This window comes from Ranitomeya imitator, chromosome 1 (assembly GCF_032444005.1).
Source record: "Ranitomeya imitator isolate aRanImi1 chromosome 1, aRanImi1.pri, whole genome shotgun sequence".
Classification (NCBI taxonomy): domain Eukaryota; kingdom Metazoa; phylum Chordata; class Amphibia; order Anura; family Dendrobatidae; genus Ranitomeya; species Ranitomeya imitator.
In genome coordinates this window covers 354,487,595-354,631,773 of record NC_091282.1, presented here as the reverse complement: position 1 = coordinate 354,631,773, position 144,179 = coordinate 354,487,595, and the positions used below count along the sequence as shown (strand labels likewise).

At 45.5% G+C, this 144,179-nt stretch overlaps 1 protein-coding gene across 6 annotated transcripts; it reads left to right on the top strand.

The window, feature by feature from the left end:
• The first annotated feature begins 24,298 nt into the window (after window positions 1-24,298).
• Window positions 24,299-137,753, top strand: PLA2G4C (phospholipase A2 group IVC). Of its 6 annotated transcripts, XM_069760613.1 has the most exons (16): window positions 51,557-51,640; window positions 53,593-53,742; window positions 55,170-55,247; window positions 63,378-63,418; window positions 79,183-79,297; window positions 83,437-83,582; window positions 84,488-84,686; window positions 88,512-88,620; window positions 89,880-90,020; window positions 93,037-93,090; window positions 94,905-94,943; window positions 97,476-97,592; window positions 99,730-99,825; window positions 116,518-116,669; window positions 131,283-131,457; window positions 137,006-137,753. In XM_069760613.1, the coding sequence occupies exons 3-16, from the start codon at window positions 55,233-55,235 to the stop codon at window positions 137,167-137,169; spliced, it is 1,563 nt and encodes a 520-aa protein (XP_069616714.1). In that variant the 5' UTR covers window positions 51,557-51,640; window positions 53,593-53,742; window positions 55,170-55,232; the 3' UTR covers window positions 137,170-137,753. The 6 variants fall into 6 exon arrangements, with proteins under 6 accessions (XP_069616723.1, XP_069616707.1, XP_069616745.1 ...); XM_069760622.1 differs by lacking the exons at window positions 51,557-51,640; window positions 53,593-53,742 and adding an exon at window positions 24,299-24,606; XM_069760606.1 differs by lacking the exon at window positions 53,593-53,742 and having other exon boundaries at window positions 51,522-51,640.
• The last annotated feature ends 6,426 nt before the right edge of the window (window positions 137,754-144,179 follow it).

Sequence of the window (144,179 nt, the reverse complement as noted above, 5' to 3'; positions counted from 1 at the left end):
TTATATTTCATACAGAGCTAGATAGCATAAAAGCCAGCAATTCAATTGCCAGCTTTTGCTAACTCCTTACCAAACCTGACAGGATATGAGACATGGTTTACATACAGTAAACCATTTCATATCCGTTATATTTTTACATATTCCTCACTAATAATGTTAGTAGTTTGTGTGTGCAAAATTTGGGAGCTCTAGGTGTTAAAATAAAGGGTTAAATCAAGGAAAAAACTGGCGTGGGCTCCCATGCAATTTTCTCTGCCAGAGTGGGAAAGCCAGTGACTGAGGGCAGATATTAATAGCCTAGAGAAGGACCAAGGTTTTTGGCTTCCCCTGGCTAAAACATCTGCCCTCAGCCACCTCAGAAAAGGCACATCTGTAAGATGTGCCTATTCTGGCACTTAGCCACTCTCTTCCAACTCCCGAGTAGCGGTGGGATATGGGGTAATAAGGGGTTAATGTCACCTTGCTAATGTAAGGTGACATTAAGCCTGGTAATAATGGAGAGATGTCAATAAGACACCTATCCATTATTAATCCAATACTGTAGTAGTAAAGGGTTAAAAATACACACTCACATTATGAATAAAGTATTTTAATGAAATAAATAAACACATGGGGTTTTAATATCTTTATTGTACGCTCAATCTATCTGAAGACCTTCCTTCTTCTGAAAAAGAGGAAAATAAAAAAGCAACAATATTCCATACCTGTCTGCCGTACAGTCATGTCTAGTGTTGAGCATTCCGATACTGCAAATATCGGGTATCAGCTGATATTCGCTGTATCGGAATTCCGATACCGAGTTCCGATACTTTTGCGATATCGGATACCGGAATCGGAAGATCCTATAGTGCAATGATGCACTATAATGGAGTGTGGGCGGTGCGTGGGCGGAGACTGTGTGTGTGAGTGCAGGCGGGGTCTGTGCGTGACCGTGGGGGATCTGTGCGTGCCTTCCGGGCTCTATGTGGGCTGCTGGGGGCTGTATGCAGGCCTGCCGGGGCTCTATGCGAGCCTGCCGGGGCTGTGTGCGGGCTGCCGGGGCTGTATGCGGGCCTGCCGGGGCTCTATGCGGGCTGCAGGGGCTCTATGTGGGCCTGCCGGGGCTCTATGCGGGCCTGCCGGGGCTCTATGCGGGCCTGCCGGGCTGTATGCGGGCTGCTGGGGCTGTATGCGGGCCTGCCGGGGCTGTATGCGGGCCTGCCGGGGCTGTATGCGGGCTGCCGGGGCTGTACGTGGGCCTGCCGTGGCTGTATGCGACCTGCCGGGGCTCTATGCGGGCTGCCCGGGCTCTATGCGGCCAGCTGGGGCTCTGTGCGTGTGTGCAGGCATCGTCCGATGGGACTACACTGCTACACTGACAGTGATTGACACATTAGCCAATGATGGAACAGTAGTAGTCCCATCATCCGGCTAATGTGTTGAATGAAAAAGAAAATACATACATACTCCATACAGTACATTCATACATTACATACAATACATACCTACAGACATACAGTACATAAAACATAGAGTACATACTCACCATTACCAGACTTCAGAATGGGCAGCGAATGCGTTGAAAAACTGCATCCGCTGCCCACATCGTGCACAAATTTCACAACGTGCGTTGGTACGTCGGCCCAACACATAGCGACGGACCCGTACCGACGCAAGAGTGAAAGAATAAAGCAAAACCTGGCACTCAACTTTATAATATATGCAAGTGGTTTTTATTCCAAGCGGGAGTGCAGTAACAGCAAAAGGTTTCAGTCATATACCATGACCTTCATCAGTTACATGTTGTGTATAATGGTGGGGTGAAAATTAGCTCAGTTGCACAGACTGAAATGATTACGGCCCTTCTACAGGAAAGCACAAGAAAAAGGACGCTGATATGGTCGCAGCCCGACTGTGGTGCTGCAGACCAGTGGAGTCCGCGTCTGCAGCACCACAGCCTGGCCCCACCATTAGTCACAACACGTAACTGATGAAGGTCATGGTAGTGCCAGGTTTTGCTTTATCCATATCACTGAGGCTTTAGAACCTACCTGGGCACCACCGTAAAGAGCTGTACACACGCTTATTTTTGAAGCAAGAGTGAAAGAGGCCTTAATGAGCGTTTAATTAAAAAAAAAACACGGAAAAAAACAGCGTGGGCTCCCGCGCAATTTTCTGCGCCAGAGGGGGAAAGCCGACGGCCGGGGGCCAATATTTGTAGCCTGCTATGAATATCAGCCAGCAGCTGTCTGAGGAGCCTTTACTGGCTATTAAAATAGGGGGACCCCCAAAAAAATGAAGTAGGGTCCCTCTATATTTTATAGCCAGAAAGGCTACGCAGACAGCTGCGGGCTGATATTCATAGCCTAGAGAGGGCCATGGATATTGGCCCCCCCGGCTACAAATACCAGTCCGCAGCCACCGCAGAAATGGCGCATCTGTAAGATGCGCCAATTCCCGCACTTAGCCCCTCTCTTCCCACTCCCGTGTAGTGGTGGGATATGGGGTTAATGTCACCTTGCGATTGTAAGGTGACATTAAGCTGGGTTAATAACGGAGAGGCGTCAATAAGACGCCTATCCATTATTAATCCAATAGTAATAAAGGGTTAATAAAACACGCACACATTAGGGAAAAAGTATTTTAATATTATTCATTTAACCATACTTACCATACTCCAGCGCCTGCAAAAAACGTAAAATAATAAACCGCATACTACCTGTCCGCCGTAGTCCAATTAATAATGAGTGTCCCACGATGATCTCCCCTATAGAACAGTGACATTGGGTGATGTCACTGCTCTATAGGACCCTCAGTGACACACTGACAGGAGACAATGGCTCCTGCAGTGCATCACTGAGAGGTTACCTTAGGACAAAGTCTCGCTTTATGGCAATTGCTGCGTGGGAAAAGTTCTCACCCAGCAATGCCAAAAGTGAGACTAGTGACTATTTTTTTACACCGGCGGAGGAATACCTTCCTTCTGTCATTGTGTTTCTGGAGCCCCTGAAGAGCAGTCGTATCATCTGATGCTGCTCCTCTCCATGGGAGATCGTCGTGTGACACTCGTGGATTTCTGCGGACAGGGAGTATATTGGTTGTTTGTAATTTTAATCTTTTTTACAGATGACACTGGCTTCGGGGATCAAAATGACAAGTAATGGTGAGTATGTAATCTATGTTAAATGTATAATATGTGGAGCGCCCCAGACACAGGGCCGCGGGTTACTCGATCCGGGGTTGTCACGGTGGCTAGACCCAGTCCGTGACCCTGCTAAGGGGCGTCCAATGAAAGGTGGTGGTGCATGGTGCAGGGTGCGAGGAATAACGAGGACACAGGGTTGCAGTCTCTTTACCTTTTGACTGAAGGCTTCAGGATCCACAATCCAGAGCACTGCTAACAGGGCTGGCTGAGTCCGGCCGGTCCGAAAGCACATCCAGAGCTCCCATTTCAGGTGGGGACCAGTGTCTACCTTCTAGCGCCTGTGTGTTGTAGTCCTTCCCTGCTGAGCACCACGGGATAGTCCTCACAACTGTCGTATCTGTTCTTTTTCTCTCCGTCCCCCAGATAATATGGATAGGACGCACCCTTATGACAGGTAGACCTGGAGTTATTCTGGGACCCTAGAGACGCCCCTCTCCCACGATTGCCTCCTATGTCCGTGTAGGTGATTTAAGGTAGACGGCCAACCTGTAATTAACTGTCCTGATGCTGTTTGAAGTAATGCTTGAAGTCTGTTACTTCCTCAGTGCTCTGGCCACCGGCTACGCACCTCAGAAGGATGTTGCCACAGTCTTAGGGACACGACTCCTTCTGGTTCTATCTCCTACGTACTATGATCCCGCTTCTCACTTCTCCACAATATACTTCGCTTCGTATCCTTCCTTGAGATGCCACCGCAAGATAGTGCAGGCGCGGCTCCGTACAATCTGTCCTTTCTGCTAAGTACCTGTGTTAGAATCAGGCTGCACTCAGATGTCGTCCGAGTGCAGTCTGTTACGCCGAAGGCAACGAGAACAAAGAGTGGACCCACTGGACCGTGGCACCGAACCTCCCCTGAGCGAGCACTCCAGAGTGGAACCAACCCCTATACAGGGACTGTTAGAAGGCAAGCACAGGGAAAACTAGTACCACGGAGGCCAGGACCAGGGATCGGCTCCAGGAAAAGGAAACAGGGAGAAAAACAGGGAAAAACAGAAACGGAAGAAGGTGACGGAGGAAAACCTGGGTGAGAAGTAAAGGAGCTGAGGAACGGACTGAGGAAAGGGAAAACACAGGAACTGCGGAACACAGGAGCAGGAACTGAAAGAGAAAACAGGAGAACAAGAGGTTAAACAACACAGGGCTGGAAAGGCACAAGACTGGGAATGCACAGGACTGGTAAAGCACAGAAAACTATGCGGCCTAACTAAAGCAGGAAAACACAATAATCAGGCGCCTCCACAAAGGGAGGAGGGCCAGAAATACCTGAGGCCAGACTTTGATTGGCAGGAAGTACTTCCGGGTCAGGTCATGGAGTGATAGAAGAGCAGAAGGAGTGCGCGCGGTCAGAGCCTACTGCGCCTGCGCAACCCACAGGAGCGCGCAGCTGAGTGCAGGGAGGACACGCGCCGGGATGCAAGCACCGAGCCCCGGAGTGAGGAGGACGCAGCAAGGACTTCAGCTGACCTGGACTCGGCGGCAGCAGGAGGAGTGCCAGGAACAGGAGCCGAGGTAACAGTACCCCCTCTCTTACACCCCCTCCTACTACTCTTTGACAAAAACTTCTTAAGAATGCGAGGAGCATTAATGTTCTCCCTAGGTTCCCAAGACCTCTCCTCAGGACCAAAACCCTTCCAATCAACCAAAAAGAATGTCTTGCCCCTGACTCTTTTGGATGCTAAGATATCCTCCACCTCAAAAACGTAATCTGCAGAGATTGGAGGAGGAGAAGGACTCGGAACGGAATGAAAACGATTAAGAATGACCGGTTTTAGGAGAGAGACGTGGAAGACATTAGGAATACGGAGTGAGACAGGTAACCTGAGCTTGTAAGCAACATTGTTAATGCGCCGGACGACTTCAAAAGGACCGATATAACGAGGTCCAAGCTTGTAAGAAGGAATCTTCAATCTAATATATTTTGAAGACAGCCAAACCTTTTCGCCAGGAAGAAAAGATGGAGCCTCCAGACGCCTCTTGTCAGCATGTCTATTCATGCGTTCACCTGACCTCTTCAGGGCTTCCTTAGCCTCCAGCCAGATCTTGGAGAAATCCACAGTCACGGAGTCAGCTGCTGGAACCCCGGCGGAGGCAGAGATGGGCAATGGAACCCTGGGATGCATGCCATAGACCACAAAGAAAGGAGACTTGCCTGTACACTCGCCAGGGTGGTTATTGTAGGCAAACTCAGCCCATGGAAGAAGACTTGACCAATTATCGTGATGTGCATTAGAGAAATGGCGAAGATAGGTCGCCAACACCTGATTGACACATTCCACTTGCCCGTTGGTTTGAGGGTGATACGCGGAAGAGAAATCCAATTTGACCTCCAGGAGACCGCAGAGAGCCCTCCAAAATCGAGAAGTAAACTGCACACCTCAATCTGACACCATGTGTGACGGAAAACCATGAAGTCGGAAAACATGCTGGACAAAAACTTTGGCCAGTTCATGAGCTGAAGGTAGTTGCTGTAACGGAACAAAGTGTGCCATCTTGGAGAAGCGGTCTACTACTACCAGGATGGTAGTGAAACCGGAAGAGCAGGGTAGATCCGTGATGAAATCCAAGGCAATGTGTTGCCAAGGAGTAGAAGGAACAGGTAACAGAAGCAAAAATCCAGAAGGTAATCTTCTGGGAACTTTAACCTTGGCGCAAGAGGAGCAAGAAGCAGAGAAGTCAATCACATCTTGGCGGAGAGAGGGCCACCAGTAAGACCGAGAGATGAGCTCCAAAGTCTTTTTAACCCCGACATGACCAGAGATTTTGGAGGAGTGGCCCCATCGCAACACTTGAGTTCTCTTGGTCTCAGGAACAAAGGTCTTGCCAGGCGGTGGAGTAATCAACCTCACGGGAGCCACAGAGATGACCTTGAGAGGATCAATGATGTGAGAGAGATCCTCCTCCACATCTTGAGGTTGAAAAGACCGGGATAAGGCATCTGCTTTGACATTCTTCAGACCAGGACGAAAATGCAATTCGAAATCAAAGCGAGCGAAGAACAAGGACCACCTGGCCTGTCGGGGATTGAGCTTCCGGGCAGACTGGATGTAGGCCAGATTCTTGTGGTCAGTGAAGATGATAAACGGATGAACAGCTCCCTCCAGCAAATCGCGCCACTCCTCAAGGGCCATCTTGATGGCTAGCAACTCTCTATCCCCAATAGAATAGTTGCACTCCGCAGGAGAGAAGGCTTTAGAAAAGAATCCGCAGGAAACCAATCGACCGGAAGAAGACTTTTGGGATAACACTGCGCCAGCTCCAGTGGAAGAGGCGTCCACTTCCAGGATGAACGGCTTATTAGCCTCAGGCCGATGCAATACTGGTGCGGTAGAGAAAGCCTGTTTAAGACTAGAGAAAGCCTCTTCGGCCTCTGAAGACCAAACAATAGAACTGGATCCCTTTCGAGTGAGATTGGAGATAGGCTTGATGATGGACGAGAAATGCGGAATAAATTGTCGGTAGTAGTTAGCAAAACCGAGGAAGCGTTGGATAGCTTTCACCCCAACCGGACGAGGCCACTGTAGGATAGCGGACAACTTCTCTGGATCCATCTCCAATCCATTCTCAGAGACAATATACCCCAAAAAGGGCAAAGAAGATCGTTCGAAGAGACACTTTTCCATCTTAGCATAAAGTCGATTCTCCCGGAGGCGCTGCAGGACCAGACGAACGCTTCTTCTGTGGGAAGACAGATCCGGTGAGAAGATGAGGATATCATCAAGGTAGACCACAACGCAGGAGTAAAGCAGATCCCGAAAGATGTCGTTTACAAATTCTTGAAAGACTGCGGGAGCGTTACACAAACCAAAGGGCATGACAAGATACTCGTAATGTCCATCCCGGGTGTTGAAGGCAGTCTTCCACTCATCCCCTGGGCGAATACGAACGAGATTGTAGGCTCCACGTAGGTCCAACTTCGAGAAGATCCGTGCCCCTCTCAAGCGATCAAAGAGCTCTGGAATTAACGGCAAAGGGTATTTATTTTTTACTGTGATGTCATTCAAATCTCGATAGTCAATGCAGGGACGTAAAGAGCCGTCCTTCTTTTTCACAAAGAAAAAGCCGGCACCAGCAGGCGAGAAGGATTTCCTTATAAAACCCTTAGCGAGATTTTCTTGGATGTACTCAGACATGGCAGACGTCTCAGCAGGGGATAAAGGATAGATCCGACCTCTGGGCGGTGTGGTTCCGGGACGTAACTCGACAGGACAATCATAGGGCCGATTAGGCGGAAGAGTCTCGGCCTCTTTCTTGTCGAAAATGTCAGAAAAGGACCAATAGGCAGGAGGCAAGCCCACGGGGCCAGACGAGGATTGAGAGACCGTAACTGGTCGGACAGAAGCCATACATCTCTCTTGACACGGATGTCCCCGCCGAAGAATCTCACCAGAACGCCAATCCAGGACGGGTTCGTGAGTCCGAAGCCAAGGAAGACCGAGCAAAAGGGGATGAGACAAATTGGGCAAAACGTAGAGAGCAATCTTCTCTTGGTGCAGAGCTCCCACTTGCAGAGTTACCTCCTCGGTAACCATAGAGATGGTCTCCTGCAGAGGCTTGCCATCAACGGAAGCAATCATTCGTGGACATCTCAGGGCGACCACCGGAATCTGGTATTTCTTCACCTCCTTAAGCCGGATAAAGTTACCTGCCGCACCCGAATCCAAATATGCTAGTTCCGAGCCACGTCTCTGACCCTGAATTATAAGAACAGAAAGAGTAAGAGGTGGAGAGGGTTCAAACACACTTAGGGAGGCCTCTCTTACCTGTCCTAAGTGGAGGCGTTTCCCGGCCTCTCAGGACATGAACGCAGGAAATGAGATGCTCCACCACAGTACAAGCAAAGACCTTGTGCCAGCCTCTCTCTTCTGCGTTGGTCCGCCATCTTGACCCGATCAACCTGCATGGGTTCAGGAGCAGCACTACCGGAAGAAACCGAAGGCCGAAGAGTGAGAGGACACTGATCAGATAAAGAGGAAGGGCGCATAGGCCTCCTCTCCCTAGCAGCCTCTCTAGAGCGCTCTTGGAAGCGCAAAACAATGCATGTAGCAAGTGAAATGAGCTCCTCCAAGGAAGTAGGAGTATCCCGTCCTGCGAGCTCATCTTTGATCCTTCCCGACAAACCACGCCAAAAGGTACCTACCAACGCCTCGTTGTTCCACCCTAGTTCAGAAGATAGGGTACGAAAGCGTATGGCATACTGCCCCACAGAGAGGGTACCCTGATGAAGATTAAAAAGAGCCTCAGTCGTGGAAGCGAGCCTTCCGGGCTCATCAAAAACCCTTCTGAAAGTGTCCAAAAAGGTGACTATACTGGTCACAATAGGGTCGTCTCGTTCCCAGAGGGGATTCACCCAGGAGAGGGCCTCACCCTCCAAATGAGACACGATAAAGGCGACCTTAGCCCGGTCGGTAGGGTACTGTTGGGGCAACAACTCGAAGTGTAAACGACACTGGTTGAGGAAACCCCGACACAGTTTGGGATCGCCGCTGTAGCGAGGTGGTTTACCCAAACGAGGAGTAGGCGCTGTGGCAGTATCAGGAGGTCGGGAAGAACTTTGCGAAGAAGCCGATTGCAAGGAATGTAAGCGATCATCCACGGACGCCATATAAGACAGGATGTGCGCCTGGGTATCACGCTGCTGTACCAGCTCTTGCTGGAGGCTGGCCAACTGAGTAGCATTCCCAGGATCCGCGGCTTGTAAAGCAGACAAGCGGGAATCCATTGTCTTCATAAAAGACATGATGCGAGTCTGGTTTTCACGCAAGAAAACCAACTCCTTCTGGGCAGAGGCCCCCGCGGGGTCCATGGCCTGATTATACTGTTAGAATCAGGCTGCACTCAGATGTCGTCCGAGTGCAGTCTGTAACGCTGAAGGCGACGGGAACAAAGAGTGGACTGTTAGAATCAGGCTGCACTCAGATGTCGTCCGAGTGCAGTCTGTTACGCCGAAGGCGACGAGAACAAAGAGTGGACCCACTGGACCGTGGCACCGAACCTCCCCTGAGCGAGCACTCCAGAGTGGAACCAACCCCTATACAGGGACTGTTAGAAGGCAAGCACAGGGAAAACTAGTACCACGGAGGCCAGGACCAGGGATTGGCTCCAGGAAAAGGAAACAGGGAGAAAAACGGGGAAAAACAGAAAGGGAAGAAGGTGACGGAGGAAAACCTGGGTGAGAAGTAAAGGAGCTGAGGAACGGACTGAGGAAAGGGAAAACACAGGAACTGCGGAACACAGGAGCAGGAACTGAAAGAGAAAACAGGAGAACAAGAGGTTAAACAACACAGGGCTGGAAAGGCACAAGACTGGGAATGCACAGGACTGGTAAAGCACAGAAAACTATGCGGCCTAACTAAAGCAGGAAAACACAATAATCAGGCGCCTCCACAAAGGGAGGAGGGCCAGAAATACCTGAGGCCAGACTTTGATTGGCAGGAAGTACTTCCGGGTCAGGTCATGGAGGGATAGAAGAGCAGAAGGAGCGCGCGCGGTCAGAGCCTACTGCGCCTGCGCAACCCACAGGAGCGCGCAGCTGAGTGCAGGGAGGACACGCGCCGGGATGCAAGCACCGAGCCCCGGAGTGAGGAGGACGCAGCAAGGACATCAGCTGACCTGGACTCGGCGGCAGCAGGAGGAGTGCCAGGAACAGGAGCCGAGGTAACAACCTGCCAGGTTCCCACTCCTGACAGGTCCTCTCCCGGGCTGCTTTCTACCTAACTTCCTGTCCTCCCTCAGTTTTACCAAAGTGTGAGGAGTGGCCTAATACATAGGGCCTTTTGCTCCCCCTGGTGGCCGGAGTGTGAAGTGTAATGTGTGACTGTGATACCTGGTCAGGTGAACTCATTTAGTGCAATCAGACATAACATCACTCCCCTTAGCGGCAGAGCGACATTACTGCAACAACCAGGACTCTGGGGCGCTGCACTCCCCACCCGGTTAAATCCACTACTCCCGGACTGGGAAAAGAAGAATAACAATACATGTTAATAGAAAACACACAAAATGTTACATACTATGAACAAGTAAATAAACAGTGCTTTCCGTTATGGAAGGTAAGGAGGCTTGAACGTTGCAAAAGATTGGTCATGCACAGTTCATGACTCCCAGTTCAGTAGGTGCAACCATAGAACAACAGGGACCCCGGGTAAACAAAGGGGTCCCTGTGAAAGTTCTGGAGTGATTCACTGTCCATCACGCCATTGTCCATTTTTAAACCTGTAACACAGATATTTACACAAACATTTTCAACCAAATAGCAACTATCGTTAATATCTCCAAGTTTTATAGCGAAGTGGAGTCTGATTCTTGGTGCTACGCATAGATCTCCGCAGCGCAGGGGTTGCTATTGGCCTGACAGGGCCCGCTACGCTTGCTATCGCTGGTGTAGTGCACTGTCTTCTAGCTACACTTCTAGTGAGTCTGGGCAGCACTGGCATGCTGGAGTTCTCAGGGCTGCCACTACTAATGGTGGGCATGGCAGATTCACCGATGGCAGAGGGAGGGCCTGCTGGTTCGACCGTTGGCATTGCATCTTCTGGTGTGGTCGGCTGCACTTGCGGGTCCGGATGCCCTGGCACCACATTTAATTCTGGCGGTCTCAGTTGACAAAACGTTAAGACAGGTACCACAATGGCCTGATTTATTTGAGTCCAGGACTGGGGAAAATCGCCAAGAACAGTGTGTATCATCTTCTCCTCTTCCACGGCTGGAGAAGTCCCGGAATCTGTTTCCTCATCTCTCAGCTTATCAGGGCATATTTTCAGGTGGTCCCTGGATATAGCCGTTGAGGTCTCCCCTCCGTGTTTGCTGATGAGACAGACCTTCATATTGTCGAAATCGGAGGGCAGAATGGTATACGGTTCCGCTTCCCATTGATCATCAAGCATGTGTAGTCTCCTCTTTCGTTTGAGTACCTGCTCACCAGGTGACAATGGAGCCGCGGGAGCATACTGGTTGTAGTCCCTCTCTTGTTTTTGTCTGGCTTGAGCGGGACTTCTTTCTACACATTCCTGTACTTTGCGGTACCTTTGCTGCCTCTCTGTATCCCAATCCGCATCTGGCGATATATCTTCGGGGGTCAGGACCCCCATATCCAGATCGACGGGTAACTTGCTAGACCTTCCTCGAATCAGGTACGCTGGAGTGCAGTTGGTGGAATTCACCGGGATGTGGTAATACATATCTACCAAGTCTGGTAACTTTGTGGGCCACAAGTTCCGCTCCTCTACAGGTAAGGTCTACAGTAGTGTTGAGCATTCCGATATCGGCCGATACCCGATACTTGCGGTATTTGCGGTATCGGAATTCCCATACCGAGTTCCGATATTTTTGTGATATTGGGAATCGGTATCGGGATTAAGATTCATGTGTAAAATAAAGAATAAAAATAAAAAATATTGATATACTTACCCTCGGACGCGCCCTGGTTGTCACCGCTGCAACCGCCATGCTTCCGTTCCTAAGAATGAGCGCGTGAAGGACTTTCGATGACGTCGCGGCTTGTGATTGGTCGCTGAGCGGTCATGTGAGGGTAAGTATATCAATATTTTTTATTCTTTATTTTACACATGAATATGGATCCCAGGGCCTGAAGGAGAGTTTCCTCTCCTTCAGACCCTGGGAACCATAGAGGATACCTTCTGATATTTGTGTCCCATTGACTTGTATTGGTATCGGATATCGGTATCGGCGATATCCGATATTTTTCGGATATCGGCTGATACCATCCGATACCGATACTTTCAAATATCGGACGGTATCGCTCAACACTAGTCTTCAGTAAGTCGATCACTAGGGTTGAGCGACTTTTGTTTTTATAGGATCGGGTCGGGTTTCGCGAAACCCGACTTTTTCAAAAGTCGGGTCGAGTGAAATCGGCCGATCCTATAGAAAAGTCGGGGTCGGGGTCAGCCGAAACACGAAACCCAATGCAGTGCATTGGGTTTCTAATGGTTCCCAGGGTCTGAAGGAGAGGAAACTCTCCTTCAGGCCCTGCGATCCATATTAACCCCTTCATGACCCAGCCTATTTTGACCTTAAAGACCTTGCCGTTTTTTGCAATTCTGACCAGTGTCCCTTTATGAGGTAATAACTCAGGAACGCTTCAACGGATCCTAGCGGTTCTGAGACAGTTTTTTCGTGACATATTGGGCTTCATGTTAGTGGTTAATTTAGGTCAATAAATTCTGCGTTTATTTGTGATAAAAACGGAAATTTGGCGAAAATTTTGAAAATTTCGCAATTTTCACATTTTGAATTTTTATTCTGTTAAACCAGAGAGTTATGTGACACAAAATAGTTAATAAATAACATTTCCCACATGTGTACTTTACATCAGCACAATTTTGGAAACAAAATTTTTTTTTGCTAGGAAGTTATAAGGGTTAAAATTTGACCACCGATTTCATATTTTTACAACGAAATTTACAAAACCATTTTTTTTAGGGACCACCTCACATTTGAAGCCAGTTTGAGGGGTCTATATGGCTGAAAATACCCAAAAGTGAAACCATTCTAAAAACTGCACCCCTCAAGGTACTCAAAACCACATTCAAGAAGTTTATTAACCCTTCAGATACTTCACAGCAGCAGAAGCAACATGGAAGGAAAAAATGAACATTTAACCTTTTAGTCACAAAAATTATCTTTTAGCAACAATTTTTTTATTTTCCCAATGGTAAAAGGAGAAACTGAACCACGAACGTTGTTTTCCAACTTGTCCTGAGTACGCTGATACCTCATATGTGGGGGTAAACCACTGTTTGGGCGCACTGCAGGGCTTGGAAGGGAAGGAGCGCCATTTGACTTTTTGAATGAAAAATTGGCTCCACTCTTTAGCGGACACCATGTCACGTTTGGAGAGCCCCCGTGTGCCTAAAAATTGGAGCTCCCCCACAAGTGACCCCATTTTGGAAACTAGACGCCCCAAGGAACTTGTCTAGATGCCTAGTGAGAACTTTAAACCCTCAGGTGCTTCTCAAATTGATCTGTAAAAATGAAAAAGTACTTTTTTTTCACAAAAAATTATTTTCGCCTCAATTTTTTCATTTTCACATGGGCAATAGGATAAAATGGATCATAAAATTTGTTGGGCAATTTCTCCCGAGTACGCCGATACCTCATATGTGGGGGTAAACCACTGTTTGGGCACACGGCAGGGCTCGGAAGGGAAGGCGCGCCATTTGACTTTTTGAATGGAAAATTAGCTCCAATTGTTAGCGGACACCATGTCGCGTTTGGAGAGCCTCTGTGTGCCAAAACATTGGAGCTCCCCCATAAGTGACCCCATTTTGGAAACTAGACCCCCAAAGGAACTAATCTAGATGTGTGGTGAGGACTTTGAACCCCCAAGTGCTTCACAGAAGTTTATAACGCAGAGCCATGAAAATAAAAAAAAAATTATTTTCTCAAAAATGATCTTTTAGCCTGCAATTTTTTATTTTCCCAAGGGTAACAGGAGAAATTTGACCCCAAAAGTTGTTGTCAAGTTTCTCCTGAGTACGCTGATACCCCATATGTGGGGGTAAACCACTGTTTGGGCACATGCCGGGGCTCGGAAGTGAAGTAGTGATGTTTTGAAATGCAGACTTTGATGGAATGCTCTGCGGGCGTCACGTTGCGTTTGCAGAGCCCCTGATGTGGCTAACCAGTAGAAAACCCCCACAAGTGACCCCATTTTGGAAACTAGACCCCAAATGGAACTTATCTAGATGTGTGGTGACCACTTTGAACCCCCAAGTGCTTCATAGAAGTTTATAATGCAGAGCCGTGAAAATAATAAATACGTTTTCTTTCCTCAAAAATAATTATTTAGCCCAGAATTTTTTATTTTCCCAAGGGTTACAGGAGAAATTGGACGCCAAAAGTTGTTGTCCAGTTTCTCCTGAGTACGCTGATACCCCATGTGTGGAGGTAAACCACTGTTTGGGCACACGTCGGGGCTCAGAAGGGAAGTAGTGACTTTTTAAATGCAGACTTTGATGGAATGGTCTGCGGGCGTCACGTTGCGTTTGCAGAGCCCCTGGTGTGCCTAAACAGTAGAAACCCCCCACAAGTGACCCCATTTTAGAAACTAGACCCCCCAAGGAACTTATCTAGACATATGGTGAGCACTTTGAACCCCCAAGTGCTTCACAGACGTTTACAACGCAGAGCCGTGAAAATAAAAAATCATTTTTCTTTCCTCAAAAATGATGTTTTAGCAAGCATTTTTTTATTTTCACAAGGGTAACAGGAGAAATTGGACCCCAGTAATTGTTGCGCAGTTTATCCTGAGTATGCTGGTACCCCATATGTGGGGGTAAACCACTGTTTGGGCACACGTCGGGGCTCGGAATTGAGGGAGCACCATTTGACTTTTTGAATACGAGATTGGCTGGAATCAATGGTGGCGCCATGTTGCGTTTGGAGACCCCTGATGTGCCTAAATAGTGGTAACCCCTCAATTCTACCTCCAACACTAACCCCAACACACCCCTAACCCTAATCCCAACTGTAGCCATAACCCTAATCACAACCCTAACCGCAACACACCCCTAACCACAGCGCTAACCCCAACACACCCCTAACCCTAATCCCAACTGTAGCCATAACCCTAATCACAACCCTAACCACAACCCTAATTCCATCCCTAACCCTAAGGCAGTGTTTCTCAACTCCAGTCCTCAAGACCCACCAACAGGTCATGTTTTCAGGATTTCCTTAGTTTTGCACAGGTGATAATTTCATCACCTGTTCAAGCATCATTTCCATCACCTATGCAATAGTAAGGAAATCCTGAAAACATGACCTGTTGGTGGGTCTTGAGGACTGGAGTTGAGAAACACTGCCCTAAGGCTATGTGCCCACGTTGCGGATTCGTGTGAGATTTTTCAGCATCATTTTTGAAAAATCCGCGGGTAAAAGGCACTGCGTTTTACCTGCGAATTTCCGCGGATTTCCAGTGTTTTTTGTGTGGATTTCACCTGCGGATTCCTATTGAGGAACAGGTGTAAAACGCTGCGGAATCCGCACAAAGAATTGACATGCTGCGGAAAATACAACGCAGCGTTTCCGCGCGGTACTTTCCGCACCATGGGCACAGCGGATTTGGTTTTCCATAGGTTTACATGGTACTGTAAACCTGATGCAACTCTGCTGCGAATCCACAGCGGCCAATCCGCTGCGGATCCGCAGCCAAATCCGCACCGTGTGCACATAGCCTAATTCTAAAGGTATGTGCACACGCTGTGGATCCGCAGCAGTTTCCCATGAGTTTACAGTTCAATGTAAACCTATGGGAAACAAAAATCGCTGTACACATGCTGCGGAAAAACTGCACGGAAACTCAGCGGTTTACATTCCGCAGCATGTCACTTCTTTGTGCGGATTCCGCAGCGGTTTTACAGCTGCTCAAATAGAAAATCGCAGTTGTAAAACCGCAGTGAAATGCGCAGAAAAAACGCGGTAAATCCGCCATAAATCCGCAGCGGTTTAGCACTGCGGATTTATCAAATCCGCAGCGGAAAAATCCGCAGAGGACCAGAATACGTGTGCACATACCGAAACCCTAACCCTAACCCTAGCCCTAACCCTAACCCTACCCCTAACCCTATTCTAACATTAGTGGAAAAAAAAATCTTTATTTTTTTATTGTCCCTACCTATGGGGGTGACAAAGGGGGGGGGTCATTTATTATTTTTTTTATTTTGATCACTGTGATAGATTACATCTCAGTGATCAAAATGCACTTTGGAACGAATCTGCCGGCCGGCAGATTCGGCGGGCGCACTGCGCATGCGCCCGCCATTTTGGAAGATGGCAGCGCCCAGGGAGAAGACGGACGGACCACGGCAGGATCGGTAAGTATGATGGGGTAGGGGGCAGCATGGGGGGGGGGGATCGGAGCATGGGGGGGTGGATCGGAGTGCGGGAGGGGTGGAACGGAGCACGGGGGGGTGGAACGGAGCACGGGGGGGTGGATCGGAGTGCAGGGGGGTGATTGGAGCATGGGGGGGTGATTGGAGCACGGGGGGGCGGACAAGAGCACGGGGGGAGCGGAGCACAGGACGGAGGGGAGCCGGAGCAGTGTACCGGACAGATCGGAGGGCTGGGGGGGCGATCGGTGGGGTGGGGGCACATTAGTGTTTCCAGCCATGGCCGATGATATTGCAGCATCGGCCATGGCTGGATTGTAATATTTCACCAGTTATAATAGGTGAAATATTACAAATCGCTCTGATTGGCAGTTTCACTTTCAACAGCCAATCAGAGCGATCGTAGCCACGGGGGTGGGTGAAGCCACCCCCCCTGGGCTAAACTACCACTCCCCCTGTCCCTGCAGATCGGGTGAAATGGGAGTTAACCCTTTCACCCGATCTGCAGGGACGCGATCTTTCCATGACGCCACATAGGCGTCATGGGTCGGATTGGCACCGACTTTCATGACGCCTACGTGGCGTCATGGGTCGGGAAGGGGTTAATGTGTAAAATAAAGAATAAAAATAAAAAATATTGCTATACTCACCCTCGGACGCGCCCTGGTTGTAACCGGGAGCCTTCCTTCCTAAGAATGAGCGCCTGAAGGACCTTTCGATGACGTCGCGGCTTGGGATTGGTCGCGTGAGCGGTCACATGGGCGTCACGCGACCAATCACAAGCCGCGACGTCATCGAAAGGTCCTTCAAGCGCTGATTCTTAGGAAGGAAGGCTCCCGGTTACAACCAGGGCGCGTCCGAGGGTGAGTATAGCAATATTTTTTATTTTTATTCTTTATTTTACACTTAAATCTGAATTCTGATACCGATTCCCGATCTCTTAAACATATCGGGAATCGGTATTGGAATTCCGATCCCAGATTCAGAAGATCGCTGACCTCATGGCCGACCCCACACAGGGGTCGGGTCGGGTTTCATGAAACCCGACTTTGCCAAAAGTCGGCGACTTCTGAATCTGGCCGACCCGTTTCGCTCAACCCTATCGATCACCACTTGGTTCATCTTCTCACACATCCCGTTGGTTTGTGGATGGTACGGCGTGGTTCTGATCTTCTTACACCTGTACAAATTGCAGAACTCCTGGAACACCTCTGCTTCAAATGCTGGTCTCTGATCGGTCAACACCTTCTCCGGGTACCCATGGGGTCTACAGAAGTACTGCTGGAAGGTTTTGGCAGCCATTCTAGCCGTTAGATCTTTGACCGGTATGACTACCAGGAATCTGGAGTAGTGGTCCACAATGGTGAGAGCGTAGATATAACCTGACCGGCTAGGTGTTAGCTTTATGTGATCCAGCGCGACCAACTCGAGCGGCCGTTTGGTGATGATGGGCTGCAAGGGAGCCCGTTGGCTGTCACGATCCTTCCGGCATAGGCTACAGGGGTCACACTCCCGACACCACTTCTCGATGGCTTTCTTCATGCCGATCCAGTAGAACCTCAAACGGAGTAGCCTCTCCAGCTTCTTCCATCCGAAGTGCCCTGCCCCATCGTGGTACGCTCCCAGGACCATTGGCACATCTTGTCTTGGGACCACGATCTGCCATACCAATTCATGAGTACGGGGGTCGATGCTCCTTCGGCACAGCCTGCCATCGTGAATAAACAGTTTGCCCCTCTCCTTCCACAACTGTAATGCATATCTGCCTGCGTCAGGAGCTCTTTCACCCGACGGACTGCAGGGTCACCATCCTGGTTCTCTGTCCACCCGTGATGGGGCAGGGGATTCAACGGAGCGCCCTGTTTATTTCTGCGCCTGTTCTCCACCTGATGGGAACACTGGGTTGCCTTGGGGCGATGGAAAGCGGGCAGCTCTACTTCTTCAAATGCTTCTGGATCTTCCCCCGTTTCGGGCAAGTGTGGCATTTGGGACAACGCATCGGCATTCGCATTCTTGTGCCCCGCCCGGTACTTGATGGTGAAGTCGTAATTGGACAACCGGGCCATCCACCGCTGCTCCAAGGCACCAAGTTTTGCTGTGTCCAAGTGCGTTAGTGGATTATTATCTGTGAAGACGGTGAATTTTGCCGAGGCCAGGTAGTGCTTGAACCCCTCTGTCACGGCCCAAACGATGGCGAGGAACTCCAGCTTAAAGGAACTGTAGTTGTCTGGGTTCCTTTCAGTGGGGCGAAGTTTCCTGCTGGCGTAAGCGATTACTCTTTCATTGCCCTTCTGGACCTGGGACAGCACAGCTCCCAGCCCCACGTTGCTGGCATCCGTATACAATACAAACGGTTGGTCATATTCAGGGCAGGCTAGTACTTCATCTCCTGTCAGTGCCGATTTTAAGCAGGTGAACGATCCTTCCAATCCGTCATTCCAATCAAACGGGGTATTCTTACCCTTGGGTTTCTTGGGTTGGCCCACCAACAGGTCTTGCAATGGCGCGACCTTCTTGGTGAAGTCTTTGATAAACCTCCGGTAGTAGCCTACCAACCCGAGGAACTGCCAGACTTCATGGAGGTTACCGGGCTGCGGAAAGTCTTTGATCACCGTGACCTTGTCGGGGTCTGGGGCCACTCCTTCGGCACTCACCACATGGCCCAGGTACTGCACTTTGGGTTTTAGCAGATGGCATTTGGACGGTTTCACTTTTAAGCCAAAATTGGACAGCGCTTCAAACACCTCGGCCAGGTGCTTCAAATGGTCTTCATAGGTCTTAGAGAAGACAATGACATCGTCCAGATATAGCAGCACAGTCTCAAAGTTCTTGTGTCCCAAACAGCACTCCATCATCCTCTGGAACGTTCCCGGGGTGTTACACAATCCGAAGGGCATGCAGTTGAACTCGCAGAGACCCATCGGCGTCATGAAGGCTGTCTTTTCCTTGTCCGCCTCTGCCACGGGAACCTGCCAGTACCCACTGGTGAGATCTAAGGTAGAGAAGTAATTAGCAGACTTTAAAGCAGCCAAGGACTCCTCTATTATCCTAGGCAGGGGGTATGCATCCTTATGTGTAATGCGGTTTAATTGCCTATAATCCACACACATCCTCATGGTGCCATCTTTCTTCCTAACGAGGACTAATGGAGCTGCCCAGGGGCTACAGCTGTCTCTCACTACCCCAGCCTCCTTCGTCTCTCGCAACATGTCCTTGGCACACTGATAATGAGCTGGGGGTACAGGACGGTATCTTTCTTTTACGGGTGGGTGATCTCCTGTGGGGATGTGATGTTGAATCCCTTTTACCCGCCCAAAATCAAGGGGGTGTTTGCTGAATACCCGCTCATACTCGTGAACCACCCTGTAGGCCCCCTGTATCTGGTGATATGGAGTAGAATCAGTGCCCACATGTAATTCTTGACACCAATCTTTCGATTGCTCTGCAGAGCCGTTGTCCTCCGCCGGTTTGGACGGAGCCAAGGGCCCCGGTGCCTGTATCACGCTATTATTAACAGTAAACAGCTTGGCAAGTGTGACATATTTGGTTCGGTGGACTTCTTCCTCCCCGCAGTTAAGAACACGTACCGGCACCCTCCCCTTGTGAACGTCAACCACCCATCTGGCTGTCATGAGGGTAGACCTATTATCCGAATACACGGGTTCTACCAGGGCCTGATAGTCTTTACTCCCAAGGCCTATGGCTGCCCGACACCATATTAACAATTCACTCCTGGGGGGTATTGCAATGGGGTTCGAATCACTCACTGTGACCCGGCCAATTTCACCACCATTCAGCTCCACCTGCTGTCTCCGCATTAGGGCTCTGATTTCTTTCTGCAAGGCACGTTGTTCACTGTAACCAGCTGTCTCTGCTACCTGCTGCAACAAGACAATAACTTCAGCAAGACAATTTTCTATGACATTAGTACCGATGGTCATCATGGGGTTATGTTCACGTCGGTCAATATCAACAATGACAAATCCCTGGGCCTCCAGTTCTACCCGCCCCACCTTAACAGTGACCTCTTTATAACCCACTTGCGGCAGCGGCTGACCATTACTAGCTATTATGGTAAAATCATCAACGGGGGCACGGATAATGTCGGTGTCCTCCCAATAACGTCTATAAAGAATGTAGGGCATAGTTGTCACCTGGGAACTGGTGTCCAGCAAAGCGTTCATGGGGATACCATCGATCACGATGGGAGAACTGGTCACCCTCCGATGTATTTGGCTCTCCAATTTTGCGGGCCTGACCATTCTACTCCTGGGGGTTGGCCCCCTGCCCCAGGGGTTGCTCATTTAACTGACAGTACCTTGCAAGATGGCCCACCTGGTGGCAGCGGCGGCAGATAGGTCGTCCATCCCAATGAAAGTGATCGTCGTCTCTGACTCTGGTCGGCGGAACTCTCCTTGGTCGCTGCCAGGGGTCATCCTCCGGTCTGGAAGCCAACTGGATCTTCTCCTTGGGGGCCTCCTGAAGGGATTGGACGGTCCGGGCTAGGGCAGCAACACTCCTGGTCAGCTCCTGTATCTGGAGGCGCAGTCCTGCAGGGGAGTCGTCTTCCAGGGTCTGGGCATCGGCCTCGGCGGAAACGGGTGCATCTGGCACCACCTACTGGTGGTACGTGAGGGCTTGACGCCTGGGAAGTGTGGCACGGCTGGGCTGTCGCTCCGGTAGTGCCTGAATGGCTTTATCTTTGAATTGCGCAAAAGTCATGTCTGGATTCTGCATGGCCAGGAAGTGTAGCTGGGCCCTTTGGTTACTGCATAGGAGCCCCTCGATGAACCGCTCCTTCAGGAGTTTATCCTCATCTTGCATGCTGTTTGGGTCACTTTGCTTGATGGCCCGCAGCGCCTCCTGAAGATTAAGGGCATAGTCCCGTAAGCTATCCTGCGGCCTCTGCTTGCACCCATAGAATGTCAATTTAATTTCCGTAGCGGTGCAGGTGTCAAAGGTGGTTTTAAGCTTTGCAAATACCTGTTGCGCAGTTTTCTTGTCTGCAACGGGCCAGGACTTCACTTCCCTCAACGCCGCTCCAAAGAGTTGGCCGGTTATCATATGAACTTTCTGAGGTTTTGTCAAGGGATAAAACTCGAGCGGGCTACAAATCCCCTCTTTAAAGTCAGTTAACGTATGGGCTTCTCCGGAGTATAGCGGGAGCCAGGTGGCTCCTGGTAGATACGGCATAGAGAAGGGCATTATAGCTGTTGTAGCAGCGGCAGTATCCGGCTGGTTGATGGGGGCAGCAAGCCCCGTGGTATCCGGCGGTGATACCAGACCCGTGGCTGCGTCTACCATGGAATCTGGAAGTGCTCCCGAGTCTGCAGCTGTGGCCGCCGCCTCCGCTCCTCCAGGATCCGACATGGCCATTCTTCCCCCCCTGCTAACCTGTCGGGGTTCTCCTTCCGGGATTGGCATCAGGGTCGGGGCTCTTCTTCCAGGATCGGCACCTCACTGCGTCTTCCCGCTCCGCACTCTTTTCCAGCCGGCTCCACCCACGAAGCTATGGCTCCTCCCCTCGCGCTCCACACGGCGCGGCAATGGCGGATTTTTGGCGGCAAATAGCGATACACAGTCTTTGCAATAAGTCACAGTTCAATCACAGTTCCAAGGCACACATGACCTGATTCTTCAGGCTTAAGTACATCCTGTTCGTGACGCCAAGTTGGAGCACCCCAGACACAGGGCCGCGGGTTACTTGATCCGGGGTTGTCACGGTGGCTAAACCCGGTCCGTGACCCTGCTAAGGGGTGTCCAATGAAAGATGATGGTGCGTGGTGCAGGGTGCGAGGAATAACGAGGACACAGGGTTGCAGTCTCTTTACCTTTTTACTGAAGGCTTCGGGATCCACAATCCAGAGCACTGCTGACAGGGCTGGCTGAGTCCGGCCGGTCCGAAGGCACATCCAGAGCTCCCCTTTCAGGTGGGGACCAGTGTCTACCTTCTAGCACCTGTGTGTTGTAGTCCTTCCCTGCTGAGCACCACGCGATAGTCCTCACAACTGTCGTATCTGTTCTTTCTCTCTCCGTCCCCCAGATAATATGGATAGGACGCACCCTTATGACAGGTAGGCATGGAGTTATTCTGGGACACTAGAGACGCCCCTCTCACACGATTGCCTCCTATGTCCGTGTAGGTGATTTAAGGTAGACAGCCAACTTGTAATTAACTGTCCTGCCACTGTTTGAAGTAATGCTTGAAGTCTGTTACTTCCTCGGTGCTCCAGCCAACCGCTACGCGCGTCAGAAGGATGTTGCCACAGTCTTAGGGACACGACTCCTTCTGGTTCTATCTCCTACGTACTATGATCCCGCTTCTCACTCCTCCACAATATACTTCGCTTCGTGTCCTTCCTTGAGATGCCACCGCAAGATAGTGCAGGCGCGGCTCCGTACAATCTGTCCTTTCTGCTAAGTACCTGCCAGGTTCCCACTCCTGACAGGTCCTCTCCCGGGCTGCTTTCTACCTAACTTCCTGTCCTCCCCCAGTTTTACCAAAGTGTGAGGAGTGGCCTAATACATAGGGCCTTTTGCTCCCCCTGGTGGCCGGAGTGTGAAGTGTAATGTGTGACTGTGATACCTGGTCAGGTGAACTCCTTTAGTGCAATCAGACATAACATCACTCCCCTTAGCGGCAGAGCGACATTACTGCAACGACCAGGACTCTGGGGCGCTGCATATGTCTATATGTATGAATTGTGTGCAATGTATGAATGTACTGTATGGAGTATGTATGTGTTTTTTTTGTTTTTTTTTCATTCAACACATTAACCGGATAATGGGACTACTACTGTCCCATCATTGGCTAACGTGTCAATCACTGTCAGTGTAGCAGGTATCGTCGGATGGGACTTGTAGTCCCATCGGACGATGCCTGCACACATGCACAGAGTCCCAGCTGGCCGCTTAGAGCCTGGGCAGCCCGCATAGAGCCCGGCAGGCCTGCATACAGCCCCGGCAGCCCGCATACAGCGCGGGCAGGTCGCATACAGCCCCGGCAGGCCCGCATACAGCCCTGGCAGGCCCACCTACAGCCCTGGCAGGTCTGCATACAGCCCTGGCAGGCCCGCATACAGCCCTGGCAGGCCCATATAGAGCCCCGGCAGCCCACATACAGCCCCGGCAGCCCGCATAGAGCCCCGGCAGCCTGCATACAGCCCCGGCAGCCCGCACAGAGCCCTGGCAGGCCGCATACAGTCCCGGCAGGCCCGCATACAGCCCCGGCAGGCTGCATAGAGCCCGGGTAGGCCCGCACAGAGCCCCGGCAGGCCGCACAGAGCCCCGGCAGGCACATACAGGTCTCCGGCAGGCACGTACAGATCCCTGGCAGGCCCGCACAGACCCCGCCCGCACACACGGACATGCAGTGTCTGCCCACACAGCGCGCACACTCTTCCCCCCTCTGGAACAGGATATAGAAGGCCAGAAAGGGCTTATTTACGTTCAGATATTTGTGTCCCATTGACTTGCATTGGTATCGGGGCGATATCCGATATTTTTTGGATATCGGCCGATCCAATCCGATATCGATTTTTCTGGATATCGGAAGGTATCGCTCAACACTAGTCATGTCCCATGCTGTAAATCCATCTGAAGGGGTTAAATACATTTACAACCAGTAGCCTGCTAATGCAGCCATTCCGGGCTGTAAAAGACAGGGGAATGAAGGGAATACAGGGAAGCTTCAGTGACTAGCAGTAAGAGAGCAGGTAACAGGGAGTAAGCAGGCATATTAGAGAGCAGGCAGGGGTAACAGAGAACAGGTAATAAAGAGTAAGCAGGCATATCAGAGAGCAGGCAGGAGCAACAGAGAGCAGGCAGGGGTAAGAGAGAATAGGTAACAGAGAGTAAGCAGGCATATTAGAGAGCAGGCAGGAGAAACAGATCAGGCAGGGGCAACAGAGAGCAAGCAGGCGTATCAAATCAGGCAGGTGCAACAGAGCAGACAGGGGCAACAGAACAGGCAAGGGAAAGAAAGAGCATGCAAGCGCAACAGAGAGCAGGCAGGGGCAACAGAGAGCAATCATGCATATCACAGAGGAGGCAGGGGCAACAGAGAACAGAGGGGTAATAAAGAACAGACGGGGAAACAGAGCAGGCAGAGGTGTAATAGGGTGGTGTTTTTATGGACAGTAAGGAACACGCTGTCACTTTAAGAGACTGCACCCCCTTGTCTGGAGTGATGGAATGTTCTGCTTCTCCCCTGCAATAGACTGTGTGAATGAACTGGACTGAGCAGAGGGTAGGGGTTTGGCTGGGACAGCGTGAGAACTGAAGCTGCTGCTGATTGTGTGCTGTTTGCTGCAAGAGAGGACCCACAGCCTGTAATGGAGTGGACTTGAGAAATTTGACAGACTTTTCCGGGTGCAGCAAGAGTGGCTGTCCTGTGTGAGTTTGAGAAACCACGAAGATACCAAGAAAGGGATTTACAGTTTCCAGAAGCACCTCCAGGACCCTGAAGCAAGGAGAAGACCACGTTTCAAGGAGCTGGCAGAAAGCCGTGCGCACCACTGTACTAGACTGTTGGGGGCCCCCCGGGACTGTGTCTGAGTCCCCAACATCACCGTGAGTTTGTTCCTGTTTTGTGGACATGTCAGGGCCTAGTGTAGGCTTCAATAGTCAGAACACAGCAGCCGTGAGGCCTGCTTAGTAAAATCCAGGGAGGTTATACGTAGAGTAGCATTATTCTTTGTTTATTGTTTGCATTTACTTGTGTGACATATATTGAGTATGTAACAGTTGGAGCACCGTGCTATTTTACGGACAAGCTAAAGAATATAACTCTTGTAAATTATCTTTTGCCATTTCATACCCCTATTTGCATCTTCCTCATCCACTTCATTCCTTGCCTTTCAATAAAATCTACCCTTTGTTGTTTGCACCTCATCTTGTATACGGTAGTCTTCCTGCACCATGGTGGTCCTCCGGCCATCGCTTCAGAGGCAACAGAGATCAGGCAGGGGTATCTGAGTAATCAGGGACAACACAGAGCAGGCAGGGGTATCAGAGAACAGGCAAGGGTATCTGAGCAGTCAGGGACATCACAGAGCAGGCAGGGGTATCAGAGAACAGGCAGGTGTATCAAAGCAGGCAGAGGCAACAGAGAGCAGACAGAGATATCAGAGAACAGGATGAGGCAGCAGAAAGGAGGCAGGAGTATCAAAGCAGGCAGAGGTAACAGAGAGCAGGCAGAGATATCAGAGAACAGGATGAGGCAACAGAGGGGAGGCAGGGGCAACAAAATACAGCCACAGACAGGAGCAGGGGTAGCAGACTGCAGATATAAAGCAGGAATAAAGTACAGGCACCAGACTGCAGGCAGAGGCGAGACAGTGGTAAATTGCAGAATAAAGAAAGAGCAGAGAAAGCAGAAAGCAAAGTAAAGAGTTTGGAGAGGACGGAAGAGCAGAGTTAGAGAAGAGCAGAGGAGTAGCATGCAGAACCAAGTGCCAGACAGGGAGAGGGGCCCGTAGTGGGATCCACACTGCAGATCAGCTTGCAGAGAGGTTGCTGCCAAGCAATGGTCTCTGTGCATGCTGCAGAATGTATCTCCCTGGGCACCTGCTGCTCTTCTTGGCCTCAGTAGTCACCACATCCTCCTCGGAGGCCTTGTTATGCTGCCGGCAGTGCACCCCAAGCTGCTGCTCCTGCTCTGTGTACGTCTGGCTGTAGAGGGAATCATGCAGGGTCTATACTGAGCACTGCACCATCGAACTAAGCTGCTACACCACCCCCAGCACAGAGCATCACCTGCTCATGCTGAGGAAATACTACACGTGCCCACAGGAAAGGCTCTGCATGCCCCCTCTGGAACGCGTGCCATAGGTTTGCCACCACTGCTATATAAAATCAGATCACTGATCTGACACTTAGCACTGCTGAGTATCAGATCAGCAATCTGATAGCCAGGAAAGGCGGCATACCGGTGCCTGCTCTCAGCATGTGATCACAAGCCACCTCCCTGCAGGACCTGGAAGGACCCCATGGCAATTTTGGTGCTGGGGGTCTCCATGGAGACCATTGGAACAATGCAATCTCATTGCATTGTTGTAAGGGAAGCGCGCAGGGAGATGCTTCTCTATGCCGCTGTTACTACAGACAGGGGCATCAGAGGGGTTAAATGCCCACAATCGGCGCTAGTGTAAGAGGATGAACTGTGATAACATCAGGAGAGCATTAGGACCCTGCTGCTGCATGTCTGAGCTGAGAGCTAAAGCATGTGAAAATGTGTGTGCAGGGGGTGGGGTCTAGTGTCTGCTGTTTAAGAGATGCTGTGAGAGACTGCCATCTGAAACTCTCTGTGAAGCAGCCAATAAAAATCAGGGAGACTGGACTCTGCAAAAGACTGTTTGCTGCCAGCGTGTGTGTGAGGGTGTTTGTTCTGTCCCCACATGAGGCAAATGGAGATGTGGTTGACTAATAGGTGTTGTGAGAGATTTCGTACCTTCAGTTTTACTCGATGTGGGGCAGACAGGACCAATGCTGCTCAGCGTCCGGAGAGATGATGCACACCAGGGATTGTGCAATCTGTTATGACCTGGTGGTCAGGACAATAATGGACCTGGTGGTTAAGAGCACACGGAATGACCTGATAGTTACTGATAATAAAGGACGAGCTCTGGGACGTGGGAACTCTGCTGACCGCAATCCCTAAACCTATCAACCACACTAGAAATAGCCGTGGCTTGCGCCTAACGCTCCCTATGCAACTCGGCACAACCTAAGAAACTAGCTAGCCCTGAAGAAAGGAAAATAAAGCCTACCTTGCCTCAAAGAAATTCCCCAAAGGAAAAGGCAGCCCCCCACATATAATGACTGTGAGTAAAGATGAAAATACAAACACAGAGATGAAATAGATTAAGCAAAGTGAGGCCCGACTTACTGAACAGACCGAGGATAGGAAAGGTTACTTTGCGGTCAGCACAAAAACCTACAAAAAGACCACGCAGAGGGCGCAAAAAGACCCTCCGCACCGACTCATGGTGCGGAGGCGCTCACTCTGCGTCCCAGAGCTTCCAGCAAGCAAGACAACAAATTAAATAGCAAGCTGGACAGAAAAATAGCAAACCAAAGAAATACAAGCTGGAACTAAGCTTCTGATGGGAAGACAGGTCACAAGAACGATCCAGGAGTGAACTAGACCAATACTGAAACATTGACAGGTGGCGTGGAGCAAAGATCTAAGTGGAGTTAAATAGAGCAGCAGCTAACGAATTAACCTCGTCACCTGTGAAAGGAAACTCAGAAACACCCACCAGAAGAAGTCCATGGACAGAACCAGCCAAAGTACCATTCATGACCACAGGAGGGAGCCCGACAACAGAATTCACAACAGTCCCTTCCCCCTTGAGGAGGGGTCACCTAACCCTCACCAGAGCCCCCAGGCCGACCAGGATGAGCCAAATGAAAGGCACGAACCAGATCGGCAGCATGAACATCAGAGGCAAAAACCCAGGAATTATCTTCCTGACCATAACCCTTCCACTTGACCAGGTACTGGAGTTTCCGTCTCGAAACACGAGAATCCAAAATCTTCTCCACCACATACTCCAACTCCCCCTCAACCAACACCGGGGCAGGAGGATCAACGGATGGAACCACAGGCGCCACGTATCTCCGCAATAACGACCTATGGAACACATTATGGATGGCAAAAGAAGCAGGAAGGGCCAAACGAAATGACACAGGATTGATAACCTCAGAAATCTTATACGGACCAATGAAACGAGGCTTAAACTTAGGAGAGGAAACCTTCATAGGAACATAACGAGACGACAACCAAACCAAATCCCCAACACGAAGTCGGGGACCCACACAGCGCCGGCGGTTAGCGAAACGTTGAGCCTTCTCCTGGGACAATGTCAAATTGTCCACCACATGAGTCCAAATCTGCTGCAACCTATCCACCACAGTATCTACACCAGGACAGTCTGAAGACTCAACCTGCCCTGAAGAGAAACGAGGATGGAAACCAGAATTGCAGAAAAACGGCGAAACCAAAGTAGCCAAGCTGGCCCGATTATTAAGGGCGAACTCAGCCAACGGCAAAAAGGACACCCAATCATCCTGATCAGCAGAAACAAAGCATCTCAGATATGTTTCCAAAGTTTGATTAGTTCGTTCGGTTTGGCCATTTGTCTGAGGATGGAAAGCCGAGGAAAAAGACAAATCAATGCCCATCCTAGCACAAAAGGATCGCCAAAACCTTGAAACAAACTGGGAACCTCTGTCAGAAACGATGTTCTCCGGGATACCATGTAAACGAACCACATGCTGGAAAAATAATGGCACCAAATCAGAGGAGGAAGGCACTTTAGACAAAGGTACCAAATGGACCATCTTAGAAAAGCGATCACAAACCACCCAAATGACCGACATCTTTTGAGAGACGGGGAGATCCGAAATAAAATCCATAGAAATATGCGTCCAGGGCCTCTTCGGGACCGGCAAGGGCAAAAGCAACCCACTGGCATGAGAACAGCAGGGCTTAGCCCGAGCACAAGTCCCACAGGACTGCACAAAAGAACGCACATCCCGCGACAAAGATGGCCACCAGAAGGATCTAGCCACCAAATCTCTGGTACCAAAGATTCCAGGATGCCCAGCCAACACTGAACAATGAATCTCAGAGATAACCCTACTAGTCCATCTATCAGGGACAAACAGTTTCTCCGCTGGGCAACGGTCAGGTCTATCAGCCTGAAATCTTTGCAGCACCCGCCGCAAATCAGGGGAGATGGCAGACAAAATTACCCCCTCTTTGAGAATACCCGCTGGCTCAGGAACACCCGGAGAGTCGGGCACAAAACTCCTTGACAGGGCATCAGCCTTCACATTCTTAGAGCCCGGAAGGTACGAAACCACAAAATCAAAACGGGAGAAAAATAACGACCATCGAGCCTGTCTCGGATTCAACCGTTTGGCAGACTCAAGATAAGTCAAATTCTTGTGATCTGTCAAGACCACCACGCGATGCTTGGCTCCTTCCAGCCAATGACGCCACTCCTCGAATGCCCACTTCATGGTCAACAATTCACGATTACCAACATCATAGTTACGCTCAGCAGGCGAAAACTTTCTAGAAAAGAAAGCACATGGCTTCATCACCGAGCCATCAGAACTTCTTTGCGACAAAACAGCCCCTGCTCCAATCTCAGAAGCATCAACCTCAACCTGAAACGGAAGCGAAACATCTGGCTGGCACAACACAGGGGCAGAGGAAAAACGACGCTTCAACTCCTGAAAAGCCTCTACAGCCGCAGAAGACCAATTGACCACATCAGCACCCTTCTTGGTCAAATCAGTCAACGGTTTAGCAACACTAGAAAAATTAGCGATGAAGCGCCGATAAAAATTAGCAAAGCCCAGGAACTTTTGCAGGCTCTTCACAGATGTCGGCTGAGTCCAATCGTAAATCGCCTGGAGTTTAACAGGGTCCATCTCGATAGTAGAAGGGGAAAAAATGAACCCCAAAAATGAAACCTTCTGAACTCCAAAGAGACACTTTGACCCCTTCACAAACAAGGAATTCGCACGAAGGACCTGGAACACCATTCTGACCTGCTTCACATGAGACTCCCAATCATCCGAAAAGACCAAAATATCATCCAAATACACAATCAGGAATTTATCCAGGTACTCTCGAAAGATGTCATGCATAAAGGACTGAAACACAGATGGAGCATTAGAAAGCCCGAATGGCATAACCAGGTACTCAAAATGGCCCTCGGGCGTATTAAATGCTGTTTTCCATTCATCGCCTTGTTTAATACGCACAAGATTATACGCCCCTCGAAGATCTATCTTGGTGAATCAACTAGCCCCTTTAATACGAGCAAACAAATCAGACAACAACGGCAAAGGATACTGAAATTTGACCGTAATTTTATTAAGAAGGTGGTAATCAATGCAAGGTCTCAAAGAACCATCCTTCTTGGCCACAAAAAATAACCCTGCTCCTAACGGTGATGACGACGGGCGAATATGGCCTTTCTCCAAGGATTCCTTTATATAACTCCGCATAGCGGCGTGTTCTGGCACAGATAAATTGAACAATCGGCCCTTAGGAAACTTACTACCAGGAATCAAATTAATTGCACAATCGCAATCCCTATGAGGAGGTAGGGCACTGGCTTTGGGCTCATCAAATACATCCCGATAATCCGACAAAAACTCTGGAACTTCAGAAGGAGTGGAAGACGAAATAGACAAAAATGGAACGTCACCATGTACCCCCTGGCAACCCCAGCTGGACACAGACATAGATTTCCAGTCCAATACTGGATTATGAACCTGTAGCCATGGCAACCCCAAAACGACCACATCATGCAGATTATGTAACACCAGAAAGCGGATATCCTCCTGATATGCAGGAGCCATGCACATGGTCAATTGGGTCCAATACTGAGGCTTATTCTTGGCCAAAGGCGTAGCATCAATTCCTCTCAATGGAATAGGATACTGCAAGGGCTCCAAGAAAAAACCACAGCGCCTAGCACACTCCAAGTCCATCAAATTCAGGGCAGCGCCTGAATCCACAAATGCCATAACAGAATAGGATGACAAAGAGCAAATCAGAGTAACAGACAATAGAAATTTAGACTGTACCGTACCAATGGTGGCAGACCTAGTGAACCGCTTAGTGCGCTTATGACAATCGGAGATAGCATGAGTGGATTCACCACAGTAAAAACACAGCCCATTCCGACGTCTGTGTTCTTGCCGTTCAGCTCTGGTCAAAGTCCTATCACATTGCATAGGCTCAGGCCCATGCTCAGATAGTACCGCCAAATGGTGCACAGCTTTGCGCTCACGCAAGCGTCGATCGATCTGAATGGCCAAGGACATAGACTCATTCAGACCAGCAGGCATGGGAAACCCCACCATGACATCCTTAAGGGCTTCAGAGAGACCCTTTCTGAAGATTGCTGCCAGGGCACATTCATTCCACTGAGTGAGCACAGACCACTTTCTAAACTTCTGACAATATATCTCCGCTTCATCCTGACCCTGACACAGAGCCAGCAAGATTTTCTCTGCCTGATCCACTGAATTAGGTTCGTCATAAAGCAATCCAAGCGCCAGGAAAAACGCATCAACATCACGCAATGCCGGATCTCCTGGCGCAAGGGAAAATGCCCAGTCTTGAGGGTCCCCACGTAACAAAGAAATAATGATCTTTACTTGTTGAACAGGGTCACCTGAGGAGCGAGGTTTCAAGGCAAGAAACAATTTACAATTATTTTTGAAATTCAAGAACTTAGATATATCACCAAAAAACAAATCAGGAATAGGAATCTTAGGCTCTGACATCGGATTCTGAACCACAAAATCTTGAATGTTTTGTATCCTTGTAGTGAGATTATCCATCCAAGAGGACAGACCTTGAATGTCCATGTTTACACCAGTGTCCTGAACCACCCAGAGGTAAAGGGGAAAATTGAGACAAAACACACTGCAAAGAAAAAAAAATGGTCTCAGAACTTCTCTTATCCCTCTATTGAGATGCATTAGTACTTTGGGCCACCTGTACTGTTATGACCTGGTGGTCAGGACAATAATGGACCTGGTGGTTAAGAGCACACGGAATGACCTGATAGTTACTGATAATAAAGGACGAGCTCTGGGACGTGGGAACTCTGCTGACCGCAATCCCTAAACCTATCAACCACACTAGAAATAGCCGTGGATTGCGCCTAACGCTCCTTATGCAACTCGGCACAGCCTAAGAAACTATCTAGCCCTGAAGAAAGGAAAATAAAGCCTACCTTGCCTCAAAGAAATTCCCCAAAGGAAAAGGCAGCCCCCCACATATAATGACTGTGAGTAAAGATGAAAATACAAACACAGAGATGAAATAGATTAAGCAAAGTGAGGCCCGACTTACTGAACAGACCGAGGATAGGAAAGGTTACTTTGCGGTCAGCACAAAAACCTACAAAAAGACCACGCAGAGGGCGCAAAAAGACCCTCCGCACCGACTCACGGTGCGGAGGCGCTCCCTCTGCGTCCCAGAGCTTCCAGCAAGCAAGACAACAAATTAAATAGCAAGCTGGACAGAAAAATAGCAAACCAAAGAAATACAAGCTGGAACTTAGCTTCTGATGGGAAGACAGGTCACAAGAACGATCCAGGAGTGAACTAGACCAATACTGAAACATTGACAGGTGGCGTGGAGCAAAGATCTAAGTGGAGTTAAATAGAGCAGCAGCTAACGAATTAACCTCGTCACCTGCGAAAGGAAACTCAGAAACACCCACCAGAGGAAGTCCATGGACAGAACCAGCCGAAGTACCATTCATGACCACAGGAGGGAGCCCGACAACAGAATTCACAACAGCAATCCAGACTTGTTTATTTGTAAATCTGGACATACAGCATAGAATGGTATACAGTAACTTCTCCAGAGTTCAGCCAAGTACAGTATGTGTATTTGTGACAGCGAGTGAGCAGCCAGATGCCGAAAGACTGATGCCTTCCTAAGCCCGGTTCAAGCGTGTCCTCTCACAACAGCATGTAAACTTAAAATGAAATGGCTGCCAGCAGGAAGAGAAGGTGTGATCCTTGAACTGGAAGTGGAAGACAAGCCCACAAGAATTAATTAATAAAAAGTTGCCATATGGAAACAGGCCATTGGGTGGCAGCATAGCAGAAATGTAAGAACATACTGTACATAGCATGAAAATACACATAAAACTCAAGAACATAACTTACATGGAACAGCACAGTGTTAACCCCATCATCTTGGGAACCTGTGGTTCTGCTGTGGAACAAGGACAGAGCATTCTTGAGAGCTGTGTGACTGTGCAGCTCTATGGAGTCCCTTTTGTGGTGAGCTGAGAAGAAATAGAAAACATCCTGTGCAGATTCAGGCGGTATGCTCTCAGGAGAAGTTGTGAGTGACTGGCGGAGGAGAGATGGTATCCTGTACCATCCCTATTGAGAGGGACCTGGACAAGCACTGTTGAAGTGCTATCTCGTACCATATCCTGAGGCGGGACGCACTAAAAAGAATGAAGAAAAGGACTAAAGAAAAAGAATGAACATAATAACTTATAGGTCCAAAGAGATGAAGAGGTATTATAGATTTCCTATGCATCTTGCTTATGAAATGAACATAATTTATATGTAGACAATTATGAAATCAACACAGATCCCATATAAACGGGTGTATATTAGATTCCTTGTGCTTTATAGGTGGGGAATGAACAAGGAATATATGTATATAATAGGAGAATGAACACATTCCCCATATAAACATTTGTATATTATATTCCCTGAGCTTTATAGGTGGGGAATGAACATGGAATATATGTAGATAATAGTAGGATGAACCCATTCCCCATATAAACAGGTGTATATTATATTCCCTGAGCTTTATAGGTGGGGAATGAACATGAAATGTATGCAGATATTAGGAGAATGAACACATTCCCCATATAAACAGGTGTATATTACCTTACCTGAGCTTTATAGGTGGGAATGAACATGGAATATATGTAGATAATAGGAGAATGAATGCATTCCCCATATAAACAGGTGTATATTATATTCCCTGAGCTCTATAGGTGGGGAATGAACATGGAATATATGTAGATAATAGGAGAATGAATGCATTCCCCATATAAACAGGTGTATATTGTATTCCCTGAGCTCTATAGGTGGGGAATGAACATGGAATATATGTAGATAATAGGAGAATGAACACATTTCCCATATAAACAGGTGTATATTATATTCCCTGAGCTTTATAGGTGGGAATAAACATGAAATACTGTATATGTAGATAATAGGAGAATGAACACATTTCCCATATAAACAGGTGTATATTATATTCCCTGAGCTTTATAGGTGGGGAATTAACATGAAATGTATGCAGATATTAGGAGAATGAACACATTCCCCTTATAAATATGTGTATATTATATTCGCTGAGCTACAAACAGGAAGTTGATATCACTAACCATTCCCATTTTATTTAGGTGTCTCCATATAAATGTCCCACGCTGTATATTTCATGTTCATTCCCCTGAACAGTTTTCTGGAAAGTGGATTGGTCATCGTGGGCCAGTTGAATGCCCACCAATGTCTCCCGATCTGATCCCATTACACTTTTATCTTTGGGGTCATCTGAAGGCAATTGTCTATGCTGTGAAGATACGAGATGTGCAGCATCTGAAACAACAGACACTGGAAGCCTGAGCTAGCATTTCTTCTGTGGTGTTGCTATCAGTGTGTCAAGAGTGGGAGAAGAGGGTTGCCTTGACAATCCAACACAATGGGCAGCACTTTGAACACATTTTATAAGTGGTCATAAACTTGTAAATAACTCATGAAAGAATAAAGTTATGTTAAAACCAAGCACACCATTGTTTTTCTTGTGAAATTCTCAATAAGTTTGATGTGTCACATGACCCTCTTCCCATTGGAAAAAATAAAGTTGGATCCAAAATGTCCGATGTCAAAATGGCCGCCATGGTCACCACCAATCTTGAAAAGTTTTCCCCCTCCCATATACTAATGTGCCACAAACAAAAAGTTGATATCACCAACCATTCCCATTTTATTTAGGTGTCTCCATATAATTGGCGCACGCTGTATATTTCATGTTCATTCCCCACCTATGAAGTTCAGGGAATGTAATATACACCTGTTTTTATGGGATATGTGTTCATTCCTCTATTATCCACATATATTTCATGTTCATTACACACCTATCAAGCACAGAGAATATAATATACACCTGTTTATATGGGGAATGCGTTCATTTTCCTTTTATCTACATGTATTCCATGTTCATTCCCCACCTATCAAGCACAGGGAATATAATATACACCTGTTTATATGGGATATGTGTTTGTTCTACTATGTATTATCTACATATATTTCATGTTCATTCTCCACCTATAAAGCTCAGGGAATGTAATATACCCCTATCTACATGGGATATGTGTTCATTTCTCTATTATCTACATATATTTCATGTTCACTCCCCACCTGTAAAGCTCAGGGAATATAATATACACCTGTTTATATGGGATTTGTGTTGATTTCCTAATTGTCTATTATATAATTGTCTAAGGGGTACTTCCGTCTGTCCTTCTGTCTGTAACGGTTATTCGTTCGCTGATTGGTCTCGGCAGCTGCCTGTCATGGCTGCCGCGACCAATCAGCGACGTGCACAGTCCGGAAGAAAATGGCCGCTCCTTACTCCCTGCACTGACTGCCCGGCGCCCGCATACTCCCCTCCGCTCACCACTCACACAGGGTTAATGCCGGCGGTAACGGACCGCGTTATGCCGCGGGTAACGCACTCCGTTACCGATGCTATTAACCCTGTGTGACCAAGTTTTTTACTATTGACGCGGCCTATGCAGCGCCAATATTAAAAACATCTAATGTTAAAAATAATTAAAAAAAATAAAAAACGATTATATACTCACCTACGCCGCCTTTCCCGCTCCTCGCGATGCAACCGCCACGTTCCGTTGGCACAGATCGTCTGGCAGAAGGACCTGCCGTGACGTCACAGTCATGTGACCGCGACGTCATCACAGGCCCTGCGCGCCTGCGCGAGCAGGCTGGGACCGGAAGCTGCCGCCTGTACCTCGCACAGGTGACAGAAGTATGGTGAGTATGTTAGAACTACAAGGGACCCTTGGATCGGAAGGTGAGTATGTTTATTTTTTAACCTGTAACATACGTGGCTAGGCAATATACTATGTGGCTGGGCAATATACTACATGGCTCTGTGCTGTATACTACATCGCTGTGCAATATACTGCGTGGCTCTGTGCTGTATACTACATGACTGGGCAATATACTACATGACTGGGCAATGTACTACATGGCTGGGCAATATACTACGTGAATGGGCAATATACTACGTCGCTGGGCAATATACTACGTCACTGGGCAATATAATACATGGCTGGGCAATATACTATGTCGCTGGGCAATATACTATGTGGCTGGGCAATATACTACGTGGCTCTGTGCTGTATACTACGTCACTGGGCAATATACTATGTAATATGCTACGTGTCTGACCAATATACTACGTGGACTGTGCAATATACTACGTGGACATGTATATTCTAGAATACCCGATGCGTTTGACTCGGACCACCATCTAGTCTACATATAAATCATGTTCATTTCATAACCAAGATACATAAGAAATCTAAAATACCTCTTCATCTCTTTGGACCTATAAATTATTATGTTCATTCTTATTCTTTATTCCTTTTCTTCATTCTTTTTAGTATGTCCCTCCTGAGGCTACAGAACTGAAAGTCACAGGCGTGTCGGCCGACAAGCCGCGGAGCTTTGTTTTTCTGTAGCTGTTTTGGAGCTGAAGATCGCGGAACTGGCTGTAGCCAATGCAATTTATATGCCTGAGTAGAGACTTCCCTCAGGTTAATGGTATCATAATAACAGATACCCAGGTATCCCTAGATTAAGTGTTTAGGAACTTCTGTTATATTTATATATATTGTTATTGTGGGTTTTGATTGGTTTATACTCAGTGTGCCATTCCAGGAGGTCCCATAATATCACCTCATCTGATTTACACCTGTTTTCTTAGTACCTGATTTGATCTTTTGGACAGGTAAATTTATTCCATATCCCAGTGTAATACACTCAAAAAGGGAACCTTGGGATTAGCATATTGATTTCAGCTCAGGCTGAGTGAGTGTACTCAATAAGGGGATTTCAGTCTGTTTCTTTCAAATACTAAATCTCACTCCTACTGTTATTTTAGTAAAGACAGCCTTAGTCTCAGTTTGTGACCCAATGGATCATATTCGGACCACTGGTCATTACACTAGCACCGATCATGGGTGTTGCTGCGGGGTATCAGCTGTCACATACAGCCAGGGCCGTATTTGCCACTAGGCACTTGAGGGCATGTGCCTAGGGTGGGACGATGCGGTGGGAACGGCACCTGAGCAAGTATTTTTTTTTTTTATTTAAGTCCTGGATCACCTCCAGTCCTGGCTGGAAGAAGTTGTCATGTTGGTCTGGAGAAGATGGTAAAGATGGGAAAAGTTAATAATTCCACCAGAAAGATCATCAGCTGTAAGTTACTATCTATAACTGTGCTGTAATCTGTTATATGTTCTGCAGGGCTGGTATCTACCACTATGTCACCATATGGCAGTAATATCAGTGTTGGTCTTTGTATAGAGATTTTTTTTAGTAACAGCGCGGTCATCTGCTGAGGTTCTCCTACATCCACTATTAGGGTGTGCCACCATAGTTGTAATCAGGGTTACCTGGTTAGGGTCCCACTCAGAAGTTTCTGCCCCCTGAACCAAAACCCTAGTTACGTCTGTACATAGTGCTCTACAATTTATACACCATTAATTACACATGAAAGATACCAGGTATGAGCAGGAGGGAGGATTCACAAAGTGACTGACCACACAATCAAAGAAGTGGGTAAATTAGCAGACAGGAGTTAATAAGAAAAGTTTGCTAGTTGCACTGCAGGAGATGGAAACAGGAGACATATCAAAAATAGACAGATATACAGGTGTGAATTGTAATCAATGGATGTGATATTCTATAGACTATAGAATCATCTATTTCCCTGTTGCAGATTTAGCAGAACTTAGAATGTTGAACCCTGTATAACCATGCCCACACCACAGATTAGCAGCTTTCTCGTTGTTCTGTATAGTGACAAAAAATGCTCTTCAGTGCTGGGGGCCTGGTTGGACTAGGAGGCACAATGTCAGTTGTCCTGTAGTCATAATCTCCTTATGATAAAACACTGATTATATTGAATTAGAAAAACACTGCCCAATAAGTAACAAATCACTGAAATCAGAGTATCTTCCCCTACATCATTGTGCTCTCAGATTACATAACAATAACCTGCTGAAAGATTCCAGTTAAGTCTCTGAACCTATCTTTTTACAAATTACAAATCCTTGCAAAATAAAAAAAACCTTGTCCACATACCCCTACACTCAGGGCCGGCATCAACACTCGGCGCACTTGGGCAAGGGCCAGGGCCATGAACAGGCAGGGGCACACTTGCCATTGGAGACGCCAGAGTGCTATTTGAGCCCGGTGCTATCTATGGGATCCCCCGCTTGCTTAGGGCCACGGTGCTGGCAATACTTACCTGTCCCCGTTCCTCTGCTGTGGTGTCTTCCTTGTCTTCTGACTCTGACATTTCAGGTCAGGGGTCGCGCTGACGTCATGTCTGTGTGCCCTCTGCCTGAACAGTCAGTGCAGAGAAACGGAAGACTGTGACGCTGAGAAGTCTGGAGCAGGGCAGCTGCCAGCGAGGAGAGGTGTTTCATTTTTTTATGTTTGAAGCATTATATGGAGTCTGTCATATACTGGAGCATCATATGGGGCTCATTATATATGGAGCATCATATGGGCCCACCATATACTGGAGTATCATATGGGGCCCATCATATATTATATGGGGCTCATTATGTATAGAGTAATATAGGGAGCCAATTGTTATGATTCCTGGAGTGGACCTACTGGATCGCGGTGACGACCGTTCCCTGGCGAACTGACCATGTGGAACCGACCCCTATACAGGGACTGTTACGGGCAAGCCTAGGAGAGATACACCGCGATAGCTTGTGCCAGAGGGGCGGCTCGAGGACAACGAGGAGAATCAGGGTACTCACTGAGGACCAGACGGATGGAGCAGCCCCAGAGAAAACCCGGGACTCAGGACAGCAGGGTTCACCCAGAGGGTAACGGATACTGGACGGAGCAGAGCATGCACTCGAAGCGTACAGGGACAGAGCAGAGCACGCACACACTGGTAGCGTATAGGGACAGAGCAGAGCATGCACTGGAAGCATACAGGGACAGAGCAGAGCACACACTAGAAGCGTACAGGGACAGAGCAGAGCATTCACTGGAAGCATACAGGGACAGAGCAGAGCATGCACTGGAAGAGTACAGGGACAGAGCAGAGCATGCACTGGAAGCGTACAGGGACAGAGCAGAGCACGCACTGGAAGCGTACAGGGACAGAGCAGAGCACGCACTGGAAGTGCAGCGCCCCAGAGATCTGGTCGTTGCAGTATGACACTCTGCCGCTAACGGGAGTGATGGTACGTCTGATGGCACTGAAGGAATTCTACTATCACCAGCACACATTACACTTCACACTCCGGCCACTAGGGGGAGAAAAAGGCTTTATTTATTGGGCCACTCCTCACACTGGTAAAACAAGGGGTTGGATAGGAAGTTGGTCAGAAGCTGACTGTGTTGGATTCAGGCAACATCCCGTGGCAGGGGGTGTTGCAGGGAGAAGATTCAGGGGGGTGCGAACAGAACAGAACGTTACGGAACCGCCCCTGCACTACCTTGTGGCGGTATCCTAAGAAAGAGACACAAAGTGAAGGATATTGTGGAACAGTGAGAAACGAGATCAAGCACAAAGGAGAGCCAGTAGGAGTCGTGCCCCGAGAACGGCAACATCCTACTGAGGTGCGTAGCCGGTGGCCAGAACACCAAGGAAGTAACTGACTCTAGGCCTTACTTCAAACTCCGCAGGACAGATAATTATAGGTTGGCTGTCTACCTTAAATTTCCTACGAAGACATAGGGGACAACGCGTGGAGAGGGGCGTCTCTAGGGTCCCGGAAGAGCTCAGAGCCTTCCCGTCATACGGGTGCGTCCTAGCCATAACATACCTGGGGGACGAGAAACTAGTAACATCTGGAACGAAATAGAAAGAAAGAGAAAGAACTAGAAAGAACGAACGAACGAACTAGAACAGAAGTTGTGAGGACTATGACGAATGTTCAGCAGGGTAGCACTACAACACACAGGCGCTATTGGTAGGCAACGATTTCCACCTGTAAAAGGAACTCTGGATGTGCCATCGGACCGGCCGGTCTCAGACAGCCCTGTTAACTGTGCTCTGGATTGCGGATCCTGAAGTCTTCAGTAAAGAGGTAAAGAGACTGCAACCTTGTGTCCTCGTTATTGTCTGCACCTCACGCCATCTACATCACTGGGAAGCCCTGGGGACATACTTCACCTGTGGGAAGGTATACCATCTAGCTGCCATTCCATCACCCCAGCGGACCCCAAGCAGTGTCGGTCCTGACCGAACACCACAGGTGGCGTCACGAAACCTTGACAGACTCCTATCACCTTTTATTGGACTCCCCTTGGCAGGGTCACGGACCGGGTCCAGCCACCGTGACAACCCCAGAACTGAGACAGAAAGGACCGGTACCGAGTAACCTGTGGCCCTATGTCTGGGGGCGCTCTAGAAGCGTAAGGGGACAGAGCAGAGCACACATCGGAAGCGTACAGGGACAGAGCAGAGCACGCACTGGAACAGTACAGGGACAGAGCAGAGCACGCACTTGAAGCATACAGGGACAGAGCAGAGTACGCACTGGAAGCGTAAAGGGACAGAGCAGAGCACACACCGGAAGCGTACAGGGACAGAGCAGAGCACGCACTGGAAGCGTAAAGGGTCAGAGCAGAGCACGCACTGGAAGCGTCAAGGGACAGAGCAGAGCACACAGTGGAAGCATACAGGGACAGAGCAGAGCACGCACTGGTAGCATACAGGGACAGAGCAGAGCACACACTGGAAGCATACAGGGACAGAGCAGAGCGCACACTGGAAGCGTAAAGGGACAGAGCAGAGCACACACTGGAAACGAACAGGAACAGAGCAGAGCATGCACTGGAAGTGTACAGGGACAGAGCAGAGCACACACTGGAAGCATACTGGGACAGAGCAGAGCACGCACACAAGCACGCACTGGAAGCGTACAGGGACCTGACATGCTGAAACCTAAGTGAACCTGGTGGGAGCACGGACGGGCACAATAATAATCAGGCACTTCCTCTAGCAGAAAGCAACCTGATAAACCCGGAGGCCGCTGCCCAGGCAGGACAGCGCTTCTGGGTCAATACAACCAGGCATCATAAAGAAGCCGGGATTGTGTGTAGCCGCGACCTAAGCAGCCTAGCGGGCATGTGTGGGGAACGGGATCCCCAGCGTGGTCGAAGACCCGAAAGAGAAGGAACACAGCGAGAGACCTGTGAAGTTAGGTGAGTATCAATCACAGTGCGTCATAATACCCATTACGTAGAGAGCCTTATATGGGGCTCGTGTATGTAACAATATGTGGGGCCCATTATTCTGTATGGAGCATTATATGGGGCCCATCATATACTGTATGAAGCATTATATGGGGCCCATTATGTATGGAGCAATATATGAGGCGCATTTTGTATGGAGCAATATATGGGATCCATTATTCTGTATGGAGCAGTATACAGGGCACATTATTCTGTATGGAGCCTTATACAGTGGGGCAAAAAAGTATTTAGTCAGTCAGCAATAGTGTAAGTTCCACCACTTAAAAAGATGAGAGGCATCTGTAATTTACATCATAGGTAAACCTCAACTATGGGAGACAAACTGAGAAAAAAAAATCCAGAAAATCACATTGTCTGTTTTTTTAACATTTTATTTGCATATTATGGTGGAAAATAAGTATTTGGTCAGAAACAAAATTTCATCTCAATAGTTTGTAATATATCTTTTGTTGGCAATGACAGAGGTCAAACATTTTCTGTAAGTCTTCACAAGGTTGCCACACAGTGTTGTTGGTATGTTGGCCCATTCCTCCATGCAGATCTCCTCTAGAGCAGTGATGTTTTTGGCTTTTCGCTTGGCAACACGGACTTTCAACTCCCTCCAAAGGTTTTCTATAGGGTTGAGATCTGGAGACTGGCTAGGCCACTCCAGGACCTTGAAATGCTTCTTACGAAGCCACTCCTTCGTTGCCCTGGCGGTGTGCTTTGGATCATTGTCATGTTGAAAGACCCAGCCACGTTTCATCTTCAATGCCCTTGCTGATGGAAGGAGGTTTGCACTCAAAATCTCACGATACATGGCTCCATTCATTTTTTCATGTACCCGGATCAGTCGTCCTGGCCCCTTTGCAGAGAAACACCCCCAAAGCATGATGTTTCTACCACCATGCTTTACAGTAGGTATGGTGTTTGATGGATGCAACTCAGTATTCTTTTTCCTCCAAACACGACAAGTTGTGTTTCTACCAAACAGTTCCAGTTTGGTTTCATCAGACCATAGGACATTCTCCCAAAACTCCTCTGGATCATCCAAATGCTCTCTAGCAAACTTCAGACGGGCCCGGACATGTACTGGCTTAAGCAGTGGGACACGTCTGGCACTGCAGGATCTGAGTCCATGGTGGCGTAGTGTGTTACTTATGGTAGGCCTTGTTACATTGGTCCCAGCTCTCTGCAGTTCATTCACTAGGTCCCCCGGCGTGGTTCTGGGATTTTTGCTCACCGTTCTTGTGATCATTCTGACCCCACGGGGTGGGATTTTGCGTGGAGCCCCAGATCGAGAGAGATTATCAGTGGTCTTGTATGTCTTCCATTTTCTAATTATTGCTCCCACTGTTGATTTCTTCGCTCCAAGCTGGTTGGCTATTGCAGATTCAGTCTTCCCAGCCTGGTGCAGGGCTACAATTTTGTTTCTAGTGTCCTTTGACAGCTCTTTGGTCTTCACCATAGTGGAGTTTGGAGTCAGACTGCTTGAGGGTGTGCACAGGTGTCTTTTTATACTGATAACAAGTTTAAACAGGTGCCATTACTACAGGTAATGAGTGGAGGAAAGAGGAGACTCTTAAAGAAGAAGTTACAGGTCTGTGAGAGCCAGAAATCTTGATTGTTTGTTTCTGACCAAATACTTATTTTCCACCATAATATGCAAATAAAATGTTAAAAAAACAGACAATGTGATTTTCTGGATTTTTTTTTCTCAGTTTGTCTCCCATAGTTGAGGTCTACCTATGATGTAAATTACAGAAGCCTCTCATCTTTTTAAGTGGTGGAACTTGCAGTATTGCTGACTGACTAAATACTTTTTTGCCCCACTGTATGGGGCTCATTATTCTGTATGGAGCATTATATGGGGCTCATTATTCTGTATAGAGCATTATATAGGGCCCATTATTCTATATGGAGTATTATATGGTGCCCAAAATACTGTATGGACAGTAGCGTAGGGGGGCAGAGGGGGCCATCGCCCCGGGCCCCGCGCTCTGAGGGGGCCCACCGGGAGCTACGCTACTGTGACTGCATCGGCGCGTGCAGCGCGCCGATGCAGTTACATTCTGCGGCAGAGCAGGGAGAATCGATCTCCCTGCTCTTCCGCTATGGGGCCCCTGGGCAGGCGGGGGGGCCCGGTGCCAGCAGTGGGCCCCCCGCCTGTCATCGCATGGTGAGCTGTATCGGCATCTAGCATCACTACAGTGATGAGGGAAGGAGCGCTGCGCTCCTCCCATCATCCCCCACACCGTCTGACACCGGGCCCGATGACGTCACAGCCCAGCGCCCGCTGTCAGATGAGCAGGAGCAGGAAGCACCGCTGGAACAAGGAGGAAGAGAGGTGAGTATTTATTTGCTGTGTTTTTATATGGGCTGCCTTATTCAACAGTATCTGCCTATAGGGGTGAGTGCTGCCTCATATACAGTATCTGCCTATAGGGGGGAGTGCTGCCTCATATACAGTATCTGCCTATGGGGGGAGTGCTGCCTTATATACAGTATCTGTCTATGGGGGGGAGTGCTGCCTTATATACAGTATCTGCCTTAAGGGGAGGGAGTGCTGCCTTATATACAGTATCTGCCTATGGGGGGAGTGCTGCCTTATATACAGTATCTGCCTTAAGGGGAGGGAGTGCTGCCTTATATACAGTATCTGCCTATGGGGGGAGTGCTGCCTTATATAAAGTATCTGCCTTAAGGGGAGGGAGTGCTGCCTTATATACAGTATCTGCCTATGGGGGGAGTGCTGCCTTATATACAGTATCTGCCTTAAGGGGAGGGAGTGCTGCCTTATATACAGTATCTGTCTATGGGGGGGAGTGCTGCCTTATATACAGTATCTGCCTTAAGGGGAGGGAGTGCTGCCTTATATACAGTATCTGCCTATGGGGGGAGTGCTGCCTTATATACAGTATCTGCCTTAAGGGGAGGGAGTGCTGCCTTATATACAGTATCTGCCTATAGGGGGGAGTGCTGCCTTATATACAGTATCTGCCTATGGGGGAGGGAGTGCTGCCTTATATACAGGATCTGCCTATAGGGGGGAGTGCTGCCTCATATACAGTATCTGCCTATAGGGGGGAGTGCTGCCTCATATACAGTATCTGCCTACAGGGGGGAGTGCTGCCTCATATACAGTATCTGCCTATAGGGGGAGTGCTGCCTTATATACAGTATCTGCCTATAGGGGGGAGTGCTGCCTCATATACAGTATCTGCCTATACTGCCTATTGGGGAGGAGTGCTGCCTCATATACAGTATCTGCCTATAGGGGGGAGTGCTGCCTCATATACAGTATCTGCCTACAGGGGGGAGTGCTGCCTCATATACAGTATCTGCCTATAGGGGGAGTGCTGCCTTATATACAGTATCTGCCTATAGGGGGGAGTGCTGCCTCATATACAGTATCTGCCTATACTGCTTATTGGGGAGGAGTGCTGCCTTATATACAGTATCTGCCTATAGGGGGGGAGTGCTGCCTCATATACAGTATCTGCCTATAGGGGGGGAGTGCTGCCTCATATACAGTATCTGCCTATAGGGGGGGAGTGCTGCCTCATATACAGTATCTGCCTATAGGGGGGGAGTGCTGCCTCATATACAGTATCTGCCTATAGAGGGGGAGTGCTGCCTCATATACAGTATCTGCCTATAGGAGGGAGTGCTGCCTCATATACAGTATCTGCCTTAAGGGGAGGGAGTGCTGCCTTATATACAGTATCTGCCTATAGGGGGGAGTGCTGCCTTATATACAGTATCTGCCTATGAGGGGGAGTGCTGCCTTATATACAGTATCTGCCTTAAGGGGAGGGAGTGCTGCCTTACATACAGTATCTGCCTTAAGGGGAGGGAGTGCTGCCTTATATACAGTATCTGCCTATGGGAGGGGAGTGCTGCCTTATATACAGGATCTGCCTATAGGGGGGAGTGCTGCCTCATATACAGTATCTGCCTATAGGGGGAGTGCTGCCTCATATACAGTATCTGCCTATAGGGGGGAGTGCTGCCTCATATACAGTATCTGCCTATACTGCATATAGGGGAGGAGTGCTGCCTCATATACAGTATCTGCCTATAGGGGGGAGTGCTGCCTCATATACAGTATCTGCCTATAGGGGGGGAGTGCTGCCTCATATACAGTATCTGCCTATAGGGGGGGACTACTGCCTCATATACAGTATCTGCCTATAGGGGGGGAGTGCCGCCTCATATACAGTGTCTGCCTATAGGGGGGAGTGCTGCCTCATATACAGTATCTGCCTAGAGGGGGGAGTGCTGCCTCATATACAGTATCTGCCTATTGGGGGGAGTGCTGCCTCATATACAGTATCTGCCTATACTGCCTATAGGGGAGGAGTGCTGCCTCATATACAGTATCTGCCTATAGGGGGGAGTGCTGCCTCATATACAGTATCTGCCTATAGGGGGGGAGTGCTGCCTCATATACAATATCTGCCTATAGGGGGAGTGCTGCCTCATATACAGTATCTGCCTATAGGGGGGGACTGCTGCTTCATATACAGTATCTGCCTATAGGGGGGGAGTGCCGCCTCATATACAGTGTCTGCCTATAGGGGGGAGTGCTGCCTCATATACAGTATCTGCTTATAGGGTGGAGTGCTGCCTTATATACAGTATCTGCCTATAGGGAGGGAGTGCTGCCTCATATACAGTATCTGCCTATACTGCCTATAGGGGAGGAGTGCTGCCTCATATACAGTATCTGCCTATAGGGGGGAGTGCTGCCTCATATACAGTATCTGCCTATGGGGGGAGTGCTGCCTTATATACAGTATCTGTCTATGGGGGGGAGTGCTGCCTTATATACAGTATCTGCCTTAAGGGGAGGGAGTGCTGCCTTATATACAGTATCTGCCTATGGGGGGAGTGCTGCCTTATATACAGTATCTGCCTTAAGGGGAGGGAGTGCTGCCTTATATACAGTATCTGCCTATGGGGGGAGTGCTGCCTTATATAAAGTATCTGCCTTAAGGGGAGGGAGTGCTGCCTTATATACAGTATCTGCCTATGGGGGGAGTGCTGCCTTATATACAGTATCTGCCTTAAGGGGAGGGAGTGCTGCCTTATATACAGTATCTGTCTATGGGGGGGAGTGCTGCCTTATATACAGTATCTGCCTTAAGGGGAGGGAGTGCTGCCTTATATACAGTATCTGCCTATGGGGGGAGTGCTGCCTTATATACAGTATCTGCCTTAAGGGGAGGGAGTGCTGCCTTATATACAGTATCTGCCTATAGGGGGGAGTGCTGCCTTATATACAGTATCTGCCTATGGGGGAGGGAGTGCTGCCTTATATACAGGATCTGCCTATAGGGGGGAGTGCTGCCTCATATACAGTATCTGCCTATAGGGGGGAGTGCTGCCTCATATACAGTATCTGCCTACAGGGGGGAGTGCTGCCTCATATACAGTATCTGCCTATAGGGGGAGTGCTGCCTTATATACAGTATCTGCCTATAGGGGGGAGTGCTGCCTCATATACAGTATCTGCCTATACTGCCTATTGGGGAGGAGTGCTGCCTCATATACAGTATCTGCCTATAGGGGGGAGTGCTGCCTCATATACAGTATCTGCCTACAGGGGGGAGTGCTGCCTCATATACAGTATCTGCCTATAGGGGGAGTGCTGCCTTATATACAGTATCTGCCTATAGGGGGGAGTGCTGCCTCATATACAGTATCTGCCTATACTGCTTATTGGGGAGGAGTGCTGCCTTATATACAGTATCTGCCTATAGGGGGGGAGTGCTGCCTCATATACAGTATCTGCCTATAGGGGGGGAGTGCTGCCTCATATACAGTATCTGCCTATAGGGGGGGAGTGCTGCCTCATATACAGTATCTGCCTATAGGGGGGGAGTGCTGCCTCATATACAGTATCTGCCTATAGAGGGGGAGTGCTGCCTCATATACAGTATCTGCCTATAGGAGGGAGTGCTGCCTCATATACAGTATCTGCCTTAAGGGGAGGGAGTGCTGCCTTATATACAGTATCTGCCTATAGGGGGGAGTGCTGCCTTATATACAGTATCTGCCTATGAGGGGGAGTGCTGCCTTATATACAGTATCTGCCTTAAGGGGAGGGAGTGCTGCCTTACATACAGTATCTGCCTTAAGGGGAGGGAGTGCTGCCTTATATACAGTATCTGCCTATGGGAGGGGAGTGCTGCCTTATATACAGGATCTGCCTATAGGGGGGAGTGCTGCCTCATATACAGTATCTGCCTATAGGGGGAGTGCTGCCTCATATACAGTATCTGCCTATAGGGGGGAGTGCTGCCTCATATACAGTATCTGCCTATACTGCATATAGGGGAGGAGTGCTGCCTCATATACAGTATCTGCCTATAGGGGGGAGTGCTGCCTCATATACAGTATCTGCCTATAGGGGGGGAGTGCTGCCTCATATACAGTATCTGCCTATAGGGGGGGACTACTGCCTCATATACAGTATCTGCCTATAGGGGGGGAGTGCCGCCTCATATACAGTGTCTGCCTATAGGGGGGAGTGCTGCCTCATATACAGTATCTGCCTAGAGGGGGGAGTGCTGCCTCATATACAGTATCTGCCTATTGGGGGGAGTGCTGCCTCATATACAGTATCTGCCTATACTGCCTATAGGGGAGGAGTGCTGCCTCATATACAGTATCTGCCTATAGGGGGGAGTGCTGCCTCATATACAGTATCTGCCTATAGGGGGGGAGTGCTGCCTCATATACAATATCTGCCTATAGGGGGAGTGCTGCCTCATATACAGTATCTGCCTATAGGGGGGGACTGCTGCTTCATATACAGTATCTGCCTATAGGGGGGGAGTGCCGCCTCATATACAGTGTCTGCCTATAGGGGGGAGTGCTGCCTCATATACAGTATCTGCTTATAGGGTGGAGTGCTGCCTTATATACAGTATCTGCCTATAGGGAGGGAGTGCTGCCTCATATACAGTATCTGCCTATACTGCCTATAGGGGAGGAGTGCTGCCTCATATACAGTATCTGCCTATAGGGGGGAGTGCTGCCTCATATACAGTATCTGCCTATAGGGGGGGAGTGCTGCCTCATATACAGTATCTGCCTATAGGGGGGGAGTGCTGCCTCATATACAATATCTGCCTATAGGGGGAGTGCTGCCTCATATACAGTATCTGCCTATAGGGGGGAGTGCTGCCTCATATACAGTATCTGCCTATAGGGGGGGAGTGCTGCCTCATATACAGGATCTGCCTATAGGGGGGGAGTGCTGCCTCATATACAGTATCTGCCTATAGGGGGAGTGCTGCCTCATATACAGTATCTGCCTATAGGGGGAGTGCTGCCTCATATACAGTACCTGCCTATAGGGGGGAGTGCTGCCTCATATACAGTATCTGCCTATAGGGGGGAGTGCTGCCTCATATACAGTATCTGCCTATAGGGGGGAGTGCTGCCTCATATACAGTATCTGCCTATGGGGGAGGGAGTGCTGCCTTATATACAGTATCTGCCTATGGGGGGGAGTGCTGCCTCATATACAGTATCTGCCTATAGGGGGGGAGTGCTGCCTCATATACAGTATCTGCCTATAGGGCGGGAGTGCTGCCTTATATACAGTATCTGCCTATGGGGGAGGGAGTGCTGCCTTATATACAGTATCTGCCTTAATGGGAGGGAGTGCTGCCTTTTATACAGTATCTGCCTATGGGGGGGAGTGCTGCCTTATATACAGGATCTGCCTATAGGGGGAGTGCTGCCTCATATACAGGATCTGCCTATAGGGGGGAGTGCTGCCTTATATACAGTATCTACCTATGGGGGGAGTGCTGCCTTATATACAGGATCTGCCTATAGGGGGGAGTGCTGCCTTATATACAGGATCGGCCTATAGGGGGGAGTGCTGCCTTATATACAGGATCTGCCTATAGGGGGGAGTGCTGCCTTATATACAGGATCTGCCTATAGGGGGGACTGCTGCTTTATATACAGGATCTGCCTATAGGGGAAACTGCTGCCTTATTCTACAGGATCTGCCTATGGGGTGGTGCTGCCTTATACTACAGGGTCTGCCTATGGGGGATGCTTTAAACTACAGGGTCTGCCTATAGGGGTGCTGCCTTGTGCTATATTGAGGACTATCTGGCACATTATACTATATAGCGGTTATCTATGGGGCCATCATACAGTGTGGGGATTACAGTGTTGGAGCCATCAAACAGTTTGAAGGCTACTAAGGGGTCAGTATACTGTGTGGGTGGTACTATACAGTTAGGGGGCATTATAGTGTGTATAGGGGAGCTGTATGGGGGGGGAGACTTGGGACATTATTAAATTTAAAGTGGGCACTTATTGTAATAGGGGAACTCAGGTTACTGTGACTATCAAAGGGGCACACAGAGGGCATGATTACTTTCTAGGGGGCAAAATGTGGGCTCTGTTTTCTAGGGCACTTGCACCGGGCATTACTATATTACAGAGGGGTGCTTTAAAATTTAGAGGGTACAGAGAACCACAGAGTAGGTGCAGTAATAGGGTCACATACGGCAGCAGAGGCTCAGTATTGGGGTATCAGCTGCAGTAATAGGGACACATACGGCAGCAGCGGCTCAGTATTGGGGTATCAGGGGCAGTAATAGGGACACATACGGCAGCAGCGGCTCAGTATTGGGGTATCAGGTGCAGTAATAGGGTCACATACGGCAGCAGCGGCTCAGTATTGGGGTATCAGGGGCAGTAATAGGGACACATACGGCAGCAGCGGCTCAGTATTGGGGTATCAGGTGCAGTAATAGGGTCACATACGGCAGCAGAGGCTCGGTATTGGGGTATCAGGTGCAGTAATAGGGACACATACGGCAGCAGTGGCTCAGTATTGGGGTATCAGGGGCAGTAATAGGGACACATACGGCAGCAGTGGCTCAGTATTGGGGTATCAGGTGCAGTAATAGAGACACATACGGCAGCAGCGGCTCAGTATTGGGGTATCAGGTGCAGTAATAGGGACACATACGGCAGCAGAGGCTCAGTATTGGGGTATCAGGTGCAGTAATAGGGACACATACGGCAGCCGCGGCTCAGTATTGGGGTATCAGGTGCAGTAATAGGGACACATACGGCAGCAGCGGCTCAGTATTGGGGTATCAGGTGCAGTAATAGGGACACATACGGCAGCAGCGGCTCAGTATTGGGGTATCAGGTGCAGTAATAGGGACACATACGGCAGCAGCGGCTCAGTATTGGGGTATCAGGTGCAGTAATAGGGACACATACGGCAGCAGCGGCTTAGTATTGGGGTATCAGGTGCAGTAATAGGGACACATACGGCAGCAACAGCTCAGTATTGGGGTATCAGGTGCAGTAATAGGGACACATACGGCAGCAACGGCTCAGTATTGGGGTATCAGGTGCAGTAATAGGGACACATACGGCAGCAGCGGCTCAGTATTGGGGTATCAGGTGCAGTAATAGGGACACATACGGCAGCAGCGGCTCAGTATTGGGGTATCAGGTGCAGTAATAGGGACACATACGGCAGCAACAGCTCAGTATTGGGGTATCAGGGGCAGTAATAGGGTCACATAGGGCAGCAGCGGCTCAGTATTGGGGTATCAGGGGCAGTAATAGGGACACATACGGCAGCAGCGGCTCAGTATTGGGGTATCAGCAGGATGAGGAGTTTGTGCAGGTTGGGAATAGATGGTGATGGCTGGAATGTGAGAAGTGAAATGCGTCTTTGTTGTTTTCTCTGCAGACAAGTTGTAGCTGGAAGAAATTGTCATGTCGGTCTGGGCCAGATGGAAAAGACGGGAAACGTGACGATTCCATCATAAAGAACGTCAATGGTAAGTCATTATCTATAACTGTGCTGTGATCTCTTATATGCTCTGTAGGACTGGTATCTACCACTGACCATATGGCGGTAATATCCATGTTAGTCGTTATATAGAGATTATCTTCAGTAACAGCGTGGTCATCTGCTGAGGTTCTCCACTATTAGGGGGCGTCATCGAGTTGTAATCAAGGTTACCTGGTTAGGGGCCCACTCAGAAGCTTCGCCCCCCCTGAGCCAAAAACCTAGCTATGCCTCTGTGTATGGAGGACTATACTATCTGGTTTCTGAGCTATAGATATCACACATGTAATGTAAGAGGTAAGTGAAATTTTTTGCATTGTACTATATCTATATTTCTCTGCTGGATTTGTGCAACATGAATTGTGGTATGTGTTAAAGAGACCCACTGAGACTCACGAAAATCTGGAGCCGGCCCTGCCTACAGTAGAAGCTGAACTTTCCTGCAGGCTGCAATGTGCTGATCTCATCAGACTTCCCCATCTCTCCTCAGGCTGAGCTGGTTGGCAGAGATGATGCTGGCATTGATCTATGACTCTGCTCTTTCTTTCCCTCCTCCCCTCTGTCTTTGCAGCACTGAGAGGAGAGGATTTGCAGCCATATTGCTTTTGCTCCAGGGAGAAATAGTTGCTTTGGCCCTTTTTCTGCCGCATGGTAAGTAGGAATCCCCAATAAATCAGTTAAGTGTAGTTAAGAGCAGTTTTCTAAGCTGGTATTAAGGGGTCTCACTGGCGCTCACCCTAAAAGACAATAATCCTCAGCTGCTGGAACCGGACAGAGTAGTGCCAAATCAACCTGTGTCTAAATATATAAAGCTTATAATACCAAATCGATGACGCGCTTGAGGATAAATCGAGAGGAATTGCAGCGGGGTAGCCAAAGAACAAGTAACCTAAAAGACACCGATGCCACTAAGATTAATGCAGTGACCATGTAAATAGTTAAAAAGTAAGATAGTCCTTCTACTGACCAGAACCACTAAAGTGCCCGCATGGTGTACTTGTACACCTGTCAACAAACATGCAGCTGCCAGCTTACCTATGTATATATTGGGTGCTGCAGCTTGTGGTGCAGTGCTGGATGACGGCTCACTTCACACAATTCACACCTTGACAAGCCAGCTGCTATGTCACTCTCCATAAGGAGAAACGTTACCCCTTAGACCTCAGTCCAGAGCCTCTCACTTAGCCTAATCCGTTCTCATGCTTCGCACTGACGAGGGCCAACAGCCCGAAACACCGTGTCTGCGAATTAAGATACTGATTTGGCTTTTATCCTAAGTCACATTGCACGACTCGTTAAGGGGCTAATTGTGACTTGTAGGATCACTACTTCCAACAGGTGGCGCTATAGAGTTTAAGTCCTCTTTTTCTCAAAAGAGGCAATTTGCGTATTTAATTTCCCAGAGGAGCATTGCACAGCGAATAAGCCTCCTTACCTTGACAAGCCAGCTGGTATGTCACTCTCCATAAGGAGAAACGTTACCCCTTAGAACCCAGGCCAGATCCTCTCACCTAGCCAAATCAGCTCTCATGCTTCACACTGACGAGGGCCAACAGCCTGAAACACTGTGTCTGTGAATTGAGATACTGATTTGGCTTTTATCCTAAGTCAGATTGCACGACTCGTTAAAGAGTTGATTGTGACTTGTAGGATCGCTACTTCCAACAAGTGGCGCTATAGAGTTTAAGTCCTCTTTTTCTCAAAAGAGGCAATTTGCATATTTAATTTCCCAGAGGAGCATTGCACAGCGAATAAGCCTCCTTACCTTGACAAGCCAGCTGGTATGTCACTCTCCATACTTCATGGACATTTCTGTCCTTAAGAATATCCAGCTTTTGATCCCTCCTGTCCTCTTTCTGAGCCCCTTAAAATCTGCCTTTCTGAAATCAAACCTTGAAGTCTGAGTCTACACAGGTCTTCCGCCTCTAGCTATCGAAAATTATATGATAACATGATTTCTGCCTCCTAGAGTCCCAGCAACCATTACCTCCTCAACCATTTCCTCCCAGGTAGCAGATCCCCTTGTTTTCCGCTCTTCTTTTTGGAAGATAAAGTTGTCAGCAAGAGAATACAGTATAAGAATTTGCTGGAAGTGTTACTTTTGCCTGAAAGAGATTCCCAACAAATGTCTGCATGGCTGAAATCCCCCATGTTCACTAAAGATCCGTTGAAGCATTCCTGAGTTATTACCTCATAAAGGGACACTGGTCAGAATTGCAAAGAATGGCCAGGTCATTATGGTCAAAATAGGCTGGGTCAAGAAGGGGTTAACATAAATTTCATTAAAAAAATGCAAAAGCCATCCCACCACTACACTGTGACCCTAATTTGGACGGTCCTAACTCTAATATTAAAAACCTTACCGTTTGTCAAGTGACATACATGTGGATAAGGGCTGAGAAAGAATGAGCTCAGTTAGTAGACACACAGCCATGGGAAACCACATCAATATAATGTCCATCTCTAAGAAAAACCATGTGCATATAAAGGTGTGGCCAGTTTTTTCTTTGAGCTGAACATTATATTGATGTGGTTTCAAAAGGCTGTGTGTCTACTAGCTGGGCAGGGTATTTACCTATTATGTTTCTGTTTTTGTTTTTTAGGCTGATATTAATAGCCTATGGATACTGCCCTCCTCCTGGACTAAGAACATCAGCCCTCAGCTGCCCCAGAAATGGAGTATTCATTAGATGCGCCTTTTCTGTTGCTTACACTTGGCTCTTCCTACTTGACCTGATGTGGTGGCACGTGGGGTAACAGTACTGGGGTTGATGTTTTATGACTGCTTTATGGAATTTATCAGGCAGCAAGCGGTGACATCAGTAAGTTGACCGGAGTTCATCAGCTATGAACTCCAGCCACCTTACTAACGTCTGCGTTGGGAACTGAAGCTGCGTTCTCACACTAAGCTCAGTGTCTCCTGGATCCCAGGCTGATTGGTTGCATTTTATGTTACCGCTTAGCAAAGCATCCAGATGTAGATGAGTTTGGGCACAGATTCTTAATCAAAAGTCTTGTTCCATTACACAGCTTTGGTGGATCTAAATTTCTCAACAGCAGATTAGGTGCTCCAAGTTTTAGAAAGAGTTTATGCGGAGGAAGTCCTTGTGTGGTTCCAAGGAACTCTATTGGATAGAATAATGCTTGATCACGGTCTGTTACTGTATCCACTGACTTGTAGGTCGTGGACATACCTGGAAGGAAAACAAAAGGGGAGAAGCCAGCGCTGCTTGTGGTCCGAACACAATACAAAAAGTGCAAATGCACATATTAATTTCTGACTGTATATCAAAATGAGACATTTAGCAAACAATTGATCAATTCTTTGAGCCACCCTGCCACGTCACGGCATTCTCATGGGGCAGTCCTACTCTACGATTTTTATATTCGCTGTGCCATTACGGCCTCCTTAATATGTTAGGAGAAAGACCACATTAGTCCCACTCTACTTTTTTTGGTTATATTCGCTGTGCCATTATGGCCTCCTAAATGTGTTAAAAGCGGGACCATATTGAGTGCAAACCGTACCTGTAGCATTTCTGAATCACTCCCATGGCGCCAGAAAGGGTATGCGCAAATAAAGGTCGACCAGGTCCAAACATGGACATTTCAGATCTGACCTCCACACTGCCTGACCAGCACCATAGATAAAGAGAGAGACAGGCTGAGACACAGGTGCACTAATCAAAACAGAGCCCGCGGCAGGGCAGGGCTGCTGTATGTGTGTACAGCAGCCTAGATCAATCACAATGAAAACAGGTACGGTTTACTCACATTGCACTTGCCGAGTTTAAAAACACATACAATGTAATACACTTAGCAGTATTACACACCTTCATCTCTTTACAAGTTGAGGTGTGGCTGCTTTTCACTTTTCCATCCTTTTAAAAATCTCTAAAGAAGAATTTTAATCACATCCTTTGGACTGAAGCAACACGCTCATAAAGTTAGAGCAAAAATAGGGAGGGGGAAGAGTGAATCCTCAGAACTGGATTGTAAAATGAATGCGTTATGTGACAAATGCACACAGTTCATTTATATTGACCTGATCGTGTGGCATTCATTCAGTTGTATGGTAAATCTCTGTCATGTTTTTGTACACTAAGAACATTTAGCCTAAAAATAATCAACCTTTTTTGTTTTAAATAATTTGTTCTACTTTTTTATTTTTTTGCCTTAGTTCTTCTATGATCATCTAGATTTTTTAACTGTTAAGTCATAGCTGCCTTCAATCAACACTGCAATGGACAACAATGAGGTAGGTAGCGGTATTACTTATTTAAACTATGGCATTGAGACTTCTCTAACAATTTTGTATGCAGATTACAGAGATTCTTTAACCCCTTAATGACAGCCAATACGTCTTTTAACTGACCTGAGATATGAGAGAATAGCCTCCCCATACAGGTGACAATGCAGTAGCTGTCAGCTGTCCACTATAGCTGACAACTTGCTGCATCAGCCACGATCAGTGTTTTCACCGTCCAATTCTGTTTAACCCCTTAGATGCTGCTGTGAATAGTGACTACAACATTATAAATGGTTAACAGAGTGTTGGGGCTTCCTATTTAACCAAACTGGTGCCCTCAGATCTTGATTGTGTGGTCCTGATGTTTGCCATGGCAATTCATTACCATATAGCGGCCTTAGAGTCTGACGGCTGTAGTAATCTGTTCAGAAGTTAGAGACATTTAGGTGGTAAAAATACACATTTACATTTCTGTCATACCACTTTGCATTAATTCCTGTAAAGCACCTGAAGAGTTAATAAACTACCTGACTGCAGTTTTCAATATGTCTGGGGGTGCTGTTTTTAAAATGGTATCATGTTTGGGGGTTTCCCAATATATGAGACCCCTAAAGTCACTTCAAACATGGATAAGTCCCTAAAAAAATAAATTATGAAAATTTCCTTGAAAAAATGAAAAATTGCTACTACATTTTTAATCCTCCTAAAATGCTAACAAAATAAAATAACATTTTACAAATGGTGCTGATGTAAAGCAGACATGTGAGAAATGTTATTTATTAATGGATTCTTTTCTTTTTTTATATAGCGCTAACATATTCTGCAGCGCTTTACAGTTTTGCACACATTATCATCACTGTCCCCGTTGGGGCTCACAATGTAGAATCCCTATCAGTATGTCTTTGGAATGTGGGAGGAAACCAGAGTGCCCGGAGGAAACCCAGGCAAACACGGAGAGAACATACAAACTCTTTGCAGATGTTGCCCTGGGTGGGATTAGAACCCAGGATTCCAGCTCTACAAGGCTGCTGTGCTATCCACTGCGCCACCGTGCTGCCCGTATGGATTGCTGTGGTATGGCCATCTGGATTAAAGGGATAATCATTCAAAGTTTGAAAATTGCTATTTTTTTTTAACATTTTTCTCAAATGTTTGATATTTTTTATAAATAAACAAAAAACATATTGACCTAAATTTACCATTATCATAAAGTATAATATGTCACGAAAAAACAGTCTCAAAATCACTGGGATTTGTTGAAGCATTGCAGAGTTATTACCACATAAAGTGACACTGGTCAGATTTAAAAAATTTGGGGTTAAACTATGTATTGTGCGTTTCTGTAACATAGAACAGCTTATTGGTAGAGATAAGTGAATCGGTGGACGAACATAAAGTAAAAAGTTCGGTTCAGGACCAAACTTGATCTCAAACATTACCCCAGACAATGCGCTCTTTTGCCGGCTCGTTACTTCTCATTAGATCCGGCAAGGGATCACTGTTGTGAATTCTGTGGCAGAGTTCACTCCTGTGGTCACAAGTGGTACTTCGGCTGATTCTCTCTGGGAGCTTCCGTTTGTGGAGGAAAGTGGTACTGCAGCTTCTGAGTTTCCTCCCTCAGGTGATCTGGTGAGGTCGTTAGCTGCTTCTCTACTTAACTCCACCTGATGCTTTGACCCATGCTTCCTGTCAATGTTCCAGTGTTGGACTTGTGTTTCTCTGGATCATTCCTGTGGCCTGCTGCTCTGCATAGCTAAGTGCTTCTTTGCTATTTGTTGCTATTTTTTCTGTCCAGCTTGTCTATTTGTTTTGCTGGAAGCTCTGGGACGCAAAGGGTGTACCTCCGTGCCGTTAGTTCGGTACGGAGGGTCTTTTTGCCCCCTTTGCGTGGTTTTCTTTAGGGTTTTGTGTAGACCGCAAAGTTATCTTTCCTATCCTCGTTCTGTCTAGAATATCGGGCCTCACTTTGCTGAATCTATTTCATCCCTACGTTTGTCTTTTCATCTTACTCACAGTCATTATATGTGGGGGGCTGCCTTTTCCTTTGGGGTATTTCTCTGAGGCAAGGTAGGCTTATTTTTCTATCTTCAGGCTAGTTAGTTTCTCAGGCTGTGCCGAGTTGCATAGGGAGCGTTAGGCGCAATCCACAGCTGCCTCTAGTTGTGTTTGGAGAGGATCAGGAATTGCGGTCTACAGAGTTTCCACGTCTCAGAGCTCATTCTATTATTTTGGGTTATTGTCAGATCACTGTATGTGCTCTGATCGCTATGTACATTGTGTTACTGAATTGCCTAACACAACAGTACAGGAAGCCAAAAGTACTAATGATTCTCAATAGAGGGAAAAGAGAAGTTCTGAGACCATTTTTTTTCCTTTGCACTGTGATTTGTCTTTTTTTTCCCCTAGACATTTGGGTGGTTCAGGACACAGGTGTAGCAATGGACATTAAAGGTCTGTCTTCATGTGTGGATCAGCTCACGGCAAGAGTTCAAGATATTCAAAATTTTGTGGTTCAGAATTCTTTGTTAGAACCGAGAATTCCTATTCCAGATTTGTTTTTTGGAGATAGAACTAAATTTCTGAGTTTCAAGAATAATTGTAACCTGTTTCTGGCTTTGAAACCTCGCTCCTCTGGTGACCCAGCGCAACAGGTTAGGATCGTCATTTCTTTTTTGCGTGGCGACCCTCAGGACTGGGCATTTTCTCTTGCGTCAGGAGATCCTGCATTGAGTGATATCGATGCGTTTTTCCTGGCGCTTGGATTGCTGTACGATGAGCCTAATTCAGTAGATCAGGCAGAAAAAAATTTGCTGGCTCTTTGTCAGGCTCAGGATGAGATAGAGCTATATTGCCAGAAATTTAGAAAATGGTCCGTGCTCACTCAATGGAATGAATCTGCGCTTGCAGCCATTTTCAGAAAGGGTCTCTCTGAAGCCATTAAGGATGTCATGGTGGGATTTCCTATGCCCGCTGGTTTGAGTGAGTCTATGTCTTTGGCCATTCAGATCGGTCGACGCTTGCGTGAGCGTAAATCTGTGTACCATTTGGCGGTATTACCTGAGATTAAACCTGAGCCTATGCAGTGCGATAGGACTATGACCAGAGTTGAACGGCAAGAACACAGACGTCTGAATGGGCTGTGTTTCTACTGTGGTGATTCCACTCATGCTCTCTCTGATTGTCCTAAGCGCACTAAGCGGTTCGCTAGGTCTGCCGCCATTGGTACTGTACAGTCAAAATTTCTTCTGTCCGTTACCTTGATATGCTCCTTGTCGTCGTATTCTGTCATGGCGTTTGTGGATTCAGGCGCTGCCCTGAATTTGATGGACTTGGATTATGCTAAACGTTGTGGGTTTTTATTGGAGCCCTTGCAGTGTCCTATTCCATTGAGAGGAATTGATGCTACACCTTTGGCCAAGAATAAGCCTCAATACTGGACCCAGCTGACCATGTGCATGGCTCCTGCACATCAGGAGGTTATTCGCTTTCTGGTGTTGCATAATCTGCATGATGTGGTCGTGTTGGGGTTGCCATGGCTACAAGCCCATAATCCAGTATTGGATTGGAATTCCATGTTGGTGTCCAGCTGGGGTTGTCAGGGGGTACATGGTGATGTTCCATTTCTGTCAATTTCGTCATCCACCCCTTCTGAGGTTCCAGAGTTCTTGTCTGATTACCGGGATGTATTTGATGAGCCCAAGTCCGATGCCCTACCTCCGCATAGGGATTGTGATTGTGCTATCAATTTGATTCCTGGTAGTAAATTCCCAAAAGGTCGACTGTTTAATTTATCCGTGCCTGAGCACACCGCTATACGCAGTTATGTGAAGGAATCCCTGGAGAAGGGGCATATTCGCCCGTCATCGTCGCCATTAGGAGCAGGGTTCTTTTTTGTAGCCAAGAAGGATGGTTCGCTGAGACCGTGTATAGATTACCGCCTTCTTAATAAGATCACTGTTAAATTTCAGTACCCCTTGCCATTGTTATCTGATTTGTTTGCTCGGATTAAGGGGGCTAGTTGGTTCACTAAGATAGATCTTCGTGGTGCGTATAATCTGGTGAGAATCAGGCAAGGCGATGAATGGAAAACTGCATTTAATACGCCCGAGGGTCATTTTGAGTATCTAGTGATGCCGTTCGGACTTGCCAATGCTCCATCAGTGTTTCAATCCTTTATGCATGACATCTTCCGTGAGTACCTGGATAAATTCCTGATTGTGTACTTGGATGACATTTTGATCTTCTCGGATGATTGGGAGTCTCATGTGAAGCAGGTCAGAACGGTTTTTCAGGTCCTGCGTGCTAATTCTTTGTTTGTGAAGGGATTAAAGTGTCTCTTTGGTGTGCAGAAGGTTTCATTTTTGGGGTTCATCTTTTCCCCTTCTACTATCGAGATGGATCCGGTTAAGGTCCAAGCCATCCATGATTGGACTCAGCCGACATCTCTGAAAAGTCTGCAAAAGTTCCTGGGCTTTGCTAATTTTTATCGTTGCTTCATCTGCAATTTTTCTAGTGTTGCCAAACCATTGACCGATTTGACCAAGAAGGGTGCTGATTTGGTCAATTGGTCTTCTGCTGCTGTGGAAGCTTTTCAAGAGTTGAAGCGTCGTTTTTCTTCTGCCCCTGTGTTGTGTCAACCAGATGTTTCTCTTCCGTTCCAGGTCGAGGTTGATGCTTCTGAGATTGGAGCAGGGGCTGTTTTGTCACTGAGAGGTTCTGGTTGCTCAGTGATGAAACCATGCGCTTTCTTTTCCAGGATGTTTTCGCCTGCTGAGCGAAATTATGATGTGGGCAACCGAGAGTTGCTGGCCATGAAGTGGGCATTCGAGGAGTGGCGTCATTGGCTTGAAGGAGCTAAGCATCGCGTGGTGGTATTGACTGATCATAAGAACTTGACTTATCTCGAGTCTGCCAAGCGCTTGAATCCTAGACAAGCTCGTTGGTCGTTGTTTTTTGCCCGTTTTGACTTTGTTATTTCGTACCTTCCGGGCTCTAAAAATGTGAAGGGGGATGCTCTGTCTAGGAGTTTTGTGCCCGACTCTCCGGGTTTATCTGAGCCGGCGGGTATCCTCAAGGAAGGAGTAATTGTGTCTGCCATCTCCCCTGATTTGCGGCGGGTGCTGCAAAAATTTCAGGCTAATAAACCTGATCGTTGCCCAGCAGAGAAACTGTTTGTCCCTGATAGGTGGACGAATAGAGTTATCTCTGAACTTCATTATTCGGTGTTGGCTGGTCATCCTGGAATCTTTGGTACCAGAGAGTTAGTGGCTAGATCCTTTTGGTGGCCCTCTCTGTCGCGGGATGTGCGTACTTTTGTGCAGTCCTGTGGGATTTGTGCTCGGGCTAAGCCCTGCTGTTCTCGTGCCAGTGGGTTGCTTTTGCCCTTGCCGGTCCCGAAGAGGCCTTGGACACATATCTCTATGGATTTTATTTCTGACCTTCCCGTTTCTCAAAAGATGTCAGTCATTTGGGTGGTCTGTGATCGCTTTTCTAAGATGGTCCATCTGGTACCCTTGTCTAAATTGCCTTCCTCCTCTGATTTGGTGCCTTTGTTCTTCCAGCATGTGGTTCGTTTGCATGGCATTCCAGAGAATATTGTTTCTGACAGAGGTTCCCAGTTTGTTTCGAGGTTTTGGCGAGCCTTTTGTGGTAGGATGGGCATTGACTTGTCTTTTTCCTCGGCTTTCCATCCTCAGACTAATGCCAGACCGAACGAACCAATCAGACCTTGGAAACATATCTGAGATGCTTTGTTTCTGCTGATCAGGATGACTGGGTGTCCTTTTTGCCTTTGGCTGAGTTCGCCCTTAATAATCGGGCCAGCTCGGCTACCTTGGTTTCGCCGTTTTTCTGCAATTCTGGGTTCCATCCTCGTTTCTCTTCAGGACAGGTTGAGTCTTCGGACTGTCCTGGTGTGGATACTGTGGTGGACAGGTTGCAGCAGATTTGGACTCAGGTAGTGGACAATTTGACCTTGTCCCAGGAGAAGGCTCAACTTTTCGCTAATCGCAGACGCCGTATGGGTCCCCGACTTCGTGTTGGGGATCTGGTTTGGTTATCTTCTCGTCATATTCCTATGAAGGTTTCCTCTCCTAAGTTTAAACTTCGCTTTATTGGTCCGTATAGGATTTCTGAGGTTCTTAATCCTGTGTCTTTTCGTCTGACCCTTCCAGATTCTTTTTCCATACATAACGTATTCCATAGGTCATTATTGCGGAGATACGTGGCACCTATGGTCCCATCTGTTGAGCCTCCTGCCCCGGTTTTGGTGGAGGGGGAATTGGAGTATATTGTGGAGAAGATTTTGGATTCTCGTGTTTCAAGACGGAAACTCCAGTATCTGGTTAAATGGAAGGGTTATGCTCAGGAAGATAATTCCTGGGTTTTTGCCTCTGATGTCCATGCTCCCGATCTTGTTCGTGCCTTTCATGTGGCTCATCCTGGTCGGCCTGGGGGCTCTGGTGAGGGTTCGGTGACCCCTCCTCAAAGGGGGGGGTACTGTTGTGAATTCTGTGGCAGAGTTCACTCCTGTGGTCACAAGTGGTACTTCGGCTGATTCTCTCTGGGAGCTTCCGTTTGTGGAGGAAAGTGGTACTGCAGCTTCTGAGTTTCCTCCCTCAGGTGATCTGGTGAGGTCGTTAGCTGCTTCTCTACTTAACTCCACCTGATGCTTTGATCCATGCTTCCTGTCAATGTTCCAGTGTTGGACTTGTGTTTCTCTGGATCATTCCTGTGGCCTGCTGCTCTGCATAGCTAAGTGCTTCTTTGCTATTTGTTGCTATTTTTTCTGTCCAGCTTGTCTATTTGTTTTGCTGGAAGCTCTGGGACGCAAAGGGTGTACCTCCGTGCCGTTAGTTCGGTACGGAGGGTCTTTTTGCCCCCTTTGCGTGGTTTTCTTTAGGGTTTTGTGTAGACCGCAAAGTTATCTTTCCTATCCTCGTTCTGTCTAGAATATCGGGCGCCTCACTTTGCTGAATCTATTTCATCCCTACGTTTGTCTTTTCATCTTACTCACAGTCATTATATGTGGGGGGCTGCCTTTTCCTTTGGGGTATTTCTCTGAGGCAAGGTAGGCTTATTTTTCTATCTTCAGGCTAGTTAGTTTCTCAGGCTGTGCCGAGTTGCATAGGGAGCGTTAGGCGCAATCCACAGCTGCCTCTAGTTGTGTTTGGAGAGGATCAGGAATTGCGGTCTACAGAGTTTCCACGTCTCAGAGCTCGTTCTATTATTTTGGGTTATTGTCAGATCACTGTATGTGCTCTGATCGCTATGTACATTGTGTTACTGAATTGCCTAACACAACAGATCACACTGTCATTGTGAATTGAGAAGAATAACACAAAGTGACATGGGAGCACATGCTGAGCACACACCGACACTGACAATCAATGTATGCTCAGTAGAGCAGGGGCTAGCCTAGATCCTGAAACTGATGCCACTAATGACTCTTCATGTCTGTGTGGGGACTGAGGCTGCCCTATGATTGCAGCCTCTGCCTCTTGATGACATCCTGTTTGATAATCACCGGTGCATGAGTGGATACTCAAACGAAACATCCAAATGGAGGTAGCTAAGAAATAAATTAATAAAGCAAGTAGAGAGGGAATAGAAGGGACTTTGATTAAAAAGTATATTAGAAAAAAGATTAGATTATTACAATAAATAGGCATTTAGGATTAAACTCAATGTTGGTTTCGGACCACCCCTTTAACATCTTAGCTTCTCTACATACAGTAGTATATGGTGAAAATAATGATATTAGATAGACAAAGAAGCACACACACACTTTAAGACACATACAGATGGATAAAGATAATGGAACTATTACGGTATATACTGTTCTCTGTTTTTCTAGTAAACTTGATTCACACATACAGATTTAAAAAAAAAACAGTAGCAGGAGTAGATGCAGAATATAGATAAATATTTTGTATATAGTTTCATCTTTGCCTTCAAAAAAAAAAAGTTGTAGCAAAGTCCACCGTCATTGATTGAAAACATGACAAATTCACCTGCAGGGTTGATTATCTAATGTAGTACACTTTTGGCACTGGAAAATGTATGTAATTAATGTAATTATATAAAATATGTAATAATTGCAGCTACTATAAATCATTTAATCACTTATTTTTTCCGTAGAAAAAATCTGACAATGTCTACCATAAATGCAGCCCTTCAGTGTAAGTATTTTGGGTAACACCATAATCTCTGGAATTTTTTTTCTTTCTGTGCAAGTGGTGAGCTGTCGGTTTTACTGATACAATTTTGGATTACATATAACACTTTTTTTTCTTGTTTCTTTTTTTTCCACGCAATAGTCGTCATTAAAATATTTTTCCTTCTATCCATTAAATCAAGGTCCTACCTATCATAGATATTCTCCCTTGAAGAGTATTTAACAAAACTTATCAGGAGCATGTTGATGACATTCTAGGGTGACAATAGCTGAGGCAAAGAAGGGGTCAAACTAATAGGGTGAACAAGGATGAGTTATTAAAACACGACCATTGAGGAATTGGGGCCCTGCTCCTGTTCTTGGGGCTCCCCTTGATGAATTCCTCTTTTGGTTGAAGGTTTTTTCTGAGATCAAACAGCTTTATTTCCTTAGTGCAGTGATTGAGCGTTCATTTAATCTATATTACTTATGATTGATAATTTGCTAGCCATCAGTACAGTTTATAGGTTTTTTACTTTGATGTCTATAGCATGACACCTGAATGATGGTTTTGACTTGTATAGTCTTGCCTAATATTCATTTCATGACTTTTCCATTTATAAGTGTGTTTTTATAGATAAAGGATAAAGTTCTACATTACCCCACTGGATCTACATTATTTTTTTTCGTCTCCTTACGGGACTTGAACGTGTTCTATATTCCTCAACACTATAGTACCTCATGGTATAGTGAAAATTACATCCTTCTGTGAGGCCCATTCAATTGTTAGTCTTAACAGGAGGACAACGATGGCAGCAACTGGGCTCTTCAGCAGCATCCCCCCAAGGCATAGGCTGAATGTGGGTCAGGGAGAATCCTAAGTATGTGGATTCCGCTGAAATCATGACATGAGTGGGGAAGGGCCTAATGACAAGCAGCACTACCCCCTCCCGACTCATTGGCCTTAATGGCCATTTGATCGCCTGTTATGGACAGTATGATCTTGTTGACACTCTTTGATTGCAGGGAGGATAAAGAGGGCTATGTGTGCAACTTGGACAATGACATGCCAGTTTGTGGTCAGAACTTGCTCTGGTCACTTTACAGGCATCTGCTAGCTGTGTAACAGAGATGGCATTTGCTGGATATCAGGTAGAATCAGCCTCTGAGCCAGATTCAGACACGTGGACACAATGTGGGATGTACTAAGACAGCCTACCTTGGGAACGGGATTACAAATCTCCTATTTTCTGTTTACAGCTCCTCTGCAGACCTATGTCTAAGGGTAGGTCCACACAAGCATATAAAAAATGTTTTCATCTAAAATAAATGAGACTTTTTTTTCTTATTTATTGTCCTTATACAATCCATTTTTTACTCAGAAGCTATTAGTCATTTCCAGACCATTTACAGTTTCCTGTCTTACAAAACTGCATTGTATCGGATGCTATACATATGGCATGCAATGATTTTCTTTTTTTTACACACACACATATTCCGTCAGTGCAAAAAAAATTCTCATCTGCACTGCCGTGTTGAATAACATAGTTTTTTCCATGGACAGCACTTGAACCGAAAATACAATGGTGTGAACGAACCCTAATACCAAAATATTAGCTCCAGATAATGAGGCTAAAATTATTGTGTGTCTTAGGTCACGTTCACACATTCAGTATTTGGTCAGTTATTTTACAGCAGTATCTATAAGCCAAAATCATCAGAGGAACAGTTAGGCTATGTGCACACGATTATTTTTGGTGCATTTTCTTTGCGTTTTTTCACCACAGAAATAGCCCAAAAATGCTATGGAATCCTTATGCCAGCTAATTCAGTGAGAATCCTGAAGTGCTGTGCACATGCTACTGTAAGTATTTTCCTTGAGTATTTGCAGTGCGTTTTTTTCTGCAGCATGTCAATTCTTTGTGCGGATTTTTAGAATTTTTCACCCATTGACTTTAATTGATTCAGTCAAATACACAGCAAAAACACAGAAATAAAAATGTTTGCGGATTTGCTGAGTCTTTGTTTGCATTGTTACGGGCTTCCTATTGTGTTTCCCATGCTGTCATTTGTGTGACAGCATGGGAAACACTGGCACAGTGGTTTTTATCGGGTCATGCTGTCAGATGTTAGCGTGAACCTGTAGAGATACTGTGACCCGCAGTAAAATGCTTACCACAGGTCAGCAGGCATGGGCTGATGAAAGACTACTCTTATCAGGCTACATCTGCTGTCACTGATAGCAGTGATAACAGGAGCCGCTGATGGGAGAAGCAGTCTCTTGTCAGCCAGCGTCTGTGCTCCCACTAAAAAGAAAAAAAACACAACATGTAAAATAATTAAATACATATTAGAAACACATTATACTCACCTAACACAGAATCCCCGAAACCCTTGTCTCCTATAACAAATGTAAAATAAAAAAGCAACATATACTCACCTTAACTCCTAATCCGCAATGCCCATGTCTCCTATAAAAAATGAAAAATAATAAACCACCATATACTCGCTTGTCCGCCATAATCCACGTAATCCAGTGTGTCCCACCGCGATCTCACGTGTAGAACAGTCAAATTGGGAGATGTGACTGCTCTACCTGGCTGCCGGCGATACACTGACGGGAGGTAATCGCTCTCACAGTGTATCACTGAGCTGCTGTGAGAGAGTTCACTTGAGTTCATCAGCTGATGCGTGCCGGTGCTCTCACTTACGGCCCCACTGCTGTGTGAGAACTTTCTCACGCAGTGATGGAACCATAAAGGAGATCACCGGAGCTGATCAGCTGATGAACTCCGGTGATCTCCCTCACCACAGCTCAGTGCTATGCACTGCAGAAGTGATTACCTCCTGTGTCAATGTGTAGCCAGCTGTCTTTGAGAGCAGTCACATCATTGACTGCTCTCAAAGTCATCAAGATCATTGCAGGACATTATGGGTTATTTTCTCTGCGGACAGGTGAGGAATATTGTCGCTTATTATTTTATTTTTGTTGCAGGAGACATTATCTTCAGTGAATTAGGTGTTTGGTAAGTATGGTTTAATTTAGATTCAATAAATGAGTCTGTCATTATTTCAAATAAAGGACTTTATTATGGTAAAAAAATAAAGGACTTATTCTTATTGACGCCTCTCCATTTCTAACCTGTGGGCATGATGTCACCTTAAAATACAAAGGTGACATGTACACCCACAATCATTACCCCACTTGCCACCACTACAGGGCAAATGAGAAGAGTGAAGATAAGCGCCAGATTTGGCACATCTTATAGATGTACCTTTTCTGCGACTGCTGAGAGCTGATGTTGTTAGTCTGGGAGGGGGCCAATATCCATGGCCCCTTCCTAAGCTTTTAACCCCTTTCTGCCATCGGATGTACTATTCCATCCATGTGGGGTGGGCACTAACTCCCACGGACGGAATAGTACGTCCAGCGCAATCGGCTGCACTCACGGGGGGAGCGCAGCCGATCGCGGCCGGATGTCAGCTGCCTATCGCAGCTGACATCCGGCGCTATGTGCCAGGAGCAGTCACGGACCGCCCCCGGCACATTAACTCCCGGCACACCGCGATCAAACATGATCGCAGTGTGCCGGCGGTATAGGGAAGCATCGCGCAGGGAGGGGGCTCCCTGCAGGCTTCCCTGAGCCCCCCGCAGCAACACGATGTGATTGCATTGCTGCGAGGGTCTCTTACCTCCCTCCCTGTAGCGGGCCCGGATCCAAGATGGCCACGGCATCCGGGTCCTGCAGGGAGGGAGGTGGCTTACCAAGTGCCTGCTCAGAGCAGGCGCTTGGTAAGACTGCAGTGCTCTAAGTCAGATCACTGATCTGACAGAGTGCTGTGCAAACTGTCAGATCAGTGATCTGTGATGTCATCCCCTGGGACAAAGTAAAAAAGTTAAAAAAAAATTCCCACATGTGTAAAAAAAAAAATGTAAAAAAATAATTCCTAAATAAAGAAAAAATAAATATTATTCCCATAAATACATTTCTTTATCAAAATAAAAAAAAAACAATAAAAGTACACATATTTAGCATCGCCGCGTCCGTAACGACCCAACCTATAAAACTGTCCCACTAGTTAACCCCTTCAGTAAACACCGTAAGGAAAAAAAAAAAAAACGAGGCATAAAACAACGCTTTATTATCATACCGCCGAACAAAAAGTGTAATAACACGCGATCAAAAAGACAGATATAAATAAACATGGTACCACTGAAAACGTCATCTTGTCCCGCAAAAAACAAGCCGCCATACAGCATCTTCAGCAAAAAAATAAAAAAGTTATAGACCTCAGAATAAAGCGTACAAAAGCGCCAAAACATAAAAAAATGATATAAATGAGGTATCGCGGTAATCGCACTGACCCGAAGAATAAAACTGCTTTATCCATTTTACCAAACGCGGAACGGTATAAACGCCTCCCCCAAAAGAAATTCATGAATAGCTGTTTTTTGGTCATTCTGCCTCACAAAAATCGGAATATAAAGCGATCAAAAAATGTCACGTGCCCGAAAATGTTACCAATAAAAACATCAACTCGTCCCGCAAAAAACAAGACCTCACATAACTCTGTGGACTCAAATATGGAAAAATTATAGCTTTCAAAATGTGGTAATGCAAAAAATATTTTTTGCAATAAAAAGCTTCTTTCAGTGTGTGACGGCTGCCAATCATAAAAATCCGCTAAAAAACCCGCTATAAAAGTAAATCAAACCCCCCTTCATCACCCCCGTAGATAGGGAAAAATAAAAAAAATAAAAAAATGTATTTATTTCCATTTTCCCATTAGGGTTAGGGTTAGGGCTAGGGTTAGGGCTAGGGTTAGGGTTGGGGCTAGGGTTAAGGCTACAGTTAGGGCTAAAGTTAGGGTTAGGGTTTGGATTACATTTACGGTTGGGAATAGGGTTGGGATTAGGGTTAGGGGTGTGTCTGGGTTAGAGGTGTGGTTAGGGTTACCGTAGGGATTAGGGTTAGGGGTGTGTTTGAATTAGGGTTTCAGTTATAATTGGGGGGGTTTCCACTGTTTAGGCACATCAGGGGCTCTCCAAACGCGACATGGCATCCGATTTCAATACCAGCCAATTCTACGTTGAAAAAGTAAAATAGTGCTCCTTCCCTTCCGAGCTCTCCCGTGTGCCCAAACAGGACTTTACCCCAATATATGGGGTATCAGCGTACTCAGGACAAATTGGACAACAACTTTTGGGGTCCAATTTCTCTTGTTACCCTTGGGAAAATACAAAACTGGGGGCTAAAAAATAATTTTGGGGGGAAAAAAAGATTTTTTATTTTCACGGCTCTGCGTTATAAACTGTAGTGAAACACTTGGGGGCTCAAAGTTCTCACAACACATCTAGATAAGTTCCTTGGGGGGTCTAGTTTCCAATATGGGGTCATTTGTGGGGGGTTTCTACTGTTTAGGTACATTAGGGGCTCTGCAAACGCAATGTGATGCCTGCAGACCATTCCATCTAAGTCTGCATTCCAAATGGCGCTCCTTCCCTTCCGAGCCCTCCCATGCGCCCAAATGGTGGTTCCCCCCCACATATGGGGTATCAGTGCACTCAGGACAAATTGGACAACAACTTTTGGGGTCCAATTTCTCCTGTTACCCTCGGAAAAATACAAAACTGGGGGCTAAAAAATAATTTTTGTGAAAAAATATGATTTTTTTTTTTACGGTTCTGCATTATAAACTTCTGTGAAGCCCTTGGTGGGTCAAAGTGCTCACCACACATCTAGATAAGTTCCTTAGGGGGTCTACTTTCCAAAATGGTGTCACTTGTGGGGAGTTTCAATGTTTAGGCACATCAGTGGCTCTCCAAACGGAACATGGCGTCCCATCTCAACTCCTGTCAATTTTGCATTGAAAAGTCAAACGGCGCTCCTTCCCTTCCGAGCTCTCCCATGCGCCCAAACAGTGGTTTACCCCCACATATGGGATATCAGTGTACTCAGGACGAATTGTTCAACAACTCTTGGGGTCCAATTTCTTCTCTTACCCTTGGGAAAATAAAAAATTGGGGGCGAAAAGATAATTTTTGTGAAAAAATATGATTTTTTTTTTTTTTACGGTTCTGCATTATAAACTTCTGTGAAGCACTTGGTGGGTCAAAGTGCTCACCACACCTCTAGATAAGTTCCTTAGGGGGTCTACTTTCCAAAATGGTGTCACTTGTGGGGGGTTTCTACTGTTTAGGCACATCAGTGGCTCTCCAAACGCAACATGGCGTCCCATCTCAATTCCAGTCAATTTTGCATTGAAAAGTCAAATGGCGCTCCTTCCCTTCCGAGCTCTCCCATGCGCCGAAACAGTGGTTTACCTCCACATATGGGGTATTGGCGTACTCAGGACAAATTGTACAACAACGTTTGGGGTCCATTTTCTCCTGTTACCCTTAATAAAATAAAACAAATTGGAGCTGAAGTACATTTTTTGTGAAAAAAAGTTAAAAGTTAATTTTTCTTTAAACATTCCAAAAATTCCTGTTAAACACCTGAAGGGTTAATCAACTTCTTGAATGTGGTTTTGAGCACCTTGAGGGGTGCAGTTTTTAGAATGGTGTCACACTTGGGTATTTTTTATCATATAGACCACTCAAAATGACTTCAAATGAGATGTGGTCCCTAAAATAAAATGGTGTTGGAAAAATGAGAAATTGCTGGTCAACTTTTAACCCTTATAACTCCCTAACAAAAAAATTTTGGTTCCAAAATTGTGCTGATGTAAAGTAGAAATGTGGGTAATGTTACTTATTAAGTATTTTGTGTGACATATCTCTGTGATTTAATTGCATAAAAATTCAAATTTGGAAAATTGCAAAATTTTCAAAATTTTCGCCAAATTTCCATTTTTTTCACAAATAAACGCAGGTAATATCAAATAAATTTTACCACTATCATGAAGTACAATATGTCACGAGAAAGCAATGTCAGAATCACCAGGATCCATTGAAGCGTTCCAGAGTTATTACCTCATAAAGGGACAGTGGTCAGAATTGTAAAAATTGGCCTGGTCATTAACGTTCAAACCACCCTTGGGGGTTAAGGGGTTAATATCAGCCTGCAGCTGTTTTCTTAGGCTTTGCTGGTTAGATTTTATAGGGGACCCTATGTCAATTTTTTTCTGGGGTCTCCCTGAAACTTTTTTTTTTTACGGTTTTCACTGAAGGGGTTAACTAGTGGGATAGTTTTATAGGTAGGGTAGTTACGTACACGGCGATACTAAATATGTGTACTTTTATTGTTTGTTTTTTTATTTACATAAAGAAATGTATTTATTGGAACAATATATTTTTTTCTTTATTTAGGAATTTTTTAAATTATTTTTACACAGTGTAATTTTTTTTTTACTTTTTTACTTTGCCCCAGTATGGGACACCACTAAATAGTGTCAGATCGCTGATCTGACATTTTGCACAGCACTGTATTAGATCAGCGATCTGACAGACAGTGCAGGGAGTGGCCGGCATGTTTGATCGCAGCGTTCTGGGGGTTAATGTGCCCTGGGAAAAAGTGCCAGATGTCAGCTGTGATATTCAGCTGACACCGGGCCGCGATCGGCCGCGCTCCCCCCGTGAGCGCGGCTGATTGCATATGACATACTATCCCATCGATGGTCATACGGGCCCAGGTCACCTCGACAGGATAGTCTAATGTCAGAAAGGGTTACGAAATGAATGAATGAAAAGAAAATTGCATGGGCTCCCGTATAATTTTTATACGGAGGCCCACGCAATTTTCTTTTCATTTTGTTTTTTAAACTAACAGATGCTGTTTGGTTACAGGCTATGTAGGTTCATTCTGTTAACGCTCCTACATAGGCTGGTTACAATGTGTGTGTGTTTGTGTTTAGTTACCGACTTAGCAATGAGGGTGTCTGGTTGACAACTTTTCATTACTAAACCAAGGGCTTGGTGTCAATGACTGCTGCTGACACCAAGCCATAATCCCATTACCCTGATGCCACACTGCATCAGAATGAAAAAGGTGGTTTTGAGCCAAGAAATTATATCACAAAACTTTTTTTTTTAAATATCTTTGTTTAGCTCAAAACAGCTTTCATTGGTATACAAACATACATGCAAAAAATGCATACAATACCGCGGCAAAAACGCACCTAAAACTACGTCAAAATGAGCAATTTTGCCACAGCGTTTTTGCTGCCAAGAGATGCGGAAACCTTGCAGAAATTTCTGCAAGCAAATACTCAACGTGCGCACATACCCTTAGAGGAAAAGTATAATCGAAACACGTCATCACTTCTGCATTTTTTCACCCACTCCTGGATTTGGCTTACAAACACTCATGTAAAACATAGACGGAATACTGAATGTGTAAGCGTGATCTTATGGTTTGAAGGTACTTTTTTTTAACAAAATTATGGACTCCCATTCATCAAGACTGGCATTTTTCAAGTTTTGAAAAAGGGGCTGGATGGAGTGTGAGGCGCCTGTTTCCATTAGGATAGAGTAAACGAAGAGCTAGCACTCGACATGAGCTGGAGTGTAGACGGTGCAAGTGAAAGGAATCAAATGATCCCTAGTATACGAAGAAAACGGATCACTGCACACGTCAGAAATGAGTCACTTTATATTGAAGTGAAGATATTTTATTCAAGGTGCAACAAAAAATCCAAGGACGTAACAAGGCAACAGTTCAAACTCTAACGTTTCGGCCAGACAATGGCCTTGGTCACAGAGTAGTGCTGAAAAGACGAAAAAACGTATAAATCAATATTATATACAATAAATACAATAGATACAATGGTCAACAAAGTTATTTACATACTATGTACAATTTGATTAAGGTTCCATGTGGAGAAATAAAACACAATGAGAACCAGAGAATAATGGAACACATGTCACTATAATGCCATAGACTAGCAGAGATTGGCAAAAGGTTGGAACCACCCTGTTGATGATGTAACCCATAGAGGACATAAAGACGAGGAAAAGGGGTTATGGAGGAGTAAGAGATAAGAATCGAGTAAAATAGCAGGACATGAAAAAAATAGCAGGACATGAAAAAAAACATACCCTTAGTGGTAGTCCTAATGAAAACATATGGTCAAGTAATATTCAAAAGACGGGTATGATCCCGTGGAACCCTGGTAAAGTAACAGAAAACAAAACAAAGGGTATTGGTATGTAGGTGAAATGAATCTCATATTTGTATGTAAATACCCTATCAGGTATGGTCACTGGAATGGTATTTGTGATGAAATCACTAAGTGGGATATCTGAGGATAGATATATATACATAAGGTATTTACCCAGAAGGAAGTCAGCGGGCACTTAATGCTAAATAATGGATAATCGAAATGCAGTAGTCCAAAATGGGCTTCAGCTGAAACATAGAACACATACATATATCTATATTTATATATAGAGTGTAGGTAAAACAATGGTAGAGAAAAAATAAATATAATATATATATAAATATAGTAAAGGCTTTTTAGACTACCAAATGTCCTAGTATAACCCAAGATCCATGGACCTACACGGGAGGACTGTAGGAAGTAGAGGCAAGCAGCATGAATGTGTCCGTGTGAGACAACCGTCAGGTTCTGTAAATAGACATATATAATAGAATATGACAATAATTAAGTACGACGGGTTAGAGTAGCTAGTGTGTTGTAAAACACCGAATGGTTAATCTATTTGTGGAGGAAATGCATACCTAGGGTTCTTTATATGGCAAGGGTAGTAAAGGTAGTTATATCCAGGCATTAACCCTTGTGATGTGTGTTAGTGCAGCTAGAGTACACCTATACAGTATAAGAGAGGAGATACAAAGTTAAAGGGAAACGGTCTAACCGCATGAATGTACTTATCTGGGGACCGAAGCTCACAAACATTGGTGATGCAGAGGTCACAGCGTCCGCAAGGAGAGTCCGGAGAGAGATGCCGACACGCCACAGGGTCCTGGCAGGAGACGCGGATGTGGCAAGGAGCCGGCCGACGCGGTTAAGAAGCGTCGCGGCCGGAAGTGGGGAGAGTGAACTAACGCCTGCGCAGAGCGGACAAGGCGCGCGAGCGACGGACCAGACAGAGATGGCTCGCGCCTGCGCAGTGTGGATCGTCTATAAAGAGACGGCAAGGCGAGCGCAGGCGCCGCTGTATAGCGAAATGTGGGAGGGAGCAATCCAGCAGTATATGCTAGTGTGTCAGAGGTACTGATGTATAGTGCAGGTATCGCAGAGGGCCAAGGAAACGGATGAAATAGAAGTGTGTTAATGATGTGTATATGTAAGGATATGATGAAGAGAGGGGAAGCCTGACACCATCGTACCCAGTCTATTAAGTGCAAGTGGAAGACTCTATTCATAAAGGGAAGGAGAAATACACATATATATATACATACACATATATATACATATACATACATACATATACATGTATATATATATACACACACATACATGTAAGCATATGGACGTTAGTCCAGAACTAAAACTTTGTCAAATGCCACCACATTTTGTAAAGCAGAGTCACTAAATATACATATAAGTTGCAAAATGTAATAGGAGTCCATAACACTCTGATTATTCATGGGAGGAGCCTTGAGTTGAAAGGGTCAAATAGGAGGTAATAAAACATATGCTATAAACACAACTGAAGGACGGTAGTATGAAAAAAGAATAAGCTATACCTGAAATGAAATAAAAAATGAAACTAATAAATAAAAAGATATGGATGAAAGGAAACTTTTTATAAAAAAATATGGATGAAAGGAAACTTTTTATAAAAAAGGAAAGGAAACTGTTAATAAACTCCTAAAGGGCATGTCTCTTACCATCCTGCTGAGGAAATTTACGAATTCTACAGGTGCAGTGGGTTAAGTCGCCTAAGGGAAAAATAGAAACCTGGTTAGGATAGCCAATCAATCTCCCTATTGAGTCCCCTAGGGTGAAGAGTATCCAGCGTGTATATCCAGTAAGATTCCCGTTGTTTGAGTAGTTGGATATGATTGCCACCACGTCGAGGACGTGGGACCTTTTCAATAACCTGAAACCTCAGTTGTGCAACCGTGTGTTGGGCTTCTTTAAAATGTAGCGGTAGTGGCAGCCAGGTCTTTCCACATCTAATGGTGGATTTGTGACTGGAGATCCTATTCCTGATGGCTTGGGTGGTTTCCCCTACATATAGTAGTCCGCACGGACATTTGATGATGTATACTACAAAGTTAGATTCACATGTGTAGTAGTCCCTAATTGGAAAAGCCTTCCCAGTGTGTGGATGTAGGACCTCATTGCCCTTAATGATGTTCGAGCAACACATACAATTGAGACAGGGAAATGTGCCCGTTCTCCTGAGCCCTGTCAATGTCCTTTGTGGCCGTAGTCTGGAAGAGCCTAAATCGGCCCGTACCACTCTATCCTTTATATTGTTAGGCCGCCTCATGCTCATTAGAGGGGGGTTTTTAAAGATGGGAATATGTGGATAAGACTTGTTCAAAAGGGGCCAATGACCCCGAATTATATTGTCCATCACCCTACCATGCACAGAATCCACAATATAATTCGGGGTCATTGGCCCCTTTTGAACAAGTCTTATCCACATATTCCCATCTTTAAAAACCCCCCTCTAATGAGCATGAGGCGGCCTAACAATATAAAGGATAGAGTGGTACGGGCCGATTTAGGCTCTTCCAGACTACGGCCACAAAGGACATTGACAGGGCTCAGGAGAACGGGCACATTTCCCTGTCTCAATTGTATGTGTTGCTCGAACATCATTAAGGGCAATGAGGTCCTACATCCACACACTGGGAAGGCTTTTCCAATTAGGGACTACTACACATGTGAATCTAACTTTGTAGTATACATCATCAAATGTCCGTGCGGACTACTATATGTAGGGGAAACCACCCAAGCCATCAGGAATAGGATCTCCAGTCACAAATCCACCATTAGATGTGGAAAGACCTGGCTGCCACTACCGCTACATTTTAAAGAAGCCCAACACACGGTTGCACAACTGAGGTTTCAGGTTATTGAAAAGGTCCCACGTCCTCGACGTGGTGGCAATCATATCCAACTACTCAAACAACGGGAATCTTACTGGATATACACGCTGGATACTCTTCACCCTAGGGGACTCAATAGGGAGATTGATTGGCTATCCTAACCAGGTTTCTATTTTTCCCTTAGGCGACTTAACCCACTGCACCTGTAGAATTCGTAAATTTCCTCAGCAGGATGGTAAGAGACATGCCCTTTAGGAGTTTATTAACAGTTTCCTTTCCTTTTTTATAAAAAGTTTCCTTTCATCCATATTTTTTTATAAAAAGTTTCCTTTCATCCATATCTTTTTATTTATTAGTTTCATTTTTTATTTCATTTCAGGTATAGCTTATTCTTTTTTCATACTACCGTCCTTCAGTTGTGTTTATAGCATATGTTTTATTACCTCCTATTTGACCCTTTCAACTCAAGGCTCCTCCCATGAATAATCAGAGTGTTATGGACTCCTATTACATTTTGCAACTTATATGTATATTTAGTGACTCTGCTTTACAAAATGTGGTGGCATTTGACAAAGTTTTAGTTCTGGACTAACGTCCATATGCTTACATGTATGTGTGTGTATATATATATACATGTATATGTATGTATGTATATGTATATATATGTGTATGTATATATATATGTGTATTTCTCCTTCCCTTTATGAATAGAGTCTTCCACTTGCACTTAATAGACTGGGTACGATGGTGTCAGGCTTCCCCTCTCTTCATCATATCCTTACATATACACATCATTAACACACTTCTATTTCATCCGTTTCCTTGGCCCTCTGCGATACCTGCACTATACATCAGTACCTCTGACACACTAGCATATACTGCTGGATTGCTCCCTCCCACATTTCGCTATACAGCGGCGCCTGCGCTTGCCTTGCCGTCTCTTTATAGACGATCCACACTGCGCAGGCGCGAGCCATCTCTGTCTGGTCCGTCGCTCGCGCGCCTTGTCCGCTCTGCGCAGGCGTTAGTTCACTCTCCCCACTTCCGGCCGCGACGCTTCTTAACCGCGTCAGCCGGCTCCTTGCCACATCCGCGTCTCCTGCCAGGACCCTGTGGCGTGTCGGCATCTCTCTCCGGACTCTCCTTGCGGACGCTGTGACCTCTGCATCACCAATGTTTGTGAGCTTCGGTCCCCAGATAAGTACATTCATGCGGTTAGACCGTTTCCCTTTAACTTTGTATCTCCTCTCTTATACTGTATAGGTGTACTCTAGCTGCACTAACACACATCACAAGGGTTAATGCCTGGATATAACTACCTTTACTACCCTTGCCATATAAAGAACCCTAGGTATGCATTTCCTCCACAAATAGATTAACCATTCGGTGTTTTACAACACACTAGCTACTCTAACCCGTCGTACTTAATTATTGTCATATTCTATTATATACGTCTATTTACAGAACCTGACGGTTGTCTCACACGGACACATTCATGCTGCTTGCCTCTACTTCCTACAGTCCTCCCGTGTAGGTCCATGGATCTTGGGTTATACTAGGACATTTGGTAGTCTAAAAAGCCTTTACTATATTTATATATATATTATATTTATTTTTTCTCTACCATTGTTTTACCTACACTCTATATATAAATATAGATATATGTATGTGTTCTATGTTTCAGCTGAAGCCCATTTTGGACTACTGCATTTCGATTATCCATTATTTAGCATTAAGTGCCCGCTGACTTCCTTCTGGGTAAATACCTTATGTATATATATCTATCCTCAGATATCCCACTTAGTGATTTCATCACAAATACCATTCCAGTGACCATACCTGATAGGGTATTTACATACAAATATGAGATTCATTTCACCTACATACCAATACCCTTTGTTTTGTTTTCTGTTACTTTACCAGGGTTCCACGGGATCATACCCGTCTTTTGAATATTACTTGACCATATGTTTTCATTAGGACTGCCACTAAGGGTATGTTTTTTTTCATGTCCTGCTATTTTTTTCATGTCCTGCTATTTTACTCGATTCTTATCTCTTACTCCTCCATAACCCCTTTTCCTCGTCTTTATGTCCTCTATGGGTTACATCATCAACAGGGTGGTTCCAACCTTTTGCCAATCTCTGCTAGTCTATGGCATTATAGTGACATGTGTTCCATTATTCTCTGGTTCTCATTGTGTTTTATTTCTCCACATGGAACCTTAATCAAATTGTACATAGTATGTAAATAACTTTGTTGACCATTGTATCTATTGTATTTATTGTATATAATATTGATTTATACGTTTTTTCGTCTTTTCAGCACTACTCTGTGACCAAGGCCATTGTCTGGCCGAAACGTTAGAGTTTGAACTGTTGCCTTGTTACGTCCTTGGATTTTTTGTTGCACCTTGAATAAAATATCTTCACTTCAATATAAAGTGACTCATTTCTGACGTGTGCAGTGATCCGTTTTCTTTGTTTCCATTAGGAGGCGCACGCCTTTTAAAAAGTCATGTGATGCTCCAAGTTTGTTACACCTCCATATGCACCTCACCACAAATCTTACTCCAGTCTGAGAGCCCCACTGATGGGATGAAATTAATTCTACTCTTGCCAGCAGTCTCGAGCTTTCAGACGTAAGGTACCATCACACTGAACGATATCGCTAGCGATCCGTGACGTTGCAGCGTCCTGGCTAGCGATATCGTTGAGTTTGACAGGCAGCAGCGATCAGGATCCTGCTGTGCCGTCGTTGGTCGGAGCAGAAAGTCCAGAACTTTATTTCATCGCTGGACTCACGCAGACATCGCTGAATCGGCGTGTGTGACGCCGATTCAGCGATGTCTTCACTGGTAACCAGGGCAAACATCGGGTTACTAAGCACAGGGTGCGTTTAGTAACCCGATGTTTACCCTGGTTACCAGTGTAAACGTAAAAAAAAAAAAACACTACATACTTACATTCTGGTGTCTGTCCCCCGGCGCTGTGCTTCTCTGCACTGTGAGCGCCGGCCGGCCGGAAAGCAGATTACAGTGGTGACGTCACCGCTGTGCTTTCCGGCTGGCGCTCACAGTCAGTGCAGAGAAGCACAGCGCCGGAGGACAGACACCCGAATGTAAGTATGTAGTGTTTTTTTTTTTTTTTACGTTTACGCTGGTAACCAGGGTAAACATCGGGTTACTAAGCACGGCCCTGCGCTTAGTAACCCGATGTTTACCCTGGTTACCCGGGGACTTCGCATAGTTGGTCGCTGGAGAGCTGTCTGTGTGACAGCTCTCCAGCGACCACACAGCGACGCTGCAGCGATTGGGATTGTTGTCTAGATCACTGCAGCGTCGCTAAATGTGACGGTACCTTTAGAGGCGCTTTCAGCACAGCTTCTGTCATCACTCAATAAACAGTAAGCAGCCATTGTAACTGTGTCCCTGGCACTGACTGAAAGTTAGCTCTAATGCTCAGCTGGCTGTAAGTTAGTGAGGGGGGCATAGCTACAGCCACTACTTATTATGTACTGAGCGGAGACTGAGGCCACGCAGGCACAACCCTGAAAGCCCAAGCCTGCAGGAAGGTATAAAGTTAATTTGCTCCTGGCAGCAGGGCTCAGTGCTGACACCGGGTATCTTCAGGATGCTATTAACCAGCAGATTAGTCCCCTAAAGGATAATAGCATTTTTTACATGACAGTCTCCCTTTAAGTTTGATAAATTAAAAGTAAAATGATTATTGATATATGTTATGTGATAAAATTGAATAAGGCAATGCTGAAGTTTCCATTAGTTAGAAACTTATATTTTCTTTATTCTTATTGCAAGCATGACACAAGGTCCTGATGCTCCTATACGGTCAGATGGGGAAGCAGCATCTCTTAAAGCTAGGCAGAAAAAAGTGTGGGAAGCCCTTCAAAAGCTAAATGTAAATGTCCAAAAGGTAAATATGCCTAATTGAACATGAATAGCTTCTATTATGAAAAATGACCCTTTAATTTATATCAAGAATCAACAATTAATATCATAAACCAGTATATCACTGTACTGTGTATATACAGGTCCTTCTCAAAAAATTAGCATATAGTGTTAAATTTCATTATTTACCATAATGTAATGATTACAATTAAACTTTCATATATTATAGATTCATTATCCACCAACTGAAATTTGTCAGGTCTTTTATTGTTTTAATACTGATGATTTTGGCATACAACTCCTGATAACCCAAAAAACCTGTCTCAATAAATTAGCATATTTCACCCATCCAATCAAATAAAAGTGTTTTTTAATAACAAACAAAAAAACCATCAAATAATAATGTTCAGTTATGCACTCAATACTTGGTCGGGAATCCTTTGGCAGAAATGACTGCTTCAATGCGGCGTGGCATGGAGGCAATCAGCCTGTGACACTGCTGAGATGTTATGGAGGCCCAGGATGCTTCAATAGCGGCCTTAAGCTCATCCAGAGTGTTGGGTCTTGCGTCTCTCAACTTTCTCTTCACAATATCCCACAGATTCTCTATGGGATTCAGGTCAGGAGAGTTGGCAGGCCAATTGAGCACAGTAATACCATGGTCAGTAAACCATTTACCAGTGGTTTTGGCACTGTGAGCAGGTGCCAGGTCGTGCTGAAAAATGAAATCTTCATCTCCATAAAGCATTTCAGCCGATGGAAGCATGAAGTGCTCCAAAATCTCCTGATAGCTAGCTGCATTGACCCTGCCCTTGATGAAACACAGTGGACCAACACCAGCAGCTGACATGGCACCCCACACCATCACTGACTGTGGGTACTTGACACTGGACTTCAGGCATTTTGGCATTTCCTTCTCCCCAGTCTTCCTCCAGACTCTGGCACCTTGATTTCTGAATGACATGCAAAATTTGCTTTCATCAGAAAAAAGTACTTGGGACCACTTAGCAACAGTCCAGTGCTGCTTCTCTGTAGCCCAGGTCAGGCGCCTCTGCCACTGTTTATGGTTCAAAAGTGGCTTTACCTGGGGAATGCGGCACCTGTAGCCCATTTCCTGCACACGCCTGTGCACGGTGGCTCTGGATGTTTCCACACCAGACTCAGTCCACTGCTTCCTCAGGTTCCCCAAGGTCTGGAATCGGTCCTTCTCCACAATCTTCCTCAGGGTCCGGTCTCCTCTTCTCGTTGTACAGCGTTTTCTGCCACATTGTTTCCTTCCAACAGACTTACCATTGAGGTGCCTTGATACAGCACTCTGGGAACAGCCTATTTGTTGAGAAATTTCTTTCTGGGTCTTACCCTCTTGCTTGAGGGTGTCAATGATGGCCTTCTTGACATCTGTCAGGTCGCTAGTCTTAAGGTACCTTCACATTAAGCGACGCTGCAGCGATACCGACAATGATCCGGATCGCTGCAGCGTCGCTGTTTGGTCGCTGGAGAGCTGTCACACAGACCGCTCTCCAGCGACCAACGATGCCGGTAACCAGGGTAAACATCGGGTAACTAAGCACAGGGCCGCGCTTAGTAACCCGATGTTTACCCTGGTTACCATCCTAAAAGTAAAAAAAAACAAACGCTACATACTTACCTACAGCCGTCTGTCCTCCAGCGCTGTGCTCTGCACTCCTCCTGTACTGTCTGTGTGAGCACAGTGGCCGGAAAGCAGAGCGGTGACGTCACCGCTCTGCTTTCCGGCTGACTGACGCTCACAGCCAGTACAGGAGGAGTGCAGAGCACAGCGCTGGAGGACAGACGGCTGTAGGTAAGTATGTAGCGTTTGGTTTTTTTTACTTTTAGGATGGTAACCAGGGTAAACATCGGGTTACTAAGCGCGGCCCTGCGCTTAGTTACCCGATGTTTACCCTGGTTACCAGTGAAGACATCGCTGGATCGGTGTCACACACGCCGATCCAGCGATGTCAGCAGGAGTCCAGCGACGAAATAAAGTTCTGGACTTTATTCAGCGACCAACGATCTCCCAGCAGGGGCCTGATCGTTGGTCGCTGTCACACATAACGATTTCATTAACGATATCGTTGCTACGTCACAAAAAGCAACGATATCGTTAACAATATCGTTATGTGTGAAGGTACCTTTACCCATGATGGGGGTTTTGAGTAATGAACCAGGCAGGGAGTTTATAAATGCCTCAGGTATCTTTTGCATGTGTTTAGAGTTAATTAGTTGATTCAGAAGATTAGGGTAATAGGTCGTTTAGAGAACCTTTTCTTGATATGCTAATTTATTGAGACAGGTTTTTTGGGTTATCAGGAGTTGTATGCCAAAATCATCAGTATTAAAACAATAAAAGACCTGACAAATTTCAGTTGGTGGATAATGAATCTATAATATATGAAAGTTTAATTGTAATCATTACATTATGGTAAATAATGAAATTTAACACTATATGCTAATTTTTTGAGAAGGACCTGTATACAGTGGCTTGTGAAATTATTCACACCCTTGACTTTTTTCCTATTTTGTTACATAACAACCTGTGTTTAAATATTTTTGTAATTCGATTTGTGTGTTATGCATCAGCCCTAAATAGTCTAAGTTGGTGAAGTGAGAAAAATATAGGCATAAATTAAATGTATGGGATCAAATAACTAAAAATTGGCATATGTATTCACCCCTTTTGTTATGAAGCCTCTAAGAATTTCTGGTGCAAGCAATTACCTTCATAAGTCACATGCTAAGCGACCACAAGCTCACCTGTGTGCAATGTAGGTGTCACATGGTCTGTCAGTATATAGCAGAGGCTGCAACACTTTTAAGCAAGACGCACCACTAATCAAACATCATGATGAAGACCAAGGAGATCTCTAAACAAGTCAGGGACAAAGTTTTTGAGAAGTTCAAGTCAGGGCTGGGTTATAAAATAATATCCCAATATCTGATGATCTCCTGGAGCACCATTAAATCCATTATCATCAAATGGAAAGAATATGGTACCACAACAAACCTGCCAAGAGAGAGTCGCCCACCAAAACTCTCAGCTCCGGCAAGAAGGGCATTACTCAGAGAGGCAGCACAAAGACCAAAGGTAACCCTGATGGAGCTGTAGAGTTCCCAAGCAAAGACTGGTGCATTTGTCCATATAACCACAATAAGCTGTTCACTCCATAGAAGTGGCCTTTACGGAAGAGTGGGCAGAAAAAAGTAATTACTTACACACAAACATTATAAGGCTCAATTAGAGTTTGCAAAAGAAATGTGGGAGAGAGCCCAAATGTACGGAGGAAGGTGCTATGGTCAGATGAGTGCAAAATTGAACGTTCTAGCCACCAAGGTAAATGCTATGACTGGCGCCAAACCAACACCCCAAGAACAGCATCCCGACAGTAAAACATGGTGGTGACCGCATCATGCTGGGGGGATGTTTTTCAGCAGCAGGGATAGGGAAAATGGTCTGAGTCAAGGAAAAGATGGATGGTGCAAAATGCAGGTATTCTTGAGCAAAAACTGTTTCAGTCTGTCAGTGGTTTGAGACTGGGATGTAGGTTCACCTTTCAACAAGCCAATGACCAAAAAAATACTGCTAAAGCACCACTTGAGTAGTTTAAGGGGTAAGCATTTAAATGTTTTGGAGTGGCCTAGTCAAAACCCAGACCGTAATCCCATTGAGAATCTGTGGTTAGACTTGAAAATTGCTGTTCACCAGAGTAAACCATCTAACTTGAAGGGGCTGGAGCAGTTTTACCTTGAGGAATGGGCAAAACTCCCAGTGACAAGATGTTGAAAGCTTACAGACACTTAACCAAAGTGACTTGCAGCTGTAATTGTAATAAAATAAGGCTGTACAAAGTACTGACTATATAGAGGAATGAATAGTTATACGCACTTAAGTGTTTAGTTATTTTGTCCTATTTGTTTTGTGCTTCACAATAACAAGAAAATCAAATGTTCACAGTTGGAGGCATGTTCTTTACATGAACTGATGCAAACAATCAAAAAAACCTGTGAAATTCCAAATTGAGAGTTAACAAAACACCAAAAATGCCAAGAGGGTGAATACTTTTGCAAGCCGCTGTATATGCATTATATTTTGTATCTTTTCTGTTTTTTGTGACATTGTTGTAAAAACAATTTTTTTGTACTAAGAGTGAAGAGCCTCCTGTAATTGCCATTTTGGCATCTGGTGGTGGACTTCGTGCTATGGTTGCACTTCTTGGTGTTCTTGCGGAATTGGCCAAAGAAGATATTCTAGATGCTGTTACATATATTTGCGGCACTTCTGGATCGACCTGGTAAATATGTTTTCCATCGAACGGATACTAATTGTTCTTCTGTGAAAATTAAAAAATGTTAGGGGTCCTTCACCCACTTTTTTGTCTGTGTAGTGACATGCATTTTTCATAGCGTTTTTAATATGCTATGTGTGTTGTTTAGTATCAATTTGTGCATGCAATTTTTCCTGTTATTTTTTAACATTCTACACTGCGTGCAGAATTATTAGGCAAGTTGTATTTTTGATCACATGATACTTTTTATACATGTTGTCCTACTCCAAGTTGTTCAGGCTTGAGAGCCAATTAAGTAAATCAGGTGATGTGCATCTCTGTAATGAGGAGGGGTGTTGTCTAATGACATCAAAACCCTATATAAGGTGTGCTTAATTATTAGGCAACTTCCTTTCCTTTGGCAAAATGGGTCAGAAGAGAGATTTGACGAGCTCTGAATAGTCCAAAATTGTGAGATGTCTTGCAGAGGGATGCAGCGGTCTTGAAATTGCCAAACTTTTGAAGCGTGATCACCGAACAATCAAGCGTTTCATGGCAAATAGTCAACAGGGTCTTAAGACGTGTTGGGCAAAAAAGGCGCAAAATAACTGCACATGAATGGAGGAAAATCAAGGGTGAAGCTGCCAAGATGCCAGAGCGTCATGACTACCGCTCTGCAGCACTTTACACTAGCAATATGCAATTTTTTTAGTATAGAATCCTTTTTCAGCAACAGCAGTTGTAGACTTTGTTCAGTAGAAAATGCTATTGTCCGGTCACCCTGATGCACACTGTAAGACATTTTCGCTGCTTGGACTTGAGTTTAGACATCCAATTCTTCTTCTTTTTCACCATGTTCTTTTTATTAAATATACAAAATAAATACAATATACTGTTACATTAACTTCGTCTGCCCCATATTTTACATCCAGGTGTATGTCGTCCCTCTATAATAATGATCATTGGTCATCATGCATGGAAGAGATGGAGCGTCAGATAACTCATCGTCTCGTACACCCCTTGTGGAACTGGGAAAAAGCATGGGAGAAACTAAAACTTTCGTTTTCTGAAGAGATATATTCACTGACCAATTTTTGGGCTTATGTGTTTGTTCATACAGTCATTAATGAGGTAAGTAATATTCATAGTGTGCAATATATTGTACTGTATTATTGTGTAATCCCATTCATTGTATGCATAAAATGTGTATATTTCATTAGGGTGGCTAGAATTTTATATAAGAAAGAAGGTTAAAATGTATTTTTTAGTAAAGGGAGTCAGCAGGCTTTTTCTATGTAATCTGATTTAAGGGCTGAGAGCCTGATTCCAGCAATGTATCACGTATAAGGCTAGGTGTTGCTGTTTCAATAAAATCAGTGTTTTATCAACAGGAGATATCACTACAGGACTAGCTGCCATGTGCCTCCTAGTCATCTGCTCTGGGTAAGCATGCCCCCACCAGCAGCTCTCTGTCAATCAGTGGTGTGGCGGGATTATCCAGGGCTCAGCATTCTGAGCATAGCTAGATCTACAGCAGAGAAAACTGTGATTGTATTAAAATGACAGTAAGTAGCCTGGCAAGTGACACATCACTGGAATCAAGGTCTAGCCACTGCATCATGTTGCTCTCCTTTTTAGGCCGGCGTCACACTCAGCGTATAAAAATACGGTCCGTAATTTACGGCCGTAATACGCAGAAAAGTCCCCAAAATAGTGGTCCGTATCTCCTCCGTAGGCAGGGTGTGTCAGCGTATTTTGCGCATGGCATCCTCCGTATGTAATCCGTATGGCATCCGTACTGCGAGATTTTCTCGCAGGCTTGCAAAACCGACATACGGATATACAAGGGATCCATGTGCTCAAAAAATAATAAAAACATATGTACTGTGTATATATATATATATATATATATATATATATTAATATTTCATCCAGCGCGAGATAGCTTAAAAGCCGGTAATTCAGTTGCCGGCTTTTGCTATCTCCTTCCTAAACCCGACATGATATGAGACATGGTTACATACAGTAAACCATCTCATATCCCCATTTTTTTTTGCATATTCCACACTACTAATGTTAGTAGTGTGTATGTGCAAAATTTGGGCGTTCTAGCTATTAAATTAAAGGGTTAAATGGCGGAAAAAATTGGCGTGGGCTCCCGTGCAATTTTCTCCGCCAGAGTAGTAAAGCCAGTGACTGAGGGCAGATATTAATAGCCTGGAGAGGGTCCACGGTTATTGGCCCCCCCCTGGCTAAAAACATCTGCCACCAGCCACCCCAGAAAAGGCACATCTGGAAGATGTGCCTATTCTGGCACTTGGCCACTCTCTTCCCATTCCCGTGTAGCGGTGGGATATGGGGTAATGAAGGGTTAATGTCACCTTGCTATTGTAAGGTGACATTAAGCCAGATTAATAATGGAGAGGCGTCAATTATGACACCTATCCATTATTAATCCAATAGTCTGAAATGGTTAAAAAAAACACAAACACATTATTAAAAAGTCTTTTAATGAAATAAAAACACATCTTGTTTTAATATTTTATTATTCTGGTAATCCACCTGAAGACCCTCGCTCTGTGACAAAGAAAAAATAATAAACCAACAATATCCATACCTTCCGAGCATCTGTCACGTCCCACGATGTAAATCCATCTGAAGGGGTTAATTTTTTTTACAGCCAGGAGCTCTGCTATAATGCAGCTATGCTCCTGACTGTAAAACCCCAGCAAATGAATGGAAACTAGGTCAATGACCTGTAGTTACCTTCATTCGCGGTGAGGCGCCCTCTGCTGGTTGTCCTCATATGAACTTGAGGCTGGGAACTTTTCTGATTTTTTCCCACGCTCGAAGGACATCCAGCAGAGGGCGCCTCACCGCGAATGAAGGTAACTACAGGTCATTGACCTAGTTTCCATTCATTCGCTGGGGTTTTACAGTCAGGAGCATAGCTGCATTATAGCAGAGCTCCTGGCTGTAAAAAAAAATTAACCCCTTCAGATGGATTTACATCGTGGGACGTGACAGATCCTCGGAAGATATGGATATTGTTGGTTTATTATTTTTTCTTTGTCACAGAGCGAGGGTCTTCAGGTGGATTACCAGAATAATAAAATATTAAAACAACATGTTTTTATTTCATTAAAAGACTTTTTAATAATGTGTTTGTGTTTTTTTTAACCATTTCAGACTATTGGATTAATAATGGATAGGTGTCATAATTGACGCCTCTCCATTATTAATCTGGCTTAATGTCACCTTACAATAGCAAGGTGATATTAACCCTTCATTACCCCATATCCCACCGCTACACGGGAATGGGAAGAGAGTGGCCAAGTGCCAGAATAGGCACATCTTCCAGATGTGCCTTTTCTGGGGTGGCTGGGGGCAGATGTTTTTAGCCAGGGGGGGCCAATAACCGTGGACCCTCTCCAGGCTATTAATATCTGCCCTCAGTCACTGGCTTTACTACTCTGGCGGAGAAAATTGCGCGGGAGCCCACGCCAATTTTTTCCGCCATTTAACCCTTTAATTTAATAGCTAGAACGCCCAAATTTTGCACATACACACTACTAACATTAGTAGTGTGGAATATGCAAAAAAAATGGGGATATGAGATGGTTTACTGTATGTAAGCCATGTCACATATCATGTCAGGTTTTGGAAGGAGATAGCAAAAGCCGGTAATTGAATTACCGGCTTTTAAGCTATCTAGCGCTGTATGAAATATTAATATATATACATATGTGTCTCACTGACATATATATATATATATATATATATATACCTATTCTATGTGTACACATTTATTCTACCTATTCTATTGTAAGCTGTCAGTGTGATTTTACTGTACACCGCACTGAATTGACGGCTTTTCTCTCTGCGTATTTCTCGCAAGTCACACTGCTGGTCCGTGTGTAATCCGTATTTTTCTGGCTTCCATAGACTTTCATTGGCGATTTTTTTGCGCAATACGGTGACAAACGCAGCATGCTGCGATTTTCTACGGCCGTAGAAAGCCGTATAATACGGATCAGTAAAATACGGCAGATAGGAGCTGGGTCATAGAGAATAATTGGGCCGTGTGTAATGCGTGTTTTACGGACGTATTTTATGCGCTCATACGTCCATAAAACTCGCTAATGTGACGCCGGCCTTAAAGTGAATCAATACCAATACATGTATGGTATAATGATTTCTGAAAAGGCACACACCCCCACTAGGATTCCAGTTCTTCTTTAACAGGCCCAGATAATCATTATACGCAGGCTCGGACTGGCCATCAGGGAACAGGTGAATCCCTTGGTGGGTCCCTGCCTAGGAGTAGGCCACTTATAGCAACAGCGCTTGGCACAGTACTCCGAATGCACTATATGCATCCATACGGAGCAGACAGTTTCTCTTGTTTAGCAAAGTACCCATTTCTATATTTTATGGAAACCTAGGATGAAATTACATAAGAGCAGCGGCAAACCACATAAAATCCTGCAATAATATGAGCATATAGCTGAAAAGTGGGCTCCCAGAATCAGTGTTACTGATAGACCCTGGGTAATCTGAAACTGATTACTAATATCATCAACTATATCAATATTAAATGTTTTGAATATAGGATTGCTGTATGCAAAAATAACAAACTTAACCCCTGTAATTCCAGCACTCTTCACTACTGACCAGTTTTTGTTCATATGGTGGCAGCAGCACTGGAATCACGACTACAGCATGTGATGACTGCAGCCAATCACTGGGCATAGCGGTCTTGTGCTGTCTATCTCGGTATCGCCGCTGAGGCCTGTCATTTGCTGCAGCAGTTACGTGCTGTAGTCATGAAATCGCCGCTGCCATGTCAATAAAGGCCAGAGGCAGCGCTGGAAAGCTAAGGGCGTAAGATGGGTTCATATTGTTGGATTGACACTTATTAATGGCCTACTATTTTCTATTGTTGTATTAACGCAGATTAATGAAAAAACATTGTCCAATCACCGGACATGTTGTGAGAGTGGGGAAAACCCTTATCCAGTTTACTCTGCTGTAGAAGGGGGCTCCCTAAATACAAAGCATGCAGGTAAGGCCCACTACATTGTTGGTTAAAAAAAAAAATGAACACCTAATTGAGATGGTTTGGGATGAGTTGGGCTGCAGCGTGAAGGCAAAACAGCCACAATCGCTCAGCACTAGTGCTGAGCGAACACGCTGGGATAAGGTGTTATCTGAGCATGCTCATGTGATAACAGAGTGACCGGTGTGCTCGAAAAATATGTTCCCGTGGCTGCATGTTTCACGACTATTTGATAGCCACAAGACATACAGGGTTTGCCTGTTTGTTAAGCAATCCCCACATATATTGTGCCGGGCTGAAAGCTAAAAATTATTCAAGTACGCCGAAGACACTCTATTAGTACACGAGCATGCTCAGATAACACCCTATCCGAGAGCGTTCGCTCATCACTACTCAGCATCTCTGGGAACTTCTCCAAGACTGTTGGAAAGCCATTCCATACTGATTGGACAAGAAAGTGTCGATAAACTTTTGGCCACTACCGTAATATTTTTTTCTCCTTCACTTTGTGTCCATTTTTGTGCCACATGTCATGCCTGCCTCTTTTTGCCACTAATCATCGTGCTCATGGTGCCTCTTACTCTACTTTTATATATTTGTTGCATATTAAATGGAATTATTTTTCTTTATTAGTAAAGCTTTGGTGTTACCCTTTTCCGAGTAGATTTTTCCTGCTTATTCAGTTGGTGTCCATGCACAAGCTCAATGGAATTACAAAAAGAGCAAATCACTCAATGTAATATGGTGTTCTAATCTAATCATTGGCATCCGATTTCCAAAAAGCTCCTATTAATAAACAAATGGAGGTACACTTACCTGACATCTCGGCAGATGCAAAATTTAATTCCTAAGGCTGCCGTCACACTAGCAGTATTTGGTCAGTATTTTACCTCAGTATTTGTAAGCCAAAACCAGGAGTGGGTGATAAATACAGAAGTGGTGCATATGGTTCTATTATACTTTTCCTTAGCTTACAAATACTGAGGTAAAATACTGACCAAATACTGCTAGTGTGACGGCAGCCTAATCCGTACAGCTCTCAATATTACTTATTGTAACCACCACCACAGATTGTGGTGGACACTTTGGTTCATCTTTGCTGGCAAAAATGTTCTTTGATCTTAAAATGTTATCAGAAAAATATATCAGATTCCCGTATGTGTTTTGTAGAAGCTGTTATATAATGGCAGGATATTGTGAAGCTCATACGTGCTCAAAGCCATTGATTGTGGTCACTTGTGTGGTAATTGTACATTTTATCACAGGGGCCTGGTTTGAGTTCACACCACACCAGGTTGGATTTCCAGCGTACAAAACATTTGTCAATACTGAGCTCTTGGGCAGTCAATTCAGAGAAGGGAATTTGGTAAAACACCATCCTGAGAGAGACCTCTGTTATCTCCAAGGTAAGCTAAAAAGAGAAAGAAACTAGGCCACACCAGCCATGAAGAGATTGTAGTAGTGTAACGCACCCCAGTCCTAATGAAGCGCTCGCTGGAGTACACTGACCCGATTATACTGGTACCATTACGGCTGAGACATAAGACTGCCATTATTCTATGTGGTCATGAGACAGACACATTCTATGTTTCTTTTGCCCGATTTCCTGACATAATTATAGGGGATATATTTGACTAGAAATTTTGGGGTACAATAGTCAAAATCCCTTTTGATTAACAGTACATCTCCTACATTGATTCATATGTTGGAATTAGTGGGTCATTACCATCTTCGGATGTATGGATAATTATTTTAAGAATTTTTAGACACTGGAATAAAGGTTAAATTTTAGTTACAATATAGAAAAAAAGAAGAAATGTGTATTCACTGACCCGATTATGCTGGTACTTAGCCGGTGCCTGGCGTAAAATTGTGTAGTGAAGTAACTTATGGTGAGCTGGGTGGATGTGACCGCTTCCCACCCATGTCTCGCCACGCCCATATTGGCATAGCTAGCCAGGACTGGAACGTAGACACTGCCAAAGGTCGCAATATTTTTGCAAAACTTATTAAAGTGTTACAGCAGATTTCTAGCATAAGCGCCTTACCAAATCTTCCCCCATTGGGTTTCATTAACAAACTCAAATATGGATGTCTTGATCATTACTAGCAGAATACAAAAACTCTCTGTATACACCCACCAAACAAATCACAGAAAATGGCTGTGGATCTCTGCCAGTCCCATAGATACAAGGGGTGTAGCATTAGTGTCCGTGTCCTGATTGGGAGGGCAAAAAGGCCCCTCTAGCGCATAAGATTCCTGTATTATACATATGAAAGTGTTTGAGATTTTACATTAGACCCCTACTCTTCTCCATCTACACTTTCGGCCTGGGACAGCTCATAGAATCCTACGGTATGCAGTACCACCTCTACGCTGATGACACGCAGATCTACCTATCCGGACCTGACCTCACCTCCTTACTTACCAAAATCCCACACTGTCTGCTATCTCAGCCTTCTTTTCTGCTCGCTTTCTACAACTGAACATGGACAAAACAGAATTCATCATCTTTCCCCCATCTCACTCTACCCCTCCACCAGACCTATCCATCAATGTCAATGGCTACTCACTTTCCCCAGTCCCACATTCCCGGTGCCTCGGGGTGATCCTCGACTCTGCCCTCTCTTTCAAGCCACATATCCAAGCCCTTGCCTCCTCCTGCCGTCTCAAACTCAAAAATATTTCCCGGATCCATGCTTTCCTTGACCGCGACACCACAAAAACGCTAGTGCATGCCCTTATCATCTCCTGCCTCGACTACTGCAACCTCCTACTCTCTGGACTCCCCTCTAGCACTCTGGTACCACTCCAATCCATCCTACACTCTGCTGCCCGAGTAATCTACCTGTCTCCCCGCTATTCCTCAGCCTCTCCCCTATGTCAAGCCCTTCACTGGCTTCCTATCGTCCAGAGACTCCAGTTCAAAACCCTCACAATGACATACAAAGCCATCCACAACCTGTTTCCTCCATACATCTGTGACACGGTCTCCCGGTAATTACCTACACGCAACCTCCGATCCTCTCAAGACCTCCTTCTCTACTCCCTTCTCATCTCTTCTTCCCACAACCGCATCCAAGACTTCTCCTGTGCTTCCCCCATACTCTGGAACTCTCTACTCCAACACATCAGACTCTCGCCTACCATAGAAACCTTCAAAAAGAGCCTGAAGACTCACCTCTTCCGACAAGCCTACAGCCTACAGTGATCCTCAACCTACTGAACCACCGCACAACCAGCTCTACCCTCTCCTAGGGTATCCTCACCCATCCCCTGCAGACTGTGAGCCCTCGCGGGCAGGGTCCTCCCTCCTTATGTACCCATGTGCCTTGTTATTTGCTCATGTTTAATGTATTTGTCTATATTTGCCCCGTATTCACATGTAAAGCGCCATGGAATAAATGGCGCTATAAAAATGTCTAATAATAATAATAATAATTAGAGCCCAGGAGCTTTAAGTTACACCTCTAATGAAATATAGTTACATACTTTTTTAATCAAAGTGAAGTGATATCGTTGCTTTGTTTAACCAATTGGGGCATCTTGAGCCATTAATTCTCCCAGGCGGCATTTTATAGTGTGACTCTTCTGTCACAAGCAGCTCAGATCTAGTTTGATTTGTATTTGTTAAGCACAAACAGTCACATTACGGTATCCTTCCTAACTCCATTCTATATTAAATGCTATGCCAGCTAAGGTGAGGAGGATGCGAGATATTGACTTCACGTGTAGTACTAATGGAATAGCTACATAAGGTGATAGAATTTTTCTATTATTACTATTACTCAGTGCTACATTCCCTGTGCTAAAAAAAAAAATCTACATCCGAATCTTGGATGACAAAAGACATGGCAGGATCCAAGTACTGAGAGGTTACATGTACTATTAGCTTATCAATACCTGGATACCTGGTATCGATGGAGCAGTGAAAATCTGTTGTAGAGTCAGTGTTATAATCAGATTTAAGTATCTGGTGTTTCGAAGAAGTCTCATTTGCCTGATGTGTGTTGTCCACTGACCTACTCTGTATCCCTTAGTACTTGTTGGCTTGATCATCATCATCCTTCGCAGCCAGTATCCTTTAATTTCTGAGCAGTCATAAATACTCGAATGGTCACCCGAGCGTGCTCAGGAAAACCCGAGCAACGAGTACACTCACTCATCACTAGTGGTAATCCCTTCGATTTAAAAGCTAGAATATTGTGCACTTCAGTTAGACAAACACCAATTGTTGAGATATTTGGAAGGTAGATGAGTTTTAAGTGTCCACTTTTTTGACCTTTCATTTGTATTTCAAGCACTGAGCAAATGAGGAAAATGTAATAGAACCATGTACTTTATTGATAGAAATTAGTTGATTTGTGTTAATTCAGCTTATTATTTCTATGTAACTGAACTTATTTTCCTTATATCCTTAGGACTGTGGGGCAGTGCACCTGCAAGCAATACTATTATTAAAAATCTCATCAAAGGCAAGTTTTATTGCAGTGAATAAAATGTTAGATGTGAAATATTCGATAACCGACACCTATCAAGTACAAATAACTGCTGTAGTTAGAGGGGTGTAGCAGTCACACTTGGCTAAATGGTACCTGGTAGTTAGGGTCTCTGACGTTCATTACCAACTTAACGATGCAACCATTGTACATTGGCATAGTCCTATCTGGGCTTGTTTTTGTTTTGTTTTTTGTGAGCCAAGTTGTAATTTTCAATGACTCATTGATTTCACCCTGCTCATTGACTCATTGACTATAAAATGTGAAAAAAAAAATCCAAGTGAGGTGAAATAGTGAAGGAGAAAAAAAACTATTATGTCATTGTGTTTGGAGTTTTGGTTTTACAGCATTAATTGTGTAATAAAAGTGACCAGGCAACATGATTCTCCAGGTCAGTACGATTATGGTGATACCAGATGTATGTTTGCATAATCAATATATTAGTTCTCCGCATAAATAAGTACACCACAACAAATTTGTCAGAAAATGATTAGTTTCCTTCCATATAGGATGCCAAATGACTAAACACTGCCACAAGTTTGGGCCATTGATTGCAGAAAAAAAGCTATTATTTTCCACTCCCCAAAAAAGTAATTTTGCTAACACATTCATTCAAGAGTAGACCGTGTTGCAAAATGAGTACAGTCAAATGAAAGTCTTAGAAGGAAACCTAAAGTTTGGGCTACAAAAATTCTAATTAGCAAGAATTCAACCACAAGTAAGTCTAATTACTCGTGAAACAGGTGTCCAACAGACAAATGATTATTAAAAGGCATTAGTTAGCACGGAATAGGGGAATTCATTTTCTTTGTTGTCAGCAATGGTGGCACCACATGGAAGAGAAATGTCACAAGACCGGAAAAAGAAAATAATTTCTTTACACAAGAAAGATGAAGGCTACAAGATGATCAGTAAATCTTTACTTATCAGTCAAAATATTGTTTCAAAAGTGATACAAAAATTTAACAAAGATGGTACTTTAACCATCTTGCAGACACATCCAGAGTGACCATGGAAGTTAACACCTAAACAGGTTGTTCTTCTGATGAGAAAGGTTGCAGAAAATCAACATGCAAGTTCACTGCACTTGGCTAAAGAAGAAAGCCAAACCTAAAGCCCATGCACAAAAAAAGCCTGTCTACAATTTTCTAGGGCCCATTCTGAAAAATATGAAGACTACTGGGACTCTATACTCTGGAGTGATAAGACCAAGATAAATGTTTTTGGAACTGATGGCTTCAAAGCTGTATGGTATCACAAAGGTGAGGAGTACAAAGAAAAATGCATGGTGCTTACAGTGAAACTCTGTGATTATAGTGTCCTTATGAAGTGCTGGTGGTGTCGGGGAGCTACATTTCATTGATAGTATCATGAATTCACAGATGTCATGATCTATATTGAAAGAGAAGGTGCTTCTATCAATCTGTACTCTTGGTAAATTTTCACTTTTCCAACATAACAATGATCCAAAACGTATAATTTAGGTCATTAATCACTACTGTTTTTATAGGCAGATTCTGGCTGTATTAACCAGCTGGCAAGCTCCCTGCGTGCAGCAGACTCTGCTCCTGAGCCAGCTCCACACACCTTACCTATTGTGTGATGTATTCATCCATCATGGAGCATGAAGGGGTTAAACCCACTCTTTACTACTAGACAATACAAATGTGTGATTGTTTTCTGATTCAATCAGTTTCATGTAGTTTATTTGCAGAGTTGCACTGATAAGCCATCATTTACAATTCTACATAAAATTTTTAATGTATTAAGCAGATGTTTTGTTTTTTCAGAAAAATTTGAAAAACTTTTTCCGAACATTAGAAATGAAGGTAAGAAACCTTAAAACTATTAACCAAAACTTATGTTATCCTAAATCTTTGCTTTTTTAAAAGCTGCTAGCCTGGACAACAAGATATTTTAGCATATATTTAAACATTGTCCCGATTGGAAAGAGGGGTCTGAGAATTTTAGTTCCTAAAGAGATCAGTTACCCTCCAAACTCTTTGGGCACATCTTATTCCCTGTGATTAACTTTCATATTTTTACTGTAAATGTGCCTGTAAAATTATGTGCTTCCTTCATGCAATATGTCCATGTACTGTTTGTCAGGGATCCTACAATGAGAAGGTTTCTCCACTACCAAGTACTGACGGATCATTGGGATTAATGCAAAATTCCCAAACGAGTCAGTGATTCTGTGAAAATTACTAGTGACATTAGGAAACAATTTGGTCAACCATGATTTCATGGATTTTGTAGGCAACTTTTACTCTCCTTACAGTAATAGCCTAAACCTCATCCAGAAACCCCATGTACCGGCTTTCTTTCTATTAGGCCGGCGTCACATTGGCGTATTGCATCCGATGCGAGATTATCAGATGTGATATGCTAATGACACTCGGCTCCTGCTCGCAGCAGAGCAGGAGCCGAGTGTCATGCGTCTGTGCTCCGATATCGCACAGGGAGGATCGTCGCATAGCTGCGGAGGAGGCGGAGAAATGAATTTCTCCATCTCCTCCATTGCTGGGGTCCGCTTATAACGCACATCACTCGGATGATATCCGAGTGGTGTGCGCTGTCTCACTCGCACCCATAGGCTTATATGGGTGCGAGTGAGCCGAGAGTTTTCCTCAGTCCAAGACAATCGCAGCATGCTGCGATTGTCTCGGACTGAGGAAGACGGCCGACAAAAAGTCGGCTGCTGGGAGCTGCCCCATAGCTTAACATTGGTCCAAGTGCAATGCGATTTTTTTTTTATCGCATTGCACTTGGCCGTTTAAAATGCCAGTGTGACGCTGGCCTTATTGTAAGATTTAACAGTTTCCAGTGTCCCTCTGCACTAGCTAAGGCCGGTTTCACACGTCAGTGGCTCCGGTACGTGAGGTGACAGTTTCTTCACGTACCGGAGACACTGACTCACGTAGACACATTGAAATCAATGTGTCTCTGCACATGTCAGCGTGTTTTCACGGACCGTGTGTCCGTGTGCAAAACACGGAGACATGTCAGTGTTCGTGGGAGCGCATGGATTACACGGACCCATTAAAGTCAATGGGTCCGTGTAAAACACGTACCGCACACGGACGCTGTCCATGTGCAGTCCGTGTGCTGTGCAGGAGACAGCGCTACTGTAAGCGCTGTCCCCCCACATGGTGCTCAAGCCGCCATTCATATCTTCTCTCCAGCAGCGTTCGCTGGAAAGAAGATATGAAAAATCCTTTTTTTTTTGTTTTAATTAAAGATCCATGTCCCCACCCCCCTCCCACCCCCTGATCGCCCGCCCGCTGGTAATAAAATACTCACCCGGCTCTCTCGCAGCGTCCTCTCAGCGCCAGCTTCTCCTGTATGAGCGGTCACGTGGTGCCGCCGATTACAGTCATGAATATGTGGCTCCACCTCCCATAGGGGTGGAGCCGCATATTCCTAACTGTAATGGGCGGCATCACGTGACCGCTCATACAGGAGAAGGTGCGGCGAGGACAGGACGCTGCGAGGGAGCCGGGTGAGTATTTTATTACCAACGGGCGGGCGCACGGGGTGGGAGGGTGGTGGGGACATGGATCTTTATTTAAAACAAGAAAAAACAAACAAAAAAAGGATTTGAGGAGGTGGTGATGGCGAACTCAGTCGAGGGGTTCAAGAGAGGCCTGGATGTCTTCCTGGAGCAGAACAATATTGTATCATACAAGTATTAGGTTCTGTAGAAGGACGTAGATCTGGGGATTTATTATGATGGAATATAGGCTGAACTGGATGGACAAATGTCTTTTTTCGGCCTTACTAACTATGTTACTATGTTAATATCTTCTTTCCAGCTAACGCTGCTGGAGAGAAGATATGAATGGTGGCTTCAGCACCAGATGCAGGAGACAGCGCTTATCTCTAGCGCTGTCTCCTGCACGCTCCGTGTGGTACCCAGTCGGCACACGGGTGCCACACGGATGGCCTACGTGAGCTCACGGACACGGATAACTCCGGTACCGATTTTTTTCGGTACCGTAATTATCTAGACGTGTGAGACTGGCCTAATAAGGAATTAGGTTCCCAATGGAACATTTTGGTCTTTTTTTGTATGTAAAGGGGAGAGGGGTGGGAAATGGACCAGATTAGGTTTTTATCAAGGTGTCCATATTTGTGCTATGCTAATTTTTTGGGATAATGGGTTAAACTCATAAACCCTGCCATGTTATCATAATGGGAGCAATGAGGGAATGGATGATCCTTGTTAGTCAGTGACCAGTGTTTTGTGGGTATGCGCCTCATTGACCATGGACTTAATTTTATACAGAATTTATAAGAACAGACTTCTGTGCATGTAATTCCATGTAAACTGGTTTTGTTTTTCTCTGCTTATATTAAAGAAAACCTCTGCTCATGTGAAGGATGCCAAAAAGTGGGAGTCATCCTCTCAAGCCATGATCTCGTTATGCTGACTGACGAAGAACGTAAATTGCTGGCTGGCGACAATGAAAACATTGGTAACTTTTTTTTTTCTTTTATATTTTCCATGACAACATGGTAAAAAGGTAGAATATTTGTACATTAATTTGTCTTTTTGTTACTTTATGCTATACTGATGATGATCTTCAATATGTGTTGCATTTGTTTTTACATTTTTTCACATTTTCTGTGTGTTATATTGTTTATTCTGATAGTAAATTGTGAATTATTTCTGCTTTCTGGTCAGTTCTAAATATGTGTTTAAAAATAATTGTCCATACGCATCATGTGACTGTTACTCGAACCCACCGATTTAGGCAAAATGTGTAAGGCCGGGATCACACACAGTGAGATACGGCCAAGTCTCGCAGGTTAAAACCCTGCTCTGGCACCGGCACTCCAGAGCAGAGTGTGCAGCCACATAGCAATACATGGAGCCGCACGCTCCGCTCCGGAGTGCCGGTGCCAGAGCTTGGTTTTAATCTGCGAGACTCGGCCGTATCTCGCAGTAGTGTGACTCCGGCCTAATGAGTATGAGTTTCACTAGACTTTAGCCCAATTACAGACTTCAGGGGAAACAATTCCATATAACCCGAGGGGTCTGGCAGCCACTTATCCCCTTCAAACGCTTTTGTGTGAGTGGAGTCCACAGAGAGAGCGAGGTTTACACAGGCAACTCAGAGATCAAGTGAGGTCCAGCAGCTTTCCAACTGCTAGTTTGATGAGAGAGGAAAGCAAGTCATACATTAACTCCTTCATGGATCTCGAGAAATCCCTCACTGATCTCTCTCTTCACTTTTAGGGTATGTGCTCACGTTGCGGATTCTCTGCGGATCCGCAGCGTTTTTTGCAGTGCAGAAAAGCTGCAGATCCGCAATTGATTTACAGTACAATGTAAATAATTGAGAAAAAAAAATGATGTGCACACTTTGCGGAAAATCCGCTGCGGAAACGCTGCGGTTTAAAAGAAGTAGCATGTCACTTCATTTTTGTGAATCTGCAGCGTTTATGTACCCATTCCATTATAGAAAACCGCAGGGGTAAAAAACGCAGCAAATCCGCAAGAAAACCGCAGCAAAAACGCACAAAAAACGCTGCAGAACCGCACAAAAAACGCAACAAATCCGCAGGTGCGTTTTCTGCCAGGAGAGGCAGAATCCGCACCAGAAATTCCTAAGCCTAATCCGCAACGTGTGCACATAGCCTAAATGATGAGCTGAGGACTGGAGTAACTGGTGTGGTCCCTTCAATGTAATCTATTGGACAGTGCTGGTAAAGTGCCGTACATGTGGCCTCTTGTTTGCTGGGCTTTTTTGTATGTGCAAGCTATACAGTCGTACAGGTTGTTGTTTTTTTCTTTTCTTTTTTTTTATCCCTAGTGGACACTTTTGGTCATTTGATAGTGCCTTATTTTTACAAACTGTCCTGGAATTTGTGGCAACCCTGGTCTGCAGCTGGGCTTCACAGAAGCACCAAGATAATAGTGACAGTGGCCTTTCAAAAGGCCCCCAGGTGCTATGGCAGTCCAGAATCACAACACATCACACCACTTAAATGTTACTGTTGAAAATTGCCAGTGGCACTTAAGGGGTTATATCACAGCGATCATAGAAGGAGCGCCAAACATTGCACTTAGAGGCAGGCGCCAGCTGTTTTTACAGCTGGCATCTGCCTTATATGGAGTGGACACCCTCCTTATGATGTACTATTACCCACAGGTTGTCCAGATATTGCATGAGCCACTGAGCTCAGTATTAGGGCTCATACTCACTTGCGTGAAATACGGCCGAGTCTCGCATGTTAAAACCCGGCTCTGCCGCTGGCAGTCCATAGCGGAGCATGCGGTCACGTAGCAATACATGGAGCTGCACGCTCTGCTCCCAAGTGCCGGCGGCAGAGCCGGGTGTTACCATGCGAGACTCGGCCGTATTTCACGCAAGTGAGTATGAGCCCTATGACAACAGCACTGTCTAAGTGACGCTGCAGCAAATCATCAGGCTAAAGCACAAGAGACAGAGCAAGACTCGGGGAGTGAAGCTCAGTTCATTATATAAGTCACTGAGCCTATGGCTAAACATATTTCAAACAAGATAACCCCTTTAACAAAAAAAAAAAGTTTACTCATCACTTTCCTTCCCTCATTCTCCAGTTTTAACTTCTATCTTTTTTTTCTAGGTTTTTGTGAAAAGGTGATTCTGATTCTAAAAGTACTGAAATCTTTTATCCATTGGCAATGGGGAACTACGAATAACTTTCTCTATGAATTTGGCGGTGAGTGTTATTGCTTTGTTTTTTTGTTGTTGTTTTTTTCACATATTTACTGTCATAATTGCATTTGGATAACTAGGTCAGAATGGCTGTCACATTCTGTCACATATTTATCTTATATTGGCTAGCTATTATTAACTGTTGGCTGCCCTGGCTAAAAACAAAATGGGTCCATTGACAGAGCTACTGTTTCCCAAGATGCGGAGAACGTTGACATGCTGCTAAATGTCAGTCTTTACCATAAACGCCCTGGTGACTTATAGTAATGTCTGCCCATGACTTTCCAAGGCTCAGGCATTTTCTTTATATGAAACATGTTCGCCAAAGTAGAAATACAAGTTTGTAAGGCATTGGTCAACCTCATATGTATACAGCAAATATAAACTGTTTAGACACATCCCGACTCATCCATACACGTCTATGGGCGGCCCGAAAAGTACCAATTGGGCATTTTTTTGCCTATTTTATGTATGAATGTTATTGGTTATCTACAATTAAAAAGGTATACTTTGAAGAATGTGTATTAACCCCTTGAGATTTTCCATTTTTGTGCTTTCCTTTCTTCCTCCAATTATTCCAAGACCCATAACTTTTTTATTTTTCGGCCCCATAGCCATTGTTAGGGCTAGCGGAACGCACCAAATAATAAGACTGATAGTGTACGGTGCGTTCGTAGCCCGGGGTCCACCGTGCAGAGATGGAACCTGCTGCTGAGTAATGACGGACTATATGGCGGTACTCATAAGTATACTCGCGTGGGTTAAACTTCACCCAACGTGAAGGAAGCGATCCTGTTGCGTCACAGGATCGCGGTACCGCACATAGAAGGCGAGCAAGCAGTCAGTGAACTTAACCCCAACTAGGATTGAAGTCCGATTAGACCACTTGCTGACACAACACCGCAACAGGGTGTGTTAGGCAACTCTTTTAATTAGAGCACCGAAGTGCGAACTGTGCCGTGCTGGCAGGCACCACTAAGCACCCAGACGTGGGTCAGGAAGCGCACTACTGGCACGTGGCGCCGCACTGGCGGTCACAGCAATAGACGCTGATACGTGTGTGACACGTTGAGTGATTTGTCGGGCGCTAGATAGCAGCCATACTCCATACGCGAACAGTCATACAATAGGGTAGGGGTATTTAATGAACGACTTGCACTCACAACAAACACACGTATTCAATTGTACACTAGCGCATGGCCGTGCGGTCATGCGCAGTTTATATAATTGCAGGACAGGAAGTGGCCACAGAAACTTTGCCCTTCCAGGGCCTGCCAAGAGGACCAATGGAATGCGCTGCAGAGCCAGAGCACATGACCCTCGATCTCCAACGGGAGATCTTGCTCTGGGCATGCTCAGTGTGCGCAAACAAGGACTTAGTCCCAGGGAAGTCCGCTCGCCGCTGACCAGCACTGACTTTAATGGCAGGAGCTGAAGAAGCAGCAGTAACTCTCTGTACAGAGCGAGAGCGAGCAAGACACTGGGAGCGATGTCCCTGCTGAGCAGACTCCACTGCGGCTGGAGGAGAATGGGAGACCGCAGCGGAGACGGATCGAGATTCCCCCTGTGCAGCAGAGGAAACTCGACTCCTAACAGCCATATGAGGGATTGGGTTTTGCAGGACAAGTTGCAGTTTTGAATGACACTATTTATTTTATCATATGATGCACTGAAAAGCATTAAAAAGTACACTTGCATAATTATTTTAGGGGTGGTTTATTTGCCATATTCAGTATATGCAGGGGTGGATTAAGGGTAGCCAGGGCCCCAGGCTGTTCAGACACTGTGGGCCCCCCGGCATGTGCGGGGGTCATACAACGGGGTCATCATATACCTGAACCAGATTATTCCAGAAAAATAGTTGCTGTGTGAAACTATAACCTGTCAAACATCCGTTGATCTAGTCAATTTATGCTTCAGTTACGAAAAAAAAAAACAAAAAAAAAAAAAACAATACTATCACCATAAGTGCCAGTATTCACAGGAGATCTGTACTTAGTATGCAGTGTCTGTATAGAGGTAATAGTGATCACCGGTGACATTGTATACAGGACCTCTGTATATAGTATACAGTGTATAGTGTCAGTGTACAGGTATCATACTGACTCACCAGTGACGTCTCAAGGTGAAGTTCTTCATCTTTCATCCAGCACAGACCGCCATCACTTCATCCAGCCAGGACTCGTCTCTGCAGGAAATAACACAGTTATCTCGAGCTCCACTTGCAGAACACATTATTTAATTTTTCCCAACTTCTACATTACACCACATGAAGAAAAAGAGGCAATATAGTGTCACTCTACACAGTAACAGGACCGCCCGCCCATTTAAAACAGTATACTCAAAAAATAAAATAAATACATCACTGCAGTAATAATATCCTTTAATTAGCCCCTATGGTAATAATAATATCCCCCATCCTGGCCCCGTGTATCTCATTCCTGACTCCAGCCATATGTTCTCCCATCCTGCCCTCATGAGTACCCATCCTGCCCCATATGATCTCCCCATCCTGCCCCATTAGTCTCCATCATATCCATCCTGCCCCATGATCCTGCATGATCTGACTCCAATCCTGCCCCGTGTCTTTCATTTTGCCCCGTGTCTCCAATCATGCCCCGTATCTACATTCTGCCCATGTCTCCAATCCTGCCCCATCTGTCTCCAGTCCTGCCCCCAGTGTGTCCAGCATCTCTGCCCCCAGTGTCCAGCATCTGTGCCCCCAATGTCCAGCATCTGTGCCCCCAATGTCCAGCATCTCTGCCCCCAGTGTCCAGCATCTCGACCCCCAGTGTCCAGCATCACTGCCCCAGTGTCCAGCATCTCTGCCCCCAGTGTCCAGCATCTCTGCCCCCAGTGTCCAGCATCTCTGCCCCAGTGTCCAGCATCTCTGCCCCCAGTATCCAGCATCTCTGCCCCTATCTGTGTCCAGTATTCTGCCCCAGTGTCTTCAGCATATTGCCCCCAGTGTATCCAGCAATCTGCCCTAGTGTGTCCAGCATATTGCCCCCAGTGTCCAGCATCCTGCCCCCCCAGTGTCCAGAATATTGCCCCCAGTGTATCCAGCAATCTGCCCTAGTGTGTCCAGCATATTGCCCCCAGTGTTATGACCTGGTGGTCAGGACAATAATGGACCTGGTGGTTAAGAGCACACGGAATGACCTGATAGTTTCTGATAATAAAGGACGAGCTCTGGGACGTGGGAACTCTGCTGACCGCAATCCCTAATCCTATCAAACACACTAGAAATAGCCGTGGATTGCGCCTAACGCTCCCTATGCAACTCGGCACAGCCTAAGGAACTAGCTAGCCCTGAAGATAGAAAAAAAAAGCCTACCTTGCCTCAGAGAAATTCCCCAAAGGAAAAGGCAGCCCCCCACATATAATGACTGTGAGTAAAGATGAAAAAACAAACACAGAGATGAAATAGATTTAGCAAAGTGAGGCCCGACTTACTGAACAGACCGAGGATAGGAAAGGTTACTCTGCGGTCAGCACAAAAACCTACAAAAAGACCACGCAGAGGGCGCAAAAAGACCCTCCGCACCGACTCACGGTGCGGAGGCGCTCCCTCTGCGTCCCAGAGCTTCCAGCAAGCAAGACAACAATAAGAATAGCGAGCTGGACAGAAAAATAGCAAACCCAAGAAATACAAGCTGGAACTTAGCTTTTGCTGGGAAGACAGGTCACAAGAATGATCCAGGAGTGAACTAGACCAATACTGGAACATTGACAGGTGGCATGGAGCAAAGATCTAAGTGGAGTTAAATAGAGCAGCCAGCTAACGAATTAACCTCGTCACCTGAGGAAGGAAACTCAGAAACACCCACCAGAGGAAGTCCATGGACAGAACCAGCCGAAGTACCATTCATGACCACAGGAGGGAGCCCGACAACAGAATTCACAACAGTACCCCCATCCTTGAGGAGGGGTCACCGAACCCTCACCAGAGCCCCCAGGCCGACCAGGATGAGCCAAATGAAAGGCACAAACCAGATCGGCAGCATGAACATCAGAGGCAAAAACCCAGGAATTATCTTCCTGACCATAACCCTTCCACTTCCAAACGAAATGACACAGGATTGATAACCTCAGAAATGTTATACGGACCAATGAAACGAGGCTTAAACTTAGGAGAGGAAACCTTCAAAGGAACATAACGAGACGACAACCAAACCAAATCCCCAACACGAAGTCGGGGACCCACACAGCGCCGGCGGTTAGCGAAACGTTGAGCCTTCTCCTGGGACAATGTCAAATTGTCCACCACATGAGTCCAAATCTGCTGCAACCTATCCACCACAGTATCTACACCAGGACAGTCCGAAGACTCAACCTGCCCTGAAGAGAAACGAGGATGGAAACCAGAATTGCAGAAAAACGGCGAAACCAAAGTAGCCGAGCTGGCCCGATTATTAAGGGCGAACTCAGCCATTTGTTTGGCCATTTGTCTGAGGATGGAAAGCTGAGGAGAAAGACAAATCAATGCCCATCCTAGCACAAAAGGATCGCCAAAACCTCGAAACAAACTGGGAACCTCTGTCAGAAACGATGTTCTCCGGGATACCATGTAAACGAACCACATGCTGGAAAAATAATGGCACCAAATCAGAGGAGGAAGGCAATTTAGACAAAGGTACCAAATGGACCATCTTAGAAAAGCGATCACAAACCACCCAAATGACCGACATCTTTTGAGAGACGGGGAGATCCGAAATAAAATCCATAGAAATATGCGTCCAGTGCCTCTTCGGGACCGGCAAGGGCAAAAGCAACCCACTGGCACGAGAACAGCAGGGCTTAGCCCGAGCACAAGTCCCACAGGACTGCACAAAAGAACGCACATCCCGTGACAAAGACGGCCACCAGAAGGATCTAGCCACCAAATCTTTGGTACCAAAGATTCCAGGATGCCCAGCCAACACTGAACAATGAATCTCAGAGATAACTCTACTAGTCCATCTATCAGGGACAAACAGTTTCTCCGCTGGGCAACGGTCAGGTCTATCAGCCTGAAATTTTTGCAGTACCCGCCGCAAATCAGGGGAGATGGCAGACAAAATTACCCCCTCTTTGAGAATACCCGCCGGCTCAGGAACACCCGGAGAGTCAGGCACAAAACTCTTTGACAGGGCATCAGCCTTCACATTCTTAGAGCCCGGAAGGTACGAAACCACAAAATCAAAACGGGAGAAAAATAAAGACAATCGAGCCTGTCTCGGATTCAACCGTTTGGCAGACTCAAGATAAGTCAAATTCTTGTGATCTGTCAAGACCACCACGCGATGCTTAGCTCCTTCCAGCCAATGACGCCACTCCTCGAATGCCCACTTCATGGCCAACAACCAACATCATAGTTACGCTCAGCAGGCGAAAACTTTCTAGAAAAGAAAGCACATGGCTTCATCACCGAGCCATCAGAACTTTTTTGCGACAAAACAGCCCCTGCTCCAATCTCAGAAGCATCAACCTCAACCTGAAACGGAAGTGAAACATCTGGCTGGCACAACACAGGGGCAGAAGAAAAACGACGCTTCAACTCCTGAAAAGCCTCTACAGCTGCAGAAGACCAATTGACCACATCAGCACCCTTCTTGGTCAAATCAGTCAACGGTTTAGCAACAGTAGAAAAATTAGCGATGAAGCGCCGATAAAAATTAGCAAAGCCCAGGAACTTTTGCAGGCTCTTCACAGATGTCGGCTGAGTCCAATCGTAAATGGCCTGGACTTTAACAGGGTCCATCTCGATAGTAGAAGGGGAAAAAATGAACCCCATAAATGAAACCTTCTGAACTCCAAAGAGACACTTTGACCCCTTCACAAACAAGGAATTCGCACGAAGGACCTGGAACACCATTCTGACCTGCTTCACACGAGACTCCCAATCATCCGAAAAGACCAAAATATCATCCAAATACACAATCAGGAATTTATCCAGGTACTCTTGGAAGATATCATGCATAAAGGACTGAAATACTGATGGAGCATTGGAAAGCCCGAATGGCATAACCAGGTACTCAAAATGGCCCTCAGGCGTATTAAATGCTGTTTTCCATTCATCGCCTTGTTTAATACGCACAAGATTATACGCCCCTCGAAGATCTATCTTGGTGAACCAACTAGCCCCTTTACTACGAGCAAACAAATCAGACAGCAACGGCAAAGGATACTGAAATTTGACTGTAATTTCATTAAGAAGGCGGTAATCAATACAAGGTCTCAAAGAACCATCCTTCTTGGCCACAAAAAAGAACCCTGCTCCTAACGGTGATGACGACGGGCGAATATGACCCTTCTCCAAGGATTCCTTTATATAACTCCGCATAGTGGCGTGTTCTGGCACAGCTAAATTGAACAATCGGCCCTTAGGAAACTTACTACCAGGAATCAAATTAATTGCACAATCGCAATCCCTATGAGGAGGTAGGGCACTGGCTTTGGGCTCATCAAATACATCCCGATAATCCGACAAATACTCTGGAACTTCAGAAGGAGTGGAAGACGAAATAGACAAAAATGGAACATCACCATGTACCCCCTGGCAACCCCAGCTGGACAAAGACATAGATTTCCAGTCCAATACTGGATTATGAACCTGTAGCCATGGCAACCCCAAAACGACCACATCATGCAGATTATGCAACACCAGAAAGCGGATATCCTCCTGATGTGCAGGAGCCATGCACATGCTCAATTGGGTCCAGTACTGAAGCTTATTCTTGGCCAAAGGCGTAGCATCAATTCCTCTCAATGGAATAGGATACTGCAAGGGCTCCAAGAAAAAACCACTGCCCCTAGCATACTCCAAGTCCATCAAATTCAGGGCAGCGCCTGAATCCACAAATGCCATAACAGAATAGGATGACAAAGAGCAAATCAGAGTAACAGACAATAGAAATTTAGACTGTACCGTACCAATGGTGGCAGACCTAGCGAACCGCTTAGTGCGCTTAGGACAATCGGAGATAGCATGAGTGGAATCACCACAGTAAAAACATAGCCCATTCCGACGTCTGTGTTCTTGCCGTTCAGCTCTGGTCAAAGTCCTATCACATTGCATAGGCTCAGGCCCATGCTCAGATAGTACCGCCAAATGGTGCACAGCTTTATGCTCACGCAAGCGTCGATCGATCTGAATGGCCAAGGACATAGACTCATTCAGACCAGCAGGCATGGGAAACCCCACCATGACATCCTTAAGGGCTTCAGAGAGACCCTTTCTGAAGATTGCTGCCAGGGCACATTCATTCCACTGAGTGAGCACAGACCACTTTCTAAACTTCTGACAATATATCTCCGCTTCATCCTGACCCTGACACAGAGCCAGCAAGATTTTCTCTGCCTGATCTACTGAATTAGATTCGTCATAAAGCAATCCAAGCGCCAGGAAAAACGCATCAACATCACGCAATGCCGGATCTCCTGGCGCAAGGGAAAATGCCCAGTCTTGAGGGTCACCACGTAACAAAGAAATAATGATCTTTACTTGTTGAACAGGGTCACCTGAGGAGCGAGGTTTCAAGGCAAGAAACAATTTACAATTATTTTTGAAATTCAAGAACTTAGATCTATCACCAAAAAACAAATCAGGAATTGGAATCCTAGGCACTGACATCGGATTCTGAACCACAAAATCTTGAATGTTTTGTACCCTTGTAGTGAGATTATCCATCCAAGAGGACAGACCTTGAATGTCCATATCTACACCTGTATCCTGAACCACCCAGAGGTAAAGGTGAAGAGAGAGACAAAACACACTGCAAAGAAAAAAAAATGGTCTCAGAACTTCTCTTATCCCTCTATTGAGATGCATTAGTACTTTGTGCCACCTGTACTGTTATGACCTGGTGGTCAGGACAATAATGGACCTGGTGGTTAAGAGCACACGGAATGACCTGATAGTTTCTGATAATAAAGGACGAGCTCTGGGACGTGGGAACTCTGCTGACCGCAATCCCTAATCCTATCAAACACACTAGAAATAGCCGTGGATTGCGCCTAACGCTCCCTATGCAACTCGGCACAGCCTAAGGAACTAGCTAGCCCTGAAGATAGAAAAATAAAGCCTACCTTGCCTCAGAGAAATTCCCCAAAGGAAAAGGCAGCCCCCCACATATAATGACTGTGAGTAAAGATGAAAAAACAAACACAGAGATGAAATAGATTTAGCAAAGTGAGGCCCGACTTACTGAACAGACCGAGGATAGGAAAGGTTACTTTGCGGTCAGCACAAAAACCTACAAAAAGACCACGCAGAGGGCGCAAAAAGACCCTCCGCACCGACTCACGGTGCGGAGGCGCTCCCTCTGCGTCCCAGAGCTTCCAGCAAGCAAGACAACAATAAGAATAGCGAGCTGGACAGAAAAATAGCAAACCCAAGAAATACAAGCTGGAACTTAGCTTTTGCTGGGAAGACAGGTCACAAGAATGATCCAGGAGTGAACTAGACCAATACTGGAACATTGACAGGTGGCATGGAGCAAAGATCTAAGTGGAGTTAAATAGAGCAGCCAGCTAACGAATTAACCTCGTCACCTGAGGAAGGAAACTCAGAAACACCCACCAGAGGAAGTCCATGGACAGAACCAGCCGAAGTACCATTCATGACCACAGGAGGGAGCCCGACAACAGAATTCACAACACCCCAGTGTGTCCAGCAATCTGCCCTAGTGTGTCCAGCATATTGCCCCCAGTGTGTCCAGCATCCTGCCCCCAGTGTCCAGCATCCTGCCCCCGTGTCCAGCATATTGCCCCCAGTATGTCCAGCATATTGCCCCCAGTGTGTCCAGCAATCTGCCCCAGTGTCTCCAGCATATTGCCCCCAGTGTGTCCAGCATCCTGCCCCCAGTATCCAGCATATTGCCCCGAGTGTGTCCAGCATATTGCCCCCAGTGTATCCAGCAATCTGCCCTAGTGTCCAGCATATTGCCCCCAGTGTGTCCAGTATCCTACCCACAGTGTTCAGCATATTGCCCCCAGTGTCTCCAGCATATTGCCCCCAGTGTATCCAGCAATCTACCCCAGTGTCTCCAGCATATTGCCCCAGTGTCCAGCATATTGCCTCCAGTGTGTCCAGCATATTGCCCCCAGTGTATCCAGCAATCTGCCCCAGTGTGTCCAGCATATTGCCCCCAGTGTGTCCAGCATCTGTGCCCCCAGTGTGTCCAGCATCTCTGCCCCCAGTGTCCAGCATACTGGCCCAGGCCCCCCGGATTGCCGCCCGTTTGCAATATAAAAAAAAAAGTTCTCACCTGTCTGTGCTCCTTTGGCGAAGCTCTCTCTTTGCAGATGAAGCGTGCACTTGCCGGTGACTGTCAATGACATCAGATGCCGGCAACGTGCGTGCTGCGGCTGATGTCAGCTGCCAGCCTCCGATTGACTGACGGCTGTTAACTATTGATGTGCGGGCGCGCGCCTGCACATCAATAGGGTTTAACTGCCGCAACGCCAGTAGGGGCCCAGTGAGCAGATGAGACGGGGGCCCCCTCTGCCCACCGGGCCCGTACTACGCCAGTCAGGGCAGTAATGCCCTGATCGCGGCGGGCAATCTGAGCAGTAGCCCAGGGCCCCCCCACACCACTGGGCCCTGGGCTACCGCCCCCTATGGGAGGGGGAGCCGCATATTCATGACTGTAATGGGCGGCCCCAAGGTGCGGCGCGTAGAGGACACTGCGAGGGAGCCGGGTGAGTATTTTAATAACAGTGGGCGGGCACACAGGGGGTGGGAGGGTGGTTTTGACAGGGATCTTTATTTTAAACACGAGAAAATTTAAAAAAAAAAGGATTTATCATATCTTCTCTACAGCAAACGCTGCTGGAGAGAAGATATGAATGGCGGCTTCAGCACCACGTGGGGGGACAGCGCTTACTGTAGCGCTGTCTCCTGCACGGCACACGAACAATATCCGTGTGCGGTACGTGTTTTACACGGACCCATTGACTTTAATGGGTCCGTGTAATCTGTGCGCTCCCACGAACACTGACATGTCTCCGTGTTTTGCACACGGACACATGGTATGTGAAAACACGCTGACATGTGCAGAGACACAATGATTTCAATGTGTCTACGTGAGTCAGTGTCTCCGGAACGTGAGGAAACTGTCACCTCACGTACCGGAGCCACTGACGTGTGAACCCGGCCTAAAACATATCATCAATGACCATCACTAAGGTCAATTTGCAGATGGCTGAAGACAGAGGGGTTCACTCATTGAAGTACTGTTACAAAGCCATACATGTATCCATTGAGTTTTCTTTTTTAACCCATTCACATAATCCATTATTTGTTTCAGATCTTTAAAATAAACATTATATGGAGAGAGACAATCTGAGTTATTTATTGGAGGTTTCTTGTATCTTTCTAAAGAAACTATATTCAAGTGGAATTAAATTGTACTTTAATTTTGCAAAAATCTCTGCAATACCATAGATGTGATCGGTTAGCAGTCACTGGAAGGGAGTGTGTGTTTTATTTGTAAATTTATTTTTAACCCCTCTGTGACCTTAGACGTACTATCCCGTCGAGGTGCCCTGGGCTTATCTGACCCTGGACGGGATAGTACGTCATAGCCGATCGGCCGCGCTCACGGGGGGAGCGCGGCCGATCGCGGCCGGGTGTCAGCTGCTTATCGCAGCTGACATCCGGCACTATGTGCCAGGAGCGGTCACGGACCGCCCCCGGCACATTAACCCCTGGCACACCGCGATCAAAGATGATCGCGATGTGCCGGCGGTGCAGGGAAGCACCGCGCAGGGAGGGGGCTCCCTGCGGGCTTCCCTGAGCCCCCCGCAGCAACGCGATGTGATCGCGTTGCTGCGAGGGTCTCCTCACCTCCCTCCCTGCTCGAGCCCCGGATCCAAGATGGCCGCGGATCCGGGTCCTGCAGGGAGGGAGGTGGCTTCACAGAGCCTGCTCAGAGCAGGCACTGTGAAGCAGCCTGCACTCCTATCAGATCAGTGATCTGACAGAGTGCTGTGCAAACTGTCAGATCACTGATCTGTGATGTCCCCCCCTGGGACAAAGTAAAAAAGTAAAAAAAAAAATTTCCAAATGTGTAAAAAAAATAAAAAAAAATATTCCAAAATAATGAAAAAAAAAAAAAATATTATTCCCATAAATACATTTCTTCATCTAAATAATAAAAAAAAACCAATAAAAGTACACATATTTAGTATCGCCGCGTCCGTAACGGCCCGACCTATAAAACTGGCCCACTAGTTAACCCCTTCAGTAAACACCGTAAGAAAAAAAAAAAAAAAACGAGGCAAAAAACAACGCTTTATTATCATACCGCCGAACAAAAAGTGGAATAACACGCGATCAAAAGGACAGATATAAATAACCATGGTACCGCTGAAAGCGTCATATTGTCCCGCAAAAAAAGAGCCGCCATACAGCATCATCAGCAAAAAAATAAAAAAGTTATAGTCCTGAGAATAAAGCGATGCAAAAATAATTATTTTTTCTGTAAAATAGTTTTTATCGTATAAAAGCGCCAAAACATAAAAAAATTATATAAATGAGGTGTCGCTGTAATCGTACTGACCCGAAGAATAAAACTGATTTATCAATTTTACCAAACGCGGAACGGTATAAACGCCTCCCCCAATAGAAATTCATGAATAGCTGGCTTTTGGTCATTCTTCCTCACAAAAATCGGAATAAAAAGCGATAAAAAAATGTCACGTGCCCAAAAATGTTTTCAATAAAAACGTCAACTCGTCCCGCAAAAAACAAGACCTCACATGACTCTGTGGACCAAAATATGGAAAAATTATAGCTCTCAAAATGTGGTATTGCAAAAAATATTTTTTGCAATAAAAAGGGTCTTTCAGTGTGTGACGGCTGCCAATCATAAAAATCCGCTAAAAAACTCGCTATAAAAGTAAATCAAACCCCCCTTCATCACCCCCTTAGTTAGGGAAAAATAAAAAAAAATGTATTTATTTCCATTTTCCCATTAGGGCTAGGGTTAGGGCTAGGGTTAGGGCTAGGGCTAGGGTTAGGGCTAGGGTTAGGGCTAGGGTTAGGGCTAGGGTTAGGGTTAGGGCTAGGGTTAGGGCTAGGGTTAGGGCTAGGGTTAGGGCTAGGGTTAGGGCTAGGGCTAGGGCTAGGGTTAGGGCTAGGGTTAGGGCTAGGGTTAGGGCTAGGGTTAGGGCTAGGGTTAGGGCTAGGGTTAGGGCTAGGATTAGGGTTAGGGTTAGGGTTGGGGCTACAGTTAGGGTTGGGGCTAAAGTTAGGGTTAGGGTTTAGATTACATTTACAGTTGGGAATAGGGTTGGGATTAGGGTTAGGGGTGTGTCAGGGTTAGAGGTGTGGTTAGGGTTACCGTTGGAATTAGGGTTAGGGGTGTGTTTAGATTAGGGTTTCAGTTATAATTGGGGGGTTTCCACTGTTTCGGCACATCAGGGGCTCTCCAAACACGACATGGCGTCCGATCTCAATTCCAGCCAATTCTGCGTTGAAAAAGTAAAACAGTGCTCCTTCCCTTCCGAGCTCTCCTGTGTGCCCAAACAGGGGTTTACCCCAACATATGGGGTATCAGCGTACTCAGGACAAATTGGACAACAACTTTTGTGGACCAATTTCTCCTGTTACCCTTGGGAAAATACAAAACTGGGGGCTAAAAAATAATTTTTGTGGGAAAACAAAAATTTTTTATTTTCACGGCTCTGCGTTATAAACTGTAGTGAAACACTTGGGGGTTCAAAGTTCTCACAACACATCTAGATAAGTTCATTGAGGGGTCTAGTTTCCAATATGGGGTCACTTGTGGGGGGTTTCTACTGTTTAGGTACATTAGGGGCTCTGCAAACGCAATGTGACGCCTGCAGACCAATCCATCTAAGTCTGCATTCCAAATGATGCTCCTTCCCTTCCGAGCCCTCCCATGCGCCCAAACGGTGGTTCCCCCCCACATATCGGGTATCAGCGTACTCAGGACAAATTGGACAACAACTTTTGTGGACCAATTTCTCCTGTTACCCTTGGGAAAATACAAAACTGGGGGCTAAAAAATAATTTTTGTGGGAAAACAAAAAGATTTTTTATTTTCACGGCTCTGCGTTATAAACTGTAGTGAAACACTTGGGGGTTCAAAGTTCTCACAACACATCTAGATAAGTTCATTGAGGGGTCTAGTTTCCAATATGGGGTCACTTGTGGGGGGTTTCTACTGTTTAGGTACATTAGGGGCTCTGCAAACGCAATGTGACGCCTGCAGACCAATCCATCTAAGTCTGCATTCCAAATGATGCTCCTTCCCTTCCGAGCCCTCCCATGCGCCCAAACGGTGGTTCCCCCCCACATATCGGGTATCAGCGTACTCAGGACAAATTGGACAACAACATTTAGGGTCCAATTTCTCCTGCTAACCTTGGAAAAATACAAAACTGGGGGCTAAAATATAATTTTTGTGGAAAAAAAAATATTTTTTATTTGCATGGCTCTGCGTTATAAACTGTAGTGAAATACTTGGGGGTTCAAAGCTCTCACAACACATCAAGATGAGTTCCTTAGGGGGTCTACTTTCCAAAATGGTGTCACTTGTGGGGGGTTTCTACTGTTTAGGTACATTAGGGGCTCTGCAAACGCAATGTGACGCCTGCAGACCATTCCATCTAAGTCTGCATTCCAAATGGCGCTCCTTCCCTTCCGAACCCTCCCATGCGCCCAAACGGTGGTTCCCCCCCACATATGGGGTATCAGCGTACTCAGGACAAATTGGACAACAACTTTTGTGGTCCAATTTCTCCTCTTACCCTAGGGAAAATACAAAACTGGGGGCTAAAAAATAATTTTTGTGGGAAAAAAATTTTGTTTTATTTTTATGGCTCTGCATTATAAACTTCTGTGAAGCCCTTGGTGGGTCAAAGTGCTCACCACACATCCAGATAAGTTCCTTAGGGGGTCTACTTTCCAAAATGGTGTCACTTGTGGGGGGTTTCAATGTTTAGGCACATCAGTGGCTCTCCAAACGCAACATGGCGTCCCATCTCAATTCCTGTCAATTTTGCATTGAAAAGTCAAACGGCGCTCCTTCCCTTCCGAGCTCTCCCATGCGCCCAAACAGTGGTTTACTGCCACATATGGGGTATCAGCGTACTCGGGACAAATTGGACAACAACTTTTGAGGTCCAATTTCTTCTCTTACCCTTGGAAAAATAAAAAATTGGGGGCAAAAATATAATTTTTGTGAAAAAATATGATTTTTTATTTTTACGGTTCTGCATTATAAACTTCTGTGAAGCACTTGGTGGGTCAAAGTGCTCACCACACCTCTAGATAAGTTCCTTAGGGGGTCTACTTTCCAAAATGGTGTCACTTGTGGGGGGTTTCAATGTTTAGGCACATCAGTGGCTCTCCAAACGCAACATGGCGTCCCATCTCAATTTCTGTCAATTTTGCATTGAAAAGTCAAACTGCGCTCCTTCCCTTCCGAGCTCTCCCATGCGCCCAAACAGTGGTTTACTGCCACATATGGGGTATCAGCGTACTCAGGACAAATTGGACAACAACTTTTGAGGTCCAATTTCTTCTCTTACCCTTGGAAAAATAAAAAATTGGGGGCAAAAATATAATTTTTGTGAAAAAATATGATTTTTTATTTTTACGGTTCTGCATTATAAACTTCTGTGAAGCACTTGGTGGGTCAAAGTGCTCACCACACATCCAGATAAGTTCCTTAGGGGGTCTACTTTCCAAAATGGTGTCACTTGTGGGGGGTTTCAATGTTTAGGCACATCAGTGGCTCTCCAAACGCAACATGGCGTCCCATCTCAATTCCTGTCAAGTTTGCATTGAAAAGTCAAATAGCGCTCCTTCCCTTCCGAGCTCTCCCATGCGCCCAAACAGTGGTTTACTGCCACATATGGGGTATCAGCGTACTCAGGACAAATTGGACAACAACTTTTTGGGTCCAATTTCTCCTGTTACCCTTGGTAAAATAAAACAAATTGGAGCTGAAGTAAATTTTTTGTGTAAAAAAGTTAAATGTTCATTTTTATTTAAACATTCCAAAAATTCCTATTAAACACCTGAAGGGTTAATAAACTTCTTGAATGTGGTTTTGAGCACCTTGAGGGGTGCAGTTTTTAGAATGGTGTCACACTTGGGCATTTTCTATCATATAGACCCCTCAAAATGACTTCAAATGAGACGTGGTCCCTAAAAAAAAATGGTGTTGTAAAAATGAGAAATTGCTGGTCAACTTTTAACCCTTATAACTCCCTAACAAAAAAAAAAATTGGTTCCAAAATTATGCTGATGTAAAGGAGACATGTGGGAAATGTTACTTATTAAGTATTTTGTGTGACATATCTCTGTGATTTAATTGCATAAAAATTCAAAGTTTGAAAATTGCGAAATTTTCAAAATTTTCGCCAAATTTCCGTTTTTTTCACAAATAAACGCAGGTACTATCAAAGAAATTTTACCACTATCATGAAGTACAATATGTCACGAGAAAACAATGTCAGAATCACCAGGATCCGTTGAAGCGTTTCGGAGTTATAACCTCATAAAGGGACAGTGGTCAGAATTGTAAAAATTGGCCTGGTCATTAACGTGCAAACCACCCTTGGGGGTAAAGGGGTTAAAGGGGTTATCCACTACGTTACAAGTCCCTTCATGTGAACTAACTACCACAGATAAGCTCTCTTATCAATATCTTGCTTTCCCAAATCCTTCTGTAATGGGAGCTGCTCTATTGGCCACATGATCTCTGGCTGAGAATCTTCTGACTTCCTGTGATGTCACATCAATTTCTTCTCAACTTCCTGGCTATGGAAAGTGATGTGAAATCACTTTCTTGCTCTGTGGGTGAACAGGGCTCACTCACTGCTGCTGCTCTCCCATCTCGCTGCTCAGTTCTTTCTCCAGAGCTCTCCCTTGTACCTGTAGGCACTATATACAGCAGAGTGTATATATACGTGTAAACATATGAGGTTCATTAGAGGCATTATCCGTTGGGCCTTCATGGCAAAATCAGTTACTGAGTTTGGGTAGTGAACAACTTCTTTAATCAATCCATGCCATTAAAAGAAAAATATAGCATTTTTATGATTGGAAACAAGCCTGGCCACTAAGCACATAAGACTGATGTGCAAATAGTAAAAAAATTCTGTAATTACAGTACTAATTTTATTCTTCCTTTCACATCAATCAAAACATTGGCTTTTCATCAATATATTCTGACTAGGTCACTAGAATACTCACTGTACCAACAAACCAACATAAAGTAACACACCTTTGGTTTACCCTTATCTTCACCACTTGACTCAATTGCTTTTCTTCTAACTTGTCCTTCGCCACCCTTCTTCGTCCACTATGGGCTGCCAATCACCCACAAAGCCAAGGTTTTTATTCAACCAGGCTCACCTTTGCATTAACCTAAAGATTCAACAACGTAAACGCAAACTTTACTTTTCACCACATGACCAACTTCCAACCTCTAAATACAATATATCTCTTCAAGTGTTCATCTTCAAGTGGACTTCTATCCTCAGATATTGCCAATAATTGACTTTTAGACACAATGAACACAATGTAAAACTTTACCACTTCAGACATGTATATATTCTGAAATGCTCGTTTGTTCCACAGAAGTCTAACACTGCCACCTCTATTATCAAACTAGAATTATACTGTCACTACTACTAAGCTAACACTAAATAATATTATATTAATATGTTACAGGTGATATCCCTGATGATCTCAGCAAAAAAAAGTTCTTATCTCTAGTTGATGCCGGACTGGAAATAAATACTGCGTTCCCATTAATGCTACCACCCAATCGCAAAGTGGATCTTATTTTGTCTTTTGACTTCAGCGAAGGAGATCCTTTCTTGGTAAATGATTTTTCAACTAGAATTTGTTACAAATGCGATGTACCACAGATGAATGAATCTGAGCTTTCCCAAAAAATTGATTTGCAGCAAATCTATTTGCTGAAATTCAGATATCTACAATTTGCTGCAAATCACAAGTACTGTTAAGTTTTTAATTGCTCAAAAATATGTGTACGTGTCTGAACTCAAAAGGGGTTCAAAATAATCCCATCAGTCACTGGCTTTCCCACTCTGGCGGAGAAAATTGCACGGGAGCCCACTCCAGTTTTTTCTGTGATTTAACCCTTTATTTTAACACTTAGAGCTCCCAAATTTTACACACAGACACTTCTAACATTATTAATGAGGAATATGTAAAAATATAAAGAATATGAAATGGTTTACTGTATGTAACCATGTCTCATATCCTGTCGGGTTTGATAAGGAGATAGCAAAAGCCGACAATTGAATTACCGGCTTTTAAGCTATCTATCTAGCACTGTATGAAATATAAATATATATATATATATATATAATGTGTATCACTGACATATGCAGGCCTTGCGTCAGCACCCGGCGCACCCGGGCAAGTGGGCCCTGGCGAGACAGGGGGCCCATTCACGGTACAGTACACTGAGGCTCCAGGGGCCTCTGCAGGCAGAGCTGGCGTTAGGGGCAGGCAGCTGCCTAGGGCCCCCACTCCCCCAAGGGCTCTCAGCTAGCGGCACATCATGCAGCCACTACGCAGCCCCTGTGAGGCATGGGGGCCCGCCTACCGCCAGCGCCGACTCGCCCGCTGCTGCCGTATTGAACTATACCGGCAGATGGAAAACAATGATGGAGGAGGAACATCAGATGACACTCCCTCTCCCATCATTCTTTGCTCTGCCTCTGACACTGCAGGTGCGCAATGATGTCATTGCACACTCACTGTGTACCAGGCAGTGCAGCCGCTGAGACAGGAGCAGGGAGCAGCGTGGGCACAAGGAGAGGTGAGGAGTGTTTTTTTTTTACTATAACAGTGAGTACTGGAATGTGGGGCCATTCTCGGGGGGAGATGCGGGCTGTGCTATATACTACATGGCTGTGCTATATACTACATGGCTGTGCTATATGTTACGTGGGCTGTGTTATATAATACGTGGGCTGTGTTATATACTATGTGGGCTCTATTATATGCTACGTGGCTGTGCTATATACTACGTGGACTGTGTTATATACTACATGGCTGTGCTATATGCTACGTGGCTGTGTTATATTCTACGTGGCTGTGTTATATACTATGTGGGCTGTGCTATATGCTACATAGCTGTGCTGTATACTGTTTGGCTGTGCTATATACTACGTGGCTCTGCTATATACTGTGTGGGCTGTGTTATATGCTATGTGTAATGTGTTATATACTACGTGGCTGTGCCATATACTACATGGGCTGTGTTATATGCTACGTGGTTGAGCTATATAATACGTGGGCTGTGTTATATACTACGTGGGCTGTGTTATATGCTACTTGCTGTGCTATATGCTACGTGGCTGTGCTATACACTACGTGACTGTGTTATGTTCTACATGGCTGTGTTATATACTATGTGGGCTGTGTTATATGCTACATAGCTGTGCTGTATGCTGTGTGGCTTTGCCATATACTACGTGGGCTGTGTTATATGCTACGTGGTTGAGCTGTATACTACATGGGCTGTGTTATATACTACGTGGCTGTGTTATATTTATATGGGCTGTGTTATATTTACGTGGGCTGTGTTATATTTACGTGGGCTGTGTCATATGCTACGTGGCTGTTATATGTTACGTGGCTGTGCTATATACTATGTGACTGTGCTATATACTACGTGGGCTGTGTTATATACTACGTGGGCTGTGTTATATACTACATGGGCTGTGTTATATACTACGTGGCTGTGTTACATTTATATGGGCTGTGTTATATTTACGTGGGCTGTGTTATATTTACGTGGGCTGTGTCATATGCTACGTGGCTGTTATATGTTACGTGGCTGTGCTATATACTATGTGACTGTGCTATATACTACGTGGGCTCTGTTATATACTACGTGGCTGTGTTACATACTATGTGGCTGTGCTATATACTATGTGTCTGTGCTATATACTACGTGGCTCTGCTATATACTATGTGGGCTGTGTTATATACTACGTGGCTGTGTTATACACTACATGGCTGTGCTATATACTACATGGCTGTGTTATATACTATGTGGGCTGTGTTATATACTACGTGGCTGTGCTATATACTACGTGGCTGTGCAATATACTACGTAGCTGTGCTATATGCTACCCATTTTGCACTTTTACAAATGTTCTACGTTAATACTTTCTAATGTTTGCTTTAAAATGTTTTCCATTAAAAAATTGTCATATTCAATGTGTGCAGTTTTTCTGGTTTCTAAGGAAGAGGGAGTAGGTCACAAAAATTGGCATATAAGAGTTTGACTTGTATACTGTATAACCCCTCTGCTGTATGGTATTGTAGAATTTACAATAGCTATAACTCATGTAAGAAGTGAAATCTGACATTGTACTGTACCTATATTTCTCTGCTGTATCTGTGCATCATGAATCGTGGTATGTGTTACAGGGGGGGCCCGCTGAGAATTTTTCGCCCGGGGCCCTCAAAAACCTGGAGCCGGCCCTGATTCTATGTGTACACATTTATTTTAGCTATTCTATTCTAACCTGTCTGTGTGATTTTTACTGTACACCGCACTGAATTACCATCTTTTCTATAGAACACCGGTATGTATTTCTCGCAAGTCACACGCATGGTCCGTGTGTATTTTTCTCGCCCCATAGACTTTCATTGGCAGATTTTTTGCGCAATACGCTGACAAACGCAGCATGCTGTGATTTTCTCAGCCCGTAAAATACGGCCGAGAAATATACGGCTGATGGGAGCTGGCCCGTAGAGAATCATTGGTCCGTGTGCAATGCGTAGTTTTTGCGCCTCTCATACATCCGTAAAACTCTCTAGTGTGACCCCGGCCTAACTGTCTCAGCTTTTCAAATTGTAAAAGTTCAAAAAAATGACTCCCTTTCTTGGGATGTGGCAGTTGTCCATCTTGCTTTATCACAAGGGATGCTGAAAAAATTATACCTGTTTGGGGAGTAGCAAAAGGTTTGTGGACTGAATGAAGCAGCTATAGCCTTTTCATAAACCGTCTAAAACATTATTCCTAATTTTGGATCAACAGATTTGCTGTTTACAAAATGAAGGTGGCTTTTTTTGCTGAAAAAAAATTTGGAAATTTGAGAAAACAAAATTTTTTTGCTTGGGTCACCATTTTCCAATGTCCATAACATTTTCAGCTTTTAGGATTTGTGGCCGTGTAAAGGTTTTTCTATTTTACTGATATCATTTTGGGGTACATACGAAGTTTTGATCAACTTGATTGCAATGTTGTGGCTACAAAAAAAAATAATAAAGAAATAATTCCTGCATTGCAATTATTTTTCACGTTAGGCCTTTTATCAATCAGATTAATTTTTTTATATTTTGATAGATTAGACTTTTACAAACACAGCGATACCAAACTTGAGTATTTTGTTCTGTTTTGTTTTTATTGTTTTATTTTGTTAATGAGTCTAAGAAAACAGGCATTCAAAGGAGAATCGTAATGACAAGCACTGCTCTTCAGCAGACCCCCTGCTGTCATGGCAACCTATTGGTGCCCCATGATCAAATCAAAAGGACGTTAATTGGCACGTGAATTCACGCACTATCCCTGCCAGCACATGTTAAGTGCCGCTGTCAGAGATTGACAGTGGCATTTAACAGGTCAACAGCCACGGATGGAGCTACATTATCAGCTGGGAAAAAGGTGGCCTTTGCTTGAGAACCCGCATCAAAATCCCAATCATGATATGACGTAAATATACGTGGTATGTCAAGTTGGGGTTAAGCTGTGCAAAAATTATACTTTTATTTAGGGCACTGAAACAGGTTTGCTGTTTGCAAAAGGAAGAAACAATGACTTTTACAAAGTCGTACAAAAATTATCCTTTTTGTTTGAGCAGTTTCATGTCAACCCTGAACAGGGTTCACAGTATAGGTATGACAATGAACAACATTAGAATGTGATTGAACAGAAACTGAATGTTTCACAGTGTAGAGTCAACACTGCCCAACCCAGCAGCTATAAAACACAGTGATTGCACGGCTATCTTGTGTAAGTGGTAGAAGCAGCACAGTATAAATCTATATATATAATTGTCTAAGGGTCACTTCCGTCTGTTTGTCTGTCTGTCTGTCTGTAACGGAAAATCCCGCATCGCTGATTGGTCACGGCCGGCCGCGACCAATGAGTGACGGGCATAGTCCGGCCGCGAATTCGCCCTTCCCTACTTCCGTCCAGTCAGTGCTCCCTCCCTACTCCCCAGTCAGTCACCCATAGCGGTTTTAACAGTCCGTTAAACAGACTGTGTTACAATGCGGCATAACGCGGTGTAACGCAGTCTGTTAATGCTGCTATTAACCCTGTGTGACCAACTTTTTACTATTGATGCTGCCTATGCAGCATCAATAGTAAAAAGATCTAATGTTAAAAATAATAAAAAAAATAAAAAATCATTATATTCTCACCTTCCGGCTCCTTTTTCACTCCTCGCGATGCTTTGGTCCCAAGAATCCATTGCGGCAATGACCGGAGATGACGTACGGTCTCGTAAGACCGCTACATCCTCACGTGGTATTGCCGCAATGCATCCTTGGGACCGGAGCATAGTGAGGAGCATCGGTAACTCCTGGGCTGGAGCCAGGGGCCGACGGAAGGTGAGTATATAACTATTTTTTATTTTAATTCTTTTTTTTAACAGGGATATGGTGCCCACAGGTGGGCTGTGTTATATACTATGTGGGCTGTGTTATATACTGCATGGGCTGTGTTATATACTATGTGGCCTGTGTTATATACTACATCCCTGTGCTATATACTGCGTGAGCTGTGTTATATACTACGTCTCTGTGCTATATACTGCGTGAGCTATGTTATATGCTACGTGGGCTGTGTTATATACTACGGGGGCTGTGTTACATACTACATGGCCTGTGTTATATTCTGCATGGGCTGTGTTATATACTGCATGGGCTGTGTTATATACTGCATGGTCTGTGTTATATACTGCATGGGCTGTGTTGTATACTGTGTGGCCTGTTATATACCACGTCTCTGTGCTATATACTATGTGGGCTGTGCTATATATTACGTGGCGGTGTTATATACTGCATGGGCTGTGTTATATACTGCATGGGCTGTGTTATATACTGCATGGCCTGTGTTATATATTATGTGGGCTGTGTTATATACTATGTGGCTGTGCTATATACTACGTGGCTGTGCTATATACTACGTGGCTGTGCTATATACTACGTGCCAGTGCTATATACTACGTGGCTGGGCAATATACTACGTGGCTGGGCAATATACTACATGGCTGTGCTATATACTACGTGGGCTGTGTTATATACTACGTGGGCTGTGTTATATCATGCGTTAGAATCAGGCCACCATCTAGTTTAGAATATCCTTGGGCAGGCAAGATGTCTGGCTGCATGTGGCCAGCCCTGGCAGTACATTATAGATGACATGATAGCCCAGTTGGGTGTGGGGCATTGGCAGCAGAAAAGTGTAGAATGCAATGGACAGACATGCAGCTGCTATGGCCAATCTTATTATTGCCATCAGCCGTAGGAGAATGAATCTGGCATGGAAAAGTATAGATTTTCACTTTGACAAATGTAAGGTTTTCCATTGTAGGACAATCTGGTCTTCTAGAACATGACAAAACCACTTGCCATACTTTAACAGTACACTGGAAACTAGACATGAAATTATGCCCGTGGCATGCCAGATCAGTTTTTGCTACTGGTCAAATCTGATGACTGAAGTTCATGGAGTCGAAGCTCAGGGTATCTGCCAGAAAAAGGACAGTCCAATAATGACTGACCTTGGCTGTTCAGGCAGTGCTGTCTGTTTGCTGAAGTGTGTGAAGTTGGTGCAGTGGCAGATATACATCTGGTCCACATCATATATACCGTAATTACTACTGCCTCAGCTATTTTTGTTGTAGCCCTAATGCTGGCACATAAAAGAGCAATGGCTATGCGCATGTCTGACCAGGAGACCGCTGTCCACTCACAGGTTGGCAAATGTGAGCTTGGTGAAATTTTTGCTATTATATTGATTGTCTAATGGCATAGCTATTCAATAGTCTTCGCTTTGCTTGATGCTAATGACACTTGTCATCCCACAAGGAAGTATACAGCTTGCCATGGTCTACAGCACAACCAAGGACAGAACACTTTCGACGAATGGATGCCATGGGCAGAGGAGTCATTATCAATTTCACTGGCAGCCTCATCCCCTATTTGTGCCCAAGATAACTCAATATTCCACTCCACATGCAACTGCTTCTCATCCTATTCCTCTCCTCCCTCTCCCTATCCTATTTCATGGAACATTTGATTTTGAGAGTCCCCAAGAGATGCAGGGCAGTAGTGAACATGAAGAAATTGATTTTCTCTCTCCATCCCCTTTTGCATGCTTGTGTTCTCTCCTAGATAAATATGAAGGAAATTCACTTGGTAATGCCACAATTCTCCCTAAAGACAAATTCAGTAGCCTCTTTGGATCCCGGGTTACTTTGGCTTCATCAGTTACCAATGGCGGATTTCATTCAATTTGCCTGCTGCATAATATGGTTTGCTACCGATTTACATTGCTAATATAAATGCTCTAACATATGCAGCATTGAATTGCAGCAGGTTGCAACAAAGTAAATTGGTTGTCAGCATTCAAAACATTCAAACCTGCAGTTTCCCAGATTGATGACCAACTTCTGTTTGCATCTGGTACTACCAACAATCTTAAATGCAGCATAGCTACTGTATATTTTATATCGAAGAGACCACAGCATTAATTCAGTGCACCGTTGTGCATGGAAAGAGTGTTAAAGAGAACCTGTCTCCATGAAAATGCAATCCAATCTGAAGCCATCATGCTATAGAGCAGGGGGAGCTGAGCAGACTGATCTATAGTTTTAGGATAAAAGATTCAGCATAACTAGTGTTTCAATCATTTAAACGTCTAGCCTTTCCGGGATTTTTGGTCCAGTGGGCGTCCTATCAGTGACTGACCGCTGTCTCTTTATGCACATTTATACAGAGAAAACTGCCATTCACTGAGAGGACCGCCCACTAGACCAAAATATCAAAGAAAGGCCAAAGGTATGAATGATGAAAGCACACGTTATATTGAATTTTTTCTCACAAAACTATACAGCTCTGGCACAAATTAAGAAACCACTGCAATATGTTAAGTTTGTCTGATTTTTCTGTTTATAGGTATATTTTTTAGTAAAATATAAATTGTACTTTTATTTTATAAACTACTGACAACATGTCTCCGAAGTTCCAAGCAATACATTTTGTATTTATTTTCTGAAAATGAGAAATGGTCAAAATAACAAAAAAAATGCATTGCTTGCAGACCTCAAATGATGCAAAAAAAGTTCATAATCATTTATAAACAACAATACTAATGTTTTAACTCAGGAAGAGTTCAGAAATCAATATTTTGTGGAATAACCATGATTTTTAATCACAGCTTTCATGCGTCATGGCGTGACGCCATCCGCGGTCTTTGGCAATAAGGAAATGGACGACCCTGCGATTCATCTCCACTGGGGCGGTTGGTGACGCAGCTGAGATGTTACAGCTCTCCACGGTCAGAGCTAGGCCCCAGGGCAGTTAAGGAATTAAAGTCAATGATGGTGGATGTTGTGCAGGCCAGGTGATGCAGTAAGAATTCAGAAGACACAGGAGGGTGCAGTTTCTACACTTTACTCACAGTTCTTATATGCAATCCCAGCCGAGTGCTGTGTCCTCCGGGTCTGTGGTCCAGTCAGTTCTCAGGTAATTCGGGGTACACTTTGCCAGAACCCCATTCTTATGCTCCTTCCCTGGCCGTCTCACTGCGCTGGCTCCCGCCTCTCCTGCCCTGCACCTTCACACAGTGTCCCAAGCCAGCAGCCTCAGGTCTTGTCAGGTGACACTCTCTGTTGGTCCCCTGGATCCTGTACAGCTGCCTTTTCAGCAAATGTGTGTGGCTGTGGTTGTAGCACATACAGATGCCACAGCGACCAGTTTGCTAGCTTAGTCCTCAGTTTCTCCACTAGTCTAGGGCCAGTCCCCTACTGTGACCTGGTCCCTCCACCCAACTACGGTCGGCGTAGATTCAGGCACCATGGGTGGATTCCTCACTACCTGTGCCCCTAGGACCCCTTCTTCCTGTCTCACTCTCTGGAACTTCTCTCTATCGTCCTTGTTCTCTCTCTCTGTCCTCTGGTGCTGGGATGAGCTCCTCACTGCTCAAGTCCCCAGCTCCAACTGTCTAACTCACTAACTAACTCCTCCCTCTTGTTTCCATGACAACTCCACTCTCTCCACCCACACCCTCTACCTAATTCTCTCTAGGCCTATAGAGGTCTAGTGTTGGATGCTAGTGTGTGGGTACAGGGTATTGTCCCCTCCTTACCCAAGAGCGGAGTACCACACCTCTGGCTGAGGTGCAATACCTCTGTGGCGACTGGACCCTCAGGGGCACCGCAGTCGTCTAATGGTTAGACAGAGATGAGGAGAGACGTACAAGCCACAGTGTCTTGCACCCACTGTGAAATTTGGTGGAGGATCGGTGATGATCTGGGGATGTTTCAGCAAAGCTGGAATTGGGCAGGCTAATCTTTGTGAAGGGCATATGAATCAAGCCGCTTACAAGGTTATTCTGGAAAAACAGTTGATTCCTTCTGCTCAGGCAATGTTCCCCAACTCTGGGGACTGGTTTTTCCAGCAGGACAATGCTTCATGCCACACAGCTAGGTCAATCAAGGTGTGGATGAAGGACCACCACAACAAATCCCTGTCATGGCCAGCCAATCTCCAGACCTGAACCCTATTGAAAACCTCTGGAATGTAATCAAGAGGAAGATGAATATTCACAAGCCAAGACGCATGAAATCTATGATTAAAAATCATGGTTATTCCACAAAAAATTGATTTCTTCACTTTTCCTGAGCTAAAATATTAGTATTGTTGTTTCTAAATGATTATTAACTTGTTGTTTTGGGTTTTTTTTTGCATTATTAGATGTCTGCAAGCAATGCATTTTTTTGTTATTTTGACCATTTCTCATTTTGAGAAAATAAATACAAAATTTATTGCTTGGAACTTCGGAGACATGTTGTCAGTAGTTTATAGAATAAAACAACACTTTACATTTTACTCAAAAATATACTGTAGCATGGCTAAAGGGTTTGTAGTCGATGGGAGGTATGTGCCACATAAGTGCCTGGTTGCTGTAATGTAGCCCGGAGTATTCCTTTCTTGCACATAATCTTGTATATGTGTTTCAGGACCTGTGGTGATGTCAGACCACATGGCTAATCATGTGATGGGTTACTGGGTGGGGTTAGCTCTTTATAAGACTGGCTAATCCTTTACACAGCAGATATGTGTGGAGGCGAAACCCTCCTGAGTGTGTTACGGCTTCAGGACTGAGCCGGATGAACTGGACACTTGCTTTTCTTTGCCTGAACCAAAGGCCCATTTTGCTTTCTGTTATTTGCCACATGGTTTATGAAGCAATAAACCCAGTGAACTTTAAAGGAACACGTCTCCTGAGTGTCAGCCGTCGCAGCTGAGTGAGTGAAATCCTTACAATTGGTGGTAGACGTGCGAGCAGCGTTCCCAGCGGAGACGTGAGTTTATTTTTGAATGTCCTGGGTCAAGGCTGTTGCAAGCCAGCAAGCATTGCCGGAGAAAATGGAGGACCTGCTGAAACACTTGGTCCAGATGCAGTCACAGCAGGAGAAAAGGCAGAGCCAGCAGGAGCAAAGGCAGCAAGACACCAACAGGCTGTTGATGCAGCAGATACAACAGAGCCAGCAGGAGCAACGGCAGCAGATGCAGCAAAACCAGCAGGAGCAACGGCAGCAGATGCAGCAGAGCCAGCAGGAGCATCAGCAGCAGATGCAGCTTCTGGCAACCGCCATCCAGGGCAAGGCGAGCGCCCCAACCCCAGGTTTGGCTGATGACACCCACGTCCGGAAGACGGTAAGACGCGCATTGCAGAAAATGACTCCCGGGGATGATGTTGAGGCCTTCCTGAGGATGTTTGAGAGGGTCGCTGAGAGGGAAAAACTTCCGCCAGAGCAGTGGGCAGAGGTACTTGCGCCATACCTGACGGGAGAACCCCAGAAGGCGTACTATGATTTGACCTTGCAGGATGCCAAAGAGTATCACAAATTGAAAGCCGAGATTCTCGCACGTTTGGGGGTGACACTGACTGTCAGGGCACAGCGAGTTCACTCCTGGGGCTATCACCGGGACAAACCACCTCGTTCCCAAATGTTTGATCTGTTGCACCTGGTCCAGAAATGGCTGCAGCCAGAATCCTCTGCGCCTGCACAGATGGTAGAACGGGTGATGATGGATCGGTTTGTCCATTCCCTCCCGAGGCCTATACAGTCTTGGGTTGCCCAGGGTGATCCCCAGAATGCCGACGAGCTGATCGGACTGGTTGAGAGATACCAAGGGTTGGAAGGCTCCTTCGGGAGGCAGCCCATGCCGTACTGGGGGTCCCAGAAGGCAGCTGAGTCCCAAAAAGGGGTGGCGCGTCCAAGGTCACAAAGGGCGGGGGAGGTGGTGCCCAAGGTCCCCACGGGTGATATTATTTGTTGGAGGTGCCACAAGCCAGGACATATAGCTGCCCGTTGTTCCCAAACCACTGAGCAGATGGACTGCAGCATGGGACGCCGTTGTTCATACTATGCGTATCCAGCCTGTAGTGTGAACTCTCCATCCAACGAGGGACCTCAAGCGTGTCCCGTAAAGGTGAACGGTCGAGCAGTAACGGCACTATTAGACTCGGGGAGCCTAGTGACCCTGGTGAGGGCCACTTTTCCTCTCCACCTGCTCCCAGGAAAGATGGTCGGAGTGCGGTGCATACATGGTGATGCAAAGGACTACCCTATGGCCAGGGTGGACATTGAAACGGCATGTGGCACTGAGTCCCACATAGTCGGTGTGATTCAGGACTTGTTGCACCCTATAATTATTGGCCGGGATTTCTGTTTGTTTTGGGATTTGTGGGGAAATGGTTCTGAGCTGCCTGGCAGGGAACCAGTGAACCCTGGAAGGGTATCGCCACACCCAGAGGCAGACAGTTTTCCTTTTTGTGTTCTGGTTGGGGATGAGGAGGAAGTATCCCCTACATCTGACATTCTGGAGTTAGAAGTTACCGGTGAAAATTTTGGGACTGCCCAACATAGGGACCCCACTCTGAGGGAAGCCTTTAATAATGTCACAGTTATTGACGGGGTGGTACAGGAGCCGGGGGCAGACACAAGATTTCCCCATTTTCTGTTGAGGGGGGAGTTGTTGTACCGTGTCACGAAAATACGGGAGGAGTTGGTAGAGCAGTTGATAGTGCCGGGTCCGTATAGACGGAAAGTGTTGGACATGGCCCATTCACACATCTTGGGTGGACACCTGGGGGTGGAAAAAACGCAGGAACGGGTTGTGCAGAGGTTCTATTGGCCTGGGTGTCACCGGGAAATAGTGAACTATTGCAGGTCCTGCCCTACATGTCAGCTAACTGCTCCTACTCCTCATTTCCGGAACCCCCTTGTGCCACTGCCCATTATTGAGGTACCGTTCGAGAGAATTGCCATGGACTTGGTCGGTCCCTTAGTTAAATCAGCTCGGGGCCATCAGTATATATTAGTCATCCTGGACTATGCCACACGCTATCCTGAGGCAATTCCCTTGAGAAATTCTTCCTCAAAAAGCATAGCCCGCGAGTTGGTCCATGTCTTTTCCCGGACAGGTCTGCCAAAGGAGATCCTGACTGACCAGGGTACACCTTTCATGAGCAAGGTGATGAGGGAGTTATGCAAAGCCCTGAAGATTTCCCAGTTGAGGACCTCGGTGTACCATCCCCAGTCAGATGGCCTTGTTGAGAGGTTTAACAAGACACTAAAGAGCATGCTGAGAAAAGCTATAGAGAAAGACGGTAGAGACTGGGATTGTCTCTTACCCTATCTGATGTTTTCCATTCGTGAAGTTCCACAGGCCTCCACAGGGTTCTCACCGTTTGAGCTTCTATATGGCCGACATCCACGAGGACTCCTGGATATAGCCAAGGAAACCTGGGAGGCCGAAGTCACACCCCACAGAAGCGTCATTGAGCATGTGGCCCTGATGCAGCAGAGGATTGCAAAGGTGATGCCTATCGTGAAAGAACACCTTCTCCAAGCACAAGAAGCTCAAGCCAGGGTCTACAACCGGTCTGCAAGAGTGAGGCAGTTCAATCCGGGAGACCGAGTTCTTGTGTTAGTTCCAACGGTGGAAAGCAAGTTCTTGGCCAAATGGCAAGGGCCATATGAGGTTGTCGAGAAACTTGGGGAGGTAAATTATAAAATTCACCAACCAGGAAGACGGAAACCATTCCAAGTTTACCATGTCAACCTCATCAAGCCATGGCAAGATAGAGAGCCGACAGCAACTCAGTCATTGTTAAGCAACCCAGAAGGTGAGGTTGGAGCGGTTACTATAGCAGAGACGCTATCAAAGACCCAGAAACAGCAGTGCCGGGAGTTACTCCAGAAAAACAGGGACCTGTTTTCAGAATTGCCAGGATACACGAAGGTCATAGAGCACGAGGTCCTAACAGAGCCACATGTGCGGGTGAATGTAAAACCTTATCGTATTCCTGAGGCTCGTCGAGAAGTTATCTCCAAGGAAGTGGAGCGTATGTTGAGGCTTGGGGTCATTGAGGAATCCAAGAGCGGTTGGTCGAGCCCAATTGTCCTGGTCCCAAAACCTGATGGAGAGTGGAGGTTTTGCAACGACTATCGGAAGTTGAATGAAGTCTCCAAGTTCGACGCTTATCCCATGCCCCGTATTGATGAGCTAATCGAAAGGCTTGGGCACGCCAGATATATATCCACCTTGGATTTGACAAAGGGGTATTGGCAGATCCCCATGGCACAGGAAGCCAAGGAGAAGACGGCCTTTTCGACACCTGATGGATGCTTCCAATATGCCCGGATGCCGTTTGGCCTACAGGGAGCTCCGGCGACCTTCCAGAGGGCTATGGATAGAGTCCTTGCACCCCATAAGGCCTACGCTGCTGCGTACCTAGATGATATCGTCATCTTTAGCCCGGACTGGGAGAGTCATCTGGAGAAAGTCCAAGCGGTGTTGGATGCTATAAGAGAGGCCGGATTTACTATAAACCCAAAGAAGTGCGCCTTGGGTAAAGAAGAAGCTAAGTACCTTGGATACATAGTGGGTCATGGAGAAATAAAACCCCAAATCAATAAAGTGGAGGCAATCCAAACATGGCCAAAACCAGTTTCCAAGAAACAAGTTAAAGCCTTCCTGGGAATCGTGGGATATTACAGGAGGTTCATCCCAAACTTCGCCACGATGGCTGCGCCTCTGACTGACCTGCTAAAAGGGACAAAATCAGTAATGGTTAAGTGGTCCGAAGAAACAGAGTCAGCCTTCCAAGAAATGAAAAACGCTTTGTGTAAGCAACCCGTTCTGATGGCCCCAAACTTCAAGAAAGAGTTTATTCTTCAGACAGATGCCTCAGATGTTGGGGTGGGAGCAGTCCTTTCCCAAGAACTACATGGGGAGGAGCATCCTGTTCTCTATCTGAGTAGGAAGCTGTCCTCATCTGAAAAGAACTACTCAGTCGTTGAGAAGGAGTGCTTGGCCATAAAATGGGCAGTTGACACATTGCGGTACTATCTGCTGGGACGTAAATTTAGACTGGTATCTGACCATGCCCCGCTTAGGTGGATGAGAGAAACGAAAGGGAGAAATGCCAGAGTCACCCGTTGGTTCTTAGCCCTGCAGGACTTCAGTTTCCATGTGGAACATAGGGCCGGAAAGCTGCACGGTAATGCGGATGCCCTATCGAGAATCCCTTGTTTAGTGGGGGAAAGTGCCAAGCCCCACGGCTTTAGGCAGAGGGGGGAGGTATGTAGCATGGCTAAAGGGTTTGTAGTCGATGGGAGGTATGTGCCACATAAGTGCCTGGTTGCTGTAATGTAGCCCGGAGTATTCCTTTCTTGCACATAATCTTGTATATGTGTTTCAGGACCTGTGGTGATGTCAGACCACATGGCTAATCATGTGATGGGTTACTGGGTGGGGTTAGCTCTTTATAAGACTGGCTAATCCTTTACACAGCAGATATGTGTGGAGGCGAAACCCTCCTGAGTGTGTTACGGCTTCAGGACTGAGCCGGATGAACTGGACACTTGCTTTTCTTTGCCTGAACCAAAGGCCCATTTTGCTTTCTGTTATTTGCCACATGGTTTATGAAGCAATAAACCCAGTGAACTTTAAAGGAACACGTCTCCTGAGTGTCAGCCGTCGCAGCTGAGTGAGTGAAATCCTTACAATACCTATAAAGAGAAAAATTAGAATGTGAAATCAGTACTGACCAGAGATGTGATATACATGTGTATTCATGTTATATTCATTAATGTGGCTTACATATTTTTCCTGACCTATTTTGTTCTTTCTTTCAGACACTGAAAGCCACAGAAGAATATTGCAAAATAAATGAAATCCCCTTTGCTAACATAGACATAGAAGATAGAGAATCTGAAGTGCCATCTCAAAGTTGCTATGTGTTCGAAAGAGATGGCAAGGGGACTCCTGATGTGATGCATTTTCCTCTTTTTAACAATCAAAGCAATGAAGGTTGGTTTTGCCACTATATCTATTAAAGGCTTAATGTGGTATTTACTACCTCAATGTGGTATTTACTACCTCAATGTGGTATCTTGTCTACCCTTTAGCATTCCATAATTAATTGCCAGGATCAGTGCCCTAGACAGGGCAAAACATCATATATTCACACAAGTCATTGAACTCAAGACTAGAGATGGGCGAACCTGAACAGTAAAGTTCGGCAGCCCAACATCAGCTGTTTCCCATGCTGCCATCTGCATGACAGTGTGAGAAATACCAGCGGCTCTGATTGACAATAAGATCGTTACCGCCGATCAGAGAGGTGCGGTTCCCATGATGTCATATGACAGCCCACACTATCAGATGACAGCGTGAGCCAGACGTTGTGACTGGTGGTAAAAAGGTTACCTCTGGTCACAGGTGTCAGGTGATGAGAGAGTACTACTCTCATCGGACTATGCCTGCTATCGCAGATAACAGCGAAAGCAGGCACAATTGATGGGGGTATTCATCAGCCAGTGCCTGTGCTATAAATAAATAATGAAGTGGGGTCTCTTCTATTTTTTATAACCAGTGCAGTCAAAATTGACAGCTGCAGGCTACATCCCTTAGCTCTCAGCTTTATAATGGCTGGTTATCAAGAATAAAGAGAACCCACACCGGGTTTTAAATTATATAAATAAATAATTTGAAAAATGGCATGGGGTTCCCCCCATTTTTGACAGCCAGCTAAATCAAACAGCTGGGGGTTGGTATTCTCAGACTAGTAGGGGTCATAGATATATCCATGGCCCCCCAGCTTAAAAATAGCACCTCGCAGTTGGCCCAGAAAAAGCACATCTATTAGATGTGCCAATTCTAGCGCTTTGCCCTGATGCGGTGGTAAGTGGAGGTATGGTTGTGGGGTTGATGTCAGATGTTTTATGGTCGCTGACATCAAGCCCACAGGTTAGTAATGGAGAATTGTCTAAAAGACATTACTAACCCCACAGTTAGATTGTAAAAAAGATGCAGCCAGAACAAAATCCTTTAAATTAAATAATGACAGAGACTCCTTTATTTTTATTTCTTTTCCCCTGGAAAAGAAGAAAAATAATAAACAACTATATCCCTCTCCTGTCCTACGTGAAGATAATACATACGCTCCCATGACAATCCAGATGATTTGGATAACGGTCATATCAGTGATGTGATTGCTAATCACCGCCAGCCGAAACACACTGACACAGTAGCGTAATCGCTCCTACAGTGTCGAGCAGCTGAGATGCTGTGAGAAAGTTCACTGAAGTTCTAACTGGCTGAACCTCTGTGACCTAACAATCATTCACATCATCGTGGGACAGTATGAATTATCTTCACATGAGACAGGTTAGAGAATTGTTTGATGCTAGTTATTTCTCACCACCAAGCCGTGAGTCAGAATGGTCAAGGAGTCCAAGGTCAGAAGCTAGGAGGGCATGTCATAAACAGAAGGAGGAGACAAAAGCATGGAAAGGTAACATTCCGAGGTCAGAGTATCGAGAGGATAATAGATCAGATATGAAGGGGTTAAACAGACAGATGGTCAGAACGAAGTCCACTGTCAGGCAACTACTGATCAAGCATACAGCATCTGGCAGAGGTCTCAGACACATGGCAATCACCTTGAATAATGAATGCTTGGAGACAGCCAATGCCTCCCAGTCTCAGATTGGATAGTCAAGCTGTCAATCAACACACTGACAGCTCAGCACGCCCCTGTACCAGATTGGATTTCCAAACTGTCAATCAAAGTACTGACAGCTTCCTCACACCCCTGCACCAGATTGGATGGCCGAGCTGTCAGTAACTGCATCCCAGACACTCTGGGAGGTGGAACCGTGACAGTAACCCCTATTCTAGGGGGGGGCACTGGACAGGAAATTTTAAATGGAAGGCCCTAACTAACCGATCAGCCTTCACATCTTAATAAGGAACCCAGGATCTTTCCTCTAGTTCGTATCCCCTCCAGTGGATGAGGTACTGGAAGGAATTATGGACCCTCTGAGAATCCACGACCCTCTGAACCTTATACTCCAGTCCACCATCTACTGAAAGTGGAGGAGGCGGGGATGAGGGAGACAATGTAGAAGAGACATGCTCCTTTAACAGGGATTTATGGAATACTTTAGGGATGCGAAGGAATGGAGGAAGCTTAATCTAAATTCCACAGAATTGACCACCTCTAGGATCTCATATGGATCAGTAAACTTTGAACCCAACTTCACCGATGGCACTTTAAGTGTAATGTTCCTAGAAGACAACCAAACCTTATCCCCAATCTTTAAAACAGGACCCATTGAACGTCTTCTATCGGCCTTTCGTTTTTGGTGAATCTGGGCAGTCCCAATATTCTTTTGAACCTCCCTCCAGACATCCCCAAGTCTCTGTACGGTGACCTCCACTCTAGAGCATTCAGAACTAATCCTAGGAAATCCACCAAAATGGGGATGAAAACCATAATAACAGAAGAATGGTGGGGTCCCGGTAGATTGATTTACTCGGCTGTTAAAAGCAAACTCAGTGAGAGGTAAAAATGAAGACCAGTTCACCTGTCGAGCAGTCACAAAGCATATTAAAATTTGTTCCAAAGATTGATTTGTCCTCTCAGTTTGACCATTGATTTCAAGGTGGTGAGCAGATGAAAATGACAAGTCAATCCCTAGTTTATTGCAAAAAGCTCTCCAAAAATTTAGTGATAAATTGTACGCCCCTATCAGACGCAATGTTCAGAGGAATCCCATGTAACCTTACAATATGAGAACTAAACAACCTGGAGAGTGTCTCTGCATAAGATAATCCTGACAAAGGAACAAAATAAGCGTATTTGCTAAATCGATCAACTACCAAACAGATAGCAGTCTTCCCATCAGACAGAGGCAAATCTGTAATGAAATCCATGGACAAATGAGTCCATTGTCTTTCTGAAATAGGCAATGGAGCCAATTCCCCAGCTGGCCGGCTATGAATGACTTTGGCGCCTGCATAGACTTCAAAAGCAGATACAAAATCTTTAATATTATTATGCATGGACAGCCACTAAAAAAGTCTAGCAACAGCTTTCTGTAAAGCAGTAACCCCAAGATGACCACTTAAAACAGAATCATGAAATTCCTGTAACACCCGCAATCTTACGTACACAGGCACAAATAATTTGGACCCTGGGGATGCGGAAAGAGCCAGCGACTGGACTTTACGAATCTCCTCTTCCAATTCTGAGGTTACCATATAAATCACAATACTCTGAATAGTAATGGAAGATGAAGTTTCTGGAGGAGAAATGGAATCTAGACTACGGGTTAATGCACCCGCTTTCACATTCTTAGACCCTAGCCTGAGTGTAATAGAAAGATTAAACCAAGAAAAAAACAAGGACCATCTGGCCTGTCTAGAAGTTAACCTTTTAGCCGATTCAATGTAAGCTAAATTCTTGTGATCAACGTAACTGGATGAACCACCCCCTCCAAAAATGCCTCCATTCCTCAAAGGCCAATTTGACAGCAAGTAACTCCTGATTCCCAGCATAATAATTTCTCTTCACCGGTGAAAATTTTTTAGAAAAAAAAAGCACATAGACGCAGGTTAGTCAGAGTTTTGGACCCCTGCGACAAGACGGCCCGCACCCCGACCTCCATAATGAACGTTTCTTGGAGACCAGGTTGGATCAGAATGGGTGCAGATATAAAACATTCTTTCAATCTTTCTAAAGCCGTGATAACACCCGGTGACCAAGCCTTGAGATTCGCCCCCTTACGAGTAAGGTCAGTAATGGGTTTAGCAAAACCCCCTTGATAAATTTCCTGTAATAGTTGACAAATCCCAGAAAACGCTGCAAAGCCTTAAGATAACAAGGTTGATCCCAATCATTTATAGCCTGCACCTTCCCAGGGTCCATCTTAAACCCTTCTGCTGACAAGTTAAACCCCAAGAAAGAATTTCCTGAACAGAAAAAACATATTTCTCTAATTTAGCATACAGAGAGTTCTCCCTCAATCTCTGTAACACAACGAGAACATGTTTCTGGTGAGTATCTAAATCTGTTGAGAAAATTAGAATGTAATCAAGGTAAATCACAATATATCTTCCAATGCAATCAGAAAATATATATTTTTATAAAATTTTGAAGCACAGCAGGTGCATTAGATAATCCAAAAGGCATGACAAGGTTTTCAGAAAGACCCTCAGATGTTAAAAACACCATTTCCACTCATCACCCTTCCAGATGCTTATCAAATTGAAAGCCCCTCTAAGATCAAGTTTAAAAACCACCCTGGCCCCCAGAAGCTGATTATATAGGTCGGGAAAGAGTGGAAGTGGGTAAGTGTTTTAACCGTGATCTTGTTTAGTTCTCGGAAATCAAGGCAAGATTACTTTTGTTCTGTTTTTTTCTGTAATTGGATCCTCTGTGCTCCATTCCTCCAAGGTACTTTATATTTACTAATGATATATTATATTGACCTTTTGTTTGGTTAACTTGGTGCTGTTTTCCAAAATGTTTTTCGTGACTCTGTTACATAAGGGATTTGTTTGTGTATATATACTTTAAATAGAACTGTATTATATTGTCACATGTATTTATGTACAACATTCTAATTTTATGTGTTTTGTTTTTTGGAAATAGCAGTCCTAAAAAGCAATATCAACCCGACCATACATGTTACTCTCCACAAGGAGAAATATTACCCCTTAGATCCCAGTCAGTAACCTATAACACAGCCAAATCAGATCTTATACTTTGCACTCATGAAGGGCATCATCCTGAAAAACCCTGTCTGAAAACTGAGATTCCGCTTTGGATTTTATCCAAAGTCATACGTCAACACTTGTTAAATGGTCGATATTGACTTTTAGGATTGCTACTTCCAATAGATTTATTTTGTTAGAAAAGCATTGCAAGGCTTTTACGCCTCCTCACATTGGCATGCCAGTCATGTTACTGTCTTCAAGGAAAAATGTTAGACCACAGTTTACCAGGGTAAAACTGAAACATGTCTGCTTCTAGTAGGCATATTGGCAAATAAGGCTAGTTTCACACTTGCGTACGGGAGGGCTGTGGATGGCAGCGTACTTTTGCCCTTCTTCCTCCAAAAAACCACTCCTATGCTTTGGCTACGCTCCGCCTACTTCTCCTTGCATCCTGCATTCTGCATTGCCCTGCGTACCTATCTTTGTCATTGGGTACACAGGCCATGCGAATGCGTCCGCATGTGCTATTTTGACGCTGCGTCGACCGCAACAAAATGAAACATGTTGCGTTCGGCACAGCATCAAAATGGCGCATGCGGAGGCATCCTCATACATTCGCATGGCCTGCGTAGCCAATGATAAAGATAGGCACGCAGGGCAATACAGGACGCAAGGAGAAGTAGGCAGAGTGTAGGCGGAGCTTAGGCGTGGTTTTATGGAGGAAGAAGGGAGGAAGTATGCTGCCATCCACAGCCCTCCCGTACGCAAGTGTAAAACCAGCCTAACACAGCCATATTACGCACAACAGCCATCCCCTAGAAAATGTTTAATTTACTTTAATTTTATTTTTCAGGGAAAGTGTATGCATTAAGGGAGAAATATGCTACCGCCAATATTTTCTATGGTGAATCGCAACTTCAAGAACTTGTGAAGATATCAAAATTAAATGTAGAGCTGAACAGAGATCGTATAGTAGAAAAATTTCAGCAACTTCTGAAGTGTAAATCATCTGCCTGAAATCTGTCTTTACCCTTCAAGGGGTGTTCCGGGAAGAAAAAAATGTTAATGAATTAATTAGTATTTGATTAGTGATCATAATGTGGAACTATTGAGATCTTTTCTCCTTTCGCTGTCTTTAAATCATATAGGTCCTCTTTTTACAGTGATATAATTTCTCTGCTAATCTGCCTTGAAATCATACTTCTCCCTTCTGAGATGATACGTCACAGAACACGTGAAATAGAAACCTCGTTGGTCACATCAGTGGTCATTTAACTGCATATTCTAAGTCAATAAATGCAAATGATCTCTGGCTTTAACTTGTGGGTGCTGTTTACCATAACAGATTACCTGATGATGGGAGAACAGACATGGAAGAAAGCAAGAATAGAAGCAGTGAGGGAGGCATTGGCTGCAGGGAATGACAGGAATTGTAGATTTGCCTACAACTTTGACAAACTTCAAACACCTACAATAGCCTTTTTCTTCTAACTTCCTGTGTTTTTTTTTCCTGGTCCGAACACCTCTTTACTTTTGCTCTTTCAGTTTTTATAATAATGATATTATAATATAGCATATAAAATAAATATATTGAAAGGAAATTTAAAGTAAAAAGTGTAATTGTCTTTAATTTTTGTGCTACTTCCATATGTAGTATTTATATTTGAATGGATAGATAATTAAGGGTGAGCAATCAGCTGATTTCTGCCGGTAAAATTATTCTGGAGAATGTTTTATATGTTTAAAGAAACATTATACTCGCCCTTTCTAAGTCGTCACTTTACTCTTTATGCCCCAGCTTCACTGATGCTCCACCCCGATCTCCATTTCTCCTGGAGGTCCATGCCTTGAAAAGGTGTTCTTACCCCCTGAACTTTTCTACATTTTTTCACGTTACATCCACAAACTTATCGTATTTTTTGGACCATTAGACGTACTTTACCATAAGACGCAAACCAGGTTTAGACAGCAGAAAATAGGAAAAAAATTTTTCCTATAAATTAAAACTTCCCTAGTGGTGTAAAGTGGAGGGGTCATTCTCTCTAATTTTAATCTACTAGGGTAGAATAGGGAAGTAATTAAACTATTGTTAGTGTATCTCTGCAGTGTGTATTATACACACACAACTCTGCTACATGCCCATAGACCTACACAGCTCTGCTACATGCCCATAGACATTCACAGCTTTGCTACATGCTCATAGACATATGCAACACCCCAGGGAACTGGTTGTTGCAGTGATGTTGCCTTCCTTTTGGGGAGGGTGATATCACGCTTGGAGGCAAGGGAGATTCTCTTTATCAGGTAAGGCACTCGCATTCAACACAGCTGAATCTAGGCCAGGAGGGGAATCTCAGGACCCGGATTCAGGGGAGCTTCCTTACATTTTATGTATCCTGGTCTGGAGGAGGAGTCAGCCAGTCTGAGAGAGGAGAGTAGAAGGACGTCTGGAGCAGAAGTAGGGCCGAGCAGCCACGAGGGAGCTGCTACCCCTGGAAAGAGTGAGAAGTAGGAGAGTTGAATTGTGGAGGGGTTTAAGGGAAGAGGCTCAGCAGAGGAACAGCAGAAGGACACCCTGGGAGCCAGAGCGCAGGAACCGGGAGCCCGAGGCTATAGTGAGACTCTAGCGCACTTAGCAGAACCGGAGGGCATAGGACTGTATGTCAATTGCCCGGGGCATGATAGAGTCCCTATAAACAGGCTCGAACTACCTATCGTACAAACATCTGTCTTAGGACAGGAGAGAGAGTGGACTTTGTGCAGCGCCCCAGAGACCTGGTCGTTGCAGTAATGTCACTCTGCCGCTAAGGAGGGTGATGTTATGTCTGATTGCACTAAAGGAGTTCATCTGACCAGGTATCACAAGCACACATTACACTTCACACTCCGGCCACTAGGGGGAGCAAAAGGCACTATGTATTAGGCCACTCCTCACACTGGTAAAACTAGGGGTCGGATAAGAAGTTAGAGCAGAACGCAGCCTGGGGAGAGTCCAGGGAGGACCTGTCACGGGTGGTTTCCTGACAGGGGCCTAGCAGAACGATTAGAAAGCAATGGAACCGCGCCTGCACTACCTTGCGGCGGTATCCTAAGAAAGGACAAGAAGAGAAGGATATTGTGGACAGTGAGAAACGAGATCAAGCACAGAGGAGAGCCAGTAGGAGTCGTGCCCCGAGAACGGCAACTTCCTACTGAGGCGCGTAGCCGGTGACCGGATCACCGAGGAAGTAACTGACTTTATGCCTTACTTCAAATACCGCAGGACAGTTAATTATAGGTTGGCTGTCTACCATACATCACCTAAGCAGACATAGGGGGCAAGCGTGGAGAGGGGCGTCTCTAGGGTCCCAAAATAGCTTCGAGCCTTCCCGTCTAACGGGTGCGTCCTATCCAGATAAACTTGGGGGACAGAGAGAGAGAGAGAACGAGAAAGAACGAGAACAGAAGTTGTGAGGATTATCCCGAATGCTCAGCAGGGAAGAACTACAACACACAGGCGCTAGTGGTAGGCAACGATTTCCACCTGCAAAGGGAACTCTGGATGTGCCTTCGGACCGGCCGGTCTCAGACAGCCCAGTTGACAGTGCTCTGGATTGAGGATCCCGAAGCCTTCAGTAAAAGGTAAAGAGACTGCAACCCTGTGTCCTCGTTATTGACTGCGCCTCACACCATTGCCACCTACACTAGCGGGAAGCCCTGGGGACATACTTCACCTGTGGGAAGGTATACCATCTACCTGCCATCACATCACCCCAGTGGACCCCAAGCAGCGTCGGTCGACCTGACCGAATACCACAGGTGGCGTCACGAAACCTTAGCCGACTTTATTCATCATCTTTCATTGGACGCCCCTTAGCAGGGTCATGGACAGGGTCCAGCCACTGTGACTACCCCAGAACTGAGCCAGAGAGGACCGGTACCGAGTAACCCGCGGCCCTGCGTCTGGGGGCGCTCCATTTGCAACTAAGCTTCAAGCGGCAGAGACCTCGACAACTAAAGTAGCGCAAGTAGGAAAGGCTTATGGACCTCACCTGGGAGAGGGATCTCCTATTGCCTCTAAGCCGGCCGGACCATAGCTACCCTGCACCTGGTACCCTTGACTGAGGACTGCTGTCATCAGTAAACCAGGTAAAGACTGCAAACCTGTGTCCTCGTTCTTTGCCACACCATCGGTGCCTTACACTTGGGAAGCCCTGTGGACCCCGCTTCACCTGTGGGAAGCGTCACCATCTTGCTGCATACCATCTCCCCAGAGGACCCCTTTAAGCAGTGTCGGTCCCAACTGACCGAAAACCACAGGTAGCGTCACGAACATAGATATTACAAATCCCCTTAAAGATCTTTCCCTTTAATTTGGCGCCCAGGGCCACAGACCGGGTCGCAGTCAATGTGACATCCCCTTTAAGTACCAGACCCGGGAACCGATTATCCCACGGCACAGGCCGGCGTTCCACATACACAGCTCTGCTACATGAACATAATCATATATAGCTCTGCAAGTACATATAGACATACACAAATAGACATACACAAAGCTTTGCTACATGCATATACACAACAGCCATTTGAAGAAACAGAAGAGCAGTACTCACCATTCCTTTTTTAAAAAATGGTAATTCCTTTAATTTTCATTCCACCAGGCTATCCATAGGGTACGCAGGAGAATACAGGGTCCAGAAAGATTGTGGACTACAGCGGTTTTGGGCCCGTCTGGCATACACACTTAGCTCTGCTACATATGCACATATAGACATACACACAGTTTCGCTACATCCACATATAGACATACACAGCTCTGCTACATGCACATATAGACATACACACACACACTATACATTACTACATCTTGCAGATCCTGATCAGGACCTTGGAGGCAGCAGGAGTTGAGCAGTTGAAGGACTTTCCACTTGGCTAACCCAAGCACCTTCAGGGGATGTAATCAGTCTCATGACCTGAAAGGTCCTGCAGCTTTAGTTTGGTTGGTAATCTTCCTCTCCTGCTCTGCAATGCTCTGCGTGAGTCACTGATATAACTGCTCTTCAAATCATCCGAATCATCATAGGACAGTATGCATTATCTTCACATGAGACAGGTGAGGGATATGCTTGTTTATTATTTTTCTTTTTTGCCAGGGGACATGGGCATCGGTGGATAGGAAGTAAGGTGAGCATCATGGTATCAGTACCAAAAGTCAACACATGAATACATGTTGAAGATATCATTCCAAGCACCCCAATACACACAAATGACCCCAGTTTGTAAGCATTACAGTATGGAAGGAATAGAAGAAATTTGAAATAAGGAAACAGCAACTTAAAAACGCTTTGCTATCTTATAGCCGTCTCCTGCTTTGATGATGTCCACCATTTTCATTTTCAGAGTGCTAGGCAGCTGCTTCGAAGAACACATGGCTGCTGTTTTTTGAAACAAGGTTAGATGAGGCTTTTTATAAAGCTGGAAAATTTGTGTCACCTTGCCTTTTCTAATGATTATTGTAAACAAGCATAACCCTAACAGGCTAATTAAGGTCTGAAACATTGGACAAAATTACCTGAGCACACAAATCTCCAAGGTTGGACAAACTTTTGCATGGGCCCATTTTCCTTTTTGTAATTTTTAAAATGAAAAAAGTGCATGGCAGCGCGGCAAACACTACTTCTGATTGGTGGTAAAATCATTACCGCCAGTCAGACAGCTGCAGTTCTCATGCTGTCAATTACCTGCCTGCAGCTCTGACCGGAGGGAGTAAAAAGTTTACCTCTGGTCATTGGTGTTGGCTGATGGGACTACTGCTCCCAGGAGCCTATGCCTGCTGCCGCTAATGAGACACTGAAGGTTACGTTTTAACCCTTCCTGGGTCTTTGTCAAACTTTATTGAAAAACAAACACATAAAATTAGAGTGTTGTACATAAATACATGTGACAATATAATACAGTTCTATTTAAAGTATATATACACAAACAAATCCCTTATGTAACAGAGTCCCGAAAAACATTTTGGAAAGCAGCACCAAGTTAACCAAACAAAAGGTCAATACAATATATCATTAGTAAATATAAAGTAGCTTGGAGGAATGGAGCACAGAGGATCCAATTACAGAAAAAAAAACAGAACAAAAGTAATTGTAAATAGTGTGGACATGCTGGAAGAGGAAAAAGACAATTAATTGTGACTTGTGAAGAGATACTGAAGGATGAAGTCCCCGGAGGGGCTGTGGTAAAGACATGTAGCTTGAGTAAAAAGTATTAAATCCAGCAGGAGGTAATGGTTAAAGCCTAATACTGACTTCTTGTGTCGGCATATATGAAGTGTGGCACAATCGGTGCCTGCTGTGGTGTCTAGACATACCATTGGTGATGGTGTGCTATAAGCCCCTGTAGCAGGGGTAGGGGTAATGGGAAGGGGAGAGCGCATGCAGCGAAATTGAGGCTTGAAACACTGGAAACAGCCATCTCAGAGATGATAGAGCTGGGGAGCATGAGCAGTGCAAGCGTCCAGAGCGAGGCTTGGAACACAAGAGTGCTAATAACAGTGAAAGCAGGCGGTGACTTATGAGAGTAGTCATCAGACGGTGTCTGCACGATAAATAAATAATTTAAAAAAAACTGTGTGAATTCCTCTGTATTTTTGAAAACCAGCCAGGCAAAATGGATAGCTGCAGGTTGCAACCCTCAGCCGTCAGTGTGAGCAAGGCTGGTTATCAAAAATAGAGGGGTCACCACCATTCTTGACAACTTGTAAAGCTAAAGCATACAACTGGTGACTGGTATTTTCAGGCTGGTAAGGCCATGGATATTGTCCCCTCCGTCTAAAAATAGCAGCCCCCCAATTCTGGCACTTTGCCCAGCTTTCCCCACTTGCCCTGTGGCGGTGGCAAGGGGGGTTCATATTTGTGGGGTTGATGTTACCTTTGGATTGACATCAAGCCCATGGAACAGTAATGGAGAGGCATCTGTAAGAAGCCTATCCATTATTAGTCCTTTAGTTGTATTGTAAATAAGCACACAGCAGGTGTAAAGTCTTTTATTTGAAATAAAACAAACTTTTCCTTTTTTTATTTAAAAATAACAAACAGTTATACTCACCTAATGCCAATTCCATTGAAGACATCGTCTCCTGTAACAGAACAAAAATAAAAAAACAATATCCCTCACCTGTCCATCGTTCTATCCCACATCGTAATCCATGTCTTGGAAAGATTAGTTTCAGCCTGTACAGTACCAAGCTGCAACTGTGCAGGCTGAGAACCAATGATGAATGAGAGCAACATCAGTGAGCAGCGGTGAAGTTATCGAAGTTACAGCCAGTCACTGAGGCTGCGTTCTCAGCTGGGCAACTTAACTGCGGTGAGATTACCGCCAGCACAGTGAGAAAAGGTTTCATGGTGTAGAGGTGAGTTCACCGCAGAAATTTCTCCCAGTGAACTGTGGTGAAGTCACTTTCCTAAGATAAGGCCAAGGCCGCTGCAGTCACAGTACTGGTGCATGGTGGTTCCGAGTGCTGGTATGGTCTGCCCGGGAGCATGCACCAGTCTTTGTCAATTGTGGGGGTTAATAATAAAATAATAAAAAAGTTTGTGACGCCAGTTGAGATGTTTGGCCTAGTATGGATGGGCACTGATGAGGGTCCCTGGGAGTTAGATGGTGTTGGACAGTTCCAGATGATTAACCCTTTCCCAACTAGGGCTGGCGCCCAGGGGAGTTGGAGAAGGAATGGTGCAGCAGAGAATAATTATATTTAGACAGGGCAATGATCAGTTAGTATCTTTTACTGCAGCTCTGCAAACAGTCCCACGAGCTTCCATACAATTTACATACAGGGTGTTGGTCAGACCTACCTGGTGAGGGTTCAGATTCTCTGCTGTGAGGTTGTGTAGCCTTCCTACTGCCAATTATACTTCTGGAAAATGATTCTTTGGATCCCCAGGGGTCCAAGATAAACAGTTATTGGATCCTTGATCCCTTCCAGCGACCAGGTAACGTGAATCCTGTCAGAACACTTACTTCTTCTTACAACAGTGTCTTTG

What these genes read in the sequence shown, in the direction of transcription:
- PLA2G4C (XM_069760622.1), top strand. An exon ending in CCTAAATACAAAGCATGCAG is followed by an intron (nt 88,621 to 89,879) that starts GTAAGGCCCACT and finishes ATTTTATCACAG; the next exon opens with GGGCCTGGTTTGAGTTCACA. An exon ending in GCGAAGGAGATCCTTTCTTG is followed by an intron (nt 116,670 to 131,282) that starts GTAAATGATTTT and finishes TCTTTCTTTCAG; the next exon opens with ACACTGAAAGCCACAGAAGA.